The sequence below is a fragment of the Haliotis rufescens genome, unplaced genomic scaffold (assembly GCF_023055435.1).
Source record: "Haliotis rufescens isolate VD_foot unplaced genomic scaffold, xgHalRufe1.0.p SCAF_1, whole genome shotgun sequence".
Lineage (NCBI taxonomy): Eukaryota > Metazoa > Mollusca > Gastropoda > Lepetellida > Haliotidae > Haliotis > Haliotis rufescens.
The window spans coordinates 92,923,450-93,067,628 of record NW_025963779.1 but is presented as its reverse complement, the minus strand read 5'-3'; the positions used below and the strand labels follow the sequence as shown (position 1 = coordinate 93,067,628).

Genomic DNA, 144,179 nt, shown 5'->3' with positions numbered 1-144,179 from the left:
CCCTGCTGGACCTGTCTGACGCCAGCTTGGATAACGCCCACGTAACCAACCTCATGGACGTCATGTTCAGAGACGCCGGCATCGCCGACAAAGACACCATGAGTTTCGAGGACTTCAAGAAAGTGTTTGTATCTAAAGAGTATGAATCGACCCTACACGCAGCCTCCATTGCGGACGGTAAGTACAAAGTATAAGTACAAGTTATCTTCAACATCTATTTCTTGGGGCTCGACCCTATCCTATTCTGAGGAACATAACTTGTTCCCTCTGTGTGTTGCTCCATCCATCTGAGACAACCATGCTTCACGCTGTGTCAGTGGTCAATGTTCACAACTAACGAGTGTATCCAAACTACCCCCCAGCGATGACCTTCCTGCTGACCCTGGCTGTAACTTGACATCGGTTGTTGTCCGTTGCCAGGTGGAGCTCTCTCCAAACACACCAAGGAGGAGTCGCCATTGAAGGGAAGACGCAAAACGTTCATCCAAAGCTACAGGTAGGAACTTGGGAACTTTTCTATCGACATTAGATATGTTTAGCAATTTCTTTTTTTTCTCCAAAGTTGAAGCATAACCTTTTTTTCAAAACTGTTTGGGACAATTTATCCTTTTCAATAAAATCCAAGGAGTGATAGTGAGGGTGGGATGTAATGGGTTTGGGCCGGGTGATAGTGAGGGTGGGATGTAATGGGTTTGGGCCGGGTGATAGTGAGGGTGGGATGTAATGGGTTACGGTCGGGTGATAGTGAGGGTGGGATGTAAAAGGTTAGGGTCGGGTGATAGTGAGGGTGGGATGTAATGGGTTACGGTCGGGTGATAGTGAGGGTGGGATGTAATGGGTTTGGGCCGGGTGATAGTGAGGGTGGGATGTAATGGGTTACGGTCGGGTGATAGTGAGGGTGGGATGTAATGGGTTTGGGCCGGGTGATAGTGAGGGTGGGATGTAATAGGTTAGGGTCGGGTGATAGTGAGGGTGGGATGTAATGGGTTACGGTCGGGTGATAGTGAGGGTGGGATGTAATGGGTTACGGTCGGGTGATAGTGAGGGTGGGATGTAATGGGTTTGGGCCGGGTGATGGTGAGGGTGGGATGTAATGGGTTCGGGTCAGTTGATGGTGCGGATGGGGTGCAATGGGGGATGTGGGGGTGGTGGTGAGGTGGGAATGGTGGTGGCGAGATGGGTGGGGTGTTGGTAAGGTGGGAAGGGTGATGGCGAGATGGGTAGGGTGTTGGTGAGGGGGGGGAGCGGAGGGGGTGGGGTGGTGAAGATATGGGTGGGGTGGTGGTGAGGTGGGAATGTTGGTGGCAAGGTAGGTTGGGTGTTGGTGAGGGGGGGGGGGGGGGCGGAGGGTGTTGGCGAGGGGGGGAGGGTGTTGGCAAGGTGGGTGGGCTGCTGGATAGGTGGGTGGTGGGTGGTGAGGTGGGAAGGTTGGTGGCGAGGTGAGTGGGGTGGCGGTGAGGTGGGAATGGTGGTGGCGAGGCGGGAAGGGTGGTGGCAAGGTAGGTTGGGTGTTGGTGAGGGGGGGGGGATGTTGGCGAGGTGGGTGGTGGGTGGTGAGGTGGGAAGGGTGGTGGCGAGATGGGTGGGGTGTTGTTGGGGGGGGGGTGTGTTGGCGATGGGGGCGGAGGGTGGTGGTGAGGTGGGAAGGGTGGTGGCGAGATGGGTGGGGTGGTGGTGAGGTGGGAAGGGTTGTGGTGAGGCGGGAAGGTTGGTGGCGAGGTGGGTGGGGTGGTGGTGAGGTGGTGGCGAGATGGATGGGGTGATGTTGAGGTGGGTAGGGTGGTGGCGAGGTGGGAAGGTTGGTGGCGAGATGGGTGGGGTGGTGGTGAGGTGGTTGCGAGGTGGGTGGGATGGTGGTGATGTGGGAAGGGTTGTGGTGAAGTGGGAAGGTTGGTGGCGAGGTCGGTGGGGTGGTGGTGAGGTGGTGGCGAGATGGAGGGGTGGTGGTGAGGTGGTGGCGAGATGGATTGGGTGGTGGTGAGGTGGTGGCGAGATGGAGGGGTGGTGGTGAGTTGGTGGCGAGATGGATTGGGTGGTGGTGAGGTGGTGGCGAGATGGAGGGGTGGTGGTGAAGTGGTCGCGAGGTGGGTGGGATGGTTGTGAGGTGGGGAGGGTGGTGGCGAGGTGGGAAGGGTGGTGGCGGGATGGATGGGGTGGTGGTGAGGTGGGAATGGTGGTGGCGAGGTGGGTGGGATGGTGGGGAGGGTGGTGGCGAGATGGATGGGGTGGTGGTGAGGTGGTGGCGAGATTGGTCGGGTTGTGGTGAGGTGATAAGGGTGGTGGCGAGGTAGGTGGGGTGTTGGCGAGGTAGGTGGGGGTGGGGGTGGGGGTGGTGAGGTTGGGGGGAGGGGGTGGTGGTGAGGTGGGAAGGGTGTCGGCGAAGTGGGTGGGGAGATGGCTATGTGAATGGGGTTGTGGTGAGGTTCGAAGGGCGGTCGGTACTGGGACTTATGATTGATATATTTCTGCGTAGTGATTTACCACACTGTAGAAACCTGAGACAAGTTTTTCCCCATTATTTCCCTTTCAAAAGACTCTTTCACAAATATCCCAACCAATAACCCCTCATCCAATCACTCATGTCCACAAAACCACTCAACCCTGACCCGAATATCTATTTCGGTCCCAGATATCCCATGGCATTTAAGTACTAAGTCTTCGATATCTTCTAGTGTTATACTGTACCTGTATCGTAACATTACCCACAAACTGTGGATGTCTCACCCGGACAACGTGCATGTCAATCAACGTGTACTGATCACGACGGACACAACAGCTAACATCAAACAACATGGGAAATCCGTATCAGTCGTATTCAACACAATCACTCTCACCACCTCAAATGATAATGACCATGTTGTTTCAACTTTCTACCACGGCAGGGGCGCCAAAGAAGGGGGGAGACAACTCAGCCGTCAAGCCTCCAGGGTGCGAGCACCGGTCAGGAAACAGAAGTACCCAGGCACCCCTCTGGCCCAGAGGTGGTACGCCTTCAGCCGCTATGTGGAGAACTACCAGTGCCACATTTTCTGGCTGTGTCTCTACACCCTGGTGTGTGTGGGGATCTTCACCGAGCGGGCATACTGTAAGCAGGTCTTGTGTAATGTGTGGGTTACAAGAGTAAGTGAGTGAGTATGGGTTTACGCCGCTTTTAGCAATATTCAAGCAATATCACGGCGGGGGACACCAGAAATGGGCTTCACACATTGTACAAATGTTGGGAATCGAACCTGGGCCTTCGGCGTGACGAGCGAACGCTTTAACCACAAGGCTACCCCATCGCCTGTTACAATAAGAAGCAAACGTAGCCTTCTGATCCCTTGCATTTATATATGTATATGTAGCTGGAAAACATATCAGACTTTATTTGTTTTATAACCATGGTAAAGTATTGTGACCGGTTACCCAGGCACGCCGAATTATATGCGTACCTGATAGACACCCACACCAGCTCTCCATGTTACACAGTGAGGCTTGTTCCTCTCTCTCAGTCTCGGTGGAAGGAGTCCATGTCTCCCAATTCATGCCCCGGGCTCTGCGCCTTATTCAGAAATCCTACTTCCAGGAATATAGGTTTATAATGGTTGTATAATTGCGTGTAATCTATGTAAATATCCACGTGGGCATGCACAAACACATCTGTCATAATATGTTAAGTAATGATAAATAAATATGAATAACTATGGTGTTGATAAGGACGACATTGCTCATGCATTCAGCATCGTGTCAAGACTCGTTTCAGTGGATTTTGGGTATGAAATGTAATATTTTATTTGCCATGTCTGATGAAGAATGAAAGTAATCAGTTATTTGCCCCAAAGGTTGGTGATTCTTGTAGAATTTGGTAGGAACAATACCACTGGATTCATCTACAGCCAAATAAAACAACGGGGCACCAATTTAAATATTCGAAGATATCGATACGATTTATATTAGTTTGATCCCTCCTTCAAAAATAACACAATTCCATAAATAAAAAACATGACTGTGGTTTGTCTTTGGGTCTCAGACTAAACAGGACTTTTCATGGAATCTTCTCAAAAGAAATATAATTGTCTTCCACTTCTAGATGTCAAATAGATTTCTGTCAGTCACTACTGGTCAGTACAAAAGGCACATTCACTCACAAAGTTCATCCCCTAATCCCCTAAACCAACTCTCCAATCTCCCCCAAAGTGACCACCAGGCCACACCCCGTTGACCCAGCCGTCCCAGCTCAAGTACAGTGTCCGTCTCTAATTTGACATTGTAAGTTATCCTACCTTTTATGTCAGATGGATGAGATCTGATTGGTCGACGTGACCTTGATAAAATACTATGAATCCCGCCATAGTTGGAAATAAATGTCTTAGCGGGTGAATAAATCCCTTATACCACGCCACGAGCAGGTCAGGCTGCACGTGGATTTCTGAGAGGCAGAATAAATCCCTTATACCCCGCTTCGAAGCAAAAAGCCGCATGCTTCTTTTCCAGTCAATGAAAGTCATGTGACATACCACAAGTTAACCTCAGCTCAATCGAACTGCTGTTTTCTATCAATTTTGAATTTGTTTTAATTATTTTACAATGTCATATTTAAACATGTCGGTAAGATAAATTCGTTGTAGCAGGATCCCCGGGGTACATAGGGTTTTATGCGTCCCTCCATAGGCATGAAACCTTGTAGTTTTCCCTCGACAGATTATGCCGTGGGTCGAGAACATGCGGGACTGAGACGTCTGTCTGGTGCGTGGACGACGGCGATGATCCGTGGATCTGCCAGCGTCATCATGTTTAACCTCGCCAGCCTTCTCGTCACTATGTCTCGCAACATCATCACGAGACTCCGGGAGACGTTCGTCCATCGTTTTGTACCCTTTGACTCGGCAGTCTCCTTCCACAAGTACATAGCTGCCGTGCTGATGATAGCATCAAGTAAGATGTCTCATGTCGCTCTGACATAGAATGTGTATTCTATGCTTATCAGAACACCTGGGTCATGTACCCACGTCTTTGTACTTGAACATTAAAAACACGTAAAGAAACTATAGAATATTTAAAGTAATAAAACGTACCACTCATTACTCTTGTTACGCTCTACAGCCCTGGTGTCAGTCAGTGTCAAGACGCATGTCAGTCATCTCTCGCGCCACACTTTGTTATGCAGCTGCGACCTTCATGCGTGCCAGAACCATATACTCGTGGGTTCGAATCCCATGTAAGCCCGATTATGTTCCTAGGTTTGTCAGCACCATACCAATGCTCGCGGGTTTCACAAGAGTGGTAAACGTTTAGGAAGTTCAACTGTTCTGGCGTCCCGCCCACATCTGGCTGACATTCCCTGACACAACTGAAATACTGTTCAAAGATGTGTTAAACTCAAGTCAGTCACCTACTACATGTATTGTATAGAGTATGAGAGAATGTTTCCTGTATACAACAAATCACAAAACCGTTCTTGTACAGGTAGCACATGTGTGAACTATAGACGACGGAATGTTTTAAATGGGATGTTTAAGAAGTAATACAATTCTCCTCTTTCATCTCCATTCCCACACTACAGCACTGACCTGACAATGTCACTATACATGGTGTTTACACATTGCAGTCGTTCACATCGTGGGCCACTGCGTCAACCTCTACTGCATGAGCACTCAGCCGGCGCAGGACCTCAGCTGTCTGTTCAGGGAGTTTTTTAGAGCGTGCGTATTACTTACCTACTCGGCGTGTATCAGGAAGTTAGAACTATTTACCTGGTACATATCATGTACGTTTAGGGAATAAATTACATTTCGGAATCAAATGTGTATATAATACATTCTCAAAGGAAGAGCGTAGTTGTTCCCGTTATCTAAGGTGTCGTAATCGGTGTGCAGAGTTGCGTCCCCTGAAATTGGGGGTTCGAATCCCGACTCGCCCGGGTTTCCAGTTTTACACCATGCAAGTGCTCGCGAGTCTCACCAAAGTAGTAAACTTCCAATCCATGATATATAACTGAAGTACTGTTCAGAGCGGCTTTCAAACCAAACTCACCCATTCACCCTTTCGAACTGATGAGAAATACCATTGGTCTATTGACGTTAATGTATATGCTTGTCCAGGAACTGTCATGCCATACTAATGGTTGTCCTCTTGTCCTACTGCAGGTCACATGTCCTCTACACATTCCACTTTTGGGCATTCCAAACTATCACAGGTGAGACCTTTGAAGCCTCCATGTGTGCCATTGGTTATCTGGCCAACCCACAGGGTTCCCCGACCGGTCTCCACCTAGTGTATTCCATGGTGTTTACATTACAATCAAACTATTGCAAATGGTTTCACTATTAACGAAGCAGGGGCTGTGATGTTTGGACAAACATAAGTGTAGATTGTGTGAGGAACTGTAGTGATGGAAATACCTGTAGATTGTGTGAGGGGCTATAATGCTGAAGTACTTGTAGATTGTGTGAGGAACTGTAGTGATGGAAATACTTGTAGATTGTGTGAGGGGCTATAATGCTGAAGTACTTGTAGATTGTGTGAGGAACTGTAGTGATGGAAATACTTGTAGATTGTGTGAGGGGCTGTCGTGCTGAAGTACTTGTAGATTGTGTGAGGGGCTATAATGCTGAAGTACTTGTAGATTGTGTGAGGGGCTATAATGCTGAAGTACTTGTAGATTGTGTGAGGAACTGTAGTGATGGAAATACTTGTAGATTGTGTGAGGGGCTGTCGTGCTGAAGTACTTGTAGATTGTGTGAGGGGCTATAATGCTGAAGTACTTGTAGATTGTGTGAGGGACTGTCGTGCTGAAGTACTGGTAGATTGTGTGAGGGGCTGTCGTGCTGAAGTACTTGTAGATTGTTTGAGGGACTGCAATGATGAAGTACTTGTAGATTGTGTGAGGGACTGCAATGATGAAGTACTTGTAGATTGTTTGAGGGGCTGCAATGATGAAGTACTTGTAGATTGTGTGAGGGACTGCAATGATGAAGTACTTGTAGATTGTTTGAGGGACTGCAATGATGAAGTACTTGTAGATTGTGTGAGGGACTGCAATGATGAAGTACTTGTAGATTGTTTGAGGGACTGCAATGATGAAGTACTGGTAGATTGTTTGAGGGACTGCAATGATGAAGTACTTGTAGATTGTGTGAGGGACTGCAATGATGAAGTACTTGTAGATTGTTTGAGGGACTGCAATGATGAAGTACTTGTAGATTGTGTGAGGGACTGCAATGATGAAGTACTTGTAGATTGTTTGAGGGACTGCAATGATGAAGTACTTGTAGATTGTGTGAGGGACTGCAATGATGAAGTACTGGTAGATTGTTTGAGGGACTGCAATGATGAAGTACTTGTAGATTGTGTGAGGGACTGCAATGATGAAGTACTTGTAGATTGTTTGAGGGACTGCAATGATGAAGTACTTGTAGATTGTGTGAGGGACTGCAATGATGAAGTACTTGTAGATTGTTTGAGGGACTGCAATGATGAAGTACTTGTAGATTGTGTGAGGGACTGCAATGATGAAGTACTTGTAGATTGTTTGAGGGACTGCAATGATGAAGTACTTGCAGATTGTGTGAGGGACTGTCGTGCTGAAGTACTTGTAGATTTAGTGACGGGCTGTCGTGCTGAAGTACTTGTAGATTGTGTGAGGGACTGTCGTGCTGAAGTACTTGTAGATTGTGTGAGGGGCTGTCGTGCTGAAGTACTTGTAGATTGTGTGAGGGGCGTGATGAATATGAGGAGCTGTAGTGATGAAGTACTTGCAGATTGTGTGAGGCACTGTAGTAATAAAGTATAAGAAAATTGTGTGAGGAGTTGTAGTGATGAAGTAAGTACCTGCAGTTTGTGTGAGGAAGTATACTTTTTCCCCTACATAAAACCGTTGCAGGAACATTTCTGGATCCCCCCTCGTACAACTGTGCATTTAGGCCAACAAACTACCGTGGGATAATGCTGGTGGTTTGGACTGCTTTAACCATGACCTCATTATTGTCCCCCTTTCACACATCATTCACTCACTCACTCTGATGTTGCCAGGACTCGCCGGGATCCTGGTCACCGTGGTGATGTTCATCATGTACGTGTTCGCCATCCAGTTCGCTCGACGCAACGTCTTCAACGCCTTCTGGTTCACTCACAGCTTCTACATCTTCGTCTACATCTTGACATTCATGCACGGCATCGGGCGTCTGGTGCAGGATCCGCTGTTTCCCTGGTACCTGATCGGCCCCTTGCTGGTGTACCTCGTCGACAGGACTCTCACCTACAGCAGGCACAAGGTCGAGATTATTGTCAAGAAAGCCGAGCTGCTTCCGTCAGGTAACATCAGACAAATATATCTGTATATACCGCCACTAGGTAAGGTCAGACAAATATATCTGTATATACCGCCACTAAGTAAGGTCAGACGAATATATCTGTATATACCGCCACTAGGTAAGTTTAGACAAATATATCTGTATATACCGCCACTAAGTAAGGTCAGACGAATATATCTGTATATACCGCCACTAAGTAAGGTCAGACGAATATATCTGTATATACCGCCACTAAGTAAGGTCAGACGAATATATCTGTATATACCGCCACTAAGTAAGGTCAGACGAATATATCTGTATATACCGCCACTAAGTAAGGTCAGACGAATATATCTGTGTATACCGCCACTAAGTAAGGTCAGACGAATATATCTGTATATACCGCCACTAAGTAAGGTCAGACGAATATATATGTATATACCGCCACTAAGTAAGGTCAGACGTATACCGCAGCCAGATAACGTTCGACGAATGTTATTAGTTATTGTGTCTTGAGTTGAGTCAAATTAGATTAGCAGAAACATATTGGCCTAGGCGTAAGCCAAGCCCTATATTTTTACGACTTGGATTTTTCTCATATTTAAGCTTTTTTCACTATAATGTTTATAAATAACGTAACGTCACGAACGTGGTTTCTTTGATAAATAATGTCTTTGTTCATCACAATTTATGATTAAATTAAAACACAAAACAGCGTCGAAAAACGAATTTCTGTACAAGAATTTCTATATGAAATATGTGAGGTGGGTGTTGGAAAATCCAAAATGGCTGTTACTGGCGGTATCTCATATTAGGTCAGTAACAGTCATCTTGGATTTTTACTGACGGTATACGAGCTCATGTGGGGTTAAAGGTTCTGCTCTCTGATTGGCCAATCTCACTTTGAGGCAAAATAAATCTGCATATACCGCAGCCAGGTAAGGTCAGACGAATCGGACGAATCAGGCGGCCCATTCACGAAGCAATCTTAGTTTAGACAAATCGTAACGACTTACAACAGAAATGACTACTACACTGGCCAAAAATAGAAACGCATAACAGAATAATCAGTGTTTCCCTACATGTTTAATGAAATAGGATTACACAATAGATAATGAAGATACAACAACCAAATTTTACACAGGATGAGGCACATGTTTCTTACACTACAAACAGTCTTTTAATGTTCTAAGGGACGTCTGTGTCTGTGATGGCACTGTGCCAAAGTCAGTACCGGGTGTTACCACCATCAGCATCGATCACAGCTCTGCACCGCCTGGGCATGGACTGTATGAGTCGTCGAATCTGGCGTTGTGGAATCCTTCTCCACTCATCCTGCAATGCATGGTTCAGCTGTTGAAGCGTCTGTGGTTGACGCTGTCGGCGTCGTACACATCTGTCTAGCAGATCCCACAAATGTTCAATGAGGTTTAGATCAGGCGATTTGGAGGGTCATGGCAGCACAGTAACATTGTTGTGGGCAAGATAATCCATGGTAACACGTGCAGTATGCGGTCTTGCTGGAAAATCTCTCTTCTGACGTCAATGGCGGGAATAAGGTGACGTTGAAGGATTTAATCACGGTAGCGTACAGCAGTTAAAATTCCCTGCACGTGCACCAGATCTGCCCTACCATTCACGGATATGCCTGCCCACATCATGACACTTCCACCGCCGTATCGGTCGACTTCATGAATACAGTGTCGAGTGTAGCGTTCATTTCTCCGTCTGTAGACACGCATCCTACCATCATGGCGATACCGCAGGAACCGCGACTCATCACTGAACAATATCCTTCTCCAGTGCACTAGGGTCCATGGTCGAACATTTCTGCTCCATTGCAGACGTGCACGACGATGATGTTGCCGCAGAACGGGCGCTGTATATGGTCTCATTGGCCGTACCCCATGCTGTCTTAGACGATTTCTGATGGTTTGCGCTGAGACTCTACGAAGACCAGGAACATTGTTAGCTGTGTATGCTGCACTGATTGTCCGGTCGCGAAGATGCAACACCCGGATGAAGCGGTCCTGCGCCGCAGTTGTGACCCTGGGTCTTCCACTTCTCGGTCGATCTCTTGCAGAGTTGTGGAGTCTGTAGCGCTGCCACAGACGAGAAATGGTACTCTGCCTCACGTTAAAGTGCCTGGCTACTGATGTCTGACTTTCTCCAGCTTCCAGACGTCCAATGGCTCTGTTTCTACAGTCTTCATTCAGTCTTGGCATCATGAGAGTCACGTATACAGAACATCGGAGAGTGATTCACAGCAGGACTGCCAAATTTTTATACCCATCGGTATAAAGGTTAAGTAGCCGTATTTGCACGTGCAGCAAGCTTACAGCTTTTTCTCCATGCAATTTCTCCCAGTTTGGTTTCAAGATGCTGTATTTTGGCGACAAGTCACCAAATGTTGTGTTCGGGTCGAATAAACTAGTTTAAGGTCAATATTCACAGTTAGCAATGACCTTTTGTATTGAGTTCAAGCCTTCATCTTTAATAAGAGTCAAGTTTGAAAAACAGATTTCAGCTATGCGTTTCTTTTTTTGGCCAGTATATAATATGAGCGCTCTTCTTGAAGCTGTCTTAAACCTTTCGCAATGTTATCTTACTTGAGACAGTGAGCTCTTTTGTGACGGGGGGGGGGGGGGGGGGGGGGGGGGGAATAATGACTCAGTGAGTCATTGATTATTCAGGATAACCCATTGACTGAAATGTTTATTACGTTTATTTGGTATATATTTATTTGTGAAGGAGAGTGTGAAAGGCGTACAACGACAGTTCCTGAATTAATTGTGGATGACAAATAACTGACTTTCTCAGAACATTTCAATACCATGTCCGCATTAACTTCGACTGTTACACTAACTGTGACCCGGTGTATAAATTGGGACACCGCTGACTCTCCTTTACTAGTCACGTGTCTCTTTCGTCATCAGCCGCGATGCACTTTTCACATGTTTGTTTGTTTGTTGTTTAACGCCGCGATCAGCAATATTCAAGCTATATGTCGGCGGTCTGTAAATAATCGAGTCTGGACCAGACGATACAGTGATTGACATCATGAACAGCGATCCACGCAATTGGTATACGATGACATGCACCAACCAAGTCAGCGAACCTGACCACCCCATCCCGTTAGTCGCCACATACGACAAGGATAGTCGCCGATGTAGTCGTGCAGAATAAATGTTTTGTGTGCCGGCCAGCAGCCTTGATTGTTATGCTATCCCTTCCAGCAAGCATCATCTGTTATCGACTCGTTATTTAGACATCAATCATACAAGATAAATGCTATGTTTGTGGCGTGTTTTCTGTGTGCAGATTACACACAACCGAATGGTTTCTCATAGACTTCTATAGTAACGTTTTATGTAAAAATAATAAATTAATAATTAAGCATTCAACAGCTATTACCTGCACGTGTATGCACAGTTTTGTCTTAGAGCAGCAATAAAAACAAAAAAAAACAAATGACAAGGTTAGCCAGCTACTTTTCCGAGTACAGGAAGCTGAACAAACCACCCCCAGTTCCTCACCAAATGTCACCTACTTGAAAATATCTTTGGTCACATTCAGCATAAGTCAGCATGTTGAAAAGACAGTACTCAATATAGAAAAAAAACATGGTCAGTTTTAATAACTGGATGGATGTGTACATTAACACAACATCGTCCAATCACAGCCTGAAGATATCTCTCGATCTGCACTGAAGGCTCCCTACAAAAACGGCACAGACACAACTGGTTCTGACTTAATGTAGTAGAACCTGCAAGAGGACACCGATCGGTTTGTAGTCAGAAATGATACAGACCGAAAAATGTCGACTCGTTCTTCAACATGCCGTCTGTTGTCCGCTGTCGGATCTGGAGTAAACACTGACGACAGGTTCCACCCTGTTTTAAGTTCGTGTCTCAAACTGACGACACAGCGCCTATACAACTTCAAGAATTGACTCAGCTACGATAATTTTCTCTACTACATCTTTAAGACAATGTTAGCGCTATAAGTTTGGTGAAAAAGCCGTCTGGTTGTATCACGTCGTCAGGTGAGGTCAGATGAATGTTGTTGACATCCCGCCGTCAGGTGAGGTCAGATGAATGTTGTTGACATCCCGCCGTCAGGTGAGGTCAGATGAATGTTGTTGACATCCCGCCGTCAGGCTGGTGTGGTCAGACGAATCTGGCTGTTTTGAAATAATCCGAAATTGTACCTTTATGCAACAATTTGCCATTGACACTCATTAGGATAAACGTGCATTGCCTTCCGGTTTCAGCTGTGATATTTCTGGAGTTCAAACGTCCCGCTAACTTTGACTACAAGTCTGGGCAGTGGGTCCGTATCGCCTGTCTGAATCTGGGGAAGAGTGAGTACCACCCTTTTACTCTGACGTCAGCTCCGCACGAGGAAAATCTGTCTTTGCACATCCGGGCAGTTGGCCCGTGGACCAGCAATCTGCGCGAGACCTATGACCCCAGCAACCTTGACATGAACAAGTTACCCAAGGTGAGCCAAGACGAACAGTACCTTCCTAGCCTCCCACAAGCCCTGGGTGGTGTTATTGTGACGGGAGTGGCATACGCGTCTCTTTCCGACGTGAATCTGTTTGAGTGACATGAACGTCATTAAGCGACACTAACGTCTTGGTGGTAAACGGCATTGCGTAGTTGTCTGTGTGCGGAATGATCTGAATAGTTTTTGTGCACCATGGGATGTGAGAGTGTGAGTAAGTTGTGTTTAACGCTGCTTTTAACATTATTCCTGTTATATCACGGCGTGTCAGATCAATGTTGGAGGAAAGCCCGAAGTAATGCAGGTCAAAGACGTTTACCACTTCGGTGAAACCCACGAGCACGGGTATGGTGCTGACAAACCTAGAAACATAATCGGGGGGAACCGGGATTCGAACCCATAATCATAGGTGTGTGGCGTGCACAAGGGACGCAACTCTGCACAGCGAATCGCGGCGCCTAAGATGACTGGTATGTGAGAGGCAAGTATGAACGTCTTTGACCGCATTGATCATTTCTGAGCGGCATCAACATCTCTGAGCGAAATGGTAGTCTTGAACGGCCGGGCTGTGGTTAGTGTGACCAGGCTATGGTTAGTGTGACCAGGCTGTGGTTAGTGTGACCAGGCTGTGGTTAGTGTGACCAGGCTATGGTTAGTGTGACCAGGCTGTGGTTAGTGTGACCAGGCTGTGGTTAGTGTGTCCAGGCTATGGTTAGTGTGACCAGGCTGTGGTTAGTGTGTCCAGGCTGTGGTTAGTGTGACCAGGCTGTGGTTAGTGTGACCAGGCTGTGGTTAGTGTGACCAGGCTGTGGTTAGTGTGACCAGGCTATGGTTAGTGTGACCAGGCTGTGGTTAGTGTGACCAGGCTGTGGTTAGTGTGACCAGGCTGTTGTTAGTGTGACCAGGCTGTGGTTAGTGTGACCAGGCTGTGGTTAGTGTGACCAGGCTATAGTTAGTGTGACCAGGCTGTGGTTAGTGTGACCAGGCTGTAGTTAGTGTGACCAGGCTATGGTTAGTGTGTCCAGGCTATGGTTAGTGTGACCAGGCTGTGGTTAGTGTGACCAGGCTGTGGTTAGTGTGTCCAGGCTGTGGTTAGTGTGTCCAGGCTGTGGTAAATGTGACCAGGATATGGTTAGTGTGTCCAGGCTGTGGTTAGTGTGACCAGGCTGTGGTTAGTGTGACCAGGCTATGGTTAGTGTGACCAGGCTGTGGTTAGTGTGACCAGGCTATGGTTAGTGTGACCAGGCTATGGTTAGTGTGACCAGGCTGTGGTTAGTGTGACCAGGCTGTGGTTAGTGTGTCCAGGCTGTGGTTAGTGTGTCCAGGCTGTGGTAAATGTGACCAGGATATGGTTAGTGTGTCCAGGCTGTGGTTAGTGTGACCAGGCTGTGGTTAGTGTGACCAGGCTATGGTTAGTGTGACCAGGCTGTGGTTAGTGTGACCAGGCTGTGGTTAGTGTGACCAGGCTGTGGTTAGTGTGTCCAGGCTGTGGTTAGAGTGACCAGGCTGTGGTTAGTGTGACCAGGCAGTCTTTCGGTGGGCCAGGGCGTTTTGGAATGCCACGAGAGTCTTTGAATGACACTTTGGGAATTGTGGTTGAGGCAAAAGCAAATGTTGCCAGATGTACGTTGGAGGGCGATCTTTCAGAAGCAATGCAGGTGTATTCTATGTTCTAGGCATTGTAGTCCTCGTGGTACGTCTGTTCTAGTTGTATCTCGACGGGCCATTCGGCGAGGGGCATCAGGACTGGTACACATTCGACATCGCAGTGCTTGTGGGTGGCGGGATAGGCGTGACGCCGTTTGCCTCCATTCTCAAAGACATTGCGTTCAAGTCACAGACGGGGGCTCGCTTTACATGTAAAAAGGTAAACAGGCATTACAAGCAGAAATGTTTTTGTGTTGATGTTGGTTACAGGTAGGTCTAACTTCAAACGAGAGCTACTTTTCTCAAAATATTTACGATGTTGATGAGAGCATGTCAGCTTGTCATTACAAGCTAATTGTGAAGCTAACATGTACACTTGGCAGGGCATGGAGGCCTCGCTCAGGTGACATCACACTCGGAAAGTTTACGACCGCTACATTGGTGAACAAAGTGGGGCTGAATACATTCATATTACATTTGAGAATCTCAGTACCCTAAGATGCGGCCTGGGATGTACTCCATTTGACGGAGAGTGTGTGGCAGGGCGTGGAGTCACACAGATTACTTCCTGACCCGTGAAGATCCGGGTTTTCAGCAACCTTTGCGTGCCGTAAAAGGCGACTATGTTTGTCGAAAGAGGCGACTGACGGGATTTGGTGCTCAGGCTCGGTTGATGCATGTCATCGTATCCCAATTGCATGTATCGCTGCTCATGATGTCAATCACTGGATTGTCAGGTCCAGACTCGATTATTTACAGAACGCCGTCATATACCTGGAATACTGGTGAATGCGGCGATAAACAACAAACCAAACCAAAAAACATCCTTATCTTGTCGCCTTGGTGTCAACCGTCTGTCAAGAAAACTGAAAGTAGCAATCAATGGACAATGCTATGTGTGTCAGGTATCTAGGAGTGTATATATCTCGTATGTAGGTGTACTTCGTGTGGGTGACGCGCACCCAGAAGCACTACGAGTGGCTGGTTGACATCATCAGGGATGTGGAGAACAAGGACAAGCACAACATCGTCAGCGTCCACATCTTCGTCACGCAGTTCCAGCAGAAGTTCGATCTGAGGACCACCATGTTGGTATGTGAGACACTGATTACCTCGGTAGTGTTCAGAACTAGAACAGGAAGCCATTCACAATATCGATCACTCGATTATCTGGTCCAAACTCGACTTTTTACAGGCCGTCTTCATGTAGGTGGGTTAATGCAGAGTGTGGCGTTAAACAACATACATATAAACAAGGGCCTCTGTTTCAGTACATCTGTGAGCGACACTTCCAGAAGGTGGAAAACCGCAGCCTGCTGACTGGCCTCCGGGCTGTCACCCACTTCGGGCGGCCCGAGTTTGATGAGTTCCTCAACTCTCTCCACTATGAACACCCACAGGTCTGTATCACCAGGAATCACTTCAGACTTGGTCAGTAAGAATCATGCCGTTCCATTCATCCTTACCACGTGGCGAAACAATATATGTCAATGTACAACCCAAAATCACGTGACACCGACCTCGAATACTAACTCGTCACCTGATGAATATTGATTGTCTGCTAGAAAACAAGATGGCGTCTGGTACGACCATTTCACGGTTCGCTGCTAAGTTACTATAATGAAACACGGGACGGTTTAAAGACCACCTCAGGGGTCGGGTCCTTGGTTTTGCATATTGACCTCGTCAGGGGTAATTATTTGTATAATGACATATGCATGAGTCCACGAGTACTGCATGATAGGTTGTCTCTGTTCTGGCAGGTTCGCCGCGTGGGCGTCTTCAGCTGTGGTCCAGGCCCAATGACCAACTCAGTCCAGGCAGCATGTAGTTACCTCAACACTCTGGAGGGGCCAAGCTACACCCACCACTTCGAGAACTTCTAGACTCAGCGTCCTCATCAAGCATCACGTCCAACTTCGCAAGTCGGGTTCTCTACATTTGTCACTTAGAGATACAGCGGACATACGCACCGCTGATTGGCGACCTTGACCACTGTGTAAAGGTGAAGGACGACGTAGCATGTAACAGCAGAACCATAACTGACGTGTATGCTTGGGAGCTGTGTTGTTTTGATTTAGACTGCCATATTATCTGGCGAAGACGCCACGAGTCTCTCGCTACATTGTATATAGAGAGTAGAGAATTGTAAGTTACTATACAGAAGTACTTCAGCCCTGTGACGGGGACCTAGGGTCCTTGATAGAGTGCACGTACTCGTGTGTGTCTCCACATTGGTAAACCTATGTCACATTTAGCTTATTTCAGCTGTAATGAGCTTAATCGGCGTTATAGCGAAGTCCACTTACATTCACATTTACTGACAGCCACGGCAGTTTCCAGACGAGTTACGTCCAGCTAGCCACCAGACACCGTGACAGCCCATGGAGTGCGGTTACAGGCGTGATGGACTCGCATCTTCCTTGTTTAGTCACGACATTGTGTTTGAGAGTGACTTGACAAATCCCTGTACGATTTCCTGCGAGATCACGAGCGAATGCCATATGTCATAACAGGGTATATTGTCTCGGAATGTATGCTATGTGTAATTAGATTTCTATGTATATTTAAAGAGAGTTATTCAAGGATGTATCTAATTGCCTGCTCGATCCTTTGAATGCATATGGATTCTGATATTTTACCTAATCCCGGATCAAACACGTCCTTTCTGTAACCATTGTTTCACATCCCCATTGCGTCATCTCAACTGGCACTATTGTGATGTTTATTAACATGTTGATATATTTTACAAGAATATGATGTACTTATTATTGACATATATAAATACATTAGGTAATGTGTACACTCAAAGGCAAACATGTTCCTATATTTCACACGGAGATTCGTCCCAAGCCAATACCGTTAAAGTCCTCTGTTTATTTGGAGATTAAACGTGTACCGATGTTTCATTGGGCTGTGGATGGCGGCAATATGCCCTGTAAAACTATCATCTAAAATTCATATTGTACCCAGGAAAGTTTGTTATTTACCCACTTTTGGTCACATTTTCTTTATATTATGACAGCAGTTTGTAATCCCACAGTGGAGGTGCGATCGTCTATCTATACATACAGACTTAAAGTCATATCATTATTATTATTATTAACTCAGTTATCAATAAAATGTTATGGTCACTGATACATTTCACGGTGTATATTTTCATAATATTAAGAGTGAGTGAGTTGGGTTTAACGCCGCTTTGAACATATTCCAGTTATGTCACGGCATATCAGCTTAATGCGGGAGGAAAGCCCGAAGTGATGCAGGTCTCAGACGTTTACCACATTGTGAAACCCACAAGCATGGGTATGGTGCTGACAAACCTAGAAACTTTATCGGGACGGGATTCGAACACACGACCATAGAATTCTGGTGCGCATAAGGGACGCAAATCTGTATAGCGAATCGCGGCGCCTCTGACGACAGGGCCACCCGTGCCTCTCATAATAGTCGTATACATGCATGCATGAGTATGCAAGTGTAATTGTATCTGTAGATCTGTTCGGCAACAAGGGAGTGCACGTGTATGCATGTGTGATTGTTACATACAGGTGCGGTGTTCATCAACAGGAGGGTGCACGTGTATTGACATGATGTTTGTGCCATTAAAGCTCCAGTAAGTCCGAAGTGTTTGAAATGTACAATAGAATCGCCCTTAAAAAGAAACATTTGTAAAGCTCAAACAATAAACCGAGCCCCAGGTTCGTGTATGCGTAGCCCGGAGGGGTAGATGAGGCGGCAGATAAAGTTACTGGTCACGGATGAAGGAACAAACTTCCTTGTATGTGCGGCAACAATGTCGCATAACATATCCCGAGGCAAGTGGCTTCGTGAGTCTAAATAAGCTGGCTTTGTTTATTCTTTGTCTCTTATATGTTTGTTGTTGTTTTCTTCATGTCAATATGTTTTAACTGATGCCACTGAAATGGCACGATAATCACACCTGTTCGCGAATACCTGGTATCATAGCTATTTGATAGTGATTCATAAACATATGCTGAAGATAAAGTCGGAATCGGAACATAGACTCACTTTTCACTTTTGATTAAACTGTGACACGAACCTGGCTATCAGAGGCAATGAACGTGCAACATGCTGGGATCATCATCAGGGTCACTCTGGCCGCATGTAGGAAATGTCACTGGCTACAAAGTCTGCTGCAAACCATTGTAATGATGGGCATCCAGTGCCAGAATGGGGATGATAGACCACACACGTAACAGACTAACAGATCCTGATAGACCACACACGTGACAGACTAACAGATCCTGATAGACCACACACGTCGCAGACTAACTGATCATAATAGACCACACACGTGACAGACTAACAGATCCTGATAGACCACACACGTCGCAGACTAACTGATCATGATAGACCACACACGTGACAGACTAACTGATCATGATAGACCACACACGTGACAGACTAACAGATCCTCATAGACCACACACGTGACAGATTAACAGATCCTGATAGACCACACACGTCGCAGACTAACTGATCATGATAGACCACACACCTGACAGACTAACAGATCCTGATAGACCACACACGTGACAGACTAACTGATCCTAATAGACCACACACGTGACAGACTAACAGATCCTGATAGACCACACACGTGACAGACTAACAGATCCTGATAGACCACACACGTCGCAGACTAACTGATCATGATAGACCACACACGTGACAAACTAACAGATCCTGATAGACCACACACGTCGCAGACTAACTGGTCATGATAGACCACACACGTGACAGACTAACTAATCCTGATAGACCACACACGTCGCAGACTAACTGGTCATGATAGACCACACACGTGACAGACTAAAAGATCATGATAGACCACACACGTGACAGACTAACAGATCCTGATAGACAACACACGTCGCAGACTAACTGATCATGATAGGCCACACACGTGACAGACTAACAGATCCTGATAGACAACACACGTCGCAGACTAACTGATCCTAATAGACCACACACGTGACAGACTAACAGATCCTGATAGACCACACACGTGACAGACTAACAGATCCTGATAGACCACACACGTCGCAGACTAACTGATCATGATAGACCTCACACGTGACAAACTAACAAATCCTGATAAACCACACACGTCGCAGACTAACTGATCATGATAGACCACACACGTGAAGGACTAACTGATCATGATAGACCACACACGTCGCAGACTAACTGATCCTGATAGACCACACACGTGACAGACTAACTGATCCTGATAGACCACACACGTCGCAGACTAACTGATCATGATAGACCACACACGTTGCAGATTAACTGATCATGATAGACTACACACGCCGCAGACTAACTGATCATGATAGACCACACACGTGACAGACTAACTGATCCTGATAGACCGCACACGTCGCAGACTAACTGATCATGATAGACCACACACGTCGTGGAGTAACTGATCATGATAGACCACACACATCGCGGACTAACTGATCATGATAGACCACACAAGTCGCAGACGAACTGATCTTGATAGACCACACACGTCGCAGACTAACTGATCATGATAAACCACACACGTTGCGGACTAACTGATCATGATAGACCACACACGTCGCAGACTAACTGATCATGATAGACCACACACGTGACAGACTTACAGATCATGATAGACCACACACGTGACAGACTAACAGATCTTGATAGACCACACACGTCGCAGACTAACTGATCATGATAGGCCACACACGTGACAGACTAACAGATCCTGATAGACCACACACGTGACAGACTAACAGATCATAATAGACCCCACACGTCGCAGACTAACTGATCATGAAAGACCTCACACGTGACAAACTAACAAATCCTGATAGACCACACACGTCGCAGACTAACTGATCATGATAGACCACACACGTGACAGACTAACTGATCATGATAGACCACACACGTCGCAGACTAACTGATCCTGATAGACCAGACACGTGACAGACTAACTGATTCTGATAGACCACACACGTCGCAGACTAACTGATCATGATAGACCACACACGTCGCAGATTAACTGATCATGATAGACCACACACGTCGCAAACTAACTGATCATGATAGACCACACACGTCGCAGACTTACTGATCATGATAGACCACACACGTCGCAGACTAACTGATCATGATAGACCACATATGTCGCAGACTAACTGATCATGATAGACCACACACGTGACAGACTAACTGATCCTGATAGACCACACACGTCGCAGACTAACTGGTCATGACAGACCACACACGTAGCAGACAAACTGATCATGATAGACCACACACGTCGCAGACTAACTGATCATGATAGACCACACACGTCGCAGACAAACTGATCATGATAGACCACACACGTCGCAGACTAACTGATCTTGATAGACCACACACGTAGCAGACAAACTGATCATGATAGACCACACACGTGACAAACTAACAGATCCTGATAGACCACACACGTCGCAGACTAACTGGTCATGATAGACCACACACGTGACAGACTAACTGATCATGATAGACCACACACGTCGCAGACTAACTGATCATGATAGACCACACACGTGACAGACTAAAAGATCATGATAGACCACACACGTGACAGACTAACAGATCCTGATAGACCACACACGTCGCAGACTAACTGATCATGATAGGCCACACACGTGACAGACTAACAGATCCTGATAGACCACACACGTCGCAGACTAACTGATCATGATAGACCTCACACGTGACAAACTAACAAATCCTGATAAACCACACACGTCGCAGACTAACTGATCATGATAGACCACACACGTGAAGGACTAACTGATCATGATAGACCACACACGTCGCAGACTAACTGATCCTGATAGACCACACACGTGACAGACTAACTGATCCTGATAGACCACACACGTCGCAGACTAACTGATCATGATAGACCACACACGTTGCAGATTAACTGATCATGATAGACTACACACGCCGCAGACTAACTGATCATGATAGACCACACACGTGACAGACTAACTGATCCTGATAGACCGCACACGTCGCAGACTAACTGATCATGATAGACCACACACGTCGTGGAGTAACTGATCATGATAGACCACACACATCGCGGACTAACTGATCATGATAGACCACACAAGTCGCAGACGAACTGATCTTGATAGACCACACACGTCGGAGACTAACTGATCATGATAAACCACACACGTTGCGGACTAACTGATCATGATAGACCACACACGTCGCAGACTAACTGATCATGATAGACCACACACGTGACAGACTTACAGATCATGATAGACCACACACGTGACAGACTAACAGATCTTGATAGACCACACACGTCGCAGACTAACTGATCATGATAGGCCACACACGTGACAGACTAACAGATCCTGATAGACCACACACGTGACAGACTAACAGATCATAATAGACCCCACACGTCGCAGACTAACTGATCATGAAAGACCTCACACGTGACAAACTAACAAATCCTGATAGACCACACACGTCGCGGACTAACTGATCATGATAGACCACACACATGACAGACTAACTGATCATGATAGACCACACACGTCGCAGACTAACTGATCCTGATAGACCAGACACGTGACAGACTAACCGATCCTGACGGACAGACACGTCGCGGACTAACTGATCATTATGGACCACACACGTCGCGGATTAACTGATAATAATGGACCACCCACGTCGCGGATTAACTGATGTTGATGGACCACAAACGTCGCGAACTAACTGATCTTGATGGACCACACATGTCGCGGATTAACTGATCATGATAGACCAAACAGGTCTCTGACTAACTGATCTTGATGGACCACACACGTCGCGGATTAACTGATCTTGATAGACCACACAGGTTGCGGACTAACTGATCTTGATGGACCACACACGTCGCGGACTAACTGATCATGATGGACCACACACGTCGCAGACTAACTGATCATGATGGACCACACACGTCGCGGACTAACTGATCTTGATGGACCACACACGTCGCGTTTTAACTGATCTTGATGGACCACATACGTCGCGGAATAACTGATCTTGATGGACCACACACGTCGCTGATTAACTGATCATGATGGACCACACACGTCGCGGACTAACTGATCTTGATGGACCACACACGTCGCGAATTAACTGATCTTGATGGACCTCACATGTCGCGGACTAACTGATCTTGATGGACCACACACGTTGCGGATTAACTGATCTTGATGGACCACACACGTCGCAGACGAACTGATCTTGATGGACCACACAGGTCGCGGACTAACTGATTTTGATGGACCACACACGTCGCGGATTAACTGATCATGATGGACCACACACGTCGTGGACTAACTGATCTTGATTGACCACACACGTCGCGGACTAACTGATCTTGATGGACCACACACGTCGGAAACTAACTGATCCTAATGGACCACACACGTCGCGGACTAACTGATCTTGATTGACCACACATGTCGCGGATTAACTGATCTTGATGGAACAAACACGTCGCGGACTAACTGATCCTAATGGACCACACACGTCACGGACTAACTGATCTTGATTGACCACACACGTCGCGGACTAACTGATCATGATGGACCACACATGTCGCGGACTAACTGATCCTGATGGACCACACACGTTGCGGACTAACTGATCATGATGGACCACACACGTCGCGGACTAACTGATCTTGATTGACCACATACGTTGCGGACTAACTGATCTTGATGGACCACACACGTGACAGACTAACCGATCCTGACGGACAGACACGTCGCGGACAAACTGATCATTATGGACCACACACGTCGCGGATTAACTGATCATGATGGACCACACACGTCGCTGACTAACTGATCTTGATGGACCACACACGTCGCGGATTAACTGATCTTGATGGACCACACACGTCGCGGATTAACTGATCATGATGGACCACACACGTCGCAGACTAACTGATCTTGATGGAACACACACGTCGTGGACTAACTGATCATGATAGACCACACATGTCGCGGACTAACTGATCTTGATGGACCACACACGTCGCGGATTAACTGATCTTGATGGACCACACAGGTCTCTGACTAACTGATCCTGTTTGGCCACACACGTCGCGGATTAACTGATCTTGATGGACCACACACGTTGCGGACTTACTGATCTTGATGGACCACACACGTCGCGGACTAACTGATTATGATGGACCACACACGTCGCGGATTAACTGATCTTGATGGACCACACACGTCGCGGACTAACTGATCATGATGGACCACATACGTCGCGGAGTAACTGATCTTGATGGACCACACACGTCGCGGATTAACTGATCATGATGGACCACACACGTCGCGGACTAACTGATTTTGATGGACCACACACGTCGCGGATTAACTGATCATGATGGACCACACACGTCGCGGACTAACTGATCTTGATGGACCACACACGTCGCGGATTAACTGATCTTGATGGACCACACACGTTGCGGACTAACTGATCTTGATGGACCACACACGTCGCGGATTAACTGATCATGATGGACCACACACGTGACAGACTAACAGATCCTGATAGACCACACACGTGACAGAGTAACTGATCCTAATAGACCACACAAGTGACAGACTAACAGATCCTGATAGACCACACACGTGACAGACTAACAGATCCTGATAGACCACACACGTCGCCGACTAACTGATCATGATAGACCACACACGTGACAAACTAACAGATCCTGATAGACCACACACGTCGCAGACTAACTGGTCATGATAGACCACACACGTGACAGACTTACTGATCATGATAGACCACACACGTCGCAGACTAACTGATCATGATAGACCACACACGTGACAGACTAAAAGATCATGATAGACCACACACGTGACAGACTAACAGATCCTGATAGACCACACACGTGACAGACTAAAAGATCATGATAGACCACACACGTGACAGACTAACAGATCCTGATAGACCACACACGTCGCCGACTAACTGATCATGATAGACCACACACTTGACAGACTAACTGATCCTAATAGACCACACACGTGACAGACTAATATATCCTGATAGACCACACACGTGACAGACTAACAGATCCTGATAGACCACACACGTCGCAGACTAACTGATCATGATAGACCACACACGTGACAAACTAACAGATCCTGATAGACCACACACGTCGCAGACTAACTGGTCATGATAGACCACACACGTGACAGACTAACTGATCATGATAGACCACACACGTCGCAGACTAACTGATCATGATAGACCACACACGTGACAGACTAAAAGATCATGATAGACCACACACGTGACAGACTAACAGATCCTGATAGACCACACACGTCGCAGACTAACTGATCATGATAGACCACACACGTGAAGGACTAACTGATCCTGATAGACCATACACGTCACAGACTAACTGATCATGATAGACCACACACGTCGCAGACTAACTGATCCTGATAGACCTCACACGTGACAGACTAACTGATCCTGATAGACCACACACGTCGCAGACTAACTGATCATGATAGACCACACACGTCGCAGATTAACTGATCATGATAGACTACACACATCGCAGACTAACTGATCATGATAGACCACACACGTGACAGACTAACTGATCATGATAGATCGCACACGTCGCAGACTAACTGATCATGATAGACCACACACGTCGTGGAGTAACTGATCATGATAGACCACACACATCGCGGACTAACTGATCATGATAGACCACACACGTCGCAGACTAACTGATCATGATAGACCACACACGTCGCAGACTAACTGATCCTGATAGACCACACACGTGACAGACTAACTGATCTTGATAGACCACACACGTGGCAGACTAACTGATCATGATAGACCACACACGTCGCAGACTAACTGATCATGATAGACCACACACGTCGCAGACTAACTGATCCTGATAGACCACACACGTGACAGACTAACTGATCCTGATAGACCACACACGTCGCAGACTAACTGATCATGATAGACCACACACGTCGCGGATTAACTGATGTTGATGGACCACAAACGTCGCGAACTAACTGATCTTGATGGACCACACATGTCGCGGATTAACTGATCATGATAGACCAAACAGGTCTCTGACTAACTGATCTTGATGGACCACACACGTCGCGGATTAACTGATCTTGATAGACCACACAGGTTGCGGACTAACTGATCTTGATGGACCACACACGTCGCGGACTAACTGATCATGATGGACCACACACGTCGCAGACTAACTGATCATGATGGACGACACACGTCGCGGACTAACTGATCTTGATGGACCACATACGTCGCGTTTTAACTGATCTTGATGGACCACATACGTCGCGGAGTAACTGATCTTGATGGACCACACACGTCGCGGATTAACTGATCATGATGGACCACACACGTCGCGGACTAACTGATCTTGATGGACCACACACGTCGCGAATTAACTGATCTTGATAGACCTCACATGTCGCGGACTAACTGATCTTGATGGACCACACACGTTGCGGATTAACTGATCTTGATGGACCACACACGTCGCGGACTAACTGATCTTGATTGACCACACACGTCGCGGACTAACTGATCTTGATGGACCACACACGTCGCGGATTAACTGATCATGATGGACCACATACGTCGTGGACTAACTGATCTTGATTGACCACACACGTCGCGGACTAACTGATCATGATGGACCACACACGTCGGAAACTAACTGATCCTAATGGACCACACACGTCGCGGACTAACTGATCTTGATTGACCACACATGTCGCGGATTAACTGATCTTGATGGAACAAACACGTCGCGGACTAACTGATCCTAATGGACCACACACGTCACGGACTAACTGATCTTGATTGACCACATACGTTGCGGACTAACTGATCTTGATGGACCACACACGTGACAGACTAACCGATCCTGACCGACAGACACGTCGCGGACCAACTGATCATTATGGACCACACACGTCGCGGATTAACTGATCATGATGGACCACACACGTCGCAGACTAACTCATCTTGATGGAACACACACGTCGTGGACTAACTGATCATGATGGACCACACATGTCGCAGACTAACTGATCTTGATGGACCACACACGTCGCGGATTAACTGATCTTGATGGACCACACAGGTCTCTGATTAACTGATCTTGATGGACCACACACGTTGCGGATTAACTGATCTTGATGGACCACACACGTTGCGGACTTACTGATCTTGATGGACCACAGACGTCGCGGACTAACTGATCATGATGGACCACACACGTCGCGGATTAACTGATCTTGATGGACCACACACGTCGCGGACTAACTGATCATGATGGACCACATACGTCGCGGAGTAACTGATCTTGATGGACCACACACGTCGCGGATTAACTGATCATGATGGACCACACACGTCGCGGACTAACTGATCTTGATGGACCACACACGTCGCGGATTAACTGATCATGATGGACCACACACGTCGCGGACTATCTGATCTTGATGGACCACACACGTCGCGGATTAACTGATCTTGATGGATCACACAGGTTGCGGACTAACTGATCTTGATGGACCACACACGTCGCGGATTAACTGATCATGATGGACCACACACGTGACAGACTAACAGATCCTGATAGACCACACACGTGACAGACTAACTGATCCTGATAGACCACACACGTGACAGACTAACAGATCATGATAGACCACACACGTCGCCGACTAACTGATCATGATAGACCACACACGTGACAAACTAACAGATCGTGATAGACCACACACGTCGCAGACTAACTGGTCATGATAGACCACACACGTGACAGACTAACTGATCATGATAGACCACACACGTCGCAGACTAACTGATCCTGATAGACCACACACGTGACAGACTAAAAGATCATGATAGACCACACACGTGACAGACTAACTGATCCTGATAGACCACACACGTCGCAGACTAACTGATCATGATAGACCACACACGTCGCAGATTAACTGATCATGATAGACTACACACGTCGCAGACTAACTGATCATGATAGACCACACACGTTGCGGATTAACTGATCATGATAGACCGCACACGTCGCAGACTAACTGATCATGATAGACCACACACGTCGTGGAGTAACTGATCATGATAGACCACACACGTCGCGGACTAACTGATCATGATAGACCACACACGTCACAGACGAACTGATCTTGATAGACCACACACGTCGGAGACTAACTGATCATGATAGACCACACACGTTGCGGACTAACTGATCTTGATAGACCACACACGTCGGAGACTAACTGATCATGATAGACCACACACGTTGCGGACTAACTGATCATGATAGACCACACACCTGACAGACTTACAGATCTTGATAGACCACACACGTCGCAAACTAACTGATCATGATAGGCCACAAACGTGACAGACTAACAGATCCTGATAGACCACACACGTGACAGACTAACAGATCATAATAGACCAAACACGTCGCGGACTAACTGATCATGATGGACCACACATGTCGCGGATTAACTGATTATGATGGACCACACACGTTGCGGACTAACTGATCTTGATGGACCAAACACGTCGCGGACTAACTGATCTCGAAGGACCACACACGTGACAGACTAACCGATCCTGACGGACAGACACGTCGCGGACTAACTGATCATTATGGACCACACACGTCGCGGATTAACTGATCATGATGGACCACACACGTCGCAGACTAACTGATCTTGATGGACCACACACGTCGCGGAACAACTGATCTTGATTGACCACACACGTCGCGGACTAACTGATCTTGATGGACCACACACGTCGCGGACCAACTGATCTTGATGGGCCACACACGTCGTGGACTAACTAATCATGATAGACCACACACGTCGCGGACTAACTGATCTTGATGGACCACACACGTCGCGGATTAACTGATCTTGATGGACCACATACGTCGTGTCCACACTCATACAGACTCGGATGCAAAATGCCGCGTGGACCGTCTGTAATGTCGGGTAGAGCGTCCGCCCGTAGAGCGGAAAGTCCGGGGTTTGAGTGTTGAGTGAGTGAGTGAGTGAGTGAGGTTTTAGCAATATTCCAGCATATCACGGCGGGGCACACCGGAAAACGGGCTTCAGAAATTGTGCCCATGTAGGGCATCGAACCCGAGCCTTTGGGGTGACCAGCCAATGCTCTAACCACTAGGCTAACCCACCGCCCCTTAAGCCAAAAGACGTTAAAAGATGGTACTTGTTGTTACCCTGTCTGGCGCCCGGCATTAAAGGGCTAAGACAAGGACTGGTCGGCTGGGAGTCAGTAAACAGTGTCTGAGTGGGATATTCATGTTAAACTGCGGCATGGTATCTCAATGGGCTAGCACTATCAATCGGCATCACTCTGGATGCAGCCACACACTCACACACAAACACACACACAGACGTGCATGTACGTCGCTATATAAGTGCAATAATCTTGGACGCGACGTAAAACCCCATTTCACCTCACCCTAAATCGTGAGCAGTGATTCTGACCTGAGCTGGTGCGTCTCGTGGGGTATTAGTTTATCTGGAATAAAATATCGATGTAGAATTTAACGTAAACAACATTCCGCCTCTGTGATAAAATGTTACAGACTAAAAGCAGTGTAAATGATGATACACGAATACGCGTCTTCACACCATTGCATATCTGCAAACTCAGCATTCCAACACTTGATCTCGCAATGTATTTCCAAGTGTAGCCTCCCTTCCCTTGTTCCTGACTGTACGCAATGCAGACATGATGCTCATGGGGGCTGTATAAAGTATATGTATCGCAGCTATGTTATGACCACTGATCATCATGCTGAATGATTTTGTTGATGCATAAGATTGTGTATCAAGTGCACTAAAGCTGTCTTAAAAATATCATTATGTTAATTTTAGAATTGCATTTTTTAGAATAATCGGAATATGATAGCAATGCTGTCATGTTTGCAAGTAAAGGTGACTTGCAGACTGTGCTGTCTACGTGTGTGAAGCACTCGTCTAAACCCAGCCCTGGCAGCTTACCAAAGAATTAGGGTGGGCGAGGCAACAACTGGGGCGGCGTCTTGTGAAGGGTGGAGCCCTAACAGCGTACCATAGGATTGGGGTGGGCGAGGCAACACCCTGGGCGGCGTCTTGTGAAGGGTGGAGCCCTATAAGCGTACCATAGGATTGGGGTGGGCGAGGCAACACCCTGGGCGGCGTCTTGTGAAGGGTGGAGCCCTATAAGCGTACCATAGGATTGGGGTGGGCGAGGCAACACCCTGGGCGGCGTCTTGTGAAGGGTGGAGCCCTATAAGCGTACCATAGGATTGGGGTGGGCGAGGCAACACCCTGGGCGGCGTCTTGTGAAGGGTGGAGCCCTATAAGCGTACCATAGGATTGGGGTGGGCGAGGCAACACCCTGGGCGGCGTCTTGTGAAGGGTGGAGCCCTATAAGCGTACCATAGGATTGGGGTGGGCGAGGCAACACCCTGGGCGGCGTCTTGTGAAGGGTGGAGCCCTATAAGCGTACCAAAGAATTAGGGTGGGCGAGGCAACACCCTGGGCGGCGTCTTGTGAAGGGTGGAGCCCTTACAGCGTACCATAGGATTGGGGTGGGCGAGGCAACACCCTGGGCGGCGTCTTGTGAAGGGTGGAGCCCTATAAGCGTACCATAGGATTGGGGTGGGCGAGGCAACACCCTGGGCGGCGTCTTGTGAAGGGTGGAGCCCTATAAGCGTACCATAGGATTGGGGTGGGCGAGGCAACACCCTGGGCGGCGTCTTGTGAAGGGTGGAGCCCTATAAGCGTACCATAGGATTGGGGTGGGCGAGGCAACACCCTGGGCGGCGTCTTGTGAAGGGTGGAGCCCTATAAGCGTACCATAGGATTGGGGTGGGCGAGGCAACACCCTGGGCGGCGTCTTGTGAAGGGTGGAGCCCTATAAGCGTACCATAGGATTGGGGTGGGCGAGGCAACACCCTGGGCGGCGTCTTGTGAAGGGTGGAGCCCTATAAGCGTACCATAGGATTGGGGTGGGCGAGGCAACACCCTGGGCGGCGTCTTGTGAAGGGTGGAGCCCTATAAGCGTACCATAGGATTGGGGTGGGCGAGGCAACACCCTGGGCGGCGTCTTGTGAAGGGTGGAGCCCTATAAGCGTACCATAGGATTGGGGTGGGCGAGGCAACACCCTGGGCGGCGTCTTGTGAAGGGTGGAGCCCTATAAGCGTACCATAGGATTGGGGTGGGCGAGGCAACACCCTGGGCGGCGTCTTGTGAAGGGTGGAGCCCTAACAGCGTACCATAGGATTGGGGTAGGCTATACAACACCAGGTACGGGTTGTGTGATAATGGCGTTACCAGACGTTTTGAAAATATGATTATGCTAATACTAGAATTGCATTTTTGAGAAAAATCAGAATGTTATAGCAGTGCTGTCATTGTTTGCAAGTAACGGTGACTTGCGGACTGTGCTGTCTTCGTGTGTGAAGCACAAATCTACACCCAGCCCTGGCAGCTTCCTCGGGGCCATGGTGCATGACCCACGATGTCACTTTGCCCTTAGTCAGCTCTGGGGGGAAGGAAGAGCTACTTTGATGCCTCATCCCAGTTTCAACGACAGGATGTTTAGCCTGTACATGTGATCGTTCGTCAACATGAGGCTGCATCTAGGCATAACATATGCAATATGGTGTTTTCCTTGCAGGACGATGTGTTCACTCCAGTGCTGTGATCAGGATAGAGTACGTCTCAGAGTTGCTTGGTGTGCCATTTAATCTTTACAACTGCTATACATTGTCTATTAGGTTGTTGAAAAGTTCATAAATCAAAATCCAGGTGTCGCAGCTTCAGAGTGTTGTCATTCGCGGGTTTCACCAAAGGTAAATATAAACTGGTACACTTCGTGTGTCGTGTCCATGGTGAAACCATATCATACTCTGTGCAGGTGTGTGGACAACAACAAAGCCGGTTATCTAAAAAGATCGATAATTAGGTAAAGTTATCTCGACAATAACTAAATGTGTAGACAATTACAGAAAGTGCAAGTCCTCTCACCCCTGTTATATCTATAGTCATCTCGTGACAGAGGCTGGTAACATTCATGTGTCAATAAAAATAACCCACCCCCACCCCCACCCCCACCACACACAGTACAACAGAATGACAGGTCACATCCGGGTACGTTTTGTTGCTTGCATTTACGTGACAGATATACAATTTCTAACAGATCAAATGTTGGCCTGGAAAACGTATAATTGATAAGAACCTCACGTCTGATAAGTGAGTACTTCCTGGGACAACACACACATACATACCGACAGCAAGTGAGGGAACTGATGCTTTGAATGTAGCTATCGTTGGGGTGTACGAATATTCACAATACCGTGACGTTGCATCTGAACGCAACGTCTAATCACAATGAATGTTCACATCACGTGCACGCAGAAGCCGAAGTGTGTACGCTTGTCACTATCAGTCTTATGCAATTGAGCTGAACAAACGCTTGAAAAAGCCTCCGAGATGGAATTGTGGGGAGAGGGGAATAGACGTCAATATCCTATTTTCCCCGAAAAGGGTGGGGTGACAGTGAGACCTAAAAAACGACACCGGCACAGGATCGTAATTACATAAATTGCCCTACGAAATAAAATCACATCTGCTCCAGTTATAAAAAGAGAATTCAATACAATAACGGGAATGTGAATTTCAACATCTAAAACAGACTGAAAGCAAGGCGTCCTGTGAAGGGCGAGGCCCTAACAGCTTACCATAGGATTGGAAGGGACGCTAGACAACACCAAGGACGGGCTGTGTGCCAATGGCGTTGCCAGACGAATGAAGGTCTTTCCTCCGATTCAAAGATGACAGGAAACGTTGTTGGCGAGGGTATGCGTGGTCAACCATTCTTGACCACGATCGCTTTGGTAGTTTGGTGCCCAGTTTGGGGAGACTCTTCAGGCGGAATGGCGGGCAATGTCGGTATATAGAACGACATCCATGACAACACATGGTAGTGAGAGGCATGAGTCGGTATATAGAACTACATCCATGACAACACATGGTAGTGAGAGGCATGAGTCGGTATATAGAACTACATCCATGACAACACATGGTAGTGAGAGTCATGTGTCGGCATGTATAACTACATCCATGACAACACATGGTAATGAGAGGCATGTGTCGGTATGTAGAACTACATCCATGACAACACATGGTAGTGAGAGTCATGTGTCGGTATGTATAACTACATCCATGACAACACATGGTAGTGAGAGTCATGTGTCGGTATGTAGAACTACATCCATGACAACACATGGTAGTGAGAGTCATGTGTCGGCATGTATAACTACATCCATGACAACACATGGTAGTGAGAGGCATGTGTCGGTATGTAGAACTACATCCATGACAACACATGGTAGTGATGGTCATGTGTCGGTATGTAGAACTACATCCATGACAACACATGGTAGTGAGAGTCATGTGTCGGCATGTATAACTACATCCATGACAACACATGGTAGTGAGAGGCATGTGTCGGCATGTATAACTACATCCATGACAACACATGGTAGTGATGGTCATGTGTCGGCATGTATAACTACATCCATGACAACACATGGTAGTGAGAGGCATGTGTCGGTATGTAGAACTACATCCATGACAACACATGGTAGTGATGGTCATGTGTCGGTATGTAGAACTACATCCATGACAACACATGGTAGTGAGAGTCATGTGTCGGCATGTATAACTACATCCATGACAACACATGGTAGTGAGAGGCATGTGTCGGCATGTATAACTACATCCATGACAACACATGGTAGTGAGAGGCATGTGTCGGCATGTATAACTACATCCATGACAACACATGGTAGTGAGAGGCATGTGTCGGTATGTATAACTACATCCATGACAACACATGGTAGTGAGAGGCATGTGTCGGCATGTATAACTACATCCATGACAACACATGGTAGTGATGGTCATGTGTCGGTATGTAGAACTACATCCATGACAACACATGGTAGTGAGAGTCATGTGTCGGTATGTATAACTACATCCATGACAACACATGGTAGTGAGAGGCATGTGTCGGCATGTATAACTACATCCATGACAACACATGGTAGTGAGAGGCATGTGTCGGCATGTATAACTACATCCATGACAACACATGGTCGTGAGAAACATGAGTCGGCTTGCTGTGGTGAGTAGACTTTTGTGTTTTGTGTGTTTTGTTTGCAATCACCGTGCCTTTCTCCCTGGGTCTTGAACATCCACGACTTGCGTCACGACATTCACGCTGCCCTGTCTTCCTGTAGTTCTTTCGGAATGCATCTGCGTGTGTCTTCCTTTTGTCAAGACAAATATAACATCATCACGATAAGGTTATGTAAATAATTCAAAATATTTGAACCGTAGAATCAAGAAATTCTCATGAGGCGCTTTTCTTCCTGTTAGAGCTATGACATCAATAGATTTGCACCAGTCTTCCTGTATCAGAGATGTTTATCGTAGTGTGACATGTTATATACACTTCATACTAAAACACAAACAATAAAATAGAACATCCGACCATGTTTAAAAATTACAACGTCACGCACGCACGCACGTACGTAGACACATACACAGGCACATTTACAAGCGTGAATACTGTCCATGGGCGGATACAGCTTTTTTGAAAAGGGGGGGGGGGGGGAGGGGGTGCACAATTAAGATCTATTTATTGTCTTTGGTGGTAATTTATACAGAAATAAAGATCTTTTTCGAATTAAAAAGGGGGGGACGTCACATCAACAAGGAAGATCGGTTCGGCTCACTTTGTGATAAACTTATCGTTATATTAGCATGCCGTGAGTTGGGTCATTTAAGAAATACATATAAGTTAAAAATGGTTTTAACCTATGACATGCTGTTATAACGTCTTCTCTTGCGATTAGCTCAGTCGGCACTGATCTAAAGCAATTGGTTGTTGCCTTTGTTATTGTTTTTTCCCCGTGAGTACCCGGATGATATAGCTTAAATCTAGACTAGTTCGCAACCTGTGTTGCGCCATTCGTAAGCGCATTTGTCGCTTTTATTGATAGTGTAAGGGCGTATTGTAACATTGAATACAAACTGAAATACAGTTTAGTCTCGAAAATAATAACGACATGTTGGTTTCTTTGTATAGGTTATGGTGACGACGTTTTGATAAGTCACTTGCTTGGTATTGTGCGATTATTGATTAATTATACATTTATGTACACAATATAATTAATCCCTATTACATTTACTCTATTTTGACTTGCAACACAAAGAAAATATTTCACCTGAGCATTGCTTATTTTATCGTGTGTATATTTTATAGTCAAAATGTGTAATATTTTCACTTAGGCAATTTTATTAAACGCCTGAATATTCAGGTATTTTACAAATTGACGGAAAAATCGGTCCATGTCTGTTATTATGATAACGAATTCCAAACATTTTTATGCTTTACTTTCATCGCCCAGTGACTGAAAATGATAGGATTATAAGAAATCGAAATTCAAAATACATTTCTATAGTTTTGGCTTCTAATCCTAGCATAATTATTCTCTTGTGGTGTTTTAAGCCCTTTTGAAACTCTCAATAGTTGCTCGTCAACTTGTAAATTACTGAAATATTTAAGCATTTCATAAATTGCCTGAGTGAATCACATTTTCACATTGACTGTAACAGAAACACGTTAACAAACGATAAGGCTTGTGAAAACAACGTCTGTTTCACATCGAAGAACGTCCCAACGAAAACGTAGAGGAAAAATAATGATTCTATTCAACAGCAAATGAATGAAAACAAAATACAAATATCATAATTTCAATCTACTAAAGTTATATGTTATATTTAAGATATATATATATAAAATTAGGCAGCTACCTTGTTCGAGGAATGTATCCGTGAATATCCACTTGAAGGAACAATATTCCACACGTCTGCAGCTGTACAAATAAACTTATTCGACGTCACGTGGCTCTGTTACAATCAAATATTTTAAAATATATATAGCTTTTCGGGTCTTGAGCCCGTGTTCGTTTCTCAACTGATCACTTAGTTTGGGGTGTTTCACATAGGTGTCAAGTCTCAAAGGTCAGCTTGAGTCAGCCCACGTGACAACTATTTTCATAATGTTCACGGTTCTTTAAAAACACACACATAGAGTTAGATACAATGAACAATCAATCAACGTTTTATCGGCTAGTCCTTTCAACAAAGTATGTCGTATTTTCTGCTGATCCTTTGATGACGAGGAATGATCCATTGATTTACAAAAAAGTAAATCAACTGATCACTCCTCTTTCTGGGCTGCCACATGCATACTACATAACATTGCTGTGTTTGTGTTGTCAGAGCAGGTATTCCGCTCATTGTGCAATTGTTGTTTATTGTTTACATGTTGTGCATAAAGCGTTCCGGGACAGTGATGTCGATTTTGTCCTTTATTCCCCCAAGAGCTAATTACCCGTCAACACAAGCCCATTGACAACTGGTGTTAGAATCCGGCTGGAGTAACTTTTGAGCTTACTCCCGATCCCGTAACCTCTCCACTTGCCTACCATCTACATACGTGTATATATCGAGGATGAACCCCCAAGTCCTGTGTCTACCCCAGGAAATCGCTAGCGTCCTGATCAACATGGATCTCCAGCACCTCCTTCTTGAATGGACCATCCAAGAAAGTATGGACAACCTTCAAGTGAACCTAAAATAGAGGAAACAGCCAGCAGCCACAGTGAGTAATGTCGTAATAAAGTCGTCAACCATGAATGGAGCGAGATAGGAAGCGCCATATAACAGTTATATGAAGAGAAAATGTGCCCAACTCCATGCTGATGAATGCGCCTCGCTGAGCACCACAAACGTACATACAGTCAGTACAGTTGCCAAGTGTATCAACAAGAAGGCAACACCTACGTACAGTGATGCGTCATGTCAAATAGCTCAGATTGAAGACGAAGAATACGTTGAGTCCAAACTTCTTTAGTCGGCAATAATACATGTACAAACAAATACAATTACTAATAGAAATATGTCGAGCGGAGATTCCAACTCAACAACTACAAGTCAAGTCCAGCAAGCAGGCGTATCCTACTCGCGGCTGTACATACAGGTGCTGTCGGAATACCAGACTGCCTAACAGTAAAGATGTAAACATATATATACACTATAGGACAACAATAGACAGACAATGAAACAATGGCGTTGCCCTGGACTTATGGATGTGATTACAGACACGGCCCCGGGGAAAATGGATTAAGGCTATCAATGTCATAATGTGAAATGCTGTGTTAGACAATGGTTCAACTGACCGCTGTTACGCATGGATTACATCATGTTAAATACATGTAGTCCAGATTTCCTAAACGATATGTTCTCAATACTGTACAAAAGTGATGTTGTTCAGAAGCTACAATTCTTTAACATTGCGTTGTCCAGAGTGCAGTTAAGTCACTCTGTGACACCTGTAATAAATCCATTAAATGAGGTTCAAGTGAATGACAACAATAAGGGAGTAGCAATCGTATTATCCACGCAATCCGAAATCCGAAAATGCTTTCACTTCAGGGATACGTTTTATTCTTATTAAACCATAACCATCTGGGGTATTTTCAAATAAGAACTTCCGATGAGCTTCCACCGTTCTTTTTGTGTGTTTGTTTAGGCTCAAGAAATTAACTAACATGCGCCCTTTTTCGAAGTCTTCATACATCACGGGTAACCAATCAGTGTTCAAAAATGCGTAAAACAGATATTGCCTCGAAGTTGATTTACGCTGTCCTTACAAACGATAACCCTGTCTCTTGTCACGCTCAGTTGCGTTAGCGAGCAAATCGACTCACAGCAGCTGGTGAGCCTCAGCGGGCAGTGTCGGACAGACGAGAAGAAGCCAGAGATTAGTGCCTCTTTAAATGTTGACTGCGTATGCTGAACTAACTATTGTCTTATTACCGTGTGTAAATGTTCTGCTTGTCAACTTGTGAGTCATGAGAATTAATATCTTCTTCTTCTGTGCGCGATTGAATTCTTTTGACAATTACGAGTCCTCCCTGTTGGTCAAGCGTTACTCTAGTGTTGGCGGCTAATCGTAAGTTAAAAACTTTGAGTTGATAATGTCGACATTGTTTCAACAAAATATTAAAGCACTTAGTAAATAATACTGACTTTATTTCACTCAATATTACAAATGTAAAAAAACATTGAGTTGATAATGTTGACATTATTTCAGCAAAATTGAAAAGCATTGAGTTAAATGAACGACATAAACAATAATACAAGTTCAACTCACATGCAAAACAGTTTTTACATACGTTTTTCACAAACATTGTTGACGAATTTAATAGCTATGAGACACAACTGGGAAATTCATAGCACTAAGTTTTTAATTTCATGAAGTTTATAAAGTTAATTAATCTAACCAAGTTTCAGCAAATGTCCGGCTGCATCAAGAAAGGGTTGTGGGGTCTTCTCCCAAAGTTGGTAAGGAAAGATTGACCACTATTCATTATGAAATTTATGGAATGGTAATAAGAATATTTCGGATGTTTAACTATAGGCCATTCACCTCATACTATATATGCACCGAATATTTGGAATAGGTCCTACCGCAGCACTCTGGCATGACGGATGGCGCCGTGATTTTCTGTGTAGAGTTGCGTCCCTTGGGCACGCCATAAACTTATGATTGTGGGTTCGAATCACGATTCGCCCCGATTATGTTTCTAGGTTTATCAGCACCATCCCGTGCTCATGGGTTTCACTGAAGAGGTAAACGCCTGAGACCTTTCCTCCCACATTAAGCTGACACGCCGTGATACGACTATGATACTGTTGAAAGCGGCGTAGAAGATAATGTAGCAATGTCGAAGATAAATCTTATGTTTCAGTTACCTGTGAATTCAACTCTGATATAAGATCGGAATTATTTCATCAATCCTCTCCAGTTAATCCACATTTTGTTAACATGGCTGCAGTTGATGAATTCGCATTTCTGATGCAGTGTGAAGAGTAATCGTTAGTCCTCGCCCCTGTCGTCAACATGATGTAGCATAGCCTATCATCTATAAATACACTTACTTTCATACCTAAGGTGAAATGGAAATCTACGCCCGCGCGTGTGTGGCTGCTTGTACCAGTCCGGACTAGTGCCGATTTTATAGTGCTAGCCCACTGAGATTAAACATGCATAACACTCATACACAGTATACTGACTCCGAAACGACCAAAATATTTTCTGATGGTGTTTTGTGAAAACTTGTAATGAGCGTGCTGAGCTTATGGAAGTTCATATGTGATAGGATCAGGGCGAAGTACGTCCTGTGTTGTCAATGTTAACCATACAAATATATATATGTTTACACTGAACGAATGAATGACGCGTTTCAATAATGCATGTTAGTGAGCAAATATTGCGAGTACTGAATGGCAGATAGAGTGTACATGGGGTATTTCAAGGACAGAACGAGAGGAAGGACATTGACAATTTCACTGATTTTATTTTCTATCGAGAATACACGTTTTCAGTACAGTTATCCACATTTACAGATGAATACTTCTGAGTGCGAGACAGAAAAGGGGTACAGTGGACGGCGTGTTGTAGATGTGAGTGAGGGGGAATCAGGGCGTACAGTGGACGTCGTGTTGTAGGTGTGAGTGAGGGGGAGTCAGGGCGTACAGTGGACGGCGTGTTGTAGGTTGTTGTGGGTATGGGGGAGTCAGGGCGTACAGTTGACGGCGTGTTGTAGGTAGGTGTGAGTGAGGGGGAATCAGGGCGTACAGTGGACGGCGTGTTGTAGGTAGATGTGAGTGAGGGGGAGTCAGGGCGTACAGTGGACGTCATGTTGTTGGTGTGAGTGAAGGGCAGTCAGGGCGTACAGTAGACGGATTGGTGTAGGTTGTTGTGGGTATTGGGGAGTCAGGGCGTACAGTAGACGGTGTGTTGTAGGTAGGTGTGGGTGTGTTAGGGGGAGTCAGGGCGTACAGTGGACGGCGTGGTGTAGGTAGGTGTGTGTGAGGGGGAGTCAGGGCGTACAGTAGACGGTGTGTTGTAGGTAGGTGTGGGTGTGTTAGGGGGAGTCAGGGCGTACAGTGGACGGCGTGGTGTAGGTAGGTGTGTGTGAGGGGAGTCAGGGCGTACAGTAGACGGCGTGTTGTAGGTAGGTGCAGGCGAGGGGGAGTCAGGGCGTACAGTAGACGGCGTGTTGTAGGTAGGTGCAGGCGAGGGGGAGTCAGGGCGTACAGTAGACGGCGTGTTGTAGGTAGGTGAAGGTGAGGGGGTGTCAGGGCGTACAGTGGACGACGTGTTGTTGGTAGGTGTGGGTGAGGGGGAGTCAGAGCGCAGAGTGGACGGAGTGGTGTAGGTAGGTGTATGTTAGGGGGAATCAAGGCGTACAGTGGACGGAGTGGTGTAGGTAGGTGTGGGTGAGGGGGAGTCAGAGCGCAGAGTGGACGGAGTGGTGTAGGTAGGTGTATGTTAGGGGGAATCAAGGCGTACAGTGGACGGCGTGGTGTAGGTAGGTGTGTGTGAGGGGGAGTCAGGGCGTACAGTAGACGGCGTGTTGTAGGTGATGCAGGCGAGGGGGAGTCAGGGCGTACAGTAGACGGCGTGTTGTAGGTAGGTGAAGGTGAGGGGGTGTCAGGGCGTACAGTGGACGACGTGTTGTTGGTAGATGGGGGTGAGGGGGAGTCAGAGCGCAGAGTGGACGGAGTGGTGTAGGTAGGTGAAGGTGAGGGGGTGTCAGGGCGTACAGTGGACGACGTGTTGTTGGTAGATGGGGGTGAGGGGGAGTCAGGGCGTACAGTGGACGGAGTGGTGTAGGTAGGTGTATGTTAGGGGGAATCAAGGCGTACAGTGGACGGAGTGGTGTAGGTAGGTGTATGTGAGGGGGAGTCAGGGCGTACAGTGGACGGAGTGGTGTAGGTAGGTGATGCAGGCGAGGGGGAATCAAGGCGTACAGTGGACGGAGTGGTGTAGGTAGGTGTATGTTAGGGGGAATCAAGGCGTACAGTGGACGGAGTGGTGTAGGTAGGTGTATGTTAGGGGGAATCAAGGCGTACAGTGGCCGGAGTGGTGTAGGTAGGTGTGAGTGAGGGGGAGTCAGGGCGTACAGTGGACGGTGTGGTGTAGGTAGGTGTGGGTGTGTTAGGGGGAGTCAGGGCGTACAGTGGACGGAGTGGTGTAGGTAGGTGTATGTGAGGGGGAGTCAGGGCGTACAGTGGCCGGAGTGGTGTAGGTAGGTGTATGTTAGGGGGAATCAAGGCGTACAGTGGACGGAGTGGTGTAGGTAGGTGTATGTGAGGGGGAGTAAGGGCGTACAGTGGACAGAGTGTTGTCGGTAGGTGTATGTGAGGGGGAGTCAGGGCGTACAGTGGACGGAGTGGTGTAGGTAGGTGTATGTGAGGGGGAGTCAGGGCGTACAATGGACAGAGTGGTGTAGGTAGGTGTATGTGAGGGGGAGCCAGGGCGTACAGTGGACGGTGTGGTGTAAGTAAAGGTGTGTTGCAGGTAGGTAGGGATGCGTCAGGGGGAGGTATTCTCTCTGTTTCAGGTAAAGACACACACGCAGTGATTGGGTACCTCCACCGGAATGAACTCGCCTGTTGTGACCAGAACCCAGGAGATACGGTTTTCCTGGTGACACACACCGCCGACACTGCAGGCTTGACCCTCACTGAATTAAACACAGAATTAAATCATACCTCCATGTGACCCGTGGCACTCTTTGACAGATACCGGGATTTACTACGTGTCATTAAATATAGCGAGTGGCACATAAAACAGACTGTATATGATGGAATCAATAAACATTATTATTTATTTAGTAACGAAATTCTCTATTCACCTGAAAACAGTATATTACACTCAAATACTACTTCTTTCTGACTAGATTGTTGGTAAAATGTGTGAAGCCCATTTTTGGAGCCCCAAGCCGGGATATTGCTGGAATATTGCTAAAAGCGGCGTAAAACTATATTCACGCCTTCACTCTGTCTAGATTGACACTGTGGTTTTCAGACTCAGACGTGTGAAATCAGACAAGTAAAATAGTGAAAATGCGACGTTTTCCTGTTAAAATAACATGTCATCTCGTATCAGTATCTGCACGCCGTCAACTCACTTGGAACATGTACCTATATGTAGTATCTGCGCGCCGTCAACTCACCTGGAACATGTGCCTATATGTAGTATCTGCACGCCGTCAACTCACCTGGAACATGTGCCTATATGTAGTATCTGTACGCCGTCAACTCACCTGGAACATGTGCCTATATGTAGTATCTGCACGCCGTCAACTCACTTGGAACATGTACATATATGTAGTATCTGCACGCCGTCAACTCACCTGGAACATGTGCCTATATGTAGTATCTGCACGCCGTCAACTCACCTGGAACATGTGCCTATATGTAGTATCTGTACGCCGTCAACTCACCTGGAACATGTGCCTATATGTAGTATCTGCACGCCGTCAACTCACCTGGAACATGTGCCTATATGTAGTATCTGTACGCCGTCAACTCACCTGGAACATGTGCCTATATGTAGTATCTGCACGCCGTCAACTCACTTGGAACATGTACCTATATGTAGTATCTGCACGCCGTCAACTCACCTGGAACATGTGCCTATATGTAGTATCTGCACGCCGTCAACTCACCTGGAACATGTGCCTATATGTAGTATCTGTACGCCGTCAACTCACCTGGAACATGTGCCTATATGTAGTATCTGCACGCCGTCAACTCACCTGGAACATGTGCCTATATGTAGTATCTGCACGCCGTCAACTCACCTGGAACATGTGCCTATATGTAGTATCTGTACGCCGTCAACTCACCTGGAACATGTGCCTATATGTAGTATCTGTACGCCGTCAACTCACCTGGAACATGTGCCTATATGTAGTATCTGTACGCCGTCAACTCACCTGGAACATGTGCCTATATGTAGTATCTGCACGCCGTCAACTCACCTGGAACATGTGCCTATATGTAGTATCTGTACGCCGTCAACTCACCTGGAACATGTGCCTATATGTAGTATCTGCACGCCGTCAACTCACTTGGAACATGTACCTATATGTAGTATCTGCACGCCGTCAACTCACCTGGAACATGTGCCTATATGTAGTATCTGCACGCCGTCAACTCACCTGGAACATGTGCCTATATGTAGTATCTGTACGCCGTCAACTCACCTGGAACATGTGCCTATATGTAGTATCTGCACGCCGTCAACTCACCTGGAACATGTGCCTATATGTAGTATCTGCACGCCGTCAACTCACCTGGAACATGTGCCTATATGTAGTATCTGTACGCCGTCAACTCACCTGGAACATGTGCCTATATGTAGTATCTGTACGCCGTCAACTCACCTGGAACATGTGCCTATATGTAGTATCTGCACGCCGTCAACTCACCTGGAACATGTGCCTATATGTAGTATCTGTACGCCGTCAACTCACCTGGAACATGTGCCTATATGTAGTATCTGTACGCCGTCAACTCACCTGGAACATGTGCCTATATGTAGTATCTGCACGCCGTCAACTCACCTGGAACATGTGCCTATATGTAGTATCTGTACGCCGTCAACTCACCTGGAACATGTGCCTATATGTAGTATCTGCACGCCGTCAACTCACCTGGAACATGTGCCTATATGTAGTATCTGTACGCCGTCAACTCACCTGGAACATGTGCCTATATGTAGTATCTGCACGCCGTCAACTCACCTGGAACATGTGCCTATATGTAGTATCTGCACGCCGTCGACGGTGGATGTGACGTTGTATTTGCGGTGGTCCAGTAACCCCGTCACCGTCGTCGGCTGTATCAACTGCATGGTCCTGCACAACACAAATTCTACCTGCCCGTGAAGATGTCAAGGAACACTAATGGTGTGATAGCATGATGATGTTATTGAATGACATTAACATCTTGATGTTGCTTGGTGAATGACCTGCATGCCTGGCTATGTTAACCAACTGGTCGGCTCGGAATTGTGTACTGTATATGAGTGGGGTATCTAACTTGGGTAGCACTATAAAATCGGCATTAGTCCGGTGCATGCAGTCACTATATATCTGCTTTGATCTCGAACACAACGTAAACCCGTTTTTACCTGACGTATAAATAGAATCGAGATGACTGGTCCGCCAACTTGTAAGACCGAATTAAGGATTGCACTTCCGTAACAGTAGATACCTTTGCGCCCATTGTAGAAGCGACAACGGAATTAATCGCAGCAAGATACGTAGGTAAGGTAGAACCCTTAAGCTTATGGAAGGACCGGAGTTGATGAAGGTATTAACAATTCCTTGTGGAGAAGCAGTAGCGATTTCGATGTTGAAATATCACTCGCGCGACAGAAAGCCTCAAAGGCATTCCTAAGGTCGTACAGGGCCTTGGTTGACGGTCTATGAGCTTCCGAAATGGTTTTGGCTACCTTTCTGGAATAACCCTTGGCAAAAAGGGATATCTGTAAATGCGCCAAACGCACAGATTGATGGGTTAGGGTTAGGTTAGGGTTAGGTTAGGGTTAGGTTAGGTTAGGTTAGGTTAGGTTAGGTTAGGTTAGGTTAGGTTAGGTTAGGTTAGGTTAGGTTAGGTTAGGTTAGGTTAGGTTAGGTTAGGTTAAGGGTTAGGTTAGGTTAGGTTAGGTTAGGTTAGGTTAGGTTAGGTTAGGTTAGGTTAGGTTAGGTTAGGTTAGGTTAGGTTAGGTTAGGTTAGGTTTAGGGTTAGGTTAGGTTAGGGTAAGGGTTAGGGTTAGGTTAGGGTAAAGGTTAGGGTAAGGGTTAGGGTTAGGTTAGGGTAAGGGTTAGGGTTAGGGTTAGGGTTAGGTTGTGAAGCAGCTGGGAGTGAAGTTGAACCAAAAGGTCGACCCATAGTGATAGATGTTGATATCTCCGGTCTGCGAGGATAAGAATGTTGTTCTACCTCCGAGTTGGACAATAGGACACTCCCAAATGCAGGGTGAGGCGACTGGTGGATACTATCTTCTGCAGGACACGGGGTCGGGTTGCGAAAAGATCGACGGGGCACAGAAACAACTGGCAAAAAACATCACGGGATGGAGACGCCATTCAGTTGGAGACGGCCTGTTGGGTCGGCACAGGGAGTCGGCTATGATGTTGGAGACGCCGGAGATGTGTCTTGCTCGAACTTGGATGTTGAGTGAGTCGATCAGATGACAGATATCGAGAGCTAGGGACAGTGGTGGCATCCATTTGCTGGAGCCATCTTGTTTCTGTACCAGCCACGGACAGGTTGTCCGACTGCATCATCAGACTGGAAGCACGCTGCCAAAGTCACTGATTTGAACTCTAAGTTGTTGATGTGAAGATGGATTCGACAGACAACCGCCCTGCCACAGGTAGCTCTTGACAATGAACTCCCCAAACATTGGTCGAGCCGTTGATGAAGAGATGTAGAGTCGGGATAAACGGCCGCAAAGAGACTTCGTCACAGACGTTCGACGGTACGAACCACCATTGGAGATGTGGTGATTTGGTAGGGAAATAAAAACCTGACGATCGTTGTTCTGAAGGTTCTGTTTAGGAAAACACTGAATGGTGTATTCCTCTCATTGTGAGAGCCTTGTGCCGACGTCAGGAGACCGAGAAGTTGTTGCCGTTGACACAGAGGGAGTGGCTGTCTGAGTGCCAATGGAACAAGGTGTTGGATACTCACCCAACCATCTTGGGGCACGGAGATCTTGCTTAGGCGCGTGTCGAACAGGGCCCTGATTAACTGAAGACGTTGAGTGGGGATCGTCTCGGATTTTCTGGCGTAGACAAGCCTGCCGAGTTGATGAAGAAGACGCTGTGTGAAGTTGAGATGTTGGAGAACGATGCCTGGATCTTCACTGGCTTGAATGCAGCCGTCGATGTATGATTCGACGACGATGCCTAGAACGTGTACAAATGTGACGAGGCGGCGAGGCGGATAAATAGACATGCTTCCAAACAGGAGCACGTTCACTTGGTAGTTGCGGCCGTGAAAATGAACCGAATGAAATATGATAATTCAAAAGAACTTTCGGACGAAGTACTCTTGGGGAGCTGGAGCTTATCCGCAAGTCAAGTCAAAAACGTAACTGGATTCTAAGGAACCAGGGGAGACATGAAGATCTATGGAGTGTTTCTCTGGCAACGGCTCCAGAAGAAGGAGAAACCATCGAGGTCGTAGGCTGAAGAGAAGCCGACGTAACTGCATCTGTGGGAGGACCTGACTGAGGGACCCTGACGTCATGGCTTGTAGGAAAGACTGAAGTTACTCCACCGGGATGGAGGTTAAATCATTAAGATTCCACGAGGTAGGATGTATCTGAACTCGTGCCTGGGACAGAGAACCTGAATGTAGCACTGAAGGAGAGTCCCAGGCGTGGCTTTTGCGGAAGTGCATCTACTGGCAGAAGCCAGTAGACGAGGGTTATCTCTGTGTCGATGAACAGAGGAACTATCGTCAAGGAGAGGGATAGCAATCTGGGTAAGCAGTGTTATGGAAGTACCCGCATCATGTGGAAAGGAGTTCATGTTCTGAGGGCAATCATGCCTCAGGTTTGCGTAGGCTTTAAGTAGCGCAGCGTTCCATGGAAAACTTCGGCGTTGAAGATGTTAGTCATAATAACAAGACCAATCACGTAGGCGAGAGTAAAGTAATTGGAAGACGAAGTGTGAGCAAAGTTAGACGAGTGTCTATTTGAATCAGTATAAAGATTGTCCTCTGAATCTGAAGCGTCCCTCCGTGAGAGATGATGAGAAGATGACCGATTCCTGATCGCCGATCCCTGGAAGAACAACGCTCAGTGTGAGATCGTCGATCTCGAGCATTGCGTCGATCTGTCGAGGTTCATCGTACGTCGATCGCGTGTCGATCCTTGGAGATTCGCTGATCCTTACAGGTGCGCCAATCTGGAGATGTAGGTTGTATCTTGGAGGTTTGTTGAACCTTAGAAGTACGTCGATCCGGGGATCCGTCACGATTCTTGAAGGGTGGCGACTCGTGGTATAAAACCTATCGCGGGACACATTAAACCTAACGCAGGACACATTAAACCACATGTACCCCGAATGATACTGATACAACTTATAATGTACCCGGATGGATACTTCTACAATGAATTTATCTTGCCGACATGTTTTAATGTGAGATTCTTAGAGAATTAAAACAAATTAAACATTGAAAGAAAACTGCTGTTCGATTGAGCTGATGATAACTCGTGCTGTGTCATGTGACTTTTGGAGAAAGCGGAATATAAGGTATCTATGTTTCTGCTCAGACATCCACGTGCGGCCTGTCTAACTCGTGGCGGGGTATAAGGGACTTATTCTCCCGCTGAGATGTTTATTTCCCTTCAAGGCGGGATACATAGTATTTTATCAAGATCACGTGAACCAATCAAATCTCATCACTCTTATATGGAAGTATGATAAAAGGTTATGACAGGGTTGTTTGACTCCAGTGTTTCGTGGTCGTGAGGTAAAGATTTATCATAACATGGTATCTAATCTACAATAGCATCCTAAATTGAGGAAAATATCTCCGTCACCCCCGTTATTCGATGAGAGTAACCCTCGACACATGGAATATCCTATTTATTATCTACTTTTGAGTAGTCTACTGGAAAACACACAGGGTGTGACACCCCTTGTATTTGTGACTAAAAACGTAACTTCGTGTTTGCAAATCTTAAAATATATAAACAAAAGTATTCTGTATCATACGTATAGATATGATTATCTTTAACAAAAGAAAATATATATGAAAACGAAAGCGAAAGTGAAAGAATACACACTGGTCAAGTAACAAAAATGGACTTTGCAAAACAAACAGCTTCGATTTACGAGTTAAATTGGAAATTAACTGTTTATAACTAAACATTGTCAAGAGAATAGCAACCGGCATGAAGTGATATTAACTCCATAAATGGCCTTCCGCCATCATATTGCCTTGTCAATGTGGAACTTACGTAAACATGAAGTCAACAGTTTGTTTACGGGCCAGACACTTTCGATAAAGGGAGACAATTTGAGGGGAGGTAACTCTTGTACGACAATATTTCTGTCAAAGTGTTTTGTTCACTGCAATGACAATATCACTTTTCTCAACTGTGGAAAACTCATACTGAAGTATGTAACATCTCTTCACATATTATTGCTCGTTATATTTACATTGCTGTCAGATTTATATCATCATATGGTAGTAACGCTTCTTACCCATGGTGTGGGTCGTGGCTGGTTGAATGTGGAGAAGGAAGCTACACAGTGTATATGTTTCCAATCAGGCTATGAATTTACAGTATGTGTAAACCAAGGTGTTATGAGATAATATTTGTAAGTATTGTCAACTCAGGAATAAATAAAAAGCCATGACATATCGGATATAATTTAAAGCATATTAGCCACCTATAAAATGATATAAAATGAAACTTTGCACCACTCTGCAAAAACTTTATCAGTAATGACACGCAATAGATGACATTTTCAGGGAATGTACACTTCATTGTACACTATGCATGTTTCCTGTAATGCATATAATTAAATATTTCCTTGAAAGCAAATACTATTAATATCATAATGTCCTCACCTCAATGTAAGCCCATACCCCTACGCGTTGTGCGGAATATATATTAAATATTCAATCCAACTAAATTATGCAAATTCCTATAGTCGCCACTGACATCACAACTTTCTATATTCGACAGTGAAATCCCCACTTCCTATAGCGGCCACCTACATCCCTGAGTAGGTGAATCGGTTGAACAGTATGTCAGTTGAATGATAGAGGAAAACCCATTTGTCTAGGGCGTACAAGTTGTCGGCGTTTACCACAATGTGGTATTAGTTCAAACAGATAACCACCGCTGATAGTACAGAAAGTATACATAGGGTTCACGATAAACTCAATAACGATTAGAACTAGAGACTGCTGTTGGGATGTGTATGACAAGCCTCGCGGGAGGCTTAAGGCTACAGACTCATCGATGTCATGCGTATGACTGCTCTATGCACGGGAAGCTCAAGGCTTCAGACTCATCTATGTTATGTGTATGACTGCTCTATGCACGGGAAGCTCAAGGCTACAGACTCATTGATGTCATGTGAATGACTGCTCTATGCACGGGAAGCTCAAGGCTGCAGACTCATCTATGTTATGTGTATGACTGCTCTATGCACGGGAAGCTCAATGCTACAGACTCATCTATGTTATGTGTATGACTGCTCTATGCACGGGGAGCTTTAAAAGGCTACAGACTCATTGATGTCATGCGTATGACTGCTCTATGCACGGGAAGCTTAAGGCTAATGACTCATCTATGTTATGTGTATGACTGCTCTATGCACGGGTACCATAGGACTACAAAGAAACACGTCCTGGTGTGGATACTTGTGTATCTCCCATGTTGTGTACGTCTGGCCTTTCCTATAACTAACCTAGTCTACTCAGAGACCAAGATGGTAATTTGGATATTTTTAAGGCGTGTACAAGGTCTCAAAGACTCATCACTTACGTCTGACAGCAGGTGTAGGTGTCTGTTGTTCCGCATGCACTGGCTGCCCGTACGTTAAGCGTCTCTGAACTCCCACAAGGCACAACCGCAGACACGCGTGTCTTGGAAGAGTCTAGTCTGTAAAGGGGCAGGTTTCCCTGAAGAACCTTGGTCTGAAAAGTCTCAATCTGGTCGTCTGTCCAGAACAGCCTTGATAAGTCAATACTCCCTGGCTCAGTCCCTACTGTTTGGTCCATTTTGCTGCATGCTATGACCACAAATGTATTCAACCACACAACGACGTCTGTCTGGCGCATATTTATCAACAGTCCTTGGGGTCAAGCTCAGTAACCAAATGATGTGCAACCGTGTAACCAAGTGATGTGGAGTGTTGTAGCCAAGTGATGTGGAGCGCTGTAGCCAAGTAAAGTGGAGTGTTGTAGCCAAGTGATGTGGAGCTTTGTAGCCAAGTAAAGTGGAACGTTGTAGCCAAGTGATGTGGAGCTTTGTAGCCAAGTAAAGTGGATCGTTGTAGCCAAGTGATGTGGAGCGTTGTAGCCAAGTGATGTGGAGCGTTGTAGCCAGGTGATGTGCAGCCGTGTAGCCAGGTGATGTGGAGCCGTGTAGCCAGGTGATGCAGACCCTCCTTCTAAACTGGAGATTCAACCTTTTGATATTGGTTGAATTGCTGTGGCTTCAACATGAATCATGCAGATAAATATTCCAACGGTGTCGGTTGCCGTATAGATCCAGTGCATGCAGCCACTCGCTTTAGTGGCCGTCTTGTTGTAAAGGACAAACCTAAATATACACCTCCTGAATAGCATATCTCTGATGGGAATATTTATATAGAGAACCGTTGGCGCGAAATGCCTTAAGGCACCTCCCGTCAACCCCCACAAACACCACGACATGACAGCACAGAAAGCACAGTGTACGGAGAGTCGAGGACGGGACACCCAGCAGAAGAATACATGTAGCATACATAAGTAATACGCAATCAGCGACTTCAGCATGTTTGGATGCAAACTATTGTACAATACATATATGTATATGAACTTATTGTATAGTAAGTATATACTTGGTATCTGTCGAGATACGCCAACGGGTAATTAAAGTATGCTGCGTCAGAGGTCGTGCCAGATGCGAGCTAATGGATGTATGATCAGTTTTCACAAGGAAGCCCACGTCGTAACAGGGACCTAAAACGTTGCCATCGCCCACTCACGCCCACGTCGATGTATGTTCACAGCAGCAGCTGGCAACTATGTGTAACTTGTAACGACATTGAGTCAGTGAATTTGTGTGCCAGAGGACGCCCGACCTAGCATAGATTACCTTGCATATTATTGACATATGGTATCTCAGAGGCCACTCAGACTAGCCTAGATTATGATGCATATTACTGCCATATATTGTCTTAGAGGACACCCGGTATAGCCCAGTTTATCTAGATTCTGCCATGGCAGAGTCCGACAGGAACCGATGTCCATCTTTAAATTTACATTTACGTCACTGATTACAGAAGGACTCTGACAATGACTTGACCCATATATCATATGGTAGCAATTACTTTCGAATGTTGGTAGCTACTAGAGAAATGAAAATACTTATTTAATGAACCCTGCGATTACACTACCCCTAGAAATACAGCTAAGTGTAGCGATGAAACTATTCATGAGCTACACAAGTAGCGACAGTAGATCGGCGTACTATCTGCTACAATACACAAGCACGTCAGTGGCACTGACGTCATACACAAGGGGACGGGCCAACGCTGGGGGACACATGTTGCCGCTCCAGATGGTGAGGCGATAGCAGCGATTCTGGACGGCTGGTGGGCGCCAAACACTCGAATGTACGCACACAACGTGTGAGAAAGTGACGATGCGTTGTTGTACAATTAGCTGTACGATTGTAAGTTTCCTTTCCCACTTAAGACTCGAGTCATCTGCTATATCACAAGTGTGGCCCACACACCATGTGAACATGCGGAACGTCCATGGATTCTCGTGTTCATATCTCTGCAAGAAAATGACCACACAAATGTGTAGCAAGTAATTCGAATATCAGACCCACGAAGTTTTGTACAATACCAACCCAACCCTACCTGAGATGTACCTCCTGTACGGTCTCAAAGATGCGCGTGTTAAAGGCAAACGTCAAAGAGACTGCTGTGTTTCTAAAGTTTCTCTGTTTCTTTGTTTGTTGTTTAACGCCCCACTCAGCAATATTCCAGCTATGTGACGGTTGTCTGTAAATAATCGCGTCTGGACCACACAATCCAGTGATTGATATCATGGTCATCGATCCACTCAATTGGGATACGATGACACGCATCAACCAAGTCAGAGAGCCTACCGCCCGATCCCGTTATTCACATCTTACGACAAGCATCGCCGCCTTTTACGACAATCAATGGTTTCTGAAGACCTATTCTACCCCGCATCCTCACGGGTCTTTTAATACAGCATCATTACCTGGTGACGTATCGTTGGTCAAAACCTAGATCAAGATAATGCACAATTCACTGACTAAGGATCGCCCAAAGGACCGCCTCTTACGAAAAGCATGGTCGCCTTTTTAGGCAAGCATGGGTTGCTGAAGTAAAATATGTACAGCAAAGCATGTGCAATCAAGTATGTACAGTAAAGTATGTAAAGTAAAGTATTACAGCAAAGTATTACAGAAAAGTATGTACAGTACAGAATGTACAGTAAAGTAAGTACAGTACAGTATGAACAGCAAAGTATGAACAGTGAAGTATGTACAGTGAAGTATGAACAGTAAAGTATTATAGTACAGTAAAGTATTACAGTAAAGAGTGTACAGTGCAGTATATACAGAACAGTATGAACAGCACAGTATGTACAGTGAAGTATGTACAGCACAGTATGTACAGTGAAGTATGTACAGTGAAGTATGTACAGTGAAGTAAGTACAGTGCAGTATGTACAGTGCAATATGTACAGTGAAGTATGTACAGTGAAGTGTGTACAGTGAAGTATGTACAGTGAAGTATGTACAGTGCAGTATGTACAGTGAAGCATGCACAGTACAGTATGTGCAGTGAAGTATGTACAGTGAAGTATGTACAGTACAGTATGTACAGTGAAGTATGTACAGTGAAGTATGTACAGTGCAGTATGTACAGTGAAGCATGCACAGTACAGTATGTGCAGTGAAGTATGTACAGTGAAGTATGTACAGTACAGTATGTGCAGTGAAGTATGTACAGTGAAGTATGTACAGTGAAGTATGAACAGTGCAGTATGTACAGTACAGTATGTACAATACAGTATGTACATTGAAGTATGTACATTGAAGTATGTACAGTGAAGTATGTGCAATGAAGTATGTACAGTGAAGTATGTACAGTGCAGTATGTACAGTACAGTATGTACATTGAAGTATGTACAGTGAAGTATGTAAAGTGAAGTATGTAAAGTGAAGTATGTAAAGTGAAGTATGTACAGTGCAGTATGTACAGTGAAGTATGTACAGTACAGTATGCTCAGAGAAGTATGTACAGTGAAGTATTTACAGCACAGTATGTACAGTACATTGTGTACAGTGGAGTATGTACAGTGAAGTATGTACATTGAAGTATGTACAGTGAAGTATGTACAGTGAAGTATGTACACTGAAGTATGTGCAGCACAGCATGCACAGTGAAGTATGTACAGTGAAGTATGTACAGTACAGTATGCACAGTGAAGTATGTACAGTGAAGTATTTACAGCACAGAATGTACAGCACAGTATGTACAGTACATTATGTACAGTGGAGTATGTACAGTGAAGTATGTACATTGAAGTATGTACAGTGAAGTATGTACAGTATAGTATGCACAGTGAAGTATGTACAGTAAAGTATGTACAGCACAGCATGCACAGTGAAGTATGTACAGTGAATTATGCACAGTGAAGTATGCACAGTGAAGTATGTACAGTGAAGTATGTACATTGAAGTATGCACAGTGAAGTATGTAAAGTGAAGTATGCACAGTGAAGTATGCACAGTGAAGTATGTACAGTGAAGTATGTACAGTGAAGTATGTACAGTACAGTATGTACAGTGAAGTATGTACAGTGCAGTATGTACAGTGAAGTATGTACAGTGAAGTATGTACAATGAAGTATGTACAGCCCAGTATGTACAGTGAAGTATGTACAGTTTCAACAAGCACAGCTCTACAATCCCTATGACGAAAAGAACAGCTCTACGACCCCTATGACAACAAGCACAGCTCTACAATCCCCATGACAACAAGAACAACTCTACAATCCCTATGACAACAAGCACAGCTCTACAATCCCCATGACAACAAGCACAGCTCTACAATCCCTATGACAACAAGAACAACTCTACAATCCCTATGACAACAAGAACAACTCTACAATCCCTGTGGTTATAAGACCACTCTCTCAACTCACAACATGGACCCGGGGATTGTCATATTATACTTCCTTGTTCCTGCTTGCACATATCGACCAACTCATGCAGCCAGTGAGCGCTAAATATAGCATCAACACATAAACGGGTGCGACATGCACCACGGTGATCTCACGGTCAGACCCACATACACAACTACCTGGTTACTGCCGACCCACATTCACTGGGTGTGTTGCATGACGTGTATTGCATGACGTGTATAAACGTCTAGACGATCTCCATATATTCTATGTGTTGCTTGACATGTATACACGTCTAGACGATCTCCATATATTCTATGTGTTGCTTGACATGTATACACGTCTAGACGATCTCCATACATTCTATGTGTTGCTTGACATGTATACACGTCTAGACGATCTCCATATATTCCGTATGTTGCATGACATGTATAAACGTCTAGACGATCTCCATATATTCTATGTGTTGCTTGACATGTATACACGTCTAGACGATCTCCATACATTCTATGTGTTGCTTGACATGTATACACGTCTAGACGATCTCCATATATTCCGTATGTTGCATGACATGTATAAACGTCTAGACGATCTCCATATATTCTATGTGTTGCTTGACATGTATACACGTCTAGACGATCTCCATATATTCTATGTGTTGCTTGACATGTATACACGTCTAGACGATCTCCATACATTCTATGTGTTGCTTGACATGTATACACGTCTAGACGATCTCCATATATTCCGTATGTTGCATGACATGTATAAACGTCTAGACGATCTCCATACATTCCGTCTGTTGCTTGACATGTATACACGTCTAGACGATCTCCATATATTCTATGTGTTGCTTGACATGTATAAACGTCTAGACGATCTCCATACATTCCGTCTGTTGCTTGACATGTATACACGTCTAGACGATCTCCATATATTCTATGTGTTGCATGACGTGTATAAACGTCTAGACGATCTCCATATATTCCATGTGTTGCTTGACATGTATAAACGTCTAGACGATCTCCATACATTCCGTCTGTTGCTTGACATGTATACACGTCTAGACGATCTCCACATATTCTATGTGTTGCATGACATGTATAAACGTCTAGACGATCTCCATATATTCCGTATGTTGCATGACGTGGATACACGTCTAGACGATCTCCATATATTCCACGTGTTGCATGACGTGTATAAACGTCTAGACGATCTCCATACATTCCGTCTGTTGCTTGACATGTATATAGGTCTAGACGATCTCCACATATTCTATGTGTTGCATGACGTGTATAAACGTCTAGACGATCTCCATATATTCCGTATGTTGCATGACGTGGATACACGTCTAGACGATCTCCATATATTCCACGTGTTGCATGACGTGTATAAACGTCTAGACGATCTCCATACATTCCGTCTGTTGCTTGACATGTATATAGGTCTAGACGATCTCCATATATTCCGTGTGTTGCATGACGTGTATAAACGTCTAGACGATCTCCATACATTCCGTCTGTTGCTTGACATGTATATAGGTCTAGACGATCTCCACATATTCTATGTGTTGCATGACGTGTATAAACGTCTAGACGATCTCCATATATTCCGTATGTTGCTTGACATGTATATACGTCCAGACGATATCAATATATTCCATGTGTTGCTTGACCTGTAAGGAGAACTTTTTAATCCCTGACAATAAGGTGAGATGAAATGGGGTTCACAAAACCCTCAGCTTCCCCCCCCGCGAGTTACCCCAATTCCGCCAGCTTGTTTCCCCATTACCCCAGCTAGTTACCCCCATCCGCTCAGCTCTTGTTACCCCCATCCCACCAGCTTGTTACCCCCATCCGCTCAGCTCTTGATACCCCCATCCGCTAGCTAGTTACCCCCATACCGCCAGCTAGTTACCCCCATCCTCCCACCGCGAGTTACCCCCATCCCGCCAGCTAGTTACCCCCATCCGCCCAGCTCTTGTTACCGCCATTCCGCTAGCTAGTTACCCCCATCCGCTCAGCTCTTGTTACCCCCATCCGCTCAGCTCTTTTTACCCCCATCCCGCCAGCTAGTTACCCCAATCCTCCCACCGCGAGTTACCCCCATCCCGCCAGCTAGTTACCCCCATCCGCCCAGCTCTTGTTACCGCTATTCCGCTAGCTAGTTACCCCCATCCCGCCAGCTTGTTACCACCATCCCACCAGCTAGTTACCCCCATTCCAGCAGCTTGTTACCGCCATGCCGCTAGCTAGTTACCCCCATCCCGCCAGCTTGTTACCACCATCCCACCAGCTAGTTACCCCCATTCCAGCAGCTTGTTACCGCCATGCCGCTAGCTAGTTACCCCCATCCGCTAGCTTGTTACCCCCATTCCAGCAGCTTGTTACCCCCATTCCGCCAGCTTGTTACCCCCATCCCGCCAGCTAGTTACCCCCATCCCGCCAGTTTGGTATCCCTATCCCGCCAGCTAGTTACCCCTATCCCGCCAGCTTGTTACCCCCATCCCGCCAGCTGGTTACCCCTATCCCGCCAGCTAGTTACCCCTATTCCGCCAACTTGTTACCCAAATCCCGCCAGCTAGTTACCCCCATTCCGCCAGCTTGTTACCCCCATCCCGCCAGCTAGTTACCCCCATTCCGCCAGCTTGTTACCCCCATCCCGCCAGCTAGTTACCCCTATCCCGCCAGCTAGTTACCCGTATCCCGCCAGCTAGTTACCCCTATCCCGCCAGCTTGTTACCCCTATCCCGCAAGCTAGTTACCCCCATCCCACCAGCTTGTTACCCCTATCCCGCCAGCTAGTTACCCCTATCCCGCCAGCTAGTTACCCCCATTCCGCTAGCTTGTTACCCCCATCCCGCCAGCTAGTTACCCCCATCCCGCCAGCTTGTTTCCCCCATCCCGCCAGCTTGTTTCCCCCATCCCGCCAGCTAGTTACCCCCATCCCGCCAGCTAGTTACCCCCATCCCGCCAGCTTGTTTCCCCCATCCCGCCAGCTTGTTTCCCCCATCCCGCCAGCTTGTTACCCCCATCCCGCCAGCTGGTTACCCCCATCCCGCCAGCTGGTTACCCCCATCCCGCCAGCTTGTTACCCCTATCCCGCCAGCTAGTTACCCCTATCCCGCCAGCTAGTTACCCCCATTCCGCTAGCTTGTTACCCCCATCCCGCCAGCTAGTTACCCCCATCCCGCCAGCTTGTTTCCCCCATCCCGCCAGCTGGTTACCCCCATTCCGCCAGCTTGTTACCCCCATCCCGCCAGCTAGTTACCCCTATCCCGCCAGCTAGTTACCCCTATTCCGCCAACCTGTTACCCCAATCCCGCCAGCTAGTTATCCCCATTCCGCCAGCTTGTTACCCCCATCCCGACAGCTAGTTACCCCCATTCCGCCAGCTAGTTACCCCCATCCCGCCAGCTGGTTACCCCCATTCCGCCAGCTAGTTACCCCCATCCCGCCAGCTTGTTACCCCCATCCCGTCAGCTTGTTACCCCCATCCCGCCAGCTAGTTACCCCTATCCCGCCAGCTAGTTACCCCCATCCCGCCAGCTGGTTACCCCCATCCCGCCAGCTGGTTACCCCCATTCCGCCAGCTTGTTACCCCCATCCCGCCAGCTAGTTACCCCTGTCCCGCCAGCTAGTTACCCCTATTCCGCCAACCTGTTACCCCAATCGCGCCAGCTTGTTACCCTCATTACCCCAGCTAGTTAAACCCTTCCCCCTCTCCCCCCCCCCCCCCCTCTTACTCGTGAGCGATTAACCCCCATCCCGCCGGCTAGTTACCCCCATCTCGCAAGCTAGTTACCCCCATCCCCCTAGCTACGTCCCAATAACGCATAGCACTACAATACGACTTTCAACAATCACATGCTTACTGTGCCCATGTTCTGCTCTACGAATTCGAAGCGTTTTCAAACAAGCAAGCGTATATACATGCATATTTAACAGGTCACGTGTCGATTGAGTTTCATAGTAATTTACTTCCTCCTTGGTAGAAACTCCAGCAGAGCGACATACCAGCCCTCTATGTCAGATTGCTAGTCACCTCAAGCGCCACCATGCTATCATGGAAGACGGTCATCCTATTCTGGGTGTTAATATTCCTGGGAAAAAACGGTATGTCCATATATATGTCATATATATTCACTTTATTTTAGAGTTGGTAGCGATTTTGATACATTGACACGGACTATGCCTGTCACGCACAGAACGCTGTGTGACATAAAGACATCAACATTGATCTTAGAACGTACGAAACAAGTATATCTTAAATTTCTCACGCTCTAAATACTTTTTGTGTTGTGGACCCGTCTCGCTCACAGCAGCTATGAGAAACGCAATTGTCCAGACATTAGACAAACCTCTGTGTATATAGTCACCCTGCATTACTGCAGCTACTTAAGAGGTTATACTTTTTATGGTAGCTTCTGTGTGCGCTATCATAACATTTGTGACACTGTTTGGTGGAGTACCAACACTGTCGATTGTTCGATACACACAGTGTAGTTCTGTGTAGTTATGCAACGCTGCACATTGGTGAACACTTTGTAATCGGTGCACAATGCAGATTGTCTTTGTTTGCGAAATACGGTCAACCCTTAGTTGTCGTATTGCGCATGTCTTGTTCTTTTCATGTTAAAGCCTGGCCCTGGTTTAAGCGATGGCTGACTACCGGCAAGACTTTAATTGATCGTTTCAATACGTTTTTGTCGATTATTGCTATGATTATGAGACCAGATTAACCTTTGCACGTAGTACCCGAATGACAACCACATTTCATCTGCTTTAATAGCGGTGAAGGACAACTCTGGTGTACTCATCCCTATAGCATACAGGTTCTACAAGGGGGCCTTCAGTTAGGTTTACGTGTAAGTAGGCACACCCTAAATCAAAGTCTCTAGAGCTCTGGAGCTTCTAAAAGTGTATGTTTGTGACCCTGCTTAATCCTGATGTTTGTGTCACGATTCAGAGACACAGGAGCTATTTCTATCTGTTTTTATCTGTTATACCTTTTTATCCGGAAATAAGCAGTAAAACTGAAAGTTTATCTCTTGCCTCACATCTGCCCTTCGACCTCCGCAATCCAGTGTTTGTTCTCTAGACCATGATGCTACACCGGTATACGTCAACGTTGTATGGTGGAAGGCATGCGTCAACACACTGACTGTAGGGGACTGTACGCCATAGGCAACGTGTTCATCTCACTTCCTCCTTGGCCTGATGGAGTTGAATCCCGATAACGCTCTCCAGAGTAGATCAACAACGAAACGATAAATGACACGATACAGGAATGTAGCGGAGGGGGTGGAGGAATAGTTGAAGTAATAGATGAAGGAATAGAATGAGGAATAGATGGAAGAATAGATGAGGAGTAGATACCACCATACATCTAAAGCAAGATGCGGATCACCCAGCACTGTGGCCGTCATGAGACACCCGATGACAATGCAGACCACCAAGTCTCCAGTCAGGGTCGGATCATATACTCTCATCACCCCAGTCCACTATTTGGAAGACATAATACTATTATTCGAAAACTTCATAACACAAGCATTTGCCGTGTAGGAAAGTAATAGCGTGTAATGTTGTACATTCAGAGTCATAAATACTTTTATCATGTAATGGGTGGGTTTCTCGTCAGGATAACGCAAACGGGTAAAAACGATATCCGTTGAGGTCATATGCGGATAGAGTTGCAAATATCAAAGGTCAAGTAGGAACTACTTTCACTGTTTATAAACAAACATGGCGTCTTTCGGCGATTGCGTCAGAATTGTCTATCGGGAATCTGGAGAGACTACTGGGATATTTGCTATCATTATGAAAATGGTGGAAAAACTCCACTTTTCCACATTTATCAACTCGTGTTGATATATTTGATATCAATAGACACATGGGTGAGATTCTCTATATGTTCGAATTGTTTCCTTGTTTCGTTTCGTCGCTGGGGGTACATATGACTGCACTTCGAAACGTTATTACAGGCCGACTGTCAACGTCTGACTGTGGCCGCGACGTTTCATGGACTAGAGTTAGAGTAGCTTCCCTTTGATAAAAGGCAGTTTCTCTATCGGACAGACCGATGGATTGCCGCAAAGGCAAGTGTGTAGATGTGCGTAGATAATTGTTGTTTTCCATACATGTAGTTACGCCACTGTATAAGCAACAGGTTTCAGTTGGAACTATATTGGCTACTGTCACTGTACGACTGACACACCACTTACCCTCTGACGTGATATATATCATGATCAATGTGCACTTTCCAGGAAAACTTGCAATGAGTGTGAGAGATGGGAAGAGATTTTCGAGCACAGAATTAAAGAATGGCATTATATGATACAGGGGTAATCACGCCTGTGTGTTTGGAGATGGTAAATAGCCTGTATTAGGAATAAACACTATGTATAAAGCTCGCCAAGGATTCCCTGTATGTTCGAGCAAATATCTTACGGTTTTAATAGGTGTAGGTTGACTAGTGCATAGAGCAAAGTGAGCCTCGCGTCAATGCCTCTCCCTGGCGTCTGTCTCGTCAGTAAAGTAAGCCGCCATTAGGGGCAGATCATTTCATATTGGTTGGGTGGTTGGATGTGAGGAACCGTGTAATTCTTGTGGCAGAGAATTTCTTTGTTTCTCAACAATATGAAGCATCATTAGGTTTTTCGAGCAATTTCGTAGTTCCCCACGGGTTGATAAATCCAGTATTTCATCATGGCATACACCATGCACTACTAATTTTGGCCCAATGTGGTGTTCTATCAACCAAATCTTATTGGGTACACTGCGATTATCTGTCGTTGTGGTCATCTATGTCAGTTTGTGGACAATGGGTGTCACGTCAGCTGTTGGATTAGGTCCAATGTCCCTGTTGTTTGTTAACATAAATAAAATACAATGTGAATGTTTATCTGTGATCAACCAATCCCGAGCAACTTCCTCCATTTTCTTCCTATCATTTGAAATGTAAATAACTGTAAGATAAGCAATGCTGTTAAAATACCATGAACATGCACACACATATTTACATATGAATAAAGGCTTGCTTTTCCTTATAATCAGATAAACATCGAATAGGGCCACATCAACACAAACATTGCAATGTCTTCACAAATCACGTACACGGACTGATATGCTGGGCATGCGCGTGTTGTTCCACCAATCACAGGCCGCCCCGTCACAGCATCTTTATAACACACGACAGAACGATGTAGACGGTGCCGGAATAAAATAACGATAGTACCCACCAAGAACAGCGCATGTATTTTTACCTTAAACATGAGAAATCATGGTTTCTAAGCAATGCATAAAAGCCTCACAGGCATCCACACAGACAACTAGTCCTGACCTTGAGGGCGATATTTTGGCTTGTAACATTATCATGCAAAGTAAATCGGATCAGTTTGATAAAATTCCACTTCATGAATATTAATGGTTAAATAAGCCCTCTAAACTGTCGTCAGAAAGAGAGGTTGTTGTTACATTCAATAGCGAGGTCAATCTGTTATAAGCCTAACTCAACCTTAGCATACCCACGGGGTTCTTATTCAGTGTGGACCTATTAAGTGTGCAACTGGTGTATATATCGCTATTCATTGTGCACCTGTTGTATATATCGCTATTCAGTGTGCACCTGGTGTATATATCGCTATACAGAGTACGCCCGTTGTATATAGTGCTATTCAGTGTGCGCCTGGTGTATATATCGCTATTCAGTGTGCAACTGGTGTATGTATCGCTATTCAGTGTGCACCTGATGTATATATCGCTATACAGAGTGCGCCTGTTGTATATATCGCTTTACAGAGTGCGCCTGTTATATACATCGCTATTCAGTGTGCACCTGTTGTATATATCGCTATACAGAGTGCGCCTGTTGTATATATCGTTATTCAGTGTGCGCCTGGTGTATATATCGCTATACAGAGTGCGCCTGTTGTATATATCGCTAGTCAGTGTGTACCTGGTGTATATATCGCTATACAGTGTGCACCTGGTGTATATATCACTATTCCGTGTGCACCTGGTGTATATGTCGCTATTCAGTGTGCACCTTGTGTATATATCACTCTTCAGTATGCGCCTGGTGTATATATCGCTATTCAGTGTGCACCTGGTGTATATATTGCTATTCAGTGTGCACCTGGTGTATATATCACTATTCAGTATGCGCCTTGTGTATATATCGCTATTCAGTGTGCACCTGGTGTATATATCGCTATCAGTGTTCGTCTGGTGTATATATTGCTATTCAGTGTGCACCTGCTGTATATATCGCGGTTCAGTGTGCACCTGCTGTATATATCGCTATTCCGTGTGCACCTTGTTTTATAGTTCGCTATTCCGTGTGCACCTTGTTTATATATCGCTATTCAGTGTGCACCTGGTTTATATATCGCTAGTCAGTGTGCACCTTGTGTATATATCGCTTTTTAACGTGCACCCGGTGTATATATCGCTATTCAACGTGCACCTGGTATACATCACTGTTCAATGTGCACCTGGTGCATAAATTCCTATTCAATGTGCACCTGGTGTATATATCGGTATTGAACGTGCACCTGGTGTATAAATCACTATTCAATGTGCACCTTGTGTATATATCGCTATTCAATGTGCACCTGGTGTATAAATCACTATTCAATGTGCACCTGGTGTATATATCGCTATTCAATGTGCACCTGGTGTATAAATCACTATTCAATAAGCACCTTGTGTATATATCGCTATTCAATGTGCACCTGATGTATAAATCACTATTTAATGTGCACCTGGTGTATATATCGCTATTCAATGTGCACCTGGTGTATAAATCACTATTCAATGTGCACCTTGTGTATATATCGCTATTCAATGTGCACCTGGTGTATAAATCACTATTCAATGTGCACCTTGTGTATATATCGCTGTTCAACGTGCACCTGGTGTATAAATCACTATTCAATGTGCACCTGGTGTATATATCGCTATTCAATGTGCACCTGATGGATAAATCGCTATTCAACATTCACCTGGTGTATAAATCACTATTCAATGTGCACCTGGTGTATAAATCACTATTCAATGTGCACCTGGTGTATATATCGCTATTCAATGTGCACCTGGTGTATAAATCACTATTCAATGTGCACCTGGTGTATATATCGCTATTCAATGTGCACCTGATGTATAAATCGCTATTCAATGTGCACCTGGTGTATATATCGCTATTTAATGTGCACCTGGTGTATAAAATCACTATTCAATGTGCACCTGGTGTATATATCGCTATTCAATGTGCACCTAGTGTATAAATCACTATTCAATGTGCACCTTGTGTATATATCGCTATACAGAGTGCGCCTGTTGTATATATCGCTAGTCAGTGTGTACCTGGTGTATATATCGCTATACAGTGTGCACCTGGTGTATATATCACTATTCCGTGTGCACCTGGTGTATATGTCGCTATTCAGTGTGCACCTTGTGTATATATCACTCTTCAGTATGCGCCTGGTGTATATATCGCTATTCAGTGTGCACCTGGTGTATATATCGCTATTCAGTGTGCACCTGGTGTATATATTGCTATTCAGTGTGCACCTGGTGTATATATCACTATTCAGTATGCGCCTTGTGTATATATCGCTATTCAGTGTGCACCTGGTGTATATATCGCTATCAGTGTTCGTCTGGTGTATATATTGCTATTCAGTGTGCACCTGCTGTATATATCGCGGTTCAGTGTGCACCTGCTGTATATATCGCTATTCCGTGTGCACCTTGTTTTATAGTTCGCTATTCCGTGTGCACCTTGTTTATATATCGCTATTCAGTGTGCACCTGGTTTATATATCGCTATCAGTGTGCACCTTGTGTATATATCGCTTTTTAACGTGCACCCGGTGTATATATCGCTATTCAACGTGCACCTGGTATACATCACTGTTCAATGTGCACCTGGTGCATTAATTCCAATTCAATGTGCACCTGGTGTATATATCGGTATTGAACGTGCACCTGGTGTATAAATCACTATTCAATGTGCACCTTGTGTATATATCGCTATTCAATGTGCACCTGGTGTATAAATCACTATTCAATGTGCACCTGGTGTATATATCGCTATTCAATGTGCACCTGGTGTATAAATCACTATTCAATAAGCACCTTGTGTATATATCGCTATTCAATGTGCACCTGATGTATAAATCACTATTTAATGTGCACCTGCTGTATATATCGCGGTTCAGTGTGCACCTGCTGTATATATCGCTATTCCGTGTGCACCTTGTTTTATAGTTCGCTATTCCGTGTGCACCTTGTTTATATATCGCTATTCAGTGTGCACCTGGTTTATATATCGCTAGTCAGTGTGCACCTTGTGTATATATCGCTTTTTAACGTGCACCCGGTGTATATATCGCTATTCAACGTGCACCTGGTATACATCACTGTTCAATGTGCACCTGGTGCATAAATTCCTATTCAATGTGCACCTGGTGTATATATCGGTATTGAACGTGCACCTGGTGTATAAATCACTATTCAGTGTGCACCTGCTGTATATATCGCTGTTCAGTGTGCACCTGGTGTATATATCGCTATTCCGTGTGCACCTTGTTTTATAGTTCGCTATTCCGTGTGCACCTTGTTTATATATCGCTATTCAGTGTGCACCTGGTTTATATATCGCTAGTCAGTGTGCACCTTGTGTATATATCGCTATTCAATGTGCACCCGGTGTATATATCGCTATTCAACGTGCACCTGGTATACATCACTGTTCAATGTGCACCTGGTGCATAAATTCCTATTCAATGTGCACCTGGTGTATATATCGGTATTGAACGTGCACCTGGTGTATAAATCACTATTCAATGTGCACCTTGTGTATATATCGCTATTCAACGTGCACCTGGTGTATAAATCACTATTCAATGTGCACCTGGTGTATATATCTCTATTCAATGTGCACCTGGTGTATAAATCACTATTCAATAAGCACCTTGTGTATATATCGCTATTCAATGTGCACCTGATGTATAAATCACTATTTAATGTGCACCTGGTGTATATATCGCTATTCAATGTGCACCTGGTGTATAAAAACACTATTCAATGTGCACCTTGTGTATATATCACTATTCAGTATGCGCCTTGTGTATATATCGCTATTTAGTGTGCACCTGGTGTATATATCGCTATCAGTGTTCGTCTGGTGTATATATTGCTATTCAGTGTGCACCTGCTGTATATATCGCTGTTCAGTGTGCACCTGGTGTATATATCGCTATTCCGTGTGCACCTTGTTTTATAGTTCGCTATTCCGTGTGCACCTTGTTTATATATCGCTATTCAGTGTTCACCTGGTTTATATATCGCTAGTCAGTGTGCACCTTGTGTATATATCGCTATTTAACGTGCACCCGGTGTATATATCGCTATTCAACGTGCACCTGGTATACATCACTGTTCAATGTGCACCTGGTGCATAAATTCCTATTCAATGTGCACCTGGTGTATATATCGCTATTCAATGTGCACCTGGTGTATAAATCACTATTCAATAAGCACCTTGTGTATATATCGCTATTCAATGTGCACCTGATGTATAAATCACTATTTAATATGCACCTGGTGTATATATCGCTATTCAATGTGCACCTGGTGTATAAATCACTATTCAATGTGCACCTTGTGTATATATCGCTATTCAATGTGCACCTTGTGTATAAATCACTATTCAATGTGCACCTTGTGTATATATCGCTGTTCAACGTGCACCTGGTATACATCACTGTTCAATGTGCACCTGGTGCATAAATTCCTATTCAATGTGCACCTGGTGTATATATCGGTATTGAACGTGCACCTGGTGTATAAATCACTATTCAATGTGCACCTTGTGTATATATCGCTATTCAACGTGCACCTGGTGTATAAATCACTATTCAATGTGCACCTGATGTATATATCTCTATTCAATGTGCACCTGGTGTATAAATCACTATTCAATAAGCACCTTGTGTATATATCGCTATTCAATGTGCACCTGATGTATAAATCACTATTTAATGTGCACCTGGTGTATATATCGCTATTCAATGTGCACCTGGTGTATAAAAACACTATTCAATGTGCACCTTGTGTATATATCACTATTCAGTATGCGCCTTGTGTATATATCGCTATTTAGTGTGCACCTGGTGTATATATCGCTATCAGTGTTCGTCTGGTGTATATATTGCTATTCAGTGTGCACCTGCTGTATATATCGCTGTTCAGTGTGCACCTGGTGTATATATCGCTATTCCGTGTGCACCTTGTTTTATAGTTCGCTATTCCGTGTGCACCTTGTTTATATATCGCTATTCAGTGTTCACCTGGTTTATATATCGCTAGTCAGTGTGCACCTTGTGTATATATCGCTATTTAACGTGCACCCGGTGTATATATCGCTATTCAACGTGCACCTGGTATACATCACTGTTCAATGTGCACCTGGTGCATAAATTCCTATTCAATGTGCACCTGGTGTATATATCGCTATTCAATGTGCACCTGGTGTATAAATCACTATTCAATAAGCACCTTGTGTATATATCGCTATTCAATGTGCACCTGATGTATAAATCACTATTTAATATGCACCTGGTGTATATATCGCTATTCAATGTGCACCTGGTGTATAAATCACTATTCAATGTGCACCTTGTGTATATATCGCTATTCAATGTGCACCTTGTGTATAAATCACTATTCAATGTGCACCTTGTGTATATATCGCTGTTCAACGTGCACCTGGTGTATAAATCACTATTCAATGTGCACCTGGTGTATATATCGCTATTCAATGTGCACCAGATGGATAAATCGCTATTCAACATTCACCTGGTGTATAAATCACTATTCAATGTGCACCTGGTGTATATATCACTATTCAATGTGCACCTGATGTATAAATCGCTATTCAATGTGCACCTGGTGTATATATCGCTATTTAATGTGCACCTGGTGTATAAAATCACTACTCAATGTGCACCTGGTGTATATATCGCTATTCAATGTGCACCTGGTGTATAAATCACTATTCAATGTGCACCTTGTGTATATATCGCTATTCAATGTGCACCTTGTGTATAAATCACTATTCAATGTGCACCTGATGTATAAATCGCTATTCAATGTGCACCTGGTGTATATATCGCTATTTAATGTGCACCTGGTGTATAAAATCACTACTCAATGTGCACCTGGTGTATATATCGCTATTCAATGTGCACCTGGTGTATAAATCACTATTCAATGTGCACCTTGTGTATATATCGCTATTCAATGTGCACCTGGTGTATAAATCACTATTCAACGTGCACCTTGTGTATATATCGCTATTCAATGTGCACCTGGTGTATATATCGCTATTCAATGTGCACCTGGTGTATAAATCGCTATTCAATGTGCACCTGGTGTATATATCACTATTCAGTATGCGCCTTGTGTATATATCGCTATTCAGTGTGCACCTGGTGTATATATCGCTATCAGTGTTCGTCTGGTGTATATATTGCTATTCAGTGTGCACCTGCTGTATATATCGCTGTTCAGTGTGCACCTGGTGTATATATCGCTATTCCGTGTGCACCTTGTTTTATAGTTCGCTATTCCGTGTGCACCTTGTTTATATATCGCTATTCAGTGTGCACCTGGTTTATATATCGCTAGTCAGTGTGCACCTTGTGTATATATCGCTATTTAACGTGCACCCGGTGTATATATCGCTATTCAACGTGCACCTGGTATACATCACTGTTCAATGTGCACCTGGTGCATAAATTCCTATTCAATGTGCACCTGGTGTATATATCGGTATTGAACGTGCACCTGGTGTATAAATCACTATTCAATGTGCACCTTGTGTATATATCGCTATTCAACGTGCACCTGGTGTATAAATCACTATTCAATGTGCACCTGGTGTATATATCTCTATTCAATGTGCACCTGGTGTATAAATCACTATTCAATAAGCACCTTGTGTATATATCGCTATTCAATGTGCACCTGATGTATAAATCACTATTTAATGTGCACCTGGTGTATATATCGCTATTCAATGTGCACCTGATGTATAAAAACACTATTCAATGTGCACCTTGTGTATATATCGCTATTCAATGTGCACCTGGTGTATATATCACTATTCAGTATGCGCCTTGTGTATATATCGCTATTCAGTGTGCACCTGGTGTATATATCGCTATCAGTGTTCGTCTGGTGTATATATTGCTATTCAGTGTGCACCTGCTGTATATATCGCTGTTCAGTGTGCACCTGGTGTATATATCGCTATTCCGTGTGCACCTTGTTTTATAGTTCGCTATTCCGTGTGCACCTTGTTTATATATCGCTATTCAGTGTGCACCTGGTTTATATATCGCTAGTCAGTGTGCACCTTGTGTATATATCGCTATTTAACGTGCACCCGGTGTATATATCGCTATTCAACGTGCACCTGGTATACATCACTGTTCAATGTGCACCTGGTGCATAAATTCCTATTCAATGTGCACCTGGTGTATATATCGGTATTGAACGTGCACCTGGTGTATAAATCACTATTCAATGTACACCTTGTGTATATATCGCTATTCAATGTGCACCTGGTGTATAAATCACTATTCAATGTGCACCTGGTGTATATATCGCTATTCAATGTGCACCTGGTGTATAAATCACTATTCAATAAGCACCTTGTGTATATATCGCTATTGAATGTGCACCTGATGTATAAATCACTATTTAATGTGCACCTGGTGTATATATCGCTATTCAATGTGCACCTGGTGTATAAATCACTATTCAATGTACACCTTGTGTATATATCGCTATTCAATGTGCACCTGGTGTATAAATCACTATTCAATGTGCACCTTGTGTATATATCGCTGTTCAACGTGCACCTGGTGTATAAATCACTATTCAATGTGCACCTGGTGTATATATCGCTATTCAATGTGCACCTGATGGATAAATCGCTATTCAACATTCACCTGGTGTATAAATCACTATTCAGTATGCGCCTTGTGTATATATCGCTATTCAGTGTGCACCTGGTGTATATATCGCTATCAGTGTTCGTCTGGTGTATATATTGCTATTCAGTGTGCACCTGCTGTATATATCGCTGTTCAGTGTGCACCTGGTGTATATATCGCTATTCCGTGTGCACCTTGTTTTATAGTTCGCTATTCCGTGTGCACCTTGTTTATATATCGCTATTCAGTGTGCACCTGGTTTATATATCGCTAGTCAGTGTGCACCTTGTGTATATATCGCTATTTAACGTGCACCCGGTGTATATATCGCTATTCAACGTGCACCTGGTATACATCACTGTTCAATGTGCACCTGGTGCATAAATTCCTATTCAATGTGCACCTGGTGTATATATCGCTATTCAATGTGCACCTGGTGTATAAATCACTATTCAATGTGCACCTTGTGTATATATCGCTATTCAATGTGCACCTTGTGTATAAATCACTATTCAATGTGCACCTTGTGTATATATCGCTGTTCAACGTGCACCTGGTGTATAAATCACTATTCAATGTGCACCTGGTGTATATATCGCTATTCAATGTGCACCAGATGGATAAATCGCTATTCAACATTCACCTGGTGTATAAATCACTATTCAATGTGCACCTGGTGTATATATCACTATTCAATGTGCACCTGATGTATAAATCGCTATTCAATGTGCACCTGGTGTATATATCGCTATTTAATGTGCACCTGGTGTATAAAATCACTACTCAATGTGCACCTGGTGTATATATCGCTATTCAATGTGCACCTGGTGTATAAATCACTATTCAATGTGCACCTTGTGTATATATCGCTATTCAATGTGCACCTGGTGTATAAATCACTATTCAATGTGCACCTGATGTATAAATCGCTATTCAATGTGCACCTGGTGTATATATCGCTATTTAATGTGCACCTGGTGTATAAAATCACTACTCAATGTGCACCTGGTGTATATATCGCTATTCAATGTGCACCTGGTGTATAAATCACTATTCAATGTGCACCTTGTGTATATATCGCTATTCAATGTGCACCTGGTGTATAAATCACTATTCAACGTGCACCTTGTGTATATATCGCTATTCAATGTGCACCTGGTGTATATATCGCTATTCAATGTGCACCTGGTGTATAAATCGCTATTCAATGTGCACCTGGTGTATATATCACTATTCAGTATGCGCCTTGTGTATATATCGCTATTCAGTGTGCACCTGGTGTATATATCGCTATCAGTGTTCGTCTGGTGTATATATTGCTATTCAGTGTGCACCTGCTGTATATATCGCTGTTCAGTGTGCACCTGGTGTATATATCGCTATTCCGTGTGCACCTTGTTTTATAGTTCGCTATTCCGTGTGCACCTTGTTTATATATCGCTATTCAGTGTGCACCTGGTTTATATATCGCTAGTCAGTGTGCACCTTGTGTATATATCGCTATTTAACGTGCACCCGGTGTATATATCGCTATTCAACGTGCACCTGGTATACATCACTGTTCAATGTGCACCTGGTGCATAAATTCCTATTCAATGTGCACCTGGTGTATATATCGGTATTGAACGTGCACCTGGTGTATAAATCACTATTCAATGTGCACCTTGTGTATATATCGCTATTCAACGTGCACCTGGTGTATAAATCACTATTCAATGTGCACCTGGTGTATATATCTCTATTCAATGTGCACCTGGTGTATAAATCACTATTCAATAAGCACCTTGTGTATATATCGCTATTCAATGTGCACCTGATGTATAAATCACTATTTAATGTGCACCTGGTGTATATATCGCTATTCAATGTGCACCTGATGTATAAAAACACTATTCAATGTGCACCTTGTGTATATATCGCTATTCAATGTGCACCTGGTGTATATATCACTATTCAGTATGCGCCTTGTGTATATATCGCTATTCAGTGTGCACCTGGTGTATATATCGCTATCAGTGTTCGTCTGGTGTATATATTGCTATTCAGTGTGCACCTGCTGTATATATCGCTGTTCAGTGTGCACCTGGTGTATATATCGCTATTCCGTGTGCACCTTGTTTTATAGTTCGCTATTCCGTGTGCACCTTGTTTATATATCGCTATTCAGTGTGCACCTGGTTTATATATCGCTAGTCAGTGTGCACCTTGTGTATATATCGCTATTTAACGTGCACCCGGTGTATATATCGCTATTCAACGTGCACCTGGTATACATCACTGTTCAATGTGCACCTGGTGCATAAATTCCTATTCAATGTGCACCTGGTGTATATATCGGTATTGAACGTGCACCTGGTGTATAAATCACTATTCAATGTACACCTTGTGTATATATCGCTATTCAATGTGCACCTGGTGTATAAATCACTATTCAATGTGCACCTGGTGTATATATCGCTATTCAATGTGCACCTGGTGTATAAATCACTATTCAATAAGCACCTTGTGTATATATCGCTATTGAATGTGCACCTGATGTATAAATCACTATTTAATGTGCACCTGGTGTATATATCGCTATTCAATGTGCACCTGGTGTATAAATCACTATTCAATGTACACCTTGTGTATATATCGCTATTCAATGTGCACCTGGTGTATAAATCACTATTCAATGTGCACCTTGTGTATATATCGCTGTTCAACGTGCACCTGGTGTATAAATCACTATTCAATGTGCACCTGGTGTATATATCGCTATTCAATGTGCACCTGATGGATAAATCGCTATTCAACATTCACCTGGTGTATAAATCACTATTCAGTATGCGCCTTGTGTATATATCGCTATTCAGTGTGCACCTGGTGTATATATCGCTATCAGTGTTCGTCTGGTGTATATATTGCTATTCAGTGTGCACCTGCTGTATATATCGCTGTTCAGTGTGCACCTGGTGTATATATCGCTATTCCGTGTGCACCTTGTTTTATAGTTCGCTATTCCGTGTGCACCTTGTTTATATATCGCTATTCAGTGTGCACCTGGTTTATATATCGCTAGTCAGTGTGCACCTTGTGTATATATCGCTATTTAACGTGCACCCGGTGTATATATCGCTATTCAACGTGCACCTGGTATACATCACTGTTCAATGTGCACCTGGTGCATAAATTCCTATTCAATGTGCACCTGGTGTATATATCGGTATTGAACGTGCACCTGGTGTATAAATCACTATTCAATGTGCACCTTATGTATATATCGCTATTCAACGTGCACCTGGTGTATAAATCACTATTCAATGTGCACCTTGTGTGTATATCGCTATTCAACGTGCACCTGGTGTATAAATCACTATTCAATGTGCACCTGGTGTATATATCTCTATTCAATGTGCACCTGGTGTATATATCGCTATTCAATGTGCACCTGATGTATAAATCACTATTTAATGTGCACCTGGTGTATATATCGCTATTCAATGTGCACCTGGTGTATAAATCACTATTTAATGTGCACCTGGTGTATATATCGCTATTCAATGTGCACCTGGTGTGTAAAAACACTATTCAATGTGCACCTTGTGTATATATTGCTATTCAATGTGCAACTGGTGTATAGATCACTATTCAGTATGCGCCTTGTGTATAGATCGCTATTCAGTGTGCACCTGGTGTATATATCGCTATCAGTGTTCGTCTGGTGTATATATTGCTATTCAGTGTGCACCTGCTGTATATATCGCTGTTCAGTGTGCACCTGGTGTATATATCGCTATTCCGTGTGCACCTTGTTTTATAGTTCGCTATTCCGTGTGCACCTTGTTTATATATCGCTATTCAGTGTGCACCTGGTTTATATATCGCTAGTCAGTGTGCACCTTGTGTATATATCGCTATTTAACGTGCACCCGGTGTATATATCGCTATTCAACGTGCTCCTGGTATACATCACTGTTCAATGTGCACCTGGTGCATAAATTCCTATTCAATGTGCACCTGGTGTATATATCGTTATTGAACGTGCACCTGGTGTATAAATCACTATTCAATGTGCACCTTGTGTATATATCGCTATTCAACGTGCACCTGGTGTATAAATCACTATTCAATGTGCACCTGGTGTATATATCTCTATTCAATGTGCACCTGGTGTATAAATCACTATTCAATAAGCACCTTGTGTATATATCGCTATTCAATGTGCACCTGATGTATAATAATTATTTAATGTGCACCTGGTGTATATATCGCTATTCAATGTGCACCTGGTGTATAAAAACACTATTCAATGTGCACCTTGTGTATATATCGCTATTCAATGTGCACCTGGTGTATATATCACTATTCAGTATGCGCCTTGTGTATATATCGCTATTCAATGTGCACCTGGTGTATATATCGCTATCAGTGTTCGTCTGGTGTATATATTGCTATTCAGTGTGCACCTGCTGTATATATCGCGGTTCAGTGTGCACCTGCTGTATATATCGCTATTCCGTGTGCACCTTGTTTTATAGTTCGCTATTCCGTGTGCACCTTGTTTATATATCGCTATTCAGTGTGCACCTGGTTTATATATCGCTAGTCAGTGTGCACCTTGTGTATATATCGCTATTTAACGTGCACCCGGTGTATATATCGCTATTCAACGTGCACCTGGTATACATCACTGTTCAATGTGCACCTGGTGCATAAATTCCTATTCAATGTGCACCTGGTGTATATATCGGTATTGAACGTGCACCTGGTGTATAAATCACTATTCAATGTGCACCTTGTGTATATATCGCTATTCAATGTGCACCTGGTGTATAAATCACTATTCAATGTGCACCTGGTGTATATATCTCTATTCAATGTGCACCTGGTGTATAAATCACTATTCAATAAGCACCTTGTGTATATATCGCTATTCAATGTGCACCTGATGTATAAATCACTATTTAATGTGCACCTGATGTATATATCGCTATTCAATGTGCACCTGGTGCATAAATCACTATTCAATGTGCACCTTGTGTATATATCGCTATTCAATGTGCACCTGGTGTATAAATCACTATTCAATGTGCACCTGGTGTATATATCGCTGTTCAACGTGCACCTGGTGTATAAATCACTATTCAATGTGCACCTGGTGTATATATCGCTATTCAATGTGCACCTGATGGATAAATCGCTATTCAACATTCACCTGGTGTATAAATCACTATTCAATGTGCACCTGGTGTATATATCACTATTCAATGTGCACCTGATGTATAAATCACTATTCAATGTGCACCTGGTGTATATATCGCTATTTAATGTGCACCTGGTGTATAAAATCACTATTCAAAGTGCACCTGGTGTATATATCGCTATTCAATGTGCACCTGGTGTATAAATCACTATTCAATGTGCACCTGGTGTATATATCGCTATTCAATGTGCACCTGGTGTATAAATCACTTATCAATGTGCACCTGGTGTATATATCGCTATTCAATGTGCACCTGGTGTATATATCGCTATTCAATGTGCACCTGGTGTATAAATCACTATTCAATGTGCACCTGGTGTATATATCACTATTCAGTATGCGCCTTGTGTATATATCGCTATTCAGTGTGCACCTGGTGTATATATCGCTATCAGTGTTCGTCTGGTGTATATATTGCTATTCAGTGTGCACCTGCTGTATATATCGCTGTTCAGTGTGCACCTGGTGTATATATCGCTATTCCGTGTGCACCTTGTTTTATAGTTCGCTATTCCGTGTGCACCTTGTTTATATATCGCTATTCAGTGTGCACCTGGTTTATATATCGCTAGTCAGTGTGCACCTTGTGTATATATCGCTATTTAACGTGCACCCGGTGTATATATCGCTATTCAACGTGCACCTGGTATACATCACTGTTCAATGTGCACCTGGTGCATAAATTCCTATTCAATGTGCACCTGGTGTATATATCGGTATTGAACGTGCACCTGGTGTATAAATCACTATTCAATGTGCACCTTGTGTATATATCGCTATTCAATGTGCACCTGGTGTATAAATCACTATTCAATGTGCACCTGGTGTATATATCTCTATTCAATGTGCACCTGGTGTATAAATCACTATTCAATAAGCACCTTGTGTATATATCGCTATTCAATGTGCACCTGATGTATAAATCACTATTTAATGTGCACCTGGTGTATATATCGCTATTCAATGTGCACCTGGTGTATAAAAACACTATTCAATGTGCACCTTGTGTATATATCGCTATTCAATGTGCACCTGATGTATAAATCACTATTCAATGTGCACCTTGTGTATATATCGCTGTTCAACGTGCACCTGGTGTATAAATCACTATTCAATGTGCACCTGGTGTATATATCGCTATTCAATGTGCCCCTGATGGATAAATCGCTATTCAACATTCACCTGGTGTATAAATCACTATTCAATGTGCACCTGGTGTATATATCACTATTCAATGTGCACCTGGTGTATAAATCGCTATTCAATGTGCACCTGGTGTATATATCGCTATTTAATTATAATGTGCACCTGGTGTATAAAATCACTATTCAATGTGCACCTGGTGTATATATCGCTATTCAATGTGCACCTGGTGTATAAATCACTATTCAATGTGCACCTGGTGTATATATCGCTATTCAATGTGCACCTGGTGTATAAATCACTATTCAATGTGCACCTGGTGTATATATCGCTATTCAATGTGCACCTGGTGTATAAATCACTATTCAATGTGCACCTTGTGTATATATCGCTTTTCAATGTGCACCTGGTGTATAAATCACTATTCAATGTGCACCTGGTGTTTATATCGCACGGAGCATGTCGAGGGTGATCAGTGCGAGCTCGGCGCCTCTACATTTGACAGTTGACCCCTTCGCTCGGCATTAAGGAACTGAAACAAGGACTGGTCGGTTCGGAGTCAGAATACTGAGTGTAGTATTCATGTTACACCGTGCTATGGTCTCTCAGTGGTCTAGCACTGTACATCGGCATTAGTCCGCACGCACGCACGCACGCATACATACATACATACATAGCTCTGACCATGACCAAAGGTAATGGAAGGGCGTGCCTGCTTGTTGTGGGAAAAAAAGCTAATATTGAAAAGACGACTTTGATGCAGCAACGCCAGTGTGGGAAAGAAGGAATCAAATGTATGCAAATAATCTACACAAAGTTTTCTAAACATCCGCCATTTATCTTTTGGTGTTATTGTTATATGTTTTAATATCTAAGCTATCTCAAGGACCATGTGGTGAACTGCGTGGTCTATGGATATGTTTTCCTTGGGGCTGTCGAATGTCCATGCAATCTTCTGGACCGGCCGTACTAGTCGTGTCCGTTATCTTAGCTACCATGCTATACATATGTAGTGATTGACCAAGGTTGCTATGTAAGGTGTTGATGACCCTTTCAAGTTAGCTGTCAGTCTGCCTTAAGCTCCATCACCTGATCACAGGCGCTACAGACCGTGCATACACGACGTGTGACAGTGTGTCTTTATGAAACGCATGTATCTGCAATCCTAATACGGAATGTGGACAGAAGTAGATTAGGCAGAACACTTCGTCAAGTTGCCGCAGATGAACCTTTGCTAAACTACATCAAGTGTATTGACGCAAACATACATTAACGTGTATTGACATGCAAAGATTAAACCAGAAAATTAAAACCACTCGATAGTAGTGAGTTAGTATGGTTTTACGCCGCTTTTAGCAATATTCCAGCAATGACACGACGGGGGACACCAGAAATGGCTTCACACATTGTAACCATGTCGGGATTCGAACCCAGGTCTTCGGCGTGACGGGCTACCCGACCGCCCCACCACTCGATAGTAATTGTATTATACTGAAGCAAGCAAACCCATGATCCATGTTTGTGTTATATTCCCTTCTCTTCCTTGCAGTCAAAGTGAGAAAGTCCAAGTACCGTTTGTGTCTGTCCTAGCGGAAATTGTTGACTGAAGACAGGAAGAACTGTCATTCTTCTCTGAAATCCCCTCTCCCTGTGATAAGAAGAAGGTGACCCGCCCACCTCCCTATACGTCCGGTAACCGGATCCGCACACTGTCATGAACTTAATAGATATCAACGAGGAATAAAAGTGTCAGTTTTGCACCAGTGAGCATGCAACGGTCACGATGTATGAGGATTTCTAATTTCAAAGATCGCCTACGTGGTCTAGCTGTAGAGGGTCTGCCCGGAGACCACCTCCATGGACTAGTGGTAGACGGTCTGATGAGAGACCGCCTCCATGGTCTAGCGGTTGAGCGTCTGCCGGGTGACCGCCTCCATGGTCTAGAGGTAGAGAGTCTACCCAGAGACCGCCTCTATGGTGTAGAGATACTGCGTCTGCCCGGAGACTGCCTCCATGGTCTAGAGATAGAGGGTCTGATGGGAGACCGCCTCCATGGTCTAGCGGTTGAGCGTCTGCCGGGTGACCGCCTCCATGGTCTAGAGGTAGAGAGTCTGATGGGAGACCGCCTCCATTGCCTAGCTGTAGGGCGTCTACCCAGAGACCGCCTCTATGGTCTAGAGATACTGCGTCTGCCCGGAGACTGCCTCCATGGTCTAGAGATAGAGGGTCTGATGGGAGACCGCCTCCATGGTCTAGCTGTAGAGCGTCTACCAGGACGCCTCCATGGTCTAAGGGTAGTGCGACTGCCCGGAGACGGCCTTCATGGTCTAGAGATACTGTGTCTGCCCGGAGACGGCCTTCATGGTCTAGAGATACTGTGTCTGCCCGGAGACGGCCTTCATGGTCTAGAGATACTGTGTCTGCCCGGAGACGGCCTTCATGGTCTAGAGATACTGTGTCTGCCCGGAGACGGCCTTCATGGTCTAGAGATACTGTGTCTGCCCGGAGACGGCCTTCATGGTCTAACCGCCTCCGTGGTCTAGTGGTAGAGCGTCCGCCCGGAGAGCGGAAGGTCCAGGGTTCGATCCCAGGCCGCGTCATACAAAAAGACGTTAAAAGATTGTACTTGTTGTTACCCTGTCTGGCGCTCGGCATTAAGGGGCTAAAACAAGGACTGGTCGGCTCAGAGTCAGTATACTGTGTCTGAGTGGGGTATTCATGTTAAACTGCGGCATGGTATCTCAGTGAGCTAGCACTATAAATCGGCATCAATCCGGACTAGTACAAGCAGCCACACACACACATACACGTGCATGCACGTCGCTATATAAGTGCAATAATCTTGGACGCGACGTTAAACCCAATTTCACCTCACCTCACCTTCATGGTCTAGAGATACTGTGTCTGCCCGGAGACGGCCTTCATGGTCTAGAGATACTGTGTCTGCCCGGAGACGGCCTTCATGGTCTAGATGGGAGAGCGTCTACCCAGAGACGGCCTCCATGGTCTATATGTCTATATGGTCTACAACGGAGGTACAGACCTTGTGGTCCTATGGTTTGTGTCATATCACCCAACTGAACTACAGACCTTGTGGTCCTATGGTTTGTGTCATATCACCCAACTGAACTACACACCTTGTGGTCCTATAGTCTGTGTCATATCACCCAACTGAAGTACAGACCTTGTGGTCCTATGGTTTGTGTCATATCACCCAACTGAACTACAGACCTTGTGGTCCTATAGTTTGTGTCATATCACCCAACTGAGGTACAGACCTTGTGGTCCTATGGTCTGTGTCATATCACCCAACTGAACTACAGACCTTGTGGTCCTATAGTCTGTGTCATATCACCCAACTGAGGTACAGACCTTGTGGTCCTATGGTCTGTGTCATATCACCCAACTGAACTACACACCTTGTGGTCCTATAGTTTGTGTCATATCACCCAACTGAGGTACAGACCTTGTGGTCCTATGGTCTGTGTCATATCACCCAACTGAACTACACACCTTGTGGTCCTATAGTTTGTGTCATATCACCCAACTGAGGTACAGACCTTGTGGTCCTATGGTCTGTGTCATATCACCCAACTGAACTACAGACCTTGTGGTCCTATAGTCTGTGTCATATCACCCAACTGAGGTACAGACCTTGTGGTCCTATGGTCTGTGTCATATCACCCAACTGAACTACACACCTTGTGGTCCTATAGTCTGTGTCATATCACCCAACTGAGGTACAGACCTTGTGGTCCTATGGTTTGTGTCATATCACCCAACTGCGGTACAGACCTTGTGGTCTTATGGTTTGTGTCATATCACCCAACTGAGGTACATACCTTGTGGTCCTATGGTCTGTGTGATATCACCCAACTGAACTACACACCTTGTGGTCCTATGGTCTGTGTCATATCACCCAACTGAGGTACAGATCTTGTGGTCCTATTGTTTGTGTCATATCACCCAACTGAACTTCAGATCTTGTGGTCCTATGGTTTGTGACATATCACACAACTGAGGTACAGACCTTGTGGTCCTATGGTTTGTGTCATAGCACGCAAGTGAACTACACACCTTGTTATGAACACACAATGCCATTTAGAAAGTGGTCAAATGTAACACATGTTATATTATAGATAACACTTTCTTAGTAAGACACAGATTCTAGTTCTTTTGTGGTTTTTTAGTCCCCTCCCTGATTCGAACCCACATTTCCAGAGTGAGGCACCTTACTAGATTGTGTCGATGCGCGATGTACCCTGCTGAACTATAGACCGTGTTGTTCTGTCGACTGTGTCGGTGTAATCAGCTGAACTATACGTTGTCTTGCCCTGCTGTGTAGTACAGGAAGAGAATATATGGGTGTCAACTTCTTTATTTGAATGAAGGAGTAAGCATATACTCCGAAACGTTGTGTTCCTCATAATACAGAAGCTGACATTGATATTCTCTTCCTCAGATCATGTGTATCACTTCTAAATGCCTTTCAAAGACCTGATATAGATTGCGGTTGTTCTGTTGTCTGTGTCAATCTAACAAAGTGAAAAATAGACCTCGTTATTCTCTTGACCGCGCCAATCTAACCAAACTAACTATGGGCCTTGCTGTTCTCTTGTCTGCACAAATTTAACCAGGTGAACAATGATTTGCCGCCATGTTATACCCATTGCTGTGACGAGGTGAACTGCGAGTCTTCCTACCTGTTTCTCCATGTACTATGTACACCAAGTACTTGCGCTCATGTGTCCCCTCCTTGTTCCAACAGGTGGACACTCGCAGACATGCAACATGACGGCTTCTGAAGAAGGTAGGTCACAGATCCGCCAGTTTATGTTCGTCAGTTTGACATGCTGTTAAGTAGATTTTACGACACATCCAACATTCGTTGCTAGGTAAATCGGAGACCTGGGTCAATCTCAATTCCATCAAAATTATGTTCCTGTCATACATTAGTGCACTCTTTCTCCATGTATAAATTAGAACACCCTGTCTCCATATACACATTTGGTGCTCCTTGTCTCCATGTATAAATTAGAGCACCCTTTCTCCATATACTCCTTAAGCGCTCGTTGTCTCGATGTATTAATTAGAACACCCAATCTCCATATACTCCTCTCGGGCTCCTTGTCTCGATGCATAAATTAGAACACCCTGTCTCCATGTACTACTTTAGTGGTGCTTGTCTCCATGTATAAATTAGAACACCCTGTCTACATATGCTACTTTAATTTAGTGCTCCTTCTCTCGGTGTATAAATTAGAAACCCTTTCTCTATATACTCCTTTAGTGCTCCTTGTATCCATGTATAAATTAAAGCACCCTGTCTCCATATACTACTATAGTGTTCCTTGTCTCGATGTATAAATTAGAACACCTTGTCTCCATATACTCCTTTAGTGCTCCTTGTCTCCGTGTATAAATTAGAACACCCTGTCTCAATATACTCCTTTAGTGCTCCTTGTCTCGATGTAAACAATTAGAACACACTGTCTCCATATACTACTTTAGTGCTCCTTGTCTCGATGTATAAATGAGAACACCCTGTCTCCATAAACTTCTTTAGTGCTCCTTGTCTCCATGTATAAATTAGAACACCGTGTCTCCATATATTACTTATGTGCTCCTTGACTCCATGTATAAATTAGAACTCACTGTCTCCATCTACTACTTTAGTGCTCCTTGTCTCCATGTATAAATTAAAACATCCTGTCTCCATATACTCCTTTAGTGCTCCTTGTCTCCATGTATAAATTAAAACACCCTGTCTCCATATACTACTTTACTGCTCCTTGTTTCCATGTATAAATTAGAACACCCTGTCTCCATAAACTTCTTTAGTGCTCCTTGTCTCCATGTATAAATTAGAACTCACTGTCTCCATATACTACTTATATGCTCCTTGTCTCCATGTTTAGATTAAAACTCACTGTCTCCATAGACTACTTTAGTTCTCCTTGTCTCCATGTATAAATTAGAACTCACTGCCTCCATATACTACTTTAGTGCTCCTTGTCTCCATGTATAAATTAAAACACCCTGTCTCCATACACTCCTTTAGTGCTCCTTGTCTCCATGTGTAAATTAGAACACCCTGTCTCCATATACTACTTATGTGCTCCTTGTCTCCATGTATAAATTAAAACACCCTGTCTCCATATACTCCTTTAGTGCTCCTTGTTTTCATGTATAAATTAGAACACCCTGTCTCCATATACTCCTTTAGTGCTCCTTGTCTCCATGTATAAATTAGAACACCCTGTCTCCATATACTACTTATGTGCTCCTTGTCTCCATGTATAAATTAAAACACCCTGTCTCCATATACTCCTTTAGTGCTCCTTGTTTTCATGTATAAATTAGAACACCCTGTCTCCATATACTCCTTTAGTGCTCCTTGTCTCCATGTGTAAATTAGAACACCCTGTCTCCATATACTACTTTAATTTAGTGCTTCTTCTCCCGATGTATAAATTAGAAACCCTTTCTCTTTATACTCCTTTAGTGCTCCTTGTCTCCATGTATAAATTAGAGCACCCGGTCTCCATATACTACTTTAATTTAGTGCTTCTTCTCCCGATGTATAAATTAGAAACCCTTTTTCTTTATACTCATGTAGTGCTCCTTGTCTCCATGTATAAATTAGAGCACCCTGTCTCCATATACTCATGTAGTGCTCCTTGTCTCCATGTGTAAATTAGAGCACCCTGTCTCCATATACTACTTAAATTTAGTGCGTCTTCTCCCGATGTATAAATTAGAAACCCTTTCTCTTTGTACTCCTTTATTGCTCCTTGTCTCCATGTATAAATTAGAGCACCCTGTCTCCATATACTACTTTAATTTAGTGATTCTTCTCCCGATGTATAAATTAGAAACCCTTTCTCTTTATACTCCTTTAGTGCTCCTTGTCTCCATGTATAAATTAGAGCACTGTCTCCATATACTCATTTACTGCTCCTTGTCTCCATGTATAAATTAGAGCACCTTGTCTCCATGATCGCCTTTAGTGCTCCCTGTCGCCATGTATAAATTAGAGCACTGTCTCCATATACTCATTTAGTGCTCATTGACGCGATGTATAAATTATAGCACCCTGTCTCCATATACTACTTAAATTTAGTGCTCCTTCTCCCGATGTATAAATGAGAAACCCTTTCTCTTTATACTCCTTTAGTGCTCCCTGTCGCCATGTATAAATTAGAGCACTGTCTCCATATACTCATTTAGTGCTCATTGACGCCATGTATAAATTAAAACACCCTGTCTCCATATACTACTTTAGTGCTCCTTGTCTCGATGTATAAATTAAAACTCACTGTCTCCATATACTACTTTAGTGCTCCTTGTCTCGATGTATAAATTAAAACACCCTGTCTCCATATACTACTTTAGTGCTCCTTGTCTCCATGTATAAATTAAAACACCCTGTCTCCATATACTACTTTAGTGCTCCTTGTCTCAATGTATAAATTAGAACTCACTGCCTCCATATACTACTTTAGTGCTCCTTGTCTCCATGTATAAATTAAAACACCCTGTCTCCATATACTCCTTTAGTGCTCCTTGTCTCCATGTATAAATTAAAACATCCTGTCTCCATATACTACTTATGTGCTCCTTGTCTCCATGTATAAATTAAAACTCACTGTCTCCATATACTACTTTAGTGCTCCTTGTCTCCATGTATAAATTAAAACATCCTGTCTCCATATACTCCTTTAGTGCTCCTTGTCTCCATGTATAAATTAAAACACCCTGTCTCCATAAACGCCTTTAGTGCTCCTTGTCTCCATGTATAGAGTAGAGCACCCTGCACCCTGAGGTGACTGAAATGGGCGTCTATGTTGTAGCACCTTGTTGTCGGGGTGGTAAACACAACAAATGGCTACAGGGTGAGCTGATGGATGTGTATTCTCTCAGAAGAGAAAGGCGAATAAATACGGCCTGTAACAATGTATAAATAATAAGACATCCCGCACAAAAGACATACAACATTGACATTGTTATAATATACATCATGGCTTAAATCTAATGGACATTCAATTATATGAACTTAAAATAGCGAGAAATAGCGAGAAACCTATGTTACTCATGTAGTAAGTAACCTGCACAATGATACAGTAATATATATGCTTATGACCCTATAACCAATTTAGACTAAATAAAAACCCTTTCTACTGTCATAATATTAGACAAGTAAAATGCTACATGATAATAACAAAGATATACGACGTCAGCATATATATAGATACATACACTTATACATTCATGAATAACACATAGACAATACATACCAGATTGGTGAACCCTGTGTCGTGCCAGGTACATCTGCACTGACAAAGTTTCAACTAATGCACATACTATTTACACTATAACTATACACAACACAAAGTAAAATAGGTATTTAAAACAAGGATTTATCAAATTACTTAAATAATGCACTTTCACACATATGCATACATTCTTATACACAATTAACACAATTACCTTAATTTATTTATTTATTTATTTAGGGTTTAGTTTTACGTAGTTAATGTTCAAGTTAAGATGATAATAGCCTAGGATAAATTAGCTATTTATCCTTTAAAGAAACTGCTTTATAATACTTTATCAAAGAACATAATCACAACCAGAATACATTGATCTGTGAATTCAATACACAACCCGACTAGCAATAAACCTAGCACAACTTATTTCTACCTTTAAGAATTAGAAATACAAAAATACATATAAAGCATCACACAAAAAATATACTACAACTAACCTTCAAATTAACACATCCATTGGATCAATGAATATAATTCTGAACACAAGATCCATTCAAAATATACACGAAATGACTATGATGTACATACGTCAAGTGTAATCTGGCCACTGCACCAGATCACAAAAGAACAAAGGTATACCTGTGGTCAGCTGTGAGTGACCACAGAGAACAATAGAGTAGTCTAAGCGCGGGGTGGGATACAAAGTGCTGTGGGTGAAAAGCATGCAGTGGTATGGTTAGTAAAGGCTGGATATAATAGACTGAATGAAACAAATAAACTATGGTATTAATGTTTAAGCTAAAATACAGTTATATGGCAAAAGTAAGACACAGTATATAAACCATGTACTTAATTCAAATCTGAAATAGAATGTGAATACAACTATGGCTAAAATAGATGTATAACCTAACTTGTATGTACACAAAATCACTCTGCCACATCTATGTTTCAGAGTTTGAACTGACTCCAGCTGACGGGTGGTACAACAATCTCCTTCATCCAAACTGGGGAGTTGTAGGTCAGTGACCCTGACGCTTCCCGACGCTCTGCTGTAAACAACTGATGCGTTGCATGACACTCTGCTGTAAACAACTGATGCGTTACATGACACTCTGCTGTAAACAGCTGATCCGTCACATGACACTCTGCTGTAAACAACTGATGCGTTACATGACACTCTGCTGTAAACAACTGATGCATTACATGACACTCTGCTGTAAACAACTGATGCGTTACATGACAATCTGCTGTAAACAACTGATGCGTTGCATGACAATCTGCTGTAAACAACTGATGCGGTGCATGACACTCTGCTGTAAACAACTGATGCGTTACATGACACTCTGCTGTAAACAACTGATGCGTTACATGACAATCTGCTGTAAACAACTGATGCGTTACATGACAATCTGCTGTAAACAACTGATGCGGTGCATGACACTCTGCTGTAAACAACTGATGCGTTACATGACACTCTGCTGTAAACAACTGATGCGTTGCATGACACTCTGCTGTAAACAACTGATGCGTTACATGACACTCTGCTGTAAACAACTGATGCGTTGCATGACACTCTGCTGTAAACAACTGATGCGTTACATGACACTCTGCTGTAAACAACTGAAGCATTACATGACGCTCTGCTGTAAACATCTGATGCGTTACATGACGCTCTGCTGTAAACATCTGATGCTTTACATGACACTCTGATAAAAACAACTGATGCGTTACATGGCACTCTGCTGTAAACAACTGATGCGTTACATGACACTCTGCTGTAAACAACTGATGCGTTAAATGACACTCTGCTATAAACAACTGATGCGTTACATGACGCTCTGCTGTAAACAACTGATGCGTTACATGACACTCTGCTGTAAATAACTGATGCGTCACATGACACTGTGCTGTAAACAACTGATGCGTTACTTGACGCTCTGCTGTAAACAACTGATGCCTTACATGACTGATATAAAGAGCTCATGCATCATATGAGAGTTTGCAGCGAACTTCTCATACAACATATGCCATTGTATTGTAAACAGATGCAACACATTACATTGAATTGTGAACAGTTGTGCAACACATGACATTGTATTGTGAACCGTTGCTGAAACACATGACATTGCATTGTGAACAGTTGTGCAACACATGATATTGTGTTCTGAACAGTTTGTGGAACACATGACACTGTATTGTGAACAGTTGGTCCAAACCATGACATTGTATTGTGAACGGGTGCAACACATGATATTGTAGTGTGAACAGTTGCTGCAACACATGACATTGTATTGTAAACAGTTGTGCAACACATGACATTGTAGTGTGAACAGTTGCTGCAACACATGACATTGCATTGTGAACAGTTGCTGCAACACATGATATTGTGTTCTGAACAGTTTGTGGAACACATGACACTGTATTGTGAACAGTTGGTCCAAACCATGACATTGTATTGTGAACAGGTGCAACACATGACATTGTAGTGTAAACAGTTAGTGGAACACATGACATTGTATCGTGAGGAGTTGGTGCAAAACATGACATTGTATTGTAAACAGTTGGTCCAACACTTGACAATGTATTGTAAACAGTTGTGCAACACATGACATTGTATTTTTAACAGCTGGTGCGACACATGACATTGTTTTCTGAACAGTTAGTGGAACACATGACATTGTATCGTGAGGAGTTGGTGCAACACATGACATTGTATTTTTTAACAGTTGGTGCAACACATGACATTGTATTTTTTAACAGCTGGTGCGACACATGATATTGTTTTCTGAACAGTTGCTGCAACACATGACATTGCATTGTGAACAGTTGTGCAACACATGATATTGTGTTCTGAACAGTTTGTGGAACACATGACACTGTATTGTGAACAGGTGCAACACATGACATTGTAGTGTGAACAGTTGGTGGAACACATGACATTGTATTTTTAACAGTTGGTGCGACACATGACACTGTATTGTGAACAGTTGCTGCAACACATGACATTGTATTTTTAACAGCTGGTGCGACACATGATATTGTTTTCTGAACAGTTGGTGGAACACATGACACTGTATTGTGAACAGTTGGTGCAAAACATGACATTGTAGTGTGAACAGTTGGTGCGACACATGACACTGTATTGTGAACAGTTGCTGCAACACATGACATTGTATTTTTAACAGCTGGTGCGACACATGACACTCTGATGTAAACAACTGATGCGTTACATGACACTCTGCTGTAAACAACTGATGCGTTACATGACACTCTGCTGTAAACAACTGATGCGTTACATGACACTCTGATGTAAACAACTGATGCGTTAGATGCCACTCTGCTGTAAACAACTGATGCGTTACATGACGCTCTGCTGTAAACAACTGATGCGTTACATGACACTCTGCTGTAAACAACTGATGCGTTACATGACACTCTGCTATAAACAACTGATGCGTTACATGACGCTCTGCTGTAAACAACTGATGCGTTACATGACACTCTGCTGTAAACAACTGATGCGTTACATGACACTCTGCTGTAAATAACTGATGCGTCACATGACACTGTGCTGTAAACAACTGATGCGTTACTTGACGCTCTGCTGTAAACAACTGATGCCTTACATGACTGATAAAAACAGCTCATGCATCATATGAGAGTATGCAGCGAACTTCTCATACAACATATGCCATTGTATTGTAAACAGATGCAACACATTACATTGAATTGTGAACAGTTGTGCAACACATGACATTGTATTGTGAACCGTTGCTGAAACACATGACATTGCATTGTGAACAGTTGTGCAACACATGATATTGTGTTCTGAACAGTTTGTGGAACACATGACACTGTATTGTGAACAGTTAGTCCAAACCATGACATTGTATTGTGAACGGGTGCAACACATGATATTGTAGTGTGAACAGTTGCTGCAACACATGACATTGTATTGTAAACAGTTGTGCAGCACATGACATTGTAGTGTGAACAGTTGCTGCAACACATGACATTGCATTGTGAACAGTTGCTGCAACACATGATATTGTGTTCTGAACAGTTTGTGGAACACATGACATTGTATTGTGAACAGTTGGTCCAAACCATGACATTGTATTGTGAACAGGTGCAACACATGACATTGTAGTGTAAACAGTTGGTGGAACACATGACATTGTATCGTGAGGAGTTGGTGCAAAACATGACATTGTATTGTAAACAGTTGGTCCAACACTTGACAATGTATTATAAACAGTTGTGCAACACATGACATTGTATTTTTAACAGCTGGTGCGACACATGACATTGTTTTCTGAACAGTTGGTGGAACACATGACATTGTATCGTGAGGAGTTGGTGCAACACATGATATTGTATTTTTTAACAGCTGGTGCGACACATGACATTGTATTTTTTAACAGTTGGTGCAACACATGACATTGTATTTTTTAACAGCTGGTGCGACACATGATATTGTTTTCTGAACAGTTGCTGCAACACATGACATTGCATTGTGAACAGTTGTGCAACACATGATATTGTGTTCTGAACAGTTTGTGGAACACATGACACTGTATTGTGAACAGGTGCAACACATGACATTGTAGTGTGAACAGTTGGTGGAACACATGACATTGTATTTTTAACAGTTGGTGCGACACATGACACTGTATTGTGAACAGTGGCTGCAACACATGACATTGTATTTTTAACAGCTGGTGCGACACATGATATTGTTTTCTGAACAGTTGGTGGAACACATGACACTGTATTGTGAACAGTTGGTGCAAAACATGACATTGTAGTGTGAACAGTTGGTGCGACACATGACACTGTATTGTGAACAGTTGCTGCAACACATGACATTGTATTTTTAACAGCTGGTGCGACACATGATATTGTTTTCTGAACAGTTGGTGGAACACATGACATAGTATTGTGAACAGTTGGTGCAACACATGACATTGTATTGTGAACAGTTGGTCCAAATCATGACATTGTATTGTGAACAGTTGGTGCGACACATGACACTGTATTGTAAACAGTTGCTGCAACACATGACATTGTATTGTGAACATCTCGTGCAACACATGACATTGTATCGTGAGGAGTTGGTGCAAAACATGACATTGTTTTGTAAACAGTTGGTCCAACACTTGACAACGTATTGTGAACAGTTGCTGCAACACATGACATTGTATTTTTAACAGCTGGTGCGACACATGACATTGTTTTCTGAACAGTTGGTGGAACACATGACATTGCATTGTGGACAGTTGTGCAACACATGATATTGTGTTCTGAACAGTTTGTGGAACACATGACACTGTATTGTGAACAGGTGCAACACATGACATTGTATTGTGAACCGTTGCTGAAACACATGACATTGCATTGTGAACAGTTGTGCAACACATGATATTGTGTTCTGAACAGTTTGTGGAACACATGACACTGTATTGTGAACGGTTGGTCCAAACCATGACATTGTATTTTGAACGGGTGCAACACATGATATTGTAGTGTGAACAGTTGCTGCAACACATGACATTGTATTGTAAACAGTTGTGCAACACATGACATTGTAGTGTGAACAGTTGCTGCAACACATGACATTGCATTGTGAACAGTTGCTGCAACACATGATATTGTGTTCTGAACAGTTTGTGGAACACATGACACTGTATTGTGAACAGTTGGTCCAAACCATGACATTGTATTGTGAACAGGTGCAACACATGACATTGTAGTGTAAACAGTTGGTGGAACACATGACATTGTATCGTGAGGAGTTGGTGCAAAACATGACATTGTATTGTAAACAGTTGGTCCAACACTTGACAATGTATTGTAAACAGTTGTGCAACACATGACATTGTATTTTTAACAGCTGGTGCGACACATGACATTGTTTTCTGAACAGTTGGTGGAACACATGACATTGTATCGTGAGGAGTTGGTGCAACACATGATATTGTATTTTTTAACAGCTGGTGCGACACATGACATTGTATTTTTTAACAGTTGGTGCAACACATGACATTGTATTTTTTAACAGCTGGTGCGATACATGATATTGTTTTCTGAACAGTTGCTGCAACACATGACATTGCATTGTGAACAGTTGTGCAACACATGATATTGTGTTCTGAACAGTTTGTGGAACACATGACACTGTATTGTGAACAGGTGCAACACATGACATTGTAGTGTGAACAGTTGGTGGAACACATGACATTGTATTTTTAACAGTTGGTGCGACACATGACACTGTATTGTGAACAGTTGCTGCAACACATGACATTGTATTTTTAACAGCTGGTGCGACACATGATATTGTTTTCTGAACAGTTGCTGCAACACATGACATTGTATTGTGAACAGTTGGTCCAAACCATGACATTGTTTTGTAAACAGTTGGTCCAACACTTGACAATGTATTGTGAACACTTGCTGCAACACATGACATTGTATTTTTAACAGCTGGTGCGACACATGACATTGTTTTCTGAACAGTTGGTGGAACACATGACACTGTATTGTGGACAGTTGTGCAACACATGATATTGTGTTCTGAACAGTTTGTGGAACACATGACACTGTATTGTGAACAGGTGCAACACATGACATTGTATTTTTAACAGTTGGTGCGACACATGACACTGTATTGTGAACAGTTGGTGGAACACATGACGTTGTATTTTTAACAGCTGGTGCGACACATGATATTGTTTTCTGAACAGTTGGTGGAACACATGACATTGTATTGTGAACAGTTGTGCAACACATGACATTGTATTGTGAACAATTGCTGCAACACATGACCTTGTGTTATATACAACTGATGCACCACATGACCTTGTGTTATATACAACTGATACACCACATGACATTCTGCCTTATACAACTGACACACCACATGACCTTGTGTTATGTACAACTGATACACCACATGACATTCTGCCTTATACAACTGATACACCACATGACCTTGTGTTATATACAACTGATATACCACACGACCTTGTGTTATATACAACTGATACACCACATGACCTTCTGTTATGTACAACTGATACACCACATGACATTGTGTTATATATAACTGATACACCACATGACCTTCTGTTATGTACAACTGATACACCACATGACCTTGTGTTATGTACAACTGATACACCACATGACCTTGTGTTATGTACAACTGATACACCACATGACATTATGTTATATATAACTGATACACCACATGACCTTGTGTTATATACAACTGATACACTACATGACCTACTGTTATATACAACTGATACACTACATGAACTTTTGTTATATACAACTGATACACCACATGACCCTTTAATATGTACGACTGAAGCACCACGTGACCGTGTATTTATTGTACAGATGGCCAGCTGCTCCGGCGAAGTCCCACCGCCTACAGTGACGGCGTGTTTGAACCCTCGGGTCCCAATCGACCCAACCCTTTCGACATCAGCGACGCGGCACACAACGGAACAATTGGCAGGGGCTCCAAGAGAAGAAGGAACGCCTTCATGACATTTTTTGGTAATGAGGATTTGCATTGTCATGTCTGTCTGTCTGTCTGTCGTGCATCTATCATAAGAATCACCCTTGTAGACATGTCTTTCATTTAACCGGAACGCACTGCGAGAACGCTACTTTTTTCAAAAGCGGAATTATTTGTGTAATATTTGATGTTTCCTGTAAGCCGACTTCTCTATCCGCAACGCATGCAAGCATGTAAGCCGTGCATCACGCCACGGAGTGGCATGCTTTCTTCTCCTCAATATCAATCGTACTTGTTACTGTCAATCGTACGTTTGACTTTCAATCATACTTCACACTATCAATCATACTTCTAACTATTAATCCTACCTCTTACTATCAATCACACTTCTCACTGTCAATCATTTTTCAAACTTTTTATTGTACTTATCGCTATCAATTTTATTTCTCACTATCAATAGTAATTATCACCGTCAATCATACTTCTCACTATCAAACGTACTGCTCACTATCAACGTGTATACTCACTATCCATCAGCTTTCTCACAATCAAGCGTAATTCTCAATATCAAGCGTCTTTCTCACAATCAAGCGTAATTCTCAATATCAATCGTACTTTTCATTGTCAATCATAATTCTCACAATCAATTAGACTCTACATTCTACAATACTGTAGTGTGATCTCTCCATCCATTGACATCTAACTCAGGCCAACAAGTCGTAGAAGAGATCATGGATTCCCAGAGACCAGGCTGCCCGAGGGAGTTCTTCAACATCCCGATTCCGAAGAACCACAAATACGCTAAAGAACTTAAGGTGACGGACCCGGAGATGCCCTTCCTGAGATCCCGATACGACCAGAGCACCGGCTACTCACCAAACAACCCCCGACAACAGGTGAGACACAGTTTGCGCACTGATTACTGTCACCTCAACCCCCCTGCCCCCCCCCCCCCCCCCCCCCTTGTTCCCCCTTCCTCCTCCTGCCTTCCCCTGCCTCCACCTCCCTCTCTGCCTCCCCCTCCCTCCCCTTCTCTCTCTCCTCCCCCTCCTCCTCACACCCTCTGAACACATGTGAGACCCAACGTGTACACTGACGAATGTCACCTCCCTTCCCCTGCTACCCAAACAAAAACAAATGAGACACAGCAAGCACACTGACCACTGTCACCCTCATCTCCCGTCCCCCCCCCTGCCCCCTCCCTCCTCCTCCCTCCACTTGCCTCCTCTCAGCAACATGCGAGACACAACATGCACACTGACCACTGTCACCCTCATCTCCCCTCCTCCCCCTGCCCCCTCCCTTCTCCTCCCTCCACCTGCCTCCTCTCAACAACATGCGAAACACAACAAGCACACTGACCACTGTCACCCTCATCTCCCCTCCTCCCCCTGCCCCCTCCCTCCTCCTCCCTCCACCTGCCTCCTCTCAACAACATGCGAGACACAACATGCACACTGACCACTGTCACCTCCATCTCCCCTCCTCCCCCTGCCCCCTCCCTCCTCCTCCCTCCACCTGCCTCCTCTCAACAACATGCGAGACACAACATGCACACTGACTACTGTCACCTCCCTTCCCCTCGAACCAATCAAAGCAAATGAGACACAGCAAGCAAGATGCAAGTTGCTTAACATGACTGTAAGGTCAACAGAATCTGTTTCTTCAGTGAAACGATACGGTCGTGAGATATGTAATGCAAACATGTATGGATGCTCCAGCAGTAAAATTGTTTATCTTTGCAACAGCTGAACGAAATCACGCCGTTCCTGGACGGGAATCTCATGTACGGGTTTGCCAAGGCTTGGACTGATACACTTCGGTCGTTTGAAGGGGGAGAATTAATAGCCAATGATCCAAACGCACCCCTGACGGAATCTATACCAAAGATAAACGACATCCGACTACCGATGGCCAACCCCCCAGCCCCGAAACTTCACATGCTGCGTCCAGTCAGCAGGTTCTACCGTAAGACTTCAACCAGTATCTTATCTGCATAGAACCAACTAGATATAACCTGCATACCATTAGAATCTACTGTATATAATCACCCTACAATCAGAATCTACTGTATATAACCTGCATACCATTAGAATCTACTGTATATAATCACCCTACACTCAGAATCTACTGTATATAACCTGCATACCATTAGAATCTACTGTATATAATCACCCTACAATCAGAATCTACTGTATATAACCTGCATACCATTAGAATCTACTGTATATAATCACCCTACAATCAGAATCTACTGTATATAACCTGCATACCATTAGAATCTAATGTATATAACCTGCATATAACCTACAGTATTTAATCTGCATATAACCTACAGTATTTAATCTGCATATAACCTACAGTATTTAATCTGCATATAACCTACAGTATTTAATCTGCATAGAACCAACTAGATATAACCTGCATACCCAACTTTGTATAATCTGCATAGAACCTACAGTATTTAATCTGCATTGACCCAACTGTGTATAATCTGCATAGAACCTACAGTATTTAATCTGCATTGACCCAACTGTGTATAATCTGCATAGAACCTACAGTATTTAATCTGCATTGACCCAACTGTGTATAATCTGCATAGAACCTACAGTATTTAATCTGCATAGAACCTACTGTATTTAATCTGCATAGAACTTACAGTATGTAACCTAGATACTATTAGTATCTACTGTATATAATTTGCATAGCATTAGAATCTACTGTACATAACCTGCATACTATTAGAATCTACTACATATAATCTGCATAGAACCTACAGTTACTGTATTTAATCTGCATTGACCCAACTGTGTATAATCTGCATATAAACTATTGTATTTAATCTGCATAGAACCTACTGTATTTAATCTGTATAAAACTTACTGTATGTAACCTGCATACTATTAGAATCTACTGTACATAACCTGCATACTATTAGAATCTACTATATATAATCTGCATAGAACCTACAGTATTTAATCTGCATTGACCCAACTGTATACAATCTGCATAGAACCTACTGTATTTAACCTGCATCCTTTTAGAATCTACTGTATATAATCTGCATACTATTAGAACCTACTGTATATAATCTGCATATAACGACAGTATTTAATCTGCATAGAACCTACAGTATTTAATCTGCATTGACCCAACTGTGTATAATCTGCATAGAACCTACAGTATTTAATCTGCATAGAACCTACTGTATTTAATCTGCATAGAACTTACAGTATGTAACCTAGATACTATTAGTATCTACTGTATATAAATTTGCATAGCATTAGAATCTACTGTACATAACCTGCATACTATTAGAATCTACTACATATAATCTGCATAGAACCTACAGTATTTAATCTGCATTGACCCAACTGTGTATAATCTGCATATAAACTACTGTATTTAATCTGCATAGAACCTGCTGTATTTAATCTGCATAAAACTTACTGTATGTAACCTGCATACTATTAGAATCTACTGTACATAACCTGCATACTATTAGAATCTACTATATATAATCTGCAAAGAACCTACAGTATTTAATCTGCATTGACCCAACTGTATACAATCTGCATATAACCGACAGTATTTAATCTGCATAGAACCTACAGTATATAATCTGCATAGCATTAGAACCTACTGTATATAATCTGCATATAACCGACAGTATTTAATCTGCATAGAACCTACAGTATATAATCTGCATAGAACCTACAGTATTTAATCTGCATTGACCCAACTTATATAATCTGCATAGAACCTACTGTATTTAATCTGATTTGGCCGGAATTCGAACCCACAATCATAGGTTTCTGGCCTGCCCAAGGGACGCAACTCTGCACAGCAAATCGCGGCGCCTTAGACGACTGGGCCACCCGTGCCCCCCATGATTTATAGAATCTGTATAGAACCTACTATACGTTTAGAATCCCGTTTCAATTCCAATGTGGCAAAGATGTCTGCTATTTGTTTGAACATTACAAATCTTGGAGAATTTTCAGAATATTTCAAACTTGAAATTTGTTTAAATACACAACAAAAATGTAAGAAGGAATCTGTATGTTTATAAAGGGAAAAGACAAAATAATTCAACATAAATGCTTCATCACTGACGCCACTCACGCACCCACTTGATCCATGCTGCAGGCTTGGGGAATCCCCGTGGCAATGAGAACCCACTACTTCTGTCATTCGGGGTGATGTGGTTCCGCTATCACAACTACATCGCGAGAAGACTTAAAGCGGAACACTCCGATTGGTCTGACGAGCAGCTGTTTAATGCAGCTAGGAAGCGGGTAATCGCACAGCACCAGGTTTGTAATCTACACATGACTTGTACACCACAACCCAACACAAGGTAATACACCTACACATGACTTGTACAACACAACCCAACACAAGGTAATACACCTACACATGACTTGTACACAACAACCCAACACCAGGCAATACACCTACACATGACTTGTATACCACAACCCAACACCAGGTAATACACCTACACATGACTTGAACACCAAAACCAAACATCAGGTAATACACCTACACATGACTTGTACACCATAACCCAACACAACGTAATACACCTACACATGACTTGTATACCACAACCCAACACCACATAATACGGCTACACATCACTTGTATACCACGATCCAGCATCAGGTAATACGGCTACACATGACTTGTATACCACAACCCAACATCAGGTAATACACCTACACATGACTTGTATTCCACAAACCAGCACCAGGTAATACACCTACACATGACTTGTACACCACAACCCAGCATCAGGTAATACACATACACATGACTTGTATTCCACAACCAAGCACCAGGTAATACACCTGCACATGACTTGTATACCACAACCCAGCATCAGGTAATACACCTACACATGACTTATACACCACAGTCCAACACCTCGTAATACACCTACACATGACTTGTATACCAGAACTCAGCATCAGGTAATACATCTACACATGACTTGTATACCACAACCCAGCACAAGGTAATACATCTACACATGACTTGTATACCACAACCCAGCATCAGGTAATACATCTATACATGACTTGTATACCATAACCCAACATCAGGTAATACATTTACACATGACTTGTATACCACAACCCAGCATCAGGTAATACATTTACACATGACTTGTATACCACAATCCAGCATCAGGTAATACATCTACACATGACTTGTAACCATAAACCAACATCAGGTAGTAAATCGTCACATGACTTGTACACCACAACCCAGCATCAGGTAATACACCTACACATGACTTGTACACCAAAACCCAGCATCAGGTAATACACCTACACATGACTTGTATACCACAACCCAGCATCAGGTAATACATCTACACATGACTTGTATACCACAACCCAGCATCAGGTAATACACCTACACATGACTTGTATACCACAAAACAGCATCAGGTAGTAAATCGTCACATAACTTATACACCACAACCCATCATCAGGTAATACACCTACATATGACTTGTACCCCAAAACCCAGCATCAGGTAATACACCTACACATGACTTATACACCACAACCCAACAACTCGTAATACACCTACACATGACTTGTATACCAGAACTCAGCATCAGGTAATGCATCTACACATGACTTGTATACCACAACCCAGCGCAAGGTAATACATCTAAACATGACTTGAATACCACAACCCAGCATCAGGTAATACATCTACACATGACTTGTATACCATAACCCAACATCAGGTAATACATCTACACATGACTTGTATACCACAAACCAGCATCAGGTAATACATTTACACATGACTTGTACACCACAACCCAGCATCAGGTAATACACCTACACATGATTTGTACACCAAAACCCAGCATCAGGTAATACACCTACACATGACTTGTATACCACAACCCAGCATCAGGTAATACACCTACACATGACTTGTCTACCACAACCCAGCATCAGGTAATACACCTTCACATGACTTGTATACCACAACCCAGCACCAGGTAATACACCTACACATGATTTGTTTACCAAAACCCATCATCAGGTAATACACCTACACATGACTTGTATACCACAACCCAGCATCAGGTAATACACCTACACATGACTTGTATACCACAACACAGCATCAGGTAATACACCTACACATGACTTGTACACCAAAACCCAGCATCAGGTAATACACCTACACATGACTTGTATTGCACAACCCAGCACCAGGTATACACCTACACATGACTTGTATACCACAAACCAGCATCAGGTAATACACCTACACATGACTTGTATACCACAAAACAGCATCAGGTAGTAAATCGTCACATAACTTGTACACCCAGCCCATCATCAGGTAATACACCAACACATGACTTGTACACCAAAACCCAGCATCAGGTAATACACCTACACATGATTTGTATTCCGCAACCAAGCATCAGGTAATACATCTACACATGACTTGTATACCACAACCCAGCATCAGGCAATACATCTACACATGACTTGTATACCACAAAACAGCATCAGGTAATACACCTACACATGATTTTTATTCCGCAGCCAAGCATCAGGTAATACATCTACACATGACTTGTATACCACAACCCAGCATCAGGTAAAACACCTACACATGATTTGTATTCGGCAACAAAGCGTCAGGTAATACACCTACACATGACTTGTTACCACAACCCAGCATCAGGTAATACACCTACACATGACTTGTATACCACAACCCAGCATCAGGTAATACATCTACACATGACTTGTATACCAGAACCCAGCATCAGGTAATACATCTACACATGACTTGTATACCAGAACCCAGCATCAGGTAATACACCTACACATGACTTGTATACCAAAAACCAACATCAGGTAATACACCTACACATGACTTGTATACCACAAACCAGCATCAGGTAGTAAATCGTCACATGACTTGTACACCACAACCCATTATCAGGTAATACACGTACACATGACTTGTACAGCAAAACCCAGCATCAGGTAATACACCTACACATGACTTGTATACCACGACCCAGCATCAGGTAATACATCTACACATGACTTCTATACCACAACCGGGCATCAGGTAATACACCTACACATGACTTGTATACCACAACCCAGTATCAGGGAATACATCAACACATGACTTGTATACCACAACCCAGCATCAGGTAATACATCTACACATGACTTGTATACCAAAACCCAGCATCAGGTAATACACCTACACATGATTTTTATTCCGCAGCCAAGCATCAGGTAATACATCTACACATGACTTGTATACCACAACCCAGCATCAGGTTAAACACCTACACATGATTTGTATTCCGCAACCAAGCATCAGGTAATACATCTACACATGACTTGTATACCACAACCCAGCATCAGGTTAAACACCTACACATGATTTGTATTCCGCAACCCAGCATCAGGCAATACATCTACACATGACTTGTATACCACAACCCAATTCCAGGTAATACACCTACACATGACTTGTTTACCAAAATCCAGCATCAGGTAATACATCTACACATGACTTGTATACCACAACCGGGCATCAGGTAATACACCTACACATGACTTGTTTACCACAACCCAGCATCAGGTAATACACCTACACATGACTTGTATACCACAACCCAGTACCAGGTAATACACCTACACATGACTTGTTTACCAAAATCCAGCATCAGGTAATACACCTATACATGACTTGTATACCACAACCCAGCATTAGGTAATACACATACACATGACTTGTATACCACAACCCAGCATCAGGTAATACACCTACACATGACTTTTATTGCACAACCCAGCACGAGGTATACACCTACACATGACTTGTATATCACAACCCAGCATCAGGTAATACACCTACACATGCCTTGTACATCACAATCAAACACCAGGTAATACACCTACACATGTCTTGTATACCACAACCCAGCATCAGGTAATACATCTAAACATGACTTGTATACCACGTCCCAGCACCAGGTAATAAACCTACACATGGCTTATATACCACAACCTAGCATCAGGTAACACATCTACACATGACTTGTATACCAGAACCCAGCATCAGGTAATACATCAACACATGACTTGTATACCACAAACCAGCATCAGGTAGTAAATCGTCACATGACTTGTACACCACAACCCATCATCAGGTAATACACCTACACATGACTTGTACACCAAAACCCAGCATCAGGTAATACACCTACACATGACTTGTATACCACAACCCAGCATCAGGTAATACATCTACACATGACTTGTATACCACAACCCGGCATCAGGTAATACACCTACACATGATTTTTATTCCGCAGCCAAGCATCAGGTAATACATCTACACATGACTTGTATACCACAACCCAGCATCAGGTTAAACACCTACACATGATTTGTATTCCGCAACCAAGCATCAGGTAATACATCTACACATCACTTTTATTGCACAACCCAGCATCATGTAATACACCTACACATGACTTGTACACCACAACCCAGCATCAGGTAATACATCTACACATGACTTGTATACCACAACCCATTATCAGGTAATACACCTACACATGACTTGTTTACCACAACCCAGCATCAGGTAATACATCTACACATGACTTGTATACCACAACCCAGTACCAGGTAAAACACCTACACATGACTTGTTTACCAAAATCCAGCATCAGGTAATACACCTATACATGACTTGTATACCACAACCCAGCATTAGGTAATACACATACACATGACTTGTATACCACAACCCAGCATCAGGTAATACACCTACACATGACTTTTATTGCACAACCCAGCACGAGGTATACACCTACACATGACTTGTATATCACAACCCAGCATCAGGTAATACACATACACATGACTTGTACATCACAATCAAACACCAGGTAATACACCTACACATGTCCTGTATACGACAACCCAGCATCAGGTAATACATCTACACATGACTTGTATACCACGTCCCAGCACCAGGTAATAAACCTACACATGGCTTATATACCACAACCTAGCATCAGGTAACACATCTACACATGACTTGTATACCACAACCCAGCATCAGGTAATACATCAACACATGACTTGTATACCACAAACCAGCATCAGGTAGTAAATCGTCACATTACTTGTACACCACAACCCATCATCAGGTAATACACCTACACATGACTTGTACACCAAAACCCAGCATCAGGTAATACACCTACACATGACTTGTATACCACAACCCAGCATCAGGTAATACATCTACACATGACTTGTATACCACAACCCGGCATCAGGTAATACACCTACACATGACTTGTATACCACAACCCAGTACCAAGTAATACACCTACACATGACTTGTTTACCAAAACCCAGCATCAGGTAATACACCTACACATGACTTGTATACCACAACCCAGCATTAGGTAATACACCTACACATGACTTGTATACCACAACCCAGCATCAGGTAATACACCTACACATGACTTGTATTGCACAACCCAGCACCAGGTATACACCTACACATGACTTGTATAGCACAACCCAGCATCAGGTAATACACCTACACATGACTTGTACACCACAATCCAACACCAGGTAATACACCTACACATGACTTGTATACCACAACCCAGCATCAGGTAATACATCTACACATGACTTATATACCACAACCCAGCATCAGGTAATACATTTACACATGACTTGTATACCACAACCCAGCATCAGGTAATACACCTACACATGACTTTTATTGCACAACCCAGCACCAGGTATACACCTACACATGACTTGTATACCACAACCAAGCATCAGGGAATACATCAACACATGACTTGTATACCACAACCCAGCATCAGGTAATACATCTACACATGACTTGTATACCAAAACCCAGCATCAGGTAAAACACCTACACATGATTTTTATTCCGCAGCCAAGCATCAGGTAATACATCTACACATGACTTGTATACCACAACCCAACACCAGGTTATACATCTACACATGACTCGTATACCACGACCCAGCACAAGGTAATACACCTACACATGACTTGTATTGCACAACCCAGCACCAGGTATACACCTACACATGACTTGTACAGCACAACCCAGCATCAGGTAATATATCTACACATGACTTGTATACCACGACCCAGCACAAGGTAATACACCTACACATGACTTGTATACCACAACCCAGTACCAGGTAATACACCTACACATGACTTGTTTACCAAAACCCAGCATCAGGTAATACACCTACAGATGACTTGTATTGCACAACCCAGCGTTAGGTAATACACCTACACATGACTTGTATACCACAACCCAGCATTAGGAAATACACCTACACATGACTTGTATTGCACAACCCAGCACCAGGTATACACCTACACATGACTTGTATACCACAACCCAGCATCAGGTAATACAACTACACATGACTTGTATACCACAACCCAGCATCAGGTAATACACCTACACATGACTTGTATACCACAACCGAAACACCAGGAAATACACCTACACATGACTTGTATAACACAACCCATCATCAGATAGTACATCTACACATGACTTGTATAGCACAAACCAACATCAGGTAATACACCTACACATGACTTGTACACCAAACCCAGCATCAGGTAATACACCTACACATGACTTGTATACCACAACCCAGCATCAGGTAATACACCTACACATGACCTGTACACCAAAACCCAGTATTAGGTAATACACCTACACATGACTTGTATACCACAACCCAGCATCAGGTAATACACCGACACATGACTTGTATACCACAACCCAGCACCAGGTAATACAACTACACATGACTTGTTTACCAAAACCCAGCATCAGGTAATACACCTACACATGACTTGTATACCACAACCCGGCATCAGGTAATACACCTACACATGACTTGTATACCACAACCCATTATCAGGTAATACACCTACACATGACTTGTATTGCAAAACCCAGCACCAGGTATACACCTACACATGACTTGTATACCACAACCCAGCATCAGGTAATACACCTACACATGACTTGTACACCACAACCCAACACCAGGTAATACAACTACACATTACTTGTATATCTCAACCCAGCATCAGGTAATACCTCTACACATGACTTGTATACTACGACCCAGCATCAGGTAATACATCTATACATGACTTGTATACCATAACCAAGCATCAGGTAATACATCTACACATGACTTGTATACCACAACCCAGCATCAGGTAATGCATCTACACATGACTTGTATACCACGACCCAGCATCAGGTAATACATTTACACATGACTTGTAAACCACAACCCAGCATAAGGTAATACATCTACATATGACTTGTATACCACGACCCAGCATCAGGAAATACATCTAAACATGACTTGTATACCACAACCCAGCATCAGGTAATACATCTATACATGACTTGTATACCACAAACCAATATCAGGTAATACTACTACACATGACTTCTAAACCACAACCCAGCATCAGGTAATACACCTACACATGACTTGTACACCACAATCTAACACCAGGTAATACACCTACACAGGACTTGTATTCCACAACCCAGCATCAGGTAATACATCTACACATGACTTGTATACCACGACCCAGCATCAGGTAACACTTCTAAACATGACTTGTATACCACAACCTAGAATCAGGTAATTCATCTACAAATGACTTGTATACCACAACCCAGCATCAGGTAATACATCTACATATGACTTGTATACCACAACCAAGCATCAGGTAATACATGTACACATGACTTGTATACCACTACCCAGCACCAGGTAATACACCTACACATGACTTGTACACCAAAACCCAACATCAGGTAATACACCTACACATGACTTGTATACCACGACCCAGCATCAGGTAATATATTTACACATGACTTGTATACCACAAACCAGCATCAGGTAATACATCTACACATGACTTGTACACCACAACCCAACACCAGGTAATACACCGACACATGACTTGTATACCACAACCCAGCACCAGGTAATACAACTACACATGACTTGTTTACCAAAACCCAGCATCAGGTAATACACCTACACATGACTTGTATACCACAACCCAGCATCAGGTAATACACCTACACATGACTTGTATACCACAACCCATTATCAGGTAATACACCTACACATGACTTGTATTGCACAACCCAGCACCAGGTATACACCTACACTTGACTTGTATACCACAACCCAGCATCAGGTAATACACCTACACATGACTTGTACACCACAACCCAACACCAGGTAATACAACTACACATGACTTGTATACCACAACCCAGCATCAGGTAATACCTCTACACATGACTTGTATACTACGACCCAGCACAAGGTAATACATCTATACATGACTTGTATACCACAACCCAGCATCAGGTAATACATCTACACATGACTTGTATACCACAACCCAGCATCAGGTAATGCATCTACACATGACTTGTATACCACGACCCAGCATCAGGTAATACATTTACACATGACTTGTAAACCACAACCCAGCATAAGGTAATACATCTACATATGACTTGTATACCACGACCCAGCATCAGGAAATACATCTATACATGACTTGTATACCACAAACCAATATCAGGTAATACAACTACACATGACTTGTAAACCACAACCCAGCATAAGGTAATACACCTACACATAACTTGTACACCACAATCTAACACCAGGTAATACACCTACACAGGACTTGTATTCCACAACCCAGCATCAGGTAATACATCTACACATGACTTGTATACCACGACCCAGCATCAGGTAATACTCCTAAACATGACTTGTATACCAAAACCTAGAATCAGGTAATTCATCTACAAATGACTTGTATACCACAACCCAGCATCAGGTAATACACCTACACATGACTTGTATACCACAAGCCAGCATCAGGTAGTAAAATCGTCACATGACTTGTACAACACAACCCAGCATCAGGTAATACACCTACACATGACTTGTACACCAAAACCCAACATCAGGTAATACACCTACACATGACTTGTATACCACGACCCAGCATCAGGTAATATATTTACACATGACTTGTATACCACAAACCAGCATCAGGTAATACATCTACACATGACTTGTACACCACAACCCAACACCAGGTAATACACCTACACATGACTTGTATACCACAACCCAGCATCAGGTAATACATCTAAACATGACTTGTACACCACAACCCAGCATCAGGTAATACATCTACATATGACTTCTATACCACAACCCAGCATCAGGTAATACATCTACACATGACTTGTATACCACAACCCAGCATCAGGTAATACATGTACACATGACTTGTATACCACTACCCAGCACCAGGTAATACATCTACACATGACTTGTATACCAGAACACAGCATTAGGTAATACATCTACACATGACTTGTATACCTCAACCCAGCATCAGGTAATACATCTACACATGACTTGTATACCACGACCCAGCATCATGTAATACATTTACACATGACTTGTATACCACAACCCTGCATCAGGTAATACATCTACACATGACTTCTATACCAGAAACCAGCATCAGGTAATACACCTACACATGACTTGTATACAACAACCCAGCATCAGGTAATACATCTACACATGACTTGTATACCACATCCAAGCATCAGGTAATACATCTACACATGACTTGTATAATACGACCCAGCATCAGGTAATACACCTACACATGACTTGTATACCACAATCCAGCATCAGGTAATACACCTACACATGACTTGTATACCACAACACAGCACCAGGTAATACATCTACATATGACTTGTATACCACAACCCAGCATCAGGTAATACATCTACACATGACTTGTATACCACAACCCAGAATCAGGTAATACATCTAGACATGGCTTGTATACCACGACCCAGCATCAGGTAATGCACCTACACATGATTTGTATATCACGTCCCAGCATCAGGTAATACATCTACACATGACTTCTATACCAGAAACCAACATCAGGTAATACATCTACACATGACTTGTATATCACGTCCCAGCATCAGGTAATACACCTACACATGACTTGCATACCACCACACAGCATCAGGTAATACATCTACAGATGACTTGTATACCACAACCCAGCATCAGGTAATACATCTACATATGACTTGTATAATACAACCCAGCATCAGGTAATACACCTACAGATGACTTGTATACCACAACCCAGCATCAGGTAATACACCTACACATGACTTGTATACCACAACCCAGCATCAGGTAATACATCAACACATGACTTGCATACCACAACCCACCATCAGGTAATACATTTACACATGACTTGCATAACACAACCCAGCATCAGGTAATATATCTACACATGCCTTGTATACCACAAACCAACATCAGGTAATACAACTACACATGACTTGTATACCACAACCCAGCATCAGGTAATACACCTACACATGACTTGTACACCACAACCCAACACCAGGTAATACACATACACATGACTTGTATACCACAACCCATTATCAGGTAATACACCTACACATGACTTGTACACCAAAACCCAGCATCAGGTAGTACACCTACACATGACTTGTATACCACAACCCAGTATTTGGTAATACACCTACACATGACTTGTACACCAAAACACAGCATCAGGTAATACACCTACACATGACTTGTACACCAAAACACAGCATCAGGTAATACACCTACACATGACTTGTATACCACAACCCAGCATTAGGTAATACACCTACACCTGACTTGTATACCACAACACAGCATCAGGTAATACACCTACACATGACTTGTACACCAAAACACAGCATCATGTAATACACCTACACATGACTTGTATACCACAAACCAGCATCAGGTAATACACCTACACCTGACCTGTACACCAAAACCCAGTATTAGGTAATACACCTACACATGACTTGTATACCACAACCTAGCATCAGGTAATACACCTACACATGACTTGTTACCACAACCCAGCATCAGGTAATACATCAACACATGGCTTGCATACCACAACCCAGCATCAGGTAATATATCTACACTTGCCTTGTATACCACAAACCAACATCAGGTAATACAACTACACATGACTTGTATACCACAACCCAGCATCAGGTAATACACCTACACATGACTTGTACACCACAACCCAACACCAGGTAATACACATACACATGACTTGTATACCACAACCCATTATCAGGTAATACACCTACACATGACTTGTACACCAAAACCCAGCATCAGGTAGTACACCTACACATGACTTGTATACCACAACCCAGTATTTGGTAATACACCTACACATGACTTGTACACCAAAACACAGCATCAGGTAATACACCTACACATGACTTGTACACCAAAACACAGCATCAGGTAATACACCTACACATGACTTGTATACCACAACCCAGCATTAGGTAATACACCTACACCTGACTTGTATACCACAACACAGCATCAGGTAATACACCTACACATGACTTGTACACCAAAACACAGCATCATGTAATACACCTACACATGACTTGTATACCACAAACCAGCATCAGGTAATACACCTACACCTGACCTGTACACCAAAACCCAGTATTAGGTAATACACCTACACATGACTTGTATACCACAACCTAGCATCAGGTAATACACCTACACATGACTTGTTACCACAACCCAGCATCAGGTAATACATCAACACATGGCTTGCATACCACAACCCAGCATCAGGTAATATATCTACACTTGCCTTGTATACCACAAACCAACATCAGGTAATACACCTACACATGACTTGTATACCACAACCCAGCATCAGGTAATACACCTACACATGACTTCTACACCACAACCCAACACCAGGTAATACAGCTACACGTGACTTGTATACCACAACCCATTATCAGGTAATACACCTACACATGACTTGTACACCAAAACCCAGCATCAGGTAGTACACCTACACATGACTTGTATACCACAACCCAGCATCAGGTAATACACCTACACCTGACCTGTACACCAAAACCCAGTATTAGGTAATACACCTACACATGACTTGTATACCACAACCCAGCATCAGGTAATACACCTACACATGACTTGTATACCACAACCCAGCATCAGGTAATACACCTACACATGACTTCTATACCACAACCAAGCATCAGGTAATACACCTACACATGACTTGTATTGCACAACCCAGCACCAGGTATACACCTACACATGACTTGTATACCACAACCCAGCATCAGGTAATACACCTACACCTGACCTGTACACCAAAACCCAGTATTAGGTAATACACCTACACATGACTTGTATACCACAACCTAGCATCAGGTAATACACCTACACATGACTTGTTACCACAACCCAGCATCAGGTAATACATCAACACATGGCTTGCATACCACAACCCAGCATCAGGTAATATATCTACACATGCCTTGTATACCACAAACCAACATCAGGTAATACACCTACACATGACTTGTATACCACAACCCAGCATCAGGTAATACACCTACACATGACTTGTATTGCACAACCCAGCACCAGGTATACACCTACACATGACTTGTATACCACAAACCAGCATCAGGTAATACACCTACACCTGACCTGTACACCAAAACCCAGTATTAGGTAATACACCTACACATGACTTGTATACCACAATCTAGCATCAGGTAATACACCTACACATGACTTGTTACCACAACCCAGCATCAGGTAATACATCAACACATGGCTTGCATACCACAACCCAGCATCAGGTAATATATCTACACATGCCTTGTATACCACAAACCAACATCAGGTAATACACCTACACATGACTTGTATACCACAACCCAGCATCAGGTAATACACCTACACATGACTTCTACACCACAACCCAACACCAGGTAATACAGCTACACGTGACTTGTATACCACAACCCATTATCAGGTAATACACCTACACATGACTTGTACACCAAAACCCAGCATCAGGTAGTACACCTACACATGACTTGTATACCACAACCCAGCATCAGGTAATACACCTACACCTGACCTGTACACCAAAACCCAGTATTAGGTAATACACCTACACATGACTTGTATACCACAACCCAGCATCAGGTAATACACCTACACATGACTTGTATACCACAACCCAGCATCAGGTAATACACCTACACATGACTTCTATACCACAACCCAGCATCAGGTAATACACCTACACATGACTTGTATTACACAACCCAGCACCAGGTATACACCTACACATGACTTGTATACCACAACCCAGCATAAGGTAATACACCTACACATGACTTGTACACCACAACCCAACACCAGGTAATACAACTACACATGACTTGTATACCACAACCCAGCATCAGGTAATACATCTACATATGACTTGTATACCACGACCCAGCACAAGGTAATACATCTACACATGACTTGTATACCACAACCCAGCATCAGGTAATACATCTACACATGACTTGTATACCAGAACCCAGCATCAGGTAATGCATCTACACATGACTTGTATACCACGACCCAGCATCAGGTAATACATTTACACATGACTTGTATACCACAACCCAGCATCAGGTAATACATCTACATATGACTTGTATACCACTACCCAGCATCAGGTAATACATCTAAACATGACTTGTATACCACAACCCAGCATCAGGTAATACATCTATACATGACTTGTATACCACAAACCAATATCAGGTAATACAACTACACATGACTTGTATACCACAAACCAGCATCAGGTAATACATCTACACCTGACTTGTATACCACAACCCAGCATCAGGTAATGCATCTCCACATGATTTGTATACCACAACCCAGCATCAGGTAATACATCTACACATGACTTGTATACCACAACCCAGCATCAGGTAATGCATCTCCACATGATTTGTATACCACAACTCAGCATCAGGTAATACATCTACACATGACTTGTATACCACAACCCAGCATCAGGTAATGCATCTCCACATGATTTGTATACCACAACCCAGCATCAGGTAATACATCTACACATGACTTGTATACCACAACCAAGCATCAGGTAATGCATCTCCACATGATTTGTATACCACAACCCAGCATCAGGTAATACACCTACACATGACTTGTATAACACAACCCAGCATCAGGTAATGCATCTACACATGACTTGTATACCACAACCCAGCATCAGGTAATGCATCTCCACATGATTTGTATACCACAACCCAGCATCAGGTAATACACCTACACATGACTTGTATAACACAACCCAGCATCAGGTAATGCATCTACACATGACTTGTATACCACAACCAAGCATCAGGTAATGCATCTCCACATGATTTGTATACCACAACCCAGCATCAGTTAATACACCTACACATGACTTGTATACCACAACCCAGCATCAGGTAATGCATCTACACATGACTTGTATACCACAACCCAGCATCAGGTAATGCATCTCCACATGATTTGTATACCACAACCCAGCATCAGGTAATACATCTACACATGACTTGTATACCACAACCCAGCATCAGGTAATGCATCTCCACATGACTTGTATACCACAACCCAGCATCAGGTAATACATCTACACATGACTTGTATACCACAACCCAGCATCAGGTAATGCATCTCCACATGACTTGTATACCACAACCCAGCATCAGGTAATACACCTACACATGACTTGTATACCACAACCCAGCATTAGGTAATACACCTACATATGACTTGTATACCACAACCCAGCATCAGGTAATGCATCTCCACATGATTTGTATACCACAACCCAGCATCAGGTAATGCATCTACACATGACTTGTATACCACAACCCAGCATCAGGTAATGCATCTCCACATGATTTGTATACCACAACCCAGCATCAGGTAATACATCTACACATGACTTGTATACCACAACCCAGCATCAGGTAATGCATCTCCACATGATTTGTATACCACAACCCAGCATCAGGTAATACATCTACACATGATTTGTATACCACAACCCAGCATCAGGTAATGCATCTCCACATGATTTGTATACCACAACCCAGCATCAGGTAATGCATCTACACATGACTTGTATACCACAACCCAGCATCAGGTAATGCATGTCCACATGACTTGTATACCACAACCCAGCATCAGGTAATACACCTACACATGACTTGTATACCACAACCCAGCATTAGGTAATACACCTACATATGACTTGTATACCACAACCCAGCATCAGGTAATGCATCTCCACATGATTTGTATACCACAAACCAGCATCAGGGAGTACATCTACACCTGACTTGTATACCACAACCCAGCATTTTATTTCTTCAGAAAATTGTCATGTACGACTGGCTCCCGGTGTTTCTGGACGTACAGAAGGATGCTAACGGCACTCTAACAAAGATGAAGATGGATGATTACGACGGTGAGGAGTGCGGGGGAGAGGGGGTAGTGTGAGTGTATATTTGGGGAAAAGGGGTAGCTGAGTTGTTTGTGGGTTGGTGAGCTGTGGGGCTAGTGTCATTTGCGCGTTCAAGTTGTTGACGACATAATTTATATTGGAGGTCCATCTATATCTAATCACTATAAATAAATAATTTGTAGTTTACAAGTTACATGCAGCTGACATTTGTATTTTGGGACCCGTTATTCATGCGCTGGAATTTAAAATAACTTTTTCGGAGAGTTTACCGGACTCGTCCATAAATAGACCCAGATAGATCGCCATATCATGGAAACGACCCGTTCTTTTTGTCTTTGAATGAAATATGTGTAAAACCTGCCTTCTGTGGTAGCTGTCAGTGTATGGTTCTGTCCAGGTTACGACCCTCACGTCCACCCCGGCATTTCCCAGGAGATGCAGACGGCGGCCTTGCGGTACGGACACACCCATGTGGTGGCGGGGGTCAGGACTAGGTGAGCTACAGCTTGAGGTGCTCAGTGAGTGAATTTCACTTTAAACAATACATGCCAGCTTGATGTAAGAGGAAAGCGATGTTTTACCACTCTGGTGAAACATTTCAACATTCTATACAATACTGGCATGCCGCAGGGACGCACCTGCAAATGCCGGGCCCCAGGTGCTCGTCAGTAGAGCTTGAACAACGTGGTGCTGGGTACACGATATGACAAAAATGAAGCATTGTCCATTGTATTTAGAGTGAATGAGTTGGGTTTATCGCCGCTTTTAACAGTATTCCAGTTATATCACGGCGTGTCAGCTTAATTTGGGACGAAAGCCCGATGTGATGCGATCTTAGACCTTCACCACTTCAGTGAAACCCACGGGCACGGGTATGGTGCTGACAAACCGAGAACCATAATCGGGGCGAATCGGGATTCGAACCCACAATCATAGGTTTTTGGCGTGTCCAAGGGACGCAACTCTGCACAGCGAATTGTGGCGCTTTAGACGACTGGGCCACCCGTGCCCCCTAATCGTATTGAGAAGTTTATTATTCATATATTATAATAATTGGTATAAAATAATATGATTTAGAAAAACACGTTTAATAATTAGATATATATTAAAATGAAATCATAGCTTCAAGTTATTTTAGTTCGCAACAGATGTTTTTATTTTATATCTAAATCACGATAAACCATGCAATGAATCGTGTTTCTTGATAATTTCAACTTATCAGTTCTTGATTAAAGTTAGTTTCTTAACATAATGACAGCCCGGCCATTTCGAGTATTGCCCTGAAAGGCGTATGTCTTGGAGAAACTTGAGATTTTGAATAAATTTCGTTTTTTGTTTTTGCCAGGAACGTGGTGGCCCCAGGTCAGTGTGAGGAGAGAATAACGGCCGTGACGACTGCTGACGGACACAAGGCCAAGGGCATCCGATTGTGTCAGGCGTACTGGAGGTCACAGGTCAGGGACCCATGTTGTACCAGTAGGATCTTCCCGAGGCAAGGGAGTTAACTGACTATAAAGTCCAGTTTCCACCCTTGTCCAACTAGGCTGGGATTATGGAGTTACATTTTGGCTGGACTAAGGAGTCTATGCATAGTCAAATCAGAATCGCGAACTAGGCATCCGGTTCGTAAACAACATGGATTTCAACATGCAGATTTCAGTCGACTGCAGGAGTTGCAAAGCATGTTTACCGCCAACTGGGCGTCGACAGATATTCTTTTATGTTTTTAATCAAGTTGCTCACGGTTTTTAAAGCACTTCGCGGGGTTAGACCCGTTTTATTACAATACAGATCTGGCCTATCGAGGAGATCATCTTGACTGGCCGCCGCCGTTATGTTTGAAGTGAGTGAGTTGGGTTTAACGCCGCTTTTAACATTATTCCAGCAATATCACGGCGGGGGACAGCAGAAATGGGCTTCACACATTGTACCCATGTTGGGAATCGACCCCGGGTCTTCGGCGTGACGAGCGAACGCTTTAAACCACTAGTCTACCCGACCGCCCCCGTTTTGTTTGAAGCAAATGCAAGTGATATGAGAGATGGAATCTGACTGGTCAATAGGAGGAACATGGAAGGGACATGACACATAATAGCCACTGGTGGCGCTACGATCGAGCCCAGAAATTCCATCCCAATTCGGCAGGGGTGGAACCTGGACTGTTATAGTCAGTTAACGCCCTTGCCGTGCCTCGGGAAAATGTTGTAGTTGCGGTCCGCCGAGCAGTATGTGAGCCACTTTAGTGTTAGTTTTTGTGTGTGTTTGTTTGTTTGAGCAAATCCTTCGGAATATACAAAATGCGCATGTATTTCCTTGCTGATATACTTACAGACAATGTCATCAATCTTATGCCACGTTACAGTATCCTTTCACATGCATGTCATGATGACCCATCTATATTCTTCCACAACATGAACCCTGCACAGCACTGCGTAATACACTCTAGGTTACTTGCAACCTTACGGAATGTTACATACTTTCAGTGAGTGAGTGAGTTGAACATAAATTGAGTTATGTCACCATTTCACTATTTCAAAAACGATTGCCAGCAGTAGAAATATTTTCTTCAGGAAATTCTAACAGAGGAGAACAGTCTGAACATGGCGGAGATAATGCGGGGCATGGTGTACACGTTAGCAGAGCGGGAAGACCACATCATGGTGCCAGACCTTCGAGGTAGGTGAACATCATACAAAAAAGTACATGCGGAAATAAGCACCCGGGGACCCGAGCGCTGAGGTGGTCTGACCGGGCCGCAGGTAAGTGACCATCAGTATTTTCTTTCATTGCTTTTTTGTTTGTTTGTTGTTTAACGCCGCACTCAGCAATATTTCAGATAGTTGACGGCGGTCTGTAAATAATCGAATCTGGACCAGACAATCCAGTGATTGACATCATGTGCATCGGTCCACGCAATTGGGATACGATGACATGCATCAACCAAGTCAACGAGCCTGACCACCCGATCCCGTCAGTCGCCTCTTACGACATTGAACCCATTATATATATCTATCAGTCAGTAACGACAATTTTCCACACTCTAGGTGATCTATTCGGCCCTCTCGACTTTTCCCGCCGAGACCTGGCCGCCCTCAACATACAGCGAGGCCGGGATCATGGCCTCCCCGGGTACAACAAGGTCCGGGAGGCTTACAACCTCCCTGCAGCCAACACCTGGGAGGAGATCAACAACTGCACAGATTGTAACATAGAGGAACTCCGACCAGTAAGACCGCTGCAAATAGCGACAAATCCATACAAATCCTGTATCCACCGTCATTCACTGTTATAATTTCACTGGAAGACCGCACACCAAAATAATTACCGACCGATAAAATTACCCACCCTAAAGTGTCTTTAAATTTATTTATTGTTTTCAATGTAAATCTGGTTCCACTTCCTGTTTAAGGTGTTTCCTCGACAAATAAATTTAACAAAATAGACACAATGTATGGATAACAACTTCTGTAGTACTGTAAGGGCGACGTTTCGGTATAGATCCCAATAGTGTTGTCAAGCAAAACGTCGCCCTTACAGTAATAAAGAAGTTGTTATCCATACATTGTGTCCACTTCGTCATCCGTCAACTTCTACGTAATGCCCATCAAACAATTAAATAAATTTAAGTACGAGATATTGTCTTTGTGTATTTCTCACAGGGCCCGGTACCCACTCCCCACTGTATATATCACAGTCTGCATGTTACCCAACAGACGTTAGGATTCCCGGAACAAATTAATAACCATTATTTTCCTTCCATAAGGTATTGTTTCATTCATTCAGATCTTTCAAAATCTTGCCGTGCTCTATGAATCCGCCCGGCCGGACGAGTTGGACATATTTACTGGCGGGCTGCTGGAGACAACGTTTGATGGGGCCGGGCCCTTGTTTAAAGCGATCATGCTGGACCAGTTCAAGAGAATCAGGAAAGCAGACAGGTTTTGGTACGAGAATAGAGACAACTGGTGAGTGTTCTTCGTAAAGAATTTCTGTTTGGTTCAAAGTAAATCATCAAGTGATATCACAATCTCTATATCAACGCTGACGTCATGCAACACCATTGTTTACGAAATAAAACGTCATCATTGTTTAATGTCTCATCAGGAAATGAACAAAGGCAGATAACACCCCATCATCCTCAGTCTGCTCCACATCTTCAAAGTAGTCGCAAATTTAATCAGCTCGTCATCAAGCCTCTTCTATTCTTCATTACGTCAAGGCAACCAAGCGCGCGGTTGTTGCGCCGCCATTTCGGAAGAGTGCGCAAGCGCTTCGAACTGTTGCAGACCCCGGGATCAGCGATTAATAAGCTATTCGTGGCGTGCAACGCGCCCCTAGTTGCATCTTCAGCAACCCATGCTTGCCGTAAATGGCGACTATGCTTGACGAGGCGACTAACGGGATCGGGCGACTAACGGGATTAACGTTATCCCAGCACGTGATGTATTATGCGTTATTCATGTATCATGGGCCGGTGGCCTGCTACTGAGTCCATTGTCTAAATGCAGACAATATTTACTTAAATTCTAAAGCATAGATCGTGATGGGAAAGGTTTATGACCTCATGATGGTTTTCTTGTAGCTTATTCACGGATGAAGAATTTAACGAAATACAAAGCACCAGCATGCGTAATATCATAAACATAACAACCGGAATACCGCTCGACGACCTGCCATTGGATTTGTTTATATGTGGTAAGTCCCTATTAGTATATTGTATTTACAGCGTACATGTTATAATGAACATATTGTGTTTTTTTGCAGTTCGTAATGTAGCATGCAATCCCACTTAGAGTAAACGTTATAACGAACACAATGTGTCAATCTGCCGTCCATGCATATAGTATATAATTGAAATAGAGTTACCTTTATAACGAACACAATGTGTCAATCTGCCGTCCATGCATATAGTATATAATTGAAATAGAGTTACCTTTATAACGAACAGAATGTGTCAATCTGCCGTCTATGCATATAGTATATAATTGAAATAGAGTTCCCTTTATAACGAACACAATGTGTCAATCTGCCGTCTATGCATGTAGTCTACGATATCTGCGTTGTATAGTGACACCTCACTGCCAGTCACCATCAGCACCAGAGATGTGCTCCGGTCTTTCCCGGGGTGAACGTCCACACAAACTGTGGCATAACAGAAATGATGCCCAAATCACTCTTGCCTATGGAATCCTGGATGGGACATTGTCGCGTTGTCGCATTGTCGCGCTTTGGTTAATTTTGACACCTTTTGCTTGTTTTTGTAATGGCAACGACGCGACAACGCGACAATGTCCCTTCTAGGATTCCGTACGTAACTGAACATATCCTTCCACAGACAACAACACTGCGTCCGGATGCAACTGTCTCGATCCACCAGGCATGGATGACTTTGGAGATACAGATGGTACTTTTGATGAGTGTTCCAAACTGGAGACATTTGATTATTTCGAGAGCAGCCAAGTGTCCTTTGCTCTCACCTTTGTGGCTGTGGGACTCTGTATACCATGTAAGTAGTGACTGTCACGTTCTACGTCATACTTAAAAACCGGACGCTCGCTCCATGCTGTGTCTTCGAATTAAATAAATAAATTAACAAACAAACAAACAAACAAACAAACAAACATAAATAAATAAATAAATAAATAAATAAATAAATAAATAAATAAATAAATAAATAAATAAATAAATAAATAAAAGTGAAACAGAAGGCTTTCTGTTTGCTGCTCAGGACCGGTCACTTTCCGCTCGAAACCGTCAATGTGTGATTTACCATTTTATTTATTTTAGTCTGTACATAATAATACCTGTCAGGCTTGATGTGTTTTGGTTTCAGTGACGATCGGCGTCCTCGTGCTGATGGCGAAGAGGAAGGAAAGGAGTATGGCCACTGCCAATAGACGAAAACCAGAGACAGGAGAATCTGACCCAAATAAGTTTTCAGGTATTGTCTTTTGTTCAGTTTCTTTACACGAAACATGGAATACATATGTAAGGTTAGATGTTCTTCTAATTCCTTATTAAGACGACATCAGTATTGTGCAAACCAATCAAGTGGATGAACACCTTTGAGGCGTCCAATACCTCTCATGTGGTCAAATAGTCTCCAATATATCTTACACACCGTCAAGCAGTCAGTGCCCCTGCTACCCTGTACACATGCTGGACTGCAGTCCCCTCCCCATCTCTCTTACACAGCCGTGGAGTGGGTGGGGCCCAAGTCGGGGGAGAGGAACATCAAGGTCCATCTGAATCGGGAGCGGAAGAAGGTGGACGTGACGGACCGGACTGGCAAGACCCTCCGGCTCATAGACTTGCGGTACACACAGAAAGCTGTCCACGTCCGACTGTCCGATGACAAGAACCTTGACGTCATGTCCATCCGGGTCCCTGGAGAAATTGATCTGGTGAGGGCCGAGCCGTACTGATATTATATCGATAACCTAACTTACTGTAAGGCGATTTTATTGATCGTTCTGTATTGTTGGACAGTGCCATAGCCATTCGGCCCAGATTCAGTTTTTTAGGAGAAAGGCTATCTGAACGATCACTGCATCGTGTTTATATGCAGTGTGTTGAGAACATCAGCGACCCTGCAGAGCCCTTCGCTTGGATGAAGTCGGCTGGCCTGAAAAGTGAAACAGAAGGCTTACTGTTTGCTGCTCAGGACCAGTTGCTTCCCATACGAGAACGTCAATGTGTGATTTTGCATCAACAACTAAATATGAAATGTAGATTATGTAATGAATTTAATGAGACTCTCAAACACATTGTCAGTGGATGTCAAGCTTTGGCACCAACACAGTATCTTAAGTGACATGATGGAGTGGCTCGATCATTTTATTACCGTTTTCGCCATGCTTGTGGTTTTGACACACAGGTCCATCCATGGAACGACCCAGGTTATGTAGAGGGCGTCATGGAAAAGGATGAATACAAACTTCTTTGGAATAGGCCCTTATACAGCCTCAGACGTATCCAGGCCAACAAACCTGATCATGTCTTTTTTGATAAATCCAATGAAATCATTTATATTATTGATTTTTTGTCTCTTTTGACATAAATGTGATTGACAAGATTGAGGAAAAAAATGGCAAATATGCGGACCTCGCTTTCGAAATGTCACGCTTGCATCCCAAGTACCAAGTTGTCCGACTCCGATTGTTCTCGATGCCTTAGGATTGGTACCTCCCAATCTGTTGACTGACATTGGGCATGTGCCCGGGTTGCTACCAGGAATACAGCCCTTCTGACAATCTAGGTAATGCAGAAGGCTGCAGTGTTGGGGAGTCTTCACATTCTCCGAAAAGTTCTTTGTGGGTTTGACGAGGCAGCGCTTCCTTGGAGAAGTCCCATTCGCTGTCTGGGCTGCGAGTAGAGGGGGCAAGAGCCCTGAGCTGATAATGAGCCTAACCAGCCTGACTGTGCCAGGATCACCAAAGCCCCCTTTGATGCACTTTATACTTTAATCTGTAAATAATAATAATAATATGGCCCTTCAGGTGTTGAGATTCACCAGCATGGGCGAGCGGCAGAAGGTGCTGGGCAACGTCGAGGCCTTCTTTCAAAGCATCAGCATCAACCGCGAGAAACACGAGTTCAGCGAGATCACGATAATGAAGGATGCAGAGACATACGAAGACAGAAAAGTGATGCTGGACAAGTTCTTCAGGGTCGTATGTCTCCAGGTAATACAGCACTTATCAAGTATTTTATCTTAATGTTCTTTGTATATACATGCTAGAAGGCTTACCCATCGCAGACGTTCATGATCTATTCATATAATTTTCACTACTGTTTTACTACATAATATTCTCTAGATTTTTCGTGATATGTTTACATAAAAAAAGTGAAAATAAAACACGCATGTTGTTATTGTTACAATATGTATATGACTAGGACGAGTAAGGATAGTTTGGACAGTAACCATAGATATTGTAGTGATATGTCCTGAAAGGCTGTTTACATTTTGTGTTCTCTGTCTCAGTTTAAGTTACTGATAATTCCCCTTCTACGTCTTTAGTATTTTAAAAATAATCTCGTTTCTTTCCAAGAAGAAACTATTTTAGGAAGTCTTACACTTCTATAAGTTTATTTTCAATTGTCTGTCGCCCGTATTAACATCTTAAGTATTAATCTTTTTATTTTGTTTCTGTTAAATAAGGCCATTATTTTAAAGACGTTATACGCTTTTATTCATAAATGGCTTTCAATATTTTATTGCTCAATTACACCTTATCCTTGCGAATCGTCGTTGCATACTCCTTCATGTCTTGTTACATTTCATGTCCCTGTTGTGTCCGTATTTACATTACGTGTAGTAGGAACCTTTCTTGAATGTAAACCAGATTCCCAACTCGGGTAATAAAGTATTGTTGTCTTATCTTCACTGTCCCCAGGCCTTCAAGAAGAACGCTCGCGACATGAACCTGGAGTCTCTGGACGCCAGGGACATCAACGAGATCCGCAATGTCAAGCTGACGAGGACTGAGTTTGCAGAAGCCCTGGGCCTCCAACCCAACTCCATGTTTGTCAGGAACATGTTCCTCCTCGTGGACCGATCCAGGGACGGCTTTGTGTCTTTCGAGGAATTTATGACAATGTTTGTTACCCTTGCTACAGGTACGATTATATTGCTGTCTCCTTGTTTCAGGAACGATTGTGTTGGTTTTCTACTTGTTTCAGGAACGATTGTGTTGGTTTTCTACTTGTTTCAGGTAGGATTGTGTTGGTTTTCTACTTGTTTCAGGTAGGATTGTGTTGGTTTTCTACTTGTTTCAGGTAGGATTGTGTTGGTTTTCTACTTGTTTCGGGTAGGATTGTGTTGGTTTTCTACTTGTTTCGGGTAGGATTGTGTTGGTTTTCTACTTGTTTCGGGTAGGATTGTGTTGGTTGTTAATCTTTCTTCAGGCATGATTGTGTTGATTCCTATTCTTGCTTGATGTAGATTACTTCAAATATCACTCATGCTTAGTAAGTATTATTGTTTATTGTTACTGATCGACTCATTCGTGGGTGTAACCTTATTGTTTGTTTGTTTGTTGTTTAACGCCGCACTCAGCCTTATTCCAGCTATATGACGGCGGTCTATAAAATAATCGAGTCTGGACCAGACAATATAGTGATTGACATCATGAGCATCGATGCACGCAATTGAGATCTATGACATGCATCAACCAAGTCAGAGAGCCTGACAACCTGATTCCGTTAGTCTCCTCTTACGACAAGCATAGTCGCCTTTTAGGGCAAGCATGGATTGTTCAAGACCTATTCTACCCCGGATCTTCACAGGTCGGGCGTAGCGCTAATGCCCTTCGTTTATACCCCTACATATTCACGATTTAATTTTGTTTCAAAAGTCAAAGTCAAAGTTTCCCAAAGAGTTATCTCCCTTCCCAGGAAATGCCGAGGAGAAAGCCAGCATGTTGTTCAACATGTATGATCTCAAGAAAACCGGGAAGCTGTCAAGAAACCAATTCGCAAAAATGTTGAAGTAAGTGTCTCACAGTGTGGGTACTGTAACATGCGTGAGTAATATAAACAATTGCTATACTACTCAAAATATGTTAAGGATTCTTTCATATTACTATAATTAACAATACCAACATACAGAATCGGATGGTCCTTAACTTCTTTTGAGTAATATAGTTAGTGGGTAAAATATATGAAAATATACAACGTTGACGCCAGAGAGATTCAGTCTCGATTATCTGCCGCCCTACATTCTATTGGACGTCACAGTCAAACAAATGGTGAAAATTATATGAATGGATCACTGACAATCAGTGGTGACATCACGTGTTCGCGAGAAGGGTAAGTTTGTCCTGCTCTACCAGCAGCACCCGCCACTCACACAACTGGCACAAAACGTAAGGTTTGTTGCCTAACGCCGCACAGTAGTGCTTCGACCATACAACGGCGACCTGTAAGCAATCTTGACCAGACAATCCAGTGAAAGTGCGTCAGACTAGTGTGAAGTATACAATGGCACAGGGACGGGTGCGCTGGTGTTGATACCGCCTACAATGTCCCCCATCGTGTTCCAGGTCTATGATGGACCTGGCTGACGCCAGTGTGGACGACATGAAGGTCAACCAGCTGCTGGAGACCATGTTTGAACAGGCCGGCATCAAGGGCAAGGACAACATGACTTTTGAAGATTTCAAAAAGATATTTGCATCAGAAGAACATGGAGAAATCCTCAAGAAGGCAACACTGGGGCTTGACGGTAATAGTTGCTTTCATGTGCTGAAAGAGATTAATGCAGACAGCTTTAACAATGAACTTTGATAGACATGAAATATTGGTGATTGATCATGATTGATTTATTAAAAGTCTATGTGGCGCTCACTGAACAGATAACATAAAAGAGAAGTGATTAGTTAGTTGTCCTTTATTTCACAAGCCAAACGAATTCATTGTAAATTTGGTGGCCGTCGCGTCTTTCTTATATGTTTATATAACGTTTCCACCTTTCCCAATACCTATAGAAAATCAAGTCATGCTTGCAAACACGTTCTCGTAGGTGATCTTATGCATCGTGTTGTAGTGGACGGAGGGAAGATTGACCAGCAGGTGGCCAAGGTACATGGAAGCAGCATCGCAGACAGGAGGAAAACTGTCGTTGGAAACTTCAGGTAGACAACTCAAGTGACTGCCCATGACGGCACGTGTTTGTGGATAGGTGAAGCTCGCTATTAGGTAGGCGGGGTCGCCCAGTGCCCAAAGTCGTTGCAGCTCGCTGTGCAGAGTGATGCCCCCTAGTTACCAGGATCCGCTTGTCTCACTTTGATTATCCTAGCTGTTTGTCCCTTGATTGTTAAACACTTCAACAGGGTTTCGCCTCAGCCGTAAATGCCTTTGCCCTGCTTTACTGTGGGAGATGTCCAAGGTTGGGGGCTGGCGTGGCGTGGTATAACTGATTTATTGTCGAAAGTGACGTCAAACTCCATTACTCCAATATAAGTATCCGCTGTAACGAGTTTCAGCAAAGCATATGCATAACGAATTAGTTCTCGTCCTTCAGCAATGGCTATCCACAGTTTCTGAGCAATTAGAAAACAGATGAATATGTTCTTTGCACAGTCGACACTATCATTAGTAACCTAATACTAGTATCGTTGTTCATGTTGCGTGTTGATGACGTTGTTCGCAGAGCTCATTCCATTAACCGTAAAGCCAAGAACCGCCAAACCAACATCCGGGTCGCCACCCTAAAGACGCAGCCTCCCATGACACCCTTCGCACAGAAGCTGTACGTGTTCACGCGCTACGTTGAAAACTACAGACTGCAGATATTCTGGGTGACGCTCTTCACGCTCATCAACATCGGAATCTTCATAGAGCGAGCCCACTGTGAGTCGTTCTCAGGCAAACGCTACTTCCGGTTTGAAATATTGTATTTAGATATACGCATATGTGTTAAAATGTTAATAACTTATATCAATTGTAGTTTAACATATACGGCGTTTTTATTGACGTGAATCACTTACACCGTCCTGTATATGAGACACCCACAGTGGGACTTGTCTTGACCCTGAAATAATACCTCAGGAGTGTTAGAATAGGTCTTCAGCAACCCATACCTTAAGAGGCGACTAACGGGCTCGCTGACTTCGTTGGGGCATGTCATCGCACCCAAATTGCTTGGATCGATGCTCATGGTGTCAATCACTGGATTGTTTTGTCCAGAATGGATTATTTACAGACTGCCATCACGTAGCTGGAATATTACTGAGTGCGGCGCTAAACAACACATAAACAAAACACAAAACATAACGCTGCCTGTGTGTACCTGCAGTCTACTCCATCGAGCGGGAGCATGCAGGCTTGAGGCGGCTGGCGGGGTACGGGGTGTCCGTGACGCGGGGGGCAGCGTCCACCCAGATGTTCACCTACGCCTTCCTGCTGGTCACGATGAGCCGCAACACCCTCACCTTCTTCAGGGAGACGTTCCTTCATCGCTTCATCCCATTCGACTCCTTCCACGCCTTTCACAAATACGTCGCCGGCATCGCCCTCGTGTCCACTGGTGCGTGTCTTGCTATCTCAATCAATGTTGTCCCCTCTCAGGCCTCACCGTAAGCCATAATCTATGACATCGAGACATACGCAAGACAGACAGTATGTCTGTAACACTTATTTAATAATAGCCATTTCAAATCTTCCATTTCAAGATGCCATATAATGCAAGTCACTGTGTTGTATCCTTGGACAAGGTTATTGACTCCCCGTATCCCGCTTTGATAAGAGTGAAACCATTGTTGAATTGCCCATTAAGCATCAATTACCCTAAGTTGGACAAAAATGCAACATAAACATGCCTGTACTGTCAAAAGACATGAATTATATATCAACATCATTACAAGTTATGCCATGAATGAGAACACAAAAGAAGGTATTGTGTCCACAGATTGGAGGATGGGGTCAGTTGTTCAGTATTCGATCAATCATCAAGGCTGACATCAGTACATGAAACTCATTTTAGTCCCACAGAATGTCACAATTGTCAGTCGGTATTGTGTATGCCCACCACGGGAATCAATGCACGCCGAAAATCGACCATGGGAAGATGTGATACGTTTGATCACAAGAAATGGGATTCAACACCACTCTTCTCAGAGGGCCTTGTTATCAGGGCGACCTTGTCGTGCTCTAACTCGGAGGTCTAGGTAATCCCACAAGAACTCTACTGGTTTAAGTCTGGTGATTGTGCTGGCCAAGGCGAGATGTTGTATGGGGTCTTGTGTTATCTTGTTGAAACAAAGTCTGTGTTGTTCTGTTGTAAGAGCGATAGGTAACCATTTGTTTATTAATGACAATGACTGTAACAAATCGTTAAATGTCGGCTTCAAACTGACCAGTGGTCAACATGTCTTGTGTTTTTGCTGCAGTCATGCACGTGGTCGGTCACGCAATCAACCTTTACCACATCTCGACGCAGGCTTCCAGTGACTTGAACTGCTACTTCCGGGAGTACTTCAGAGCGTGAGTAAACACTGCTAGAAATGAAATGGCTTGAATAAACAGTCGTGTTTGTGTAAACAGCCCCATGTCTCCTGAATAAAAACTGAGTGAAACGTCCAGGGCCCTGTTCCACAAAGCGATCTTAGTGCTACGTTGATCGTAAGCCTATGCTGAAGTATGGGAGTTACGACCAACTCCAGAATTCCAGAATGAGAAGTCCTCAGTAACAGGTTGGTCAAACAGGCAGTAGCCACCAAACAGCATGTGCGTGTAGATGTCTTATGTTGCTCATCCGAAAACCATGTTACTTGTGTCTAGATGCCTTACGTTGCCCATCTGGAAACCATGTTACTTGCATGTAATTGCCTTACGTTGTCATCCTGGAATCCATGTTACTTGCATTTAGTTGCCATAGGTTGCCCACCTGGAATCCATGTTACTTGCGTGTAGTTGCCTTATGTTGTCCAACCGGAATCTATGTTACATGCATGTAGATGCCTAAGGTTGCCACCTGGAAACCATGTTACTTGTGTGTAGATGCCTTACATTGCCCACCCGGAAACCTTTTATTTGTGTGTAGTTGCCTTACGTTGCCCACCTGGAAACCATGTTACTTGTGTGTAGATGCCCTACGTTGCCCACCTGGAAACCATGTTACTTGCATGTAGATGCCCTACGTTGCCCACCTGAAATCCATGTTACTTGCGTGTAGTTGCCCTACGTTGCCCATCCGGAATCCATGTTACTTGCATGTAGATGCCTTACGTTGCCCACCTGGAATCCATGTAACTTGCGTGTAGATGCCTTACGTTGCCCACCTGGAATCCATGTAACTTGCGTGTAGATGCCTTACGTTGCCCACCTGGAATCCATGTAACTTGCGTGTAGATGCCTTACGTTGCCCACCTGGAATCCATGTAACTTGTGTGTAGATGCCTTACGTTGCCCACCTGGAATCCATGTAACTTGCGTGTAGATGCCTTACGTTGCCCATCCAGAAACCATGTTACTTGCGTGTAGTTGCCTTACGTTGCCCACCTGGAATCCATGTTACTTGCGTGTATTTGCCTTACGTTGCCCATCCGGAATCCATGTTACTTGCGTGTATTTGCCTTACGTTGCCCATCCGGAATCCATGTTACTTGTGTGTAGGTGCCTTACGTTGCCCATCCAGAAACCATGTTATTTGTGTGTAGTTGCCTTACGTTGCCCATCCAGAAACCATGTTACTTGTGTGTAGTTGCCTTACGTTGCCCACCTGGAAACCTTGGGGACATTATTGTTAATATCATCAAACAATTCAAAACCATCAACTGAAACGTTGATTGATGTCGGTGTAACACTGTACAGTCGCTGACCACTTAGTCAAGGTACTTGGTGAAGTCCTGTTTGGGAATGATATCTTTATATAGTTGTGTATTTTGTGTTACAGAACCCATATACTGGCGTCCTTCCACTACTGGGCCTTCTCAACAATTACTGGTGAGCATGTTCTCCTCTTCGAGTGGTAAAGAATTGTATTGGGGACAATTTTAAACACTAATGCTTTGAAAGGCCTACACAAACATAGTTCAAATATCCTTAAAACCTTCTTTTAGTCTCAAGCTCTTGTAACCTAATGCATCGATGTATATATACACATATAGTATCCGGGACCATGGTCCTGCTTGCGATTATATGTAACGTTTCCCTGAAACTTTTGTATCTTGATGTACAGACCTTCCCACGAAGGTTTTATGTATCTGTTCTGCTGCCACTCAGGTTTGACTGGAGTAATTCTTACGATAATCGTCATCATCATGTTCGTGTTCGCCACGGAGTACGCCAGACGCCACGTCTTCAACGCCTTCTGGTTCACACACAGCTTCTACATCCTCCTCTACATCTTCCTTACCATGCACGGGGCCGGGAGGCTGGTACAGGACCCAATCTGGGGCTGGTTCTTCATCGGGCCCGTCGTCATCTTCATCATTGACAAGCTTGTCAGTCTCAGTAGAAACAGAGTGGAGATACCCGTCACCAAGGCCGAGATACTGCCATCAGGTAAACTGGCTCAGATGAATATACATTGTCAATGATATAGAATATCGCCAAAAAGGACCAGTTGGCTTAAAAGGCAAAACAGGTGAATGTTTGATGAATGTTTGATGAATGGACAACTGAAAACCAGTGCTTACACCAGGTGTTCGCGAAGAGGGTCATGACGTCATTGCGCCAAGTTCTCCTGAAACGTCACCTCTTGATCAAAGATCTCGTGAACTGCGTCCATGTTAATCCTGGCGTCATGAACCATTCTCACATGAGCTCTATCTCATCCACACAAGATCTCAGTTCTCTCGAGAACTCATTACAGGTCACGTCAGAACGCCCTTTCGCTCGTCTCGCCGAAGACCCGGGTTCGATTCCCGACATGGGTACAATGTGTGAAGCCCATTTCTGGTGTCCCCTGCCGTGATATTGCTTGAATATTGCTAAAAGCGGCGTAAAACTCACTCACTCACTCACTTTTCCGTTTCAAATGTTTATCCAATTCCGCTTTGGAAAGATAGAAAGCTCATGGATGTCCCATGACATAAATAAGTTTGTTGTTTCGTTTTCTAGGTGTGACCAATCTAGTTTTTAAACGTCCCCTGAACTTTGACTACAAATCTGGGCAGTGGGTCCGTATCGCGTGTCTGGATCTTGGAAAGAGCGAGTACCATCCATTCACTCTGACGTCAGCTCCTCACGAGGAGACGCTGTCATTGCACATCCGGGCAGTTGGACCATGGACAACCAACATCAGGAGGGTATACGACCCGAACAACTCATCCACCGTCCCCAAGGTAAACCAGTCTTAAATCACAACAGGAAACTTTGTTAAAAATAATATTTGCATACTTACAGAAGTATTTCAGAGAAATGATTGATCGACTGGTAGGAATGAGCTGCTATATTCATTGATTGTTAATTGTGTAGCAATTAAAGTTAATTAGTGTTTTTTTAATGTCTGTTTACGAGAATGTTGGAAACAATATTACATGACCGGCCCGTTTAGGTGTGACTGGTATCTAGTTCTAGATAAAGGTTGGCGGACTTTGGGCTAGCTGACACTGCACATTATTGTTGTATCTTCTTTCAGCTATTGGTGGACGGTCCTTTCGGCGAGGGCCACCAGGACTGGTACCGCTTCCCTGTTGCGGTTTTGGTGGGAGGGGGTATTGGGGTTACGCCCTTCGCTTCCATCTTGAAAGACCTTGTCAGCAAGAGCAGAATGAAGGTCAAATTCCCATGCCAGAAGGTCAGTGTGACATTCTTCACTATCGCTACTGGCTCATGCCAAACCTGCCATTACCACTAAACGTTAATATCCATCAATACTTCATTGTCATTTCTTTCGGTTTTCTTGTGTAATAATTTACTGGATTGTTGAGCTATTCAGTATCTATGTTAAAGTAATTATATATACTAATCACATTTATGTTGATGCATTTTCAAGGTGTACTTCTTGTGGGTGACGAGAACGCAGAAGAGTTTTGAGTGGATGACAGACATCATTCGGCAGGTAGAGGGCGCTGACACTAACGACCTGGTTGCAGTCCACATCTTCATCACGCAGTTCCAGCAAAAGTTCGATCTCAGGACCACCATGTTGGTATGTCAGACACTGATTCCGTCTGTAGTGAGTGAATACCGCCTCACCATGTTGCTATGTCAGACACTGATTCCGTCTGTGGTGCGTGAATACCGCCTCACCATGTTGGTATGTCAGACACTGATAACGTCTGTAGTGAGTGAATACCGCCTCACCATGTCGGTATGTCAGACACTGATTCGTTTGTAGTGAGTGAATACCGTCTCACCATGTTGCTATGTAACACTGATTACGTCTGTATTGAGTGAATACCGTCTCACCATGTTGGTATGTAACACTGAATCCGTCTGTATTGAGTGAATACCGCCTCACCATGTTGCTATGTCAGACACTGATAACGTCTGTAGTGAGTGAATACCGCCTCACCATGTCGGTATGTCAGACACTGATTCGTTTGTAGTGAGTGAATACCGTCTCACCATGTTGCTATGTCAGACACTGAATCCGTCTGTATTGAGTGAATACCGCTTCACCATATTGCTATGTCAGACACTGATAACGTCTGTAGTGAGTGAATACCGCCTCACCATGTCGGTATGTCAGGCACTGATTCGTTTGTAGTGAGTGAATACCGTCTCACCATGTTGCTATGTCAGACACTGATAACGTCTGTAGTGAGTGAATACCGCCTCACCATGTCGGTATGTCAGACACTGATTCGTTTGTAGTGAGTGAATACCGTCTCACCATGTTGCTATGTAACACTGAATCCGTCTGTATTGAGTGAATACCGTCTCACCATGTTGGTATGTAACACTGAATCCGTCTGTATTGAGTGAATACCGCCTCACCATGTTGCTATGTCAGACACTGATAACGTCTGTAGTGAGTGAATACCGCCTCACCATGTCGGTATGTCAGACACTGATTCGTTTGTAGTGAGTGAATACCGTCTCACCATGTTGCTATGTAACACTGAATCCGTCTGTATTGAGTGAATACCGTCTCACCATGTTGGTATGTAACACTGAATCCGTCTGTATTGAGTGAATACCGCCTCACCATGTTGCTATGTCAGACACTGATTACGTCTCTAGTGAGTGAATACCGCCTCACCATGTTGGTATGTAACACTGAATCCGTCTGTATTGAGTGAATACCGCCTCACCATGTTGCTATGTCAGACACTGATTACGTCTCTAGTGAGTGAATACCGCCTCACCATGTTGTTATGTAACACTGAATCCGTCTGTATTGAGTAAATACCGCCTCACCATGTTGGTATGTAACACTGATTCCGTCTGTAGTGAGTGAATACCGCCTCACCATGTTGGTATGTCAGACACTGATTACGTCTGTACCGCCTCACCATAAATAATAAGTTTTGTAAAAATATATGTCCGTTATGAAAAAAGTGTATCTAAGCACATTCCCGTCTTTCCGCCCCCAGACTATTGAATGGTCAGTCCCTAGACATAAAAGACAACGACGACATCAGCGTTGTTTATGCACGGTTACCGACACAATACGCTCTTGTGTTTGCAGTACATCTGTGAGCGTCACTTCCAGAGGATCGCTGGCCAGAGTCTGTTCACAGGGCTCAGAGCAACAACTCACTTCGGCAGACCCAAGTTTGAGGACTTCCTCGCGTCTCTGGCTCACGAACATGAAACAGTAAGTGTGGTTACGGAGTAGATGCAGTAGTCGTAGTAGTTGTAGGAGACGTAGTTGTGGTAGTAACAGTAGTAGTAGCAGTAGTTGTAGAAGCTATAGTCGTTGTAGTGGTAGTAGTGATAGGAATAGTAGTAGTGGGTGAGTTAGTGAGTTGGCTTTCACGCCGCTTTTAACAGTATTCCAGTTTTATCACGGCGTGTCAGCTTAATATGGGAGGAAAGCCCGAAGTGATGCAGGTCTCAGACATTTATCACTTCGGTGAAACCCACGATCACGGGTATGGTGTTGACAAACCTAGAAACACAATCGGGGCAAACCGGGATTCGAACCCACAATCAAAAGCCACAAGGGACTTAAATCTGCAGAGCGAATCGCAGCGCCTTAGACGACTGAGCCACCTGTGCCCACAATTGTAGTGGTGGTAGTAGTAGTAGTAGTAGTAGTAGTAGTAGTAGTAGTTGAAGCTGTAGTAGTTGTTGTCGAAGCTATGGTAGTCGAAGTGATATAGTAATAGTAATAAGGAGTAGTAGAAGTTTGTTTGTTTGTCATTTAACGCCGCACTCAGCAATAGTCCAGCTATATGACGAAGGCCTGTAAAAAACGAGTCTGGACAGGACAATCCAGTGATTGACACAATGGGCATCGGTCCACTCAATTTGAATACGATGACATGCATCACCCAAGTCAGCGAGCCTGACCATCCGATCCCGTTAGTCGCCTTTTACCACAAGCATAGTCGCCTTTTACGTCAAGCATTGGTTGCTAAAGACCTATTCTACGCCGGATCTTCATGAATCGAGTAGTAGTAGTAGTAGTAGTAGTAGAAGTAGTAGTAGTAGTAGTAGTAGCAGTAGTAGTAGTAATAGTAATAGTAGTAGTAGAAATAAATGAAGCTGTAGTAGTTGTAGTGGTAGTAGTAGTGTTGTTGTTGGTGGTGGTAGTAGTAGTAGTAGTAGTAATAGTAGTAGTGGTGGTAGCATTGGCAGTAGCAGTTGTAGTAGTAGTATGGGTAGTAGTTCTACCTGTTTCGCTCACCAAAAATACATGTGACATTATCTCCCTTGTTGCCACGTTACAGGCTCAGAGCATCGGCGTGTTCAGCTGTGGACCCCCGCCGATGACGTTGAACGTGGAGTCCGCGTGCAGCAGCCTCAACAAGCTAGACGGGCCAACCTACACTCACCATTACGAAAACTTCTAAACAGCCAACATAGGATAATGTGTTTGTTCTCGGTCAAACCTGGGAAGTGTTTTCACAACTATGCAACAACAAAATACCATGTCATCACAACGTGCTCTACTTATATATAATGTGTAAAAAATCAGGGATTTGTAATGCTATAAATCCTCTAAATGCTATAAAGTAGTATTTGTGTATTGATAACAGTCCGACAAAACATGACGCGTACCTCCACTGTACCGTCTGTTGTTGTTGATGTTGTTGTTGTTGTTGTTGTAACATGAATTGCTCAAGTCGCGATTAACGTTGATAATACGGCTGATAATGAAGGTTGGACGTGACCATCTTCCATCAAAGTTAAATGTTTGTTGTTGATTTCTTTTATGTTTAGTTACAGTACTATTTGCAACCCTTGTCATCGTCTTCCATGTAATCACGGGAAGCTCGCTATGTCCTGCTGCTTCTGGTAACACCGTACTTCCGGCGTAGCCAGGCCTGGAATCACTGACACACAATGTATCCATTGTCAGTGGTCCCTGTCATGGCTTAAATCTTACCCGGATGACCTCACTCACTCACTCACTCACTCAGTGTAAGTTACTGTAGCCGTCAGTTTTACGAGTGTCACATCTGCACCATCGATTCCAACACATAAGTCTGAGATGTACATTACTCTCCGCGTGCTCCTTGCATGCAAGGCTTCTATCCACGTGCGTCAATTACCAATGTTCCTGCCGCCGGAGTCTTACCCGACTGTCGCCTGAGTCTTACCCGACTGTCCCCGGAGTCTTACCCGACTGTCGCCTGAGTCTTACCCGACTGTCCCCGGAGTCTTACCCGACTGTCGCCTGAGTCTTACCCGACTGTCCCCGGAGTCTTACCCGACTGTCGCCTGAGTCTTACCCGACTGTCCCCGGAGTCTTACCCGACTGTCGCCGGAGTCTTACCAGACTGTCCCCGGAGTCTTACCCGACTGTCGCCGGAGTATTACCAGACCGGTAGTACTGGTAAAACTGGTAAACTGACAACTGTTTACCTATTTGACATAGAGTTAGTTCAAATGTCTCAATAGCCAGGGATACGACTAAATGTGTTATGACAGCACCTCATGTACAAATATACCAACCTTTCTTCCAAACTAGTCCCAGACTCGATCTAATTGGCAGCCCGCTTGTTTCACTACCCTGTATCTTCTAATTCAATACATGCACCGTGTAATGATTATGCTCATAAAAAGACAACAGGCCCCTTTCAAAACAGAAATGTGTTCCGATCACATATATTCCATTTGATAGACCGCGTTGAAAGCGCAGTTAGCATACATGGCGCTTGTTTATGGTATTATAGATAAAATGCAACTGGAATTTCAAGAATGCTGACGTGTACATATTTAACGTGACGTAGTGTCCCGACCACGTTGTGTGGTAATAAATTGTGTTTATGTGGATGTCCATGTGTAGCCACGTGCACAGCTACGACCGTCATGCAGGGCACGTGTAGTTTAACCGCGTATAGAACGAGGCCAGATCGATACCTTTTGCAGCGAAAATTGTAATAACACTTTACTCCGAAACAATTTCAGCTCGAGGGGAGTTCGTAACACATTGCCGTTCCTTGTGAGTAACTCACTGAGATGTTATCCCTCTGGATGAGCCAACGAACGACTTGAAAACACTTCATTTTAAAGAGGGGGCACGGGTGGCCCAGTCGTCTAAGGCGCCGCGATTCGCTATGCAGAGTTGCGGCCCTTGGGCACGCCAGAAACCTATGATTGTGGGTTCGAATCCCGGTTCCCCCCAATTATGTTTCTAGGTTTGTCAGCACCATACCCGTGCTCGTGGGTTTCACCGAAGTGGTAAACGTCTGAGACCTGCATCACTTCGGGCTTTCCTCCCACTTTAAGCTGACACGCCGTGATATGACTTGAATACTGTTAGAAGCGGCGTTAAACCCAACTCACTCACCCATTCATTTTAAAGAAATCCAGATATCCTATTACACCTCTGTACTGTCGCACATGTATTCCTTCTACTCCTGTATGCGTCCACTGTAGCCAAATATGATTTGCTTCTCTTGATTCTAATAACGTTACTTTTCAGGTATTGCTTTTCTGCGTCAGTTATCTGTTTAAGACAATGAATACAACAAGAGAATAACAGTTATTTTCCTAAACGATACTTTTGTCTTTATTGAAATAAATCGTTTTTAGATTTTAATGTACGTGTTACTTGTGTATCAGCTTTAGATTTCGGCACACTGACAGTAAGATGGATAGTTGCTTACACCTGTGACCCGCATAACCCCATATAGAGAGCCATAGAGATAGTTACCCCATCAACTAAAGACAGATAGTGATAGAGACCCCATTCACTAAACTCAGATAGTGATAGAGACCCCATTCACTAAACTCAGATAGTGATAGTGACCCCATTCACCAAACTCAGATAGTGATAGTGACCCCATTCACTAAAGTCAGATAGTGATACTTACCCCATCCACTCAAGACAGATAGTGATAGAGACCCCATTCACTAAACTCAGATAGTGATAGTGACCCCATTCACTAAACTCAGATAGTGATACTTACCCCGTCCACTAAAGACAGATAGTAATAGTGACCCCATCCACTAAAGACAGATAGTGATAGTGACCCCATCCACTAAAGTCAGATAGTGATAGTGACCCCATCCACTAAACTCAGATAGTGACTGTGATCCCATCCACTAAAGACAGATAGTGATAGTGACGCCATTCACTAAACTCAGATAGTGATAGTGACCCCATTCACCAAACTCAGATAGTGATAGTGACCCCATTCACTAAACTCAGATAGTGATACTTACCCCATGCACTAAAGTCAGATAGTGACTGTGATCCCATCCACTAAAGACAGATAGTGATAGTGACCCCATCCACTAAAGACAGATAGTGATAGTGACCCCATGCACTAAAGTCAGATAGTGATAGTGACCCCATCCACTAAACTCAGATAGTGACTGTGATCCCATCCACTAAAGACAGATAGTGATAGTGACGCCATTCACTAAACTCAGATAGTGATAGTGACCCCATTCACCAAACTCAGATAGTGATAGTGACCCCATCCTCAAAACTAAGACAGTGATAGTGACCCCATCCATTAAAGACATATAGCGATTGTGACCCCATCCACTAAACTCAGATAGTGACTGTGATCCCATCCATTAAAGACAGATAGTGATGGTGACCCCATCCACTAAAGACAGAAACTGATAGTGACCCCATCCACTAAAGGCAGATAGTGACAGTGACTCGATCCACTCAACTCAGATAGTGATAGTTACCCAATACACTAAAGACTCTAACGTCAGATAGTTGTAGTTAACTCATCCACTAAAGGCACTAACGCCGGATAGTGATAGTGACCCCATCCACTAAGGCAGATAGTGATATTGACCCCATCCACTAAAGGCAGATAGTGACAGTGACTCGATCCACAAAACTTAGATAGAGATGGTGACCCCATCCATTAAAAACAGATAGTGATAGTGACCCCATCCACTAAACTCACATAATGACTGTGACCCCATCCACTAAAGACAGATAGTGATAGTGACCCCATCCACTAAAGACAGATAGTGATGGTGACCCCATCTACTAAAGACGGAACCTGATAGTGCCCCAATCCACTAAAGACAGAAACTGATAGTGACCCTATCCACAAAACTCAGATAGTGATAGTTACCCCATCCATTAAAGACAGATAGTGGTAGTGACCCCATCCACTAAACTCACATAATGACTGTGACCCCATCCACTAAAGACAGATAGTGATAGTGACCCCATCCACTAAAGACAGATAGTGATGGTGACCCCATCTACTAAAGACAGATAGTGATGGTGACCCCATCTACTAAAGACGGAACCTGATAGTGCCCCAATCCACTAAAGACAGAAACTGATAGTGACCCTATCCACAAAACTCAGATAGTGATAGTTACCCCATCCATTAAAGACAGATAGTGGTAGTGACCCCATCCACTAAACTCACATAGTGACTGTGACCCCATCCATTAAAGACAGATAGTGGTAGTGACCCCATCCACTAAACTCACATAGTGACTGTGACCCCATCCATTAAAGACAGATAGTGATAGTGACCCCGTCCACTAAACTCACATAGTGACTGTGACCCCATCCACTAAAGACAGATAGTGATAGTGACCCCATCCACTAAAGACAGATAGTGATAGTGACCCCATCCACTAAAGACGGAACCTGATAGTGCCCCCATCCACTAAAGACAGATAGTGGTAGTGACCCCATCCACTAAACTCACATAGTGACTGTGACCCCATCCATTAAAGACAGATAGTGGTAGTGACCCCATCCACTAAACTCACATAGTGACTGTGACCCCATCCATTAAAGACAGATAGTGGTAGTGACCCCATCCACTAAACTCACATAGTGACTGTGACCCCATCCATTAAAGACAGATAGTGATAGTGACCCCGTCCACTAAACTCACATAGTGACTGTGACCCCATCCACTAAAGACAGATAGTGATAGTGACCCCATCCACTAAAGACAGATAGTGATAGTGACCCCATCCACTAAAGGCAGATAGTGGCAGTGACTCGATCCACTAAACTCAGATAGTGATAGTTACCCAATACACTAAAGACTCTAACGTCAGATAGTTGTAGTTAACCCATCCACTAAAGGCACTAACGTCAGAAAGAGAAAGTTACCCATACACTAAAGTCACCAACGTCAGAAAGTATTAGTTACCCCATACAAAAAAGACACTTACTTCAGATAGTTACCCTATCCACTAACGTCAGATAGTATTAGTTACCCCAAACACTAAAGACAATAACATAAGAGTGAAAGTTACCCCATCCAATAAAGTCAAAAACGTTAGATAGTATTAGTTACCCCCTACACTAAAGACACTTACTTCAGATAGTTACCCCATCCACTAAAGGCACTAACGTCAGAAAGTGATAGTGATTGTTACCGCATACACTAAAGACACTAACGTCAGAAAGTGTAAGTTACCCCATATACTAAAGACACTAACGTCAGATAGTATTAGTTACTACATCCACTTAAGGCACTAACGTCAGATAGTGATAGTTACCGCATACACTAAAGACACTAACGTCAGATAGTATAAGTTACCCCATACACTAAAGACACTATCGTCAGATAGTATTAGTTATCCCATACACTAAAGACACTATCGTCAGAAAGTAAAAGCTACCCCATACACTTAAGACACTAACGTCAGATATTGATAGTTACCACATACACTAAAGACACCGACGTCAGATAGTGATAGTTACCCCATCCACTAAAGACACAAAGTCAGATATTGATAGTTACCCTATACACTAAAGAAACTAACGTCAGATAGTATTAGTTACCCCATACACTAAAGACATTTACGTAAGATTGTGATATTTACCCCATCTACTAAATACACTAACGTCAGATAGTAATAGTTACCCCATACACTAAAGACATTTACGTAAGATAGTGATATTTACCCCATCTACTAAATACACTAACGTCAGATAGTGATAGTTACCCCATGCACTGAAGACAAAACGTCAGTATTAGTTACCCCATCCGTTAAAGACACAAAGTCAGATAGTGATACTGACCCAATGCACTAAATTCAGATAGTGATTGTTACCCAAACCACTAATGAGAAAAAGTCAGATAGTGATAGTTCTCCAATACACTAAATGCGCTAAAGACAGACGTTTTCCCAGCATTTGCTTGATTTTTTTGTTTTTTTGTTTACTGTCTAGCGTCGCACTTTGTTTTGTTTACTGTCTAACGTCGCACTTTGTTTTGTTTACTGACTAACGTCGCACTCAGCAATATTTCAGCTATATGGCGGCTGTCTATAAATAATCGACTCTGGACCAAACAGTCAAGTGATTGATATCATGAGCATCGATCCACGTAACTGGAAAACGATGACATGCATGAATCATATCAGCAAGCCTTACCAGCCGACCCCGTTAGTCGCCTCTTACAACAAGCATACTCGCCTCTCACGACAAGCATGGTCGCCTCTTACGACGAGCATAGTCGCCTCTTACGACAAGCATAGTCGCCTCTTACGACAAGCATAATCGCCTCTTACGACAAGCATGGGTTGCTGAAGCCCTAGTCGACTCAGGATCTTCCCGGGTCCTTATGCTTGAAATTAGGATCCAATCAAAAGCTCATTAAGGACCAAGAAAGATCTGCCTCCGGGTCGTATGAGCGATATATTTAATGGGATTTGAAAAAACTTTTGACATGTTAATTGCATACAAGCTGGTAAAGATTCTGTCCCCAGTACTTGGACGTGTTTAAGCTACCTAGCCAGGCCTACCAACAATAAACTGACAGACCGCAACAGTAAACTGACATATGCCTACGATACAAGGAAACGGCAACGTAAAACAATGAGAACGTAACCAAAAGCTAAGAAACAGTATCATAGATCTGAGAACACGGTGCCGAAAACATGGAAACGGTAGGACGAAAACTCACAGACCACAGTCTTGTAAACTGGGCATGCGCAGAATAAGAAGGAAGTGGACAGTCATGATCATGAGGATCAACAAACAGTTTTTTCGTTACGTTCGCATGCATTGTTTTGTGTCGCCGATTTCATGTGTATTGTAGACTTATGCCAGTGTTTTGTCAGTTTGTTATTTTATTGCAAGGTTAGATTAACATCCAGTCTCTGAAATGAACTTTTTTACAGAAATGACAGTTGTTAAATTATAGTTATAAAATATAATAAAAAGGAGCCCAGAGACTTTCTCCTGAGACTGCAGTAATCCAGATTTGCCAAACATTGTAGACTTGCATGGACTGTATTGGATATATTTGTTTCAGGGTCTGTATGACAGACTATTGGAAGGTCTGCTGGCGACCGCAGTCCGTGTGGTGTTCCAGACGGCGATCCCGGCTCTTAAACCGGTTAGAAACCAGCAAGAACCTGTGTAGTACAGAGCGACCCTGTCTTAGGTATTCCTCAAATAACCCACTACTCACTCGTCAACCTGTACAGTTGTATTTCAAATTACATGGCGAATATACCCAATTAGTTTACCATAGATTTTGGTTACAACATGTAAATTTCATGTGATGTATGTTTCTGTATCACTCTTGAGCTTGTATGAGAAATCTGAACCTCTCATTGCCGATGGTCCATTGTCTTTATAATGATCGCGGATGAGGGGGTCGGAGAGCATCTCCGGGTAAAGAGTTCATCAGGCTGCTTTTCTAAGGAAGGAGTTCGTGCGGGTGTCAAGCAGTTCCTAATGGCACATACTGCTTGAAGCTTGACGTGCTTGACGTGCTTGATTTATGTTTCCCTGACGAGACAGTACATGATACCTGAAATGATCCCCTCCTTCAGGCTGTTCTCCGTGTTCCCCGGAGTGGGGACGTGCTCAAACCGCCACGTCACTTCCCCCCCTGGGTCGGTGAGTTCGGACATACCGTTCATGCCACCCCAGCCCCGTACTGGTCCTTCAATGACCAATGTGAGGGTGTACCTCTCTCCCGGAGTCAGGGGGACGGGCGTTGTCATGGCAACTTCTAGCTGCTCGTCTCCAGCCTTCAGGTCTACGTCAAAGTGGTGGATGCCCACCCTTGCGTTCTGAGCGTCACGGACCACCAGTGTCACGTAGTACTTCACCGTGTCACCAAGGACGGCATTGTGAGGGTCAAGGAAGGACTTGAAGTAAGATAAGGCGCTGGTGATGATATTTGCTGGAGCGTACAACATCACGCCCATGAAGATGACAGGCTTGTCACAGAAGATGTACAGAGCATCTTTGACCTTACTCAATGGATGCCCAAACCCGCCCTGAACCAGACGCTGTACTCGGTATATGACTTGTGCAGTGTCGCGGGGCTTCGCGATGAATGGTTCAATGTTGGACTTCGGCGAGATATAGCGTTCTAATATCTTGACCTTTTCGCTGTCGGTAAGAATACCATCTGCAACCAACTCTACGAACACAGACTGGGCCATGAGGGGAAACCTGACTTTATACAACGCAGCGCCGAGAACTTCTCTCATCTCGCCGGCACTGTGATTCTTCCCCTGTCTCTTGCATTCTGCCTTGGCCCATCCCACAACGGCTTTGAAAATAACATCCTCTTCGGCCTTGAGGTCGTCCATGGCGAGCAGCTTGTCCAGGTTGTGATGGGAGAGGTCGACGAAGTTGTCCGACGTTAGCACGAAGATGGCGTCTCTCTTCATCACATTGAAAGCCTTCTCCTGCAGCTGCTTCATGTCAAACAGACACGCTTGTTCCAGCAAGGTACAGGCGTTGTCGGCGCTGATGGAGCATTGGCAGTATTCAAGGACTTCTTGTTCCAATGACTTAATACAGTACTTCTTGGAGCAGTAGAGTAGGTTTAGGGCATTGTCCGCCGACAAGGAGATGACCCCAGTGTACAGATACCTGCAGTGAACGAAAACAAACACATGTATTTTAGGCGAGCGTCTAACATCTGAACCTGCCGTCCAGAGACACACAAGTACATTCGGCTTAAGTCTCACATCTTACCATAACAGCCTATACAGTATATACCACAACACCCTTCCTTATACGGTATGTATGTAGAGTCCTATATAGTATATATCACAATGCCCTATATGGTATATATCAGAACGCCCTATACGGTATATATCACAATCCCCTATACGGTATATATCACAAAACCCTATATGGTATATATCACAACGCCCAGTATGGTATATATCACAACGCCCTAAACTGTATATATCACAATCCCCTATACGATGTATATCAGAATGCCCGATACAGTATATATCACAATGCCCGATACAGTATATATCACAATGCCCTGTACAGTATATATCACAATGCCCTATACAGCATATATCACAATGCCCTCTACGGTATATATCACAAAACCCTATACGGTATATATCACAATGCCCAGTATGGTATATATCACAACGCCCTAAACTGTATATATCACAATGTCCAATATGGTGTATATGACAATGCCCGATACAGTATATATCACAACACCCTCATAAGGTAAACATAGCAATGACCTATACGGTATATGTCACAACGCCCTATGCGGTGTATATCAAAACACCCTATAGAGGATATATCACGTACGGTATATATAACAATGCCCTATATGGTGTATATCACAATGCCCTATACACTATTTATCAACACCCTATACAGTATATATCGCAATGCCCTATACGGTATATATCACAATGCCCTATACGGTGTATATCACAATGCCCTATACGGTGTATATCACGATGCCCTATGCGGTAAAAATCAGAAAGTCCTATATGGTGCATAACACAATGCCTGACACGGTATATGTCACACAAACCTACACAGTATATATCACAATGCCGTATACAGTATATATCACAATGCCGTATACAGTATATATCACAATGCCGTATACAGTATATATCACAATGCCGTATACGGTATATATAACAATGCCGTATACGGTATATATCACAATGCCCTATACAGTATATATCAGAAAGTCCTATATGGTGTATATCACAATGCCCTATACAGTATATGTCACAACGACATGCACAGTATATATCACAATGCCTTATACATTGTATATCACAATGCCCTATACAGTATATATCACAACGCCCCATACAGTTTATATTGCATTGCCCTATACGGTGTATATAACAATGCCCTATACGGTGTATATCACAATGCCCTATACGGTATATATCATATTGTCCTAAATGGCATCTATCACAATGCCCTTTACAATATAAATCACAACTGACAACACAGTATATATAACAACGACCTATATACGGTATATATCAACGCCCTAAACGGTATGTATCACAATGCACTGTACTGTATATGTCACATTGCCCTATACAGTACATATCACAATGCCCTATACGGTGTACATCACATTGCCCTATGTGGTATATATAACAATGCCCTATACGGTGTATATTACAATGCCCCAAACGGTATATATCAACGCCCTAAACGGTATATATCGCAATGACATATACAGTATATATCACAATGCCCTATACGGTGTACATCATATTGCCCTATGCGGTATATATAACAATGCCCTATACGGTGTATATACCAATGCCCAAAACGGTATATATCAACGCCCTAAACGGTAAATATCGCAATGACATATACAGTATATATCACATTGCCCTATACAGTATATATCACAATGCCCTATACGGTATATATCAATGCCCTAAACAGTATATATCACAATGCCCTATACGGTGTATGTCACAATGCCCTATGCAGCATACATCAGAAAGCCCTATACGGAATATATCAGAAAGTCCTATACACTCTTTAAAATAGAAACGCACAGGTAGATTTGTAGTAGATGTATTGTACCTATTAAAGTCGATATATTCAATTTTATATCATAGATACAAAGGCAAGGAAGTCGTTGTACAAAGGCATTGAAAAAGTTTCATTGTCATGTCACATGAGGCCACAAAGTTGCACTGAACTCAGTATCTCGAGTGACCGCCCTGGGCAGCAGTCACGACTCTGCATCTCCTAGTCACTGACTGGATAAGTGTACGAATTCTGTCCTGCTGAATTCTGCGCCATTCTGCTTGTAACGCGTTGGCCAGTTGTGGGAGTGTCTGCGGCATGTTCTGACGTTGACTTACAGGTCGATCGAGTTCATCGCAGAGATGTTCGATTGGTTTGAGATCTGGAGATTTCGATGGCCTGGGCAAGCCGTTGATGTTGGCATTATGAAGGTAGTCTACAGTGACACGAGCTGTGTGCAGTGGAACGTTGTAATGTTGAAACAGCTCCCTCTTGCGGTCAACGATTGGAAGATTGGTTTACCTGAACCACAACCAAGTCAGATCTCGTGGTGTAGGATATGGTCCCACACCATGACACTACCGCTACCGAAATTGTTGAATTCACGAACACAATGTGGGGGACAAAACGCTCATTTCGACGACGATAAACACGTTGTCTTCCATCTAGCCGATGATGAAGAAATCGTGATTCGACGCTAAACCACACTCGTATCCAGTTTCTCAAATTCCAAGGCTGTAAGGTATGGCACCAATGCAAGCGTCGCTGTCGATGGATTTGTTGCAAAACAGGGACGATAACTGGTCTTCTGGGTCGGATTTCAGCCTCGCGAAGATGGTTCCTGACAGTCTAGTTCTCAAACCTGGGATGCGTCCTGCAGTCTCCGTAGCTGTGGCATTGCGATGACGGAGGTGGAACAGTCGAATGTAGCGATCCTGCGCAGGGGTAGTAACTCTTGGTCGGCCGGTTCTCGAACGGTCGTCAGTGGAATTGAACTGTGTGCATCGGTCACAAAGGCGGTAAATGGTGCTGTGGTGGACGTTAAAGTGGCGTGCAACAGAAGATTGCGATTCCCCTTTTTTGGATACGTCCTATGGCGATGTTCCGATCGGCAGCGCTGAGTCTCGGCATTTTCTAACTTGAAAAATGTTATTAATTGAACGACAAATTATTGGCTTATGCTTGCCTTTTTATAGCCACTACCACGGGTTACGAATGCCATAACTCGCACGTGCATTTTGCTGTACTGTTTTCCTCCGTGACATTTTTGAACAAGTGTGAAAACAATGCCGCTTAAGACATTGCAAATCGACAATGGCTGCGCTTTGACGAACCGTTTGTCGAATATGAGGCCACCAACATTTTCCATATTTATATCCAATTTATATTTTTTGTGAAGTCAGGTTCAATAAGTTACATTCTACCTGTGCGTTTCTATTTTGAAGAGAGTCTGGTGTATGTAACAATGCCCTATACTGTATATATCACAACACCCTTTACAGTCTATATCACACTTCCCATACGGTGTTATATAACAATGCCCTATACTGTATATATCACACCACCCTTTACAGTCTATACCACACTTCCCATACGGTGTTATATAACAATGCCCTATACCGTTTAAATCACAATGCCCTATACGGTATATATGACAATGTCCTATACAGTATATAGCACACTGCCCTATACCGTGTATATCGCAATGCCCTATACAGTATATAGCACACTGCCCTATACCGTGTAAATCACAATGCACTATACGGTATATATCATATTATCCTATATGGCATATATTCAAATGCCCTATACTGTATATATCACAACACCCTTTACAGTCTATATCACACTGCCCATACGGTGTTATATAATAATGCCCTATAACGTGTAAATCACAATGCCCTATACTGTATATATCACAACACCCTTTACAGTCTATATCACACTTCCCATACGGTGTTATATAACAATGCCCTATACTGTATATATCACAACACCCTTTACAGTCTATATCACACTGCCGATACGGTGTTATATAACAATGACCGATAGAGTATATATCACAACACCCTTTACAGTCTATATCACACTGCCCATACGGTGTTATATAACAATGCCCTATACTGTATATATCACAACACCCTTTACAGTCTATATCACACTGCCCATACGGTGTTATATAATAATGCCCTATAACGTGTAAATCACAATGCCCTATACTGTATATATCACAACACCCTTTACAGTCTATATCACACTGCCCATACGGTGTTATATAACAATGCCCTATACTGTATATATCACAACACCCTTTACAGTCTATATCACACTGCCCATACGGTGTTATATAATAATGCCCTATAACGTGTAAATCACAATGCCCTATACTGTATATATCATATTATCCTATATGGCATATATCACAATGCCCTATACAGTGTATATGACAATGCCCTATACAGTATATAGCACACTGCCCTATACCGTGTATATCACAATGCCCTATACGGTATATAGCACACTGCCCTATACCGTGTATATCACAATGCCCTATACAGTGTATTTGACAATGCCCTATACAGTATATAGCACACTGCCCTATACCGTGTATATCACAATGCCCTATACAGTGTATATGACAATGCCCTATACAGTATATAGCACACTGCCCCATACCGTGTATATCACAATGCCCTATACAGCGTATATGACAATGCCCTATACAGTATATAGCACACTGCCCTATACCGTGTATATCACATTGCCCTATACAGTATATAGCACACTGCCCTGTACCGTGTTTATCACAATGCCCTATACACTACATATCACAACGCCCCATTTAGTTTATATCACATTGCCCTATACGGTATATATAACAATGCCTAATACGGTGTATATCACAATGCCCTATACGGTATATATAATATTATCCTATATGGCATATATTCAAATGCCGTATACAGTGTATATGACAATGCCCTATACGGAGTATATCACATTGCCCTATACAGTATATAGCACACTGCCCTATACCGTGTATAACACAACGCCCTTTACAGTATCTAGCACAATGACCTTTACCGTGTATATCACAACGCCCTATACAGTATCTAGCACAATACCCTAAACAGTGTATATCACAACGCCCTATACAGTATCTAGCACAATGCCCTATACCGTGTAAATCACAATGCACTATACGGTATATATCATATTATCCTATATGGCATATATTCAAATGCCCTATACAGTATATAGCACACTGCCCTATACCGTGTATATCACACTGCCCATACGGTGTTTTATCACAATGCCCTATACTGTATATATCACAACACCCTTTACAGTCTATATCACACTTCCCATACGGTGTTATATAACAATGCCCTATACTGTATATATCACAACACCCTTTACAGTCTATATCACACTGCCGATACGGTGTTATATAACAATGCCCTATACTGTATATATCACAACACCCTTTACAGTCTATATCACACTGCCCATACGGTGTTATATAACAATGCCCTATACTGTATATATCACAACACCCTTTACAGTCTATATCACACTGCCCATACGGTGTTATATAATAATGCCCTATAACGTGTAAATCACAATGCCCTATACTGTATATATAACAACACCCTTTACAGTCTATATCACACTGCCCATACGGTGTTATATAACAATGCCCTATACTGTATATATCACAACACCCTTTACAGTCTATATCACACTACCGATACGGTGTTATATAACAATGACCGATAGAGTATATATCACAACACCCTTTACAGTCTATATCACACTGCCCATACGGTGTTATATAACAATGCCCTATACTGTATATATCAAAACACCCTTTACAGTCTATATCACACTTCCCAAACGTTGTTATATAACAATGCCCTATACTGTATATATCACAACACCCTTTACAGTCTATATCACACTGCCCATACGGTGTTATATAATAATGCCCTATAACGTGTAAATCACAATGCCCTATACT

At 43.6% G+C, this 144,179-nt stretch overlaps 5 protein-coding genes across 7 annotated transcripts in view; 3 read left to right on the top strand and 2 right to left on the bottom strand.

The window, feature by feature from the left end:
- The window catches only part of LOC124122515 (dual oxidase 2-like), a 66,946-nt gene extending 49,382 nt beyond the window's left edge, over positions 1-17,564 (top strand). For both annotated transcript variants that reach the window (XM_048403732.1, XM_048403734.1), the window contains 12 exons: positions 1-177; positions 421-496; positions 2,883-3,085; positions 4,681-4,914; positions 5,588-5,681; positions 6,126-6,175; positions 8,011-8,292; positions 12,544-12,773; positions 14,488-14,646; positions 15,363-15,518; positions 15,698-15,826; positions 16,190-17,564. The exon at positions 1-177 is cut by the window's left edge and continues 2 nt beyond it. In XM_048403732.1, the coding sequence (XP_048259689.1) occupies positions 1-177; positions 421-496; positions 2,883-3,085; positions 4,681-4,914; positions 5,588-5,681; positions 6,126-6,175; positions 8,011-8,292; positions 12,544-12,773; positions 14,488-14,646; positions 15,363-15,518; positions 15,698-15,826; positions 16,190-16,312 (1,913 nt within the window). In that variant the 3' untranslated portion in view covers positions 16,313-17,564. The remainder of the gene's footprint in view (positions 178-420; positions 497-2,882; positions 3,086-4,680; positions 4,915-5,587; positions 5,682-6,125; positions 6,176-8,010; positions 8,293-12,543; positions 12,774-14,487; positions 14,647-15,362; positions 15,519-15,697; positions 15,827-16,189) is intronic.
- A 21,525-nt stretch (positions 17,565-39,089) lies between these two features.
- LOC125384451 lies at positions 39,090-49,687 on the bottom strand. The gene is made up of 3 exons (XM_048403730.1): positions 49,132-49,687; positions 43,352-43,465; positions 39,090-41,284 (listed from the first exon to the last, which is right to left on the bottom strand). The coding sequence occupies exons 1-3, from the start codon at positions 49,425-49,427 to the stop codon at positions 41,158-41,160; spliced, it is 537 nt and encodes a 178-aa protein (XP_048259687.1). The 5' UTR covers positions 49,428-49,687; the 3' UTR covers positions 39,090-41,157.
- A 6,167-nt stretch (positions 49,688-55,854) lies between these two features.
- Positions 55,855-56,637, top strand: LOC125372231 (protein TRACHEARY ELEMENT DIFFERENTIATION-RELATED 7A-like). Its single transcript, XM_048381483.1, has 2 exons — positions 55,855-55,977; positions 56,392-56,637. The coding sequence occupies exons 1-2, from the start codon at positions 55,855-55,857 to the stop codon at positions 56,635-56,637; spliced, it is 369 nt and encodes a 122-aa protein (XP_048237440.1).
- Positions 56,638-57,492: 855 nt separating this feature from the next.
- Positions 57,493-131,998, top strand: LOC124122507 (dual oxidase 1-like). The gene is made up of 32 exons (XM_048403724.1): positions 57,493-57,640; positions 79,692-79,733; positions 84,146-84,211; positions 90,601-90,762; positions 91,433-91,620; positions 92,473-92,692; positions 94,874-95,040; positions 110,301-110,394; positions 110,789-110,885; positions 111,737-111,845; positions 112,962-113,067; positions 113,436-113,617; positions 114,175-114,356; positions 114,974-115,086; positions 115,727-115,897; positions 116,225-116,332; positions 116,587-116,795; positions 117,891-118,076; positions 118,788-119,010; positions 119,788-119,881; positions 120,435-120,616; positions 120,938-121,025; positions 121,544-121,743; positions 122,189-122,419; positions 123,282-123,375; positions 124,787-124,836; positions 125,116-125,397; positions 125,956-126,179; positions 126,476-126,634; positions 126,833-126,988; positions 128,474-128,602; positions 129,681-131,998. Exons 1-32 carry the CDS (start codon positions 57,583-57,585, stop codon positions 129,801-129,803), a joined length of 4,695 nt encoding a protein of 1,564 aa, XP_048259681.1. The 5' UTR covers positions 57,493-57,582; the 3' UTR covers positions 129,804-131,998.
- Positions 131,999-136,031: 4,033 nt separating this feature from the next.
- Positions 136,032-144,179, bottom strand: part of LOC124122508 (BTB/POZ domain-containing protein 3-like) — a 19,020-nt gene continuing 10,872 nt past the window's right edge. For both annotated transcript variants that reach the window (XM_046485547.2, XM_046485546.2), the window contains one exon: positions 136,032-138,253. In XM_046485547.2, coding sequence (XP_046341503.1) covers positions 137,143-138,253 — 1,111 coding nt within the window. In that variant the 3' untranslated portion in view covers positions 136,032-137,142. The remainder of the gene's footprint in view (positions 138,254-144,179) is intronic.

Excerpts from the sequence above, each read along its gene's own strand:
- LOC125372231 (XM_048381483.1), top strand. The coding sequence starts at position 55,855 with ATGCCGCTAGCTAGTTACCCCCATCCGCTAGCTTGTTACCCCCATTCC. Across the intron at positions 55,978-56,391 it reads ACCCCCATCCCGCCAGTTTG|CTAGTTACCCCCATCCCGCC; the intron begins GTATCCCTATCC and ends CCATCCCGCCAG.
- LOC124122507 (XM_048403724.1), top strand. The coding sequence starts at position 57,583 with ATGCTATCATGGAAGACGGTCATCCTATTCTGGGTGTTAATATTCCTG. Across the intron at positions 84,212-90,600 it reads TCCAAACTGGGGAGTTGTAG|ATGGCCAGCTGCTCCGGCGA; the intron begins GTCAGTGACCCT and ends TTTATTGTACAG. Across the intron at positions 95,041-110,300 it reads GGGTAATCGCACAGCACCAG|AAAATTGTCATGTACGACTG; the intron begins GTTTGTAATCTA and ends TTATTTCTTCAG.
- LOC125384451 (XM_048403730.1), bottom strand. The coding sequence starts at position 49,427 with ATGCGCCAGACAGACGTCGTTGTGTGGTTGAATACATTTGTGGTCATA. Across the intron at positions 43,466-49,131 it reads ACCTACACCTGCTGTCAGAC|GACCATGCAGTTGATACAGC; the intron begins GTAAGTGATGAG and ends TGTGTTGTGCAG. Across the intron at positions 41,285-43,351 it reads CATATAGGCACATGTTCCAG|TGAGGGTCAAGCCTGCAGTG; the intron begins GTGAGTTGACGG and ends TGTTTAATTCAG.